Source organism: Mus musculus, chromosome 19 (assembly GCF_000001635.26).
Source record: "Mus musculus strain C57BL/6J chromosome 19, GRCm38.p6 C57BL/6J".
Lineage (NCBI taxonomy): Eukaryota > Metazoa > Chordata > Mammalia > Rodentia > Muridae > Mus > Mus musculus.
Genome location: NC_000085.6, coordinates 39,667,802 through 39,811,980, shown reverse-complemented (window position 1 = coordinate 39,811,980; position 144,179 = coordinate 39,667,802). Strand labels below are relative to the sequence as shown.

General features: G+C 37.6%; 2 protein-coding genes across 3 annotated transcripts in view; both read left to right on the top strand.

Annotated features, from left to right (window-relative positions):
- Positions 1 to 44,908, top strand: part of Cyp2c40 (cytochrome P450, family 2, subfamily c, polypeptide 40) — a 45,742-nt gene extending 834 nt beyond the window's left edge. Inside the window, exons 2-9 of the mRNA NM_010004.3 lie at positions 4,304 to 4,466; positions 4,666 to 4,815; positions 8,051 to 8,211; positions 9,325 to 9,501; positions 25,081 to 25,222; positions 33,880 to 34,067; positions 38,016 to 38,157; positions 44,491 to 44,908. Coding sequence (NP_034134.3) covers positions 4,304 to 4,466; positions 4,666 to 4,815; positions 8,051 to 8,211; positions 9,325 to 9,501; positions 25,081 to 25,222; positions 33,880 to 34,067; positions 38,016 to 38,157; positions 44,491 to 44,675 — 1,308 coding nt within the window. The 3' untranslated portion in view covers positions 44,676 to 44,908. The remainder of the gene's footprint in view (positions 1 to 4,303; positions 4,467 to 4,665; positions 4,816 to 8,050; positions 8,212 to 9,324; positions 9,502 to 25,080; positions 25,223 to 33,879; positions 34,068 to 38,015; positions 38,158 to 44,490) is intronic.
- Positions 44,909 to 70,879: 25,971 nt separating this feature from the next.
- Cyp2c68 (cytochrome P450, family 2, subfamily c, polypeptide 68) lies at positions 70,880 to 123,145 on the top strand. 2 transcript variants are annotated; one of them, XM_006527177.2, is made up of 10 exons: positions 70,913 to 71,107; positions 71,261 to 71,317; positions 72,443 to 72,605; positions 72,779 to 72,928; positions 76,244 to 76,404; positions 77,521 to 77,697; positions 99,428 to 99,569; positions 108,465 to 108,652; positions 112,579 to 112,720; positions 122,728 to 122,938. In XM_006527177.2, the coding sequence occupies exons 2-10, from the start codon at positions 71,312 to 71,314 to the stop codon at positions 122,910 to 122,912; spliced, it is 1,314 nt and encodes a 437-aa protein (XP_006527240.1). In that variant the 5' UTR covers positions 70,913 to 71,107; positions 71,261 to 71,311; the 3' UTR covers positions 122,913 to 122,938. The 2 variants fall into 2 exon arrangements, with proteins under 2 accessions (NP_001034644.2, XP_006527240.1); NM_001039555.2 differs by lacking the exon at positions 71,261 to 71,317 and having other exon boundaries at positions 70,880 to 71,107; positions 122,728 to 123,145.
- The last annotated feature ends 21,034 nt before the right edge of the window (positions 123,146 to 144,179 follow it).

Genomic DNA, 144,179 nt, shown 5'->3' with positions numbered 1-144,179 from the left:
CAGCCTCTCTTACTACTACTTCTACTCATGGCAATGGCTAAAACTCCTATTACAACAGCTTCTCTTACTCTACTTCTACTCAAGGCAAGGGCTAAAACTACTCCTATTACAACAGCTTCTCTTACTCTACTTCTACTTAGGGCAAGGGCTAAACCCTAACCTTGCACTGACTAACCTCATGTAGCTCCACCCCACCTCATCCAATCAGAATTCATACATACTCCAGGCATGAGCTCAGGTCGCTCACCCATAGTCTGACAGGTCCGGATCACGAGGAACAGTCCAGTCTGGCAGCCAGCCCATGCATGCTTTTTCACTGCACATGCTTGGGCAAGGCAGTAAACAAGTGGGCTTCACGGGGCCTGTGGCCACACCCACTTCCTGCATCTCCCCCTTGTTGTTTTATTAGTAGCTCTGGGATCAGCATCTGTCTAAGGTTTCCCCCTTCCGTGCCACATCCTTACCCATCATGGGAGTGACGAACTCACTTTCTCCATCCTGTCTTAGGTTGGTATGTACACGTGAGGGTCTTACCCATCATTGATTACTGATTGAGCATGTTGAGCCAACATTGGGGGGATGTTCCTGTTTCCAAGGATGCCATAGCTTGCAATAAGGCTCGTTTATCAGCCCTGTGCCGCCTTCGCATACATGCCATTCACCAAAGCATTCCTCCACACACAACAGACAGCAGGAGCGCTGAAAAGGCCATCTCTCCTTAATTTTTTAAGAATCCCACAGTTCCCTGGATGATCTCCATCCATTGCTTTGCAGTTGCAATCTCCACATGAGTGTTGTTCACAGCAACAATCGATGCTTGCAATTCCTTCATCTTTGTGTCGAGATCATGACTGCAATTTCCTAGCAGCATTGCACCAATTCCATGTGACAGATTTTCAGCTCTGGAAAAATTCTGATACTGACAGAGGTTGCACACATTCCTGACATATGAGTAATGCAGGAAGCAAATACTAACTGCTCCAAAATATTCATCTGTTCCTGCAACCAATCCACTCTTTGGTTAACCATAAGGATACCAGCTTTCAAATTTGTATTCCAGTGGAACTGAAGCTCCGATTTCCTCTTTTCAGTCCCCTTGAAGGGAAGCTAGCATGGTGACTAGGCAAAAGCAATATTTGAGCAATTCTATCTCCAGGGGAAATGGCAGACACCCCTCTGGGGGAGGAAACCATGAACCTATTTTTGTGAACACCATATTACTTTCAAAACACAGAAGTACATAAAGAAAAACCTTTTATTCAAACTTGGCTATATTCTGTTCTATACCCCCATACCATACTGCCTTCTGTTCCCTGCCTGTTCACTAAATGTCTTTTCCATATCTTTTCAATGCTTACTAAAATACAGATTTTATAGATATAAATTTGTAACATATTTACATAGAACATACATATGCATACCTAAGAACTTTGAGTGTTTTTATCTTACACAAAACAATGGTCCATTTCATAGTGTTGTTTTCCTTCTAATACTATTGGCTAGTCCTCCCATCTACTATATAAGACCATCTTTTCTCTTTTTCTTTCATTTAAAGCATTTTCCTTTAATGGCTCAAGTTTATTCCTTCAATCTTTGTACAACCTTCCAATCCAGGGGTTCATGATACCATTGCCCCTGTTGGTCCTGAAATACTGGCAAGTACCCCACAATGGTGGGCACAATTTTGCAGACTTTTGCATGAAGACTACACTTTCCCCTTTTGTCTCCCTCATCTTTATAGGGCAGAGGAGAAAACCACAGTGGGGCTGATGATTTGGGCAGCCTACTGTGCCTCAAACTCCAGCGGAACATCAGACTACAGATATCATTGTTGCTATCTGTCCTGTCACTGTCATTAGTAGACCCTTCAGAGCTAGATTCCTTCTTCTCTTTCTTATCTTTGGTTTGTTGTCTAAGCTGTTTAGGTTTTTGGCGGCTAGCCCGAGAAGCAATCTCTTTAGCCTCCTCAAGTGCTGTCACTCCTTCCTCTGTTTCAGCACTGTACTTTCCACTGTCATCCCCCAAGCACACCCTGACCAAGATCCAGATGGCTAACATTTTAAATATCATTTTAGTCGCAGTTGAACCCATATCATTTAGATTCTCTCCGTTTCTGTATCTGAGATCCTAGTGCTCCGTCCCCTTTTTTTCCGGGGAACCTATCAGGTCTATGCTTTCTTTAGTTGCTGAAATTCCCTTCGTCTCTATTCCTGAGAACCTTAATGCTTCGTCCCTCTTTTCCCGGGAACCTTACTTTCATCTCTATACCTGAGATCCTTAATGCTTCGTCCCTTTTTTCCCGGGAATCTTACAGGCCTGTGCTTTCTTTAAATACCGTTGCTTACCAAAATTTCCTTACCATTGTTTACTCAATTTTCATACCATTATTTACTAAGGTTTCCTTACCTCTCTTTACTAAAATTTCCTACCTTTTTTTTTACTAAGGTTTCCTTACCTCTGTTTACCAAAATTTCCTATCGCTGTTTACTAAGGTTTCCTTACCTCAGTTTACCAAAATTTCCCTACTGCTGTTTACTAAGGTTTCCTTACTGCTGTGTACTAAAATTTCCTACTGCTGTTTACTAAGGTTTCCTTACCTCTGTTTACCAAAATATTTCCTACCACTGTTTACCAAAATTTTTCCTACTACTGTTTACCAAAATTTTTCTACCACTGTTTACCAAAATTTTCTTACTGCTGCTTTCCAAATTTTTTCCTATCGCTGTTCTTACCAAAATTTCCTTACCTCTGCTTGCTAAAATTTTCTTACTTACCATTGCCGACTGACATGATGAGTTCCCCATATGGGCCACTGCTTTTCATTGGTCCTTCAAGCCGGCGGTGATAGGAACAGCACAGACACCAAGTCGGGTTCATGCAACAATATCTTTATTTCAGGCTTTTCCCCTTACAGCTCTCTTCCCCAGCAGCCTCTTCTTCTATTCCTTCCTTCTTTCTTGCAGCTTTACTTACAACTCTCTCTTAAAACAGTTTCTCTTACTACCACTAGCTTCCACTTAGGGCAAGGGCTAAAACAATCCTATTACAACAGCTTCTCTTACTCTACTTCTACTCATGGCAAGGGCTAAAACTCCTATTACAACAGCTTCTCTTACTCTACTTCTACTCACAGCAAGGGCTAAAACTATTCCTATTACAACAGCTTCTCTTCTACTACTTCTACTTAGGGCAAGGGCTAAACCCTATCCTCACGCCGACTGACCTCATCTTGCTCTAACCTACCTCATCCAATCAGAATTCATACACGCTCCAGGCACAAGCTCAGTTCGGTCACCGACAGGCTGACAGGTCTGGATCAGAAGGAACAGTCCAGCATGGCAGGCAGCCCACGCATGCTTTTTCACTGTGCATGCTCAGGCAAGGCAGTAAGCAAGTGGGTTTCATGGGGCCTGCGGCTGCACCCGCTTCCAGCAATTTTGACTGAAGGTGAAGAGCAGGGAATATTTCATAAAATGAATCTAAATTTTAGTTGTGCATTGTTCTTGGATTTGACATTAATTTTGTACTCTGAAGAATTTATTGGTGTCTGAATTGCTGTAAATACAATGTGCATGAGATCATACATGAAATAATAAAACATAGTGTGCGTTTGCATCTGTGGTTATTCCCCATCAACTTTTATTCCATTAATAGCCTGTGCCTTCGATCTAGGATGCTGATTAGCAAGAATGGGGTTTTTCTGTGATGCTTCATACTATGGTACACTTTGAATGATACCTACTCTATGTACATTTGTAGCAATAGATAAGAATGGAAATCAAACATTTTTGGCAATCTAAGGTTTTAGTTTTCTTGTCTTTATCACAGGGCTCTCTTAGGTTTCACAAGAAGTGTTTCCAGCTGGTTCTGCAACATTCTTCTGAAAATTGAAATCCATTTCAGTATGAAGTTATCATGAGAGTGATGCTCAAGTATCCAATAATGAATAAGCAGGGTGTCAAATTCGAGTGTACTTATTTTCAATTCAATCCTGTAAATAAATGTGGATATTTTGCTTCAGTATCTTTGTGTACTATGAAGAACAGATCAGATCTTAGTGTGATAAATCTTTGGTTTTAGTGTGTCAACAGCCTGAAAGATTTTCTGGCATACTGTAAGCCATGAATACATGATAATCATCATAATCATCATAATGTACAGAATTATACAGACTTTAAACTGAGGTTTTCTGACTAAAAATATCTTAATACAATATGACAATTAAACTAAATAGATTGACTCTATTGAAAATACAATGACTTTCTTTTTTTTACTAATATTTATGTTTGCTATTTCTTTCCAGTTTTCTAAAACATATGGCCCTGTGTTCACTCTGTATTTTGGCTCACAGCCTATTGTGGTATTACATGGTTATGAGGCAATTAAAGAAGCCCTCATTGACCATGGAGAAGAGTTCTCTGGAAGAGGAAGGATTCCGGTTTTTGACAAGGTTTCTACAGGAAAGGGTAAGTGTGTGTGTGTGTGTGTGTGTGTGTGTGTGTGTGTGTGTGCTTATGTGTATACTGGACAGTTTCCAGAGCAAGCTGAAAGGTGGAGAGTAGAGGTCATGCTTGCTTGTCAGGCATAGGTTTGGGCTCTATAAATCTGCCACCTGTTAGCTCCTTTTGTGTCTGGGATTTCCAGTGTCTGTTCAAATTTCTTTAGGCATTGGTTTTAGCCATGGAAATGTATGGAAAGCCACAAGGGTCTTCACAGTGAATACCTTGAGGAACTTGGGCATGGGAAAAAGGACCATTGAGAACAAAGTGCAAGAGGAAGCACAGTGGCTCATGAAGGAACTGAAGAAAACAAATGGTAAGTTCAGGTCAGATTCTCCTTTTATATCTTGGTCTATGCATGGCTGTGTATGAGTCATGTTGTTTCTATCTTTTTCTAAGAATATTATTCTAATGAGATGTCATGAGTATAGGTACCATGATAATTTTAGTGCATTATAAGCCATAAATTTCCCTGATCACAAATGTCACTTGTTCTTTGAATACCAGAACGAGAAGGTGATTATCAGTGATAATGGTTACCATGTAAAAGTAAGGAGCATAGACCATGTAGTACTGGTTTTCTTTCTTTCTCTTTTTCTCTCTCTCCCTCCCTCCCTCCCTCCCTCCCTCCCTCCCTCCCTCCCTCCCTCCCTCCCTCCCTCCCTTCTTTCTTTCTTTCTTTCTTTCTTTCTTTCTTTCTTTCTTTCTTTCTTTCTTTCTCTCTGGCAATGGATAGCACCTCTTCACTGAAGTTTCTAATTGTCCTTCTATAATCTTGTTTGTAGTTCTCAGTAACAGTTGTGTGATGGATTATTTTCATTTCTCAGCTGATTGTAATAGATTTTTATCACTTATTATATCTCTGATTTTATCATGATTTCATCATGTTATTATTTCTTTTTACATAGCATTTCATATTTTTATTTATAAACTTTTCTAAAACACATGTCAACACAAATAGTCAAAATTTATGCACACATGAAAACTAGTAAAATAATTCCTTTAAAAAAACTCAAAACAGTTTCATTGACTCTAGTATTTTCCTATTTGTTTTCAGTTGTTGAAGTCAAATTCACCTTTACAGGTTTTTGGTATGAGAAAGTTGAGTTGCTGGCTGTTACTTTGCTAACACACTTGATGCTACTCACCTAGTGCTTTTAAAGAAAGATTATATTTTTTATTTAAATTTCTATATGAAAAGTTTTAGCACTTTTACTTCTAAATACATTAAATCACATACAATCAGATTTTCCATGTGAATGGTATGCACACAAGAAGTAATCTCAAAGTACTTCAGTTCACTATCATTCCTTAAAAGAATGTAATATCTTAGTATATTGTAAGGTGTTAAAATCCTGATAGAGCATTAGTAATCTCAAGGAATTCCACATATTTAAGTGTTCATCTTTGTTAACTCATATGACCTTTGTTTGAAGGTACACAATTTAAGATCACCTTCATCACAACATCACAAATTTGATCCTTTGATCACAGCAATTTCACTACTGAAATCATTCTCTCATATATTATTGTTTTTGTTTCTGTCATAGAATATCTGGCTTACAAGTTATAGCCACCAGTGAGGGAACCAATGCAGGACCTCAAAGAAGGAACCTAGAAGCATTAACTGCAACAGAAAACATGAAGGATAGCTTCTCAGTCACCTATTCCACTTGTCTTTCTCACTTTCTTTTTCCTACTGCCTAGTGTCACATGCCCAAGATTCACATTGCCTACAGTGGGTTTAGCCAGTGTCCGTATCATCAGCAATGAAAGAAGAGAACAGAGAGACATGACCTCAGGATAGTTTCCTGGAGCAATTGCTCAATTGAGGTTCCTTCTTTTGAGTTGACTGTAGTTTGTGTCAGCTTGACTAAACTACTTGACAAACACTGATTATTTATTTTTCTTACATGTAACATAAATCACATGACTAATAGGATGCACACATTATAAACATATTTGTAATATAATATAATGATACTTACTTGATATAAAATATCTACACATTTAGGTTTTGCTTAAATATATTAAATGGGAAGTTTGTCCATGATGAATATTTACTTTCTTTTTTATTGGATATTTTATTTATTTATATTTCAAATGATATCCCCTTTCCTGGTTTCCCCTCTGCAAACCCCCTATTCCATTGCCCCTCCCTTTGCTTCTGTGATGATGCTCCCCAACCATGATATTGAATATTTACTTTCCTTTCAGTAAATGTTATTGTTGCAATTGTACTAGGTGCTGGTTCTAAATCATTAGTATAGTTTTGTAATTGTAGTATATGCATTTTGGTTTGCTTGCCATTACAGTATTTTCCTCTTCCATTTCTCCTATTATTCCTAGTTACTAGTTATTTTCCTTTATTATACTTGGTTCAAAATGGATTCTACAATAGCATATGTATTTCGTAGATAGTAAAATTCAGTGTTCAAAAGATGAACAAGCAAAAAGGAAAGGGTTCATTTGTTTCATAATAGTGTTTGTCTCACGTTATATGGACATTAAAAATAAAGTTCCTTACACCATTTAAATAAGTGGATCATGAAATATTTACATACCATAAACTCTGTACATTCTTTCAAATATCAAAAGAAAAAGGGAAAGGTAACACATGAGACTGTGACAGCAATACAAAAATAAAAATAAATAAATAAAAAAGGAAAGAATTCAACGTATCTTGAAGGAGATATATCATGCAGACCTTTGAGGGACACAAGTCTTCATCAGGTGATCAGAAAAGGTGTCTAAGAAACATGTCGTAAAAATCATATCAAAGAGATCTATGTTAAATTTGAATTTTCTATAAAATATTTAGTATAAGAAAAGGAACAAGTTTATGGGAGTGAGAAATTGATTGTGACAATATTTAAGTGGTATATTCTAAGGGTGTCAGTGTACCAAAGGGAGAATGTATGGAATTTAGCAACAAATGAAGACAGTGATATTGATGCAATTTTTGAAAAGATAGATGCAACTTAGCTTAGTAGTGTAATACTGAAAACTTTTCTCCATTCTCAACTAGAAGTGCAACACTTATGTGCAAAGCCTGAAGTGTCTTAATATGCTACACCTAATACAAAAAATTCTATTAGTATGAGTGGTCCATGAATAAGCATAGAGACTTCCTGGAAGTCCACACATACACTGGTGTTTGGATGTTTATTGCATGTTTCTTTTGGAACACTCATGGGGGACACATTTTGGTCACATTTATATGGTTATAAAAATAAAGATGTTATTGTAGTCATTCTTTAAACCTTGGTTTTGAATAATATATGTTGAAGTAATTGGCTAAATTTTAGGATGTTATGCCATTTAAATTAAGGTCCTTAAATGAAGCAGTGAACATGTTAATTAGTGAGAATGAAAACTAAGTCAGGTTTAATGTCAGCAAGATCACCATTCTTCAGCATGTAAGTACCTAGCAGTTAAGTATATTCATAATTAAATTACTTGTTACAATTTCATAAGTACCTTATCATGTTAACAAGGGCAAATGTATGTGTTTATTTTTAAAGAATTTTACAATTGTTTCCAATCTTCAGGCTCACCCTGTGATCCCCAATTCATCATAGGATGTGCTCCCTGCAATGTCATCTGCTCCATTGTTTTCCAGAATCGTTTCGATTATAAGGATAAGGATTTTCTTAGCTTGATAGGAAAAGTGAATGAATGCACTGAAATTTTGAGCTCTCCTGGGTGTCAGGTAAAGCCAAGGTTTTTCTATTTCTGAAAACACATGTAACATCTTTCTTTCTCACAGGTCAAAATCAATAGAGACATGTCAGACAAGTACTTCAATTCTGAGTATTATATGCACAGAGTATCTGAAATGGAGTTTGAAACCCTCAGCTATACAAGCATTAAAACTAAGGGGCAAATGCCAAAACAGTTGTAGCCTGTTAGCTGCTTATCCATGAATTTTCTCAATGACTACTACAGAATTGTGTGTAAAATAATTCCATTCACTTCTACAAGTGTGGGTATCACATATAGGCCATTCTCCTACTATGGAAATTCCTTTCCTACTTTAAAACAATTAAACACATTTTCATCATATTACTAGGCAAGAATATCTCAGTATAGAAATAACATTCTTTCAATTAAGGAAGAGTATTAATGGAAATGAAAGCTTTCAGGAGAACTGAGTAGTTACAGTTGTTTGATGGGTTTGCTGGGATAATTGTTGACAAGAGGAAAGGTGAAAATGAGAACATGAATATTTTAATACTGTGTGGATCATGTACAAACTCACAGAATTGTCCTAGCCTGAACTGGCGTCGACTGCACACTTCAAATAAAATCATTGTGTGATCATGCAGAAATTATAGTGATACGGTATGGTCTTGATTTCAGGGCATCTTGAAGCTCCACATACATCTAAATAGATTTTACATGTCAGAAACAGGTAGATAGAAATGAAGCTCAGGCATTAGATTTCTTTTATAAATCAGGTCACCCCAAAATTTAACCTGCTATAATCACCTTAAAAGTGTGAGAGTTAATAATCTATATCAGATGGTTATTCAAACTTGTAGAACAGAGTTTATTTGAATCATTGTGTAACTAACATGAACATTGTTTACACTCAAACGATATGTGAGTGTGGAAATATTGTTTATGATCTTTGTTCATTTTGCAGAAATTTGCTCAACAAATCTATTAGAATGGAGAATTATTATATATGTAAATGACCTAACTAAGGTGAAATTCATTCATATCTTGATCTATCAATGGAAAAAAGTCAGGCATTGTTATGAATATGTCTTAATTACTTCATTACAGCATATTTATTTAGTAAATTCTGTCCTTTTTGTAGATTTTCAATGCAGTCCCTATTCTTATTGATTATTGTCCAGGAAGTCATAATAAACTTTTTAAAAATCATACATGGATTAAGAGCTATCTTTTGGGGAAAATAAAAGAACATGAAGAATCATTGGATGTTACAAATCCTCGGGACTTCATTGATTACTTCCTAATTCAAAGACGTCAGGTAAAGGGTTAATACATAATTGTAAAATTATGGACTTGTCATGGACTGTAGAGTTCATTGAATACTTACTGAGTTACAAATGATGTTTAAAATCATGCAAGTAGCATTTTAAAAAACAATTTATTTTTTATTACATGTGTGGGAATGGCTGAGAGGAACAGGGTGATTTTTTTTTAATTTTTCTTTTATTAATTAATTATGTTTTTTACACTTCATATTTTATTCCCTGCCCTGGCCATCCTCTAATTGTTCCTCATCCCCATTCTGCTGTCTCCCAAAGATATCCAAACCCCCCCACCCCACCATACCTCTAAAGTCCCGAGTGTGTCCAGTCTTTTGAGGGTTAGGTGCATCTTCTCTGACTGAATTAAGACCCAGCTATCCTCTACTGTATATGTGTTAGGGTCCTCATATCAATTGGTGTATGCTGCCTGGTTGGTGGTCCAGTGTCTTAGAGATCTCGAGGTTCCAGGCTAATCCAGACTGCTGGTCCTCATACAGGCTCATGCTCCTCCTCTGCTTCTTACAGCTTTTCCATAATTCAACCACAAGGTTCATCAGCTACTGTCCATTGGTTGGGTGCAAATATCTGCATCTGACTGTTTTAGCTGCTCCTTGGATCGTTCAGAGGACAGTCATAATAGGTCCCTTTTTGTGAGTGTTCCATAGCCTCAGTAATCGTGTCTGGCCTTGGGACTTCCTCTTGAGCTGGATCCTACTTTGGGACTATTACTGGACCTTGGTTTCCTCAGACTCCTCTCAATTTCATCCCTGCAGTTCTTCCAGACAGGGACAACTATGGGTCAGAGTTTTTGAAGTTGGGATGGCAACCCCCTACCTCTCTTGATGCCCTATCTTTCTGCTGGAGGTGGGCTCTACAAGTTCCTTCTCCCTACTGTAGGGAATTTCATCTAAGGTTTCTTCCTTTGAGTCCTGAGATTCTCTCACTCCAGGTCTCTGCTATAGAGTTGATTTGTTAATTTGAGCACATTGCCCTATTTTTTGAATTAAAAGAAAAAAAAACTTAGAATAGTCAAGCAGAATAAAATAATAAGACAAATGGCAGAAAAAATGAAATAAATTCCAACTTGATTATACATCATAACTAATTCTGTATTAAGATAAACATTTTCAGCATCATTGTCTATTGTGTGGATCAATTTTATATCCTATGTATTTAAAAAGATAAGGACTCTTTAGGAACAATAAACCCTATAGAGTTTTTTTTACATTATTTTTTAATTTTTACACTCCATATTCCATTACCTATCCCTCCATCCACCCTCCGAGTGCTCCACATCCCACACCTCCTCTGTACCCCGCTGTCTCCATATGGATGCCCTCATGCCCTACCCCAACTGACCTCTAATCTCACTGGCATCTCCAGTCTCTTGAGGGTTGGGTGCATTATCTTTGATTGAACACAGACAACTGTCTACTCTATGTGTGTTTGGGGCCTCATATCAGGTGATGTATATGGCCTTTTTGGTGGTCCAGTGTTTGAACGATCTCAGGGGTCCAAATTAATTGAGACTGCTGGTCCTCCTACAGGGTCGCCCTTCTCCTCAGCTTCTTTCAGTCTTCTCTAATTCAACAACAGGGGTCTGCTGCTTTTGTTTATTGGTTGGGTGCAAATATCTGCATCCTACTCTTTCAGCTGCTTGTTGGGTCTTTTGAAGGGCAGTCATGATAGATCCCTTTTTGTGAGTACTCCATAGGTTCAATACTAGTGTGATGTCTTGGGTTGAATCCTATAGAGGTTTGTAAATGGATGACTCTGTTGTACTATCGGAAAGAATAGATGAATGAAAGTTCTTAGAATATTTTTTGATGAATTTGCCCTAATGGGGTTAAAGATAGATTGGCTTCTATTGGCTTTGCTGTCAGGATTAACTACTGGCATTGTGTAATTTGGGAAAAAGACAGTTTTCCCACAATTTCTTTGACACTCTAATTTACAAAATAGTTGATCACATTCAGGTTTGCTGTTATCTGTAAATTCTGGTGCAGTGTTACAGTTCTCTATTAATGAAGCTTTTTAAACACTATTTAAAAATCCAGCACTGTGTGTCCCTTGACTATGCTCCATGTTTTTCAAGACTACTTGGCCAATATGCATCCTTTAAACTTCCATATTAATTTTAAGATAGGTTGGCAATTTCTGTAAGTAGGTCAGTGAGTGTTCATTCATACAGAGATTGCCCTTTTTATGTATGTTGATTTTCATTCAGTTTTTATTATTATTACTATTATTAATCTTTTTTTTCACTGTCCAGTCATTATCCCCATCTAGGTCTGCCCTCTGACTGTTCAAAATATACCTCTTCTCCTGTCTCTAATAGGATCTTCCTATCCCGAACTCACCACACCACTGGAACTTCCCACTCCCTGGGGGCTCAGGTCTCTGGAGGCTTAGATGCATCTTCTCTCACTGAGAGCAGACCAGGCAATTCTCTGCTGTATATGTCTCAGGGGCCTCAGATCAGCTAGTGTATGCTGCATGGTTGGTGGCTCAGTGTCTGAGAGATAAGGGACATCCCCTTATTGAGGATCTAGGTTAGTTCACAGTGCTGGACTTCCTATGGTGTTGCCCTCCTCCTCAGTCAGCTTCTTCCACCCCTTCCCTAATTCAACTACAATGGTCCCCAACTTCAGTCCATTGTTTGGATGCAAGTATGCGCCTCTGTCTAGGTCAGGTGCTTGTTGAGCTTCTCAATGGGCAGCCATGCAAGGCTCCTATCTGTAAGTACACCATAGTGGAAGTAATAGTGTCAGGCCTTGTAACACTACCTTGACATGGATCCCAAATTGGGCCTGTCACTGGACTTCCTTTCCCTCATGTTCTTCTCCATTTTTGTCTGTGCAATTCTTTTAGAAATGAACAAACCTGGGTCCCTTATTGTGGCTGTGGGAAGGCTATACCATCAGTCTACTTGATATCCTGTCTTTGTACTGGAGGTAGATGCTGAAAGATCCTTCTCACTGCAGATCCTTCTGTCTAGGGTTCTGCCCTTTGAGTACTGAGAGTCTCTCACCTCCCAAGTCTTTGGTACATACTTGAGGATATCTTACCTCTTTCCTCCTGAGGTTTGTGTCTCACAGGGCTCCTGTCTTGCTTTCCACCTGAATACATGATCATGTTCCCGTTTTCCTGTTTCTATGCCCTTTCCCACCCAGGTCCCTTTCACCTTCTGCCCTCTCCCAACCCCTGTGATTGTTTTCTTCTCTCTGCTATGTGGTACTGAGTTATCCTCACTTGTTCCCTTTGGCTTGTCAACCTTCTTCAGTTCTGAGAATGTTATCCTGGATCTTCTGTACCTTTTTGGTTAATATCCACTTTTTAGTGAATACTTGCCATGCTTGTCCTTTTGGGTCTGAGTTACCTCATTCAGGATGACATTTTCTAGTTCCATCCCTTTACCTTACAGAAGCTTTCAAGTTTTTTGAGGTCCCATTTATTAACTCTTGATCATAGTGCATGAGTCATTGGAGTTTTGTTTAGCTAATTTATTCCTGTGCCAATGAGTTCAGGCTCTTTCCCACTTTCTCTTCCACTAGATTCTGTGTATCTGGTTTTATGTTGATGTTCTTGATCCACTTGGACTTGAACTTTGTGCAAGGTAACATATATGGGTCTATTTTCTTTTTTTTCTTTTTTTCATACTGTCACCCAGTTAGACAAGCACCGTATATTGAAGATGCTTTCTTTTTTCCATTGTATATTTTTGGCTTCTTTGTCAAAGATTAAGTATCTCTAAATATGTGGTTTTATTACTGGGTCTTCAATTTTTTTAACTCTCTCAAAAAATTTAATAATAATGATAATAATAACAATAATAATAATATATGTCTTTTATTTCTTCAGATGAAGAGATGAGATGAAGGGTATATGTTGCAGGAAATAGTCAAATGAGTGGCAAGTTCCTGTGCTATACCCACCTACTCTCTGTCCGGACTGGCAGAGAGGCAGCTGTCTCTCTGCCTTTGTCTTTAAACTACCCCAGTAGCTACTGATCCTGTGGGCTTCTCAGCTATGGTTCACTTGTCTCAGTGCCACCTTTAACTTCTCAGCCATAAACCCCTGTGGTCACTGGTCCCACATTCTAGTAATCCAGTAAAACAAAGCTATAGAAGCTTATAATTAGTCATGTTTATATATCAATACATTCTCAATACCCAAGATGCTCATGCATTAAATTTAGGGCCAATTGATGATGGTACAAGCTGTGCTCCTAGATTAGTCAATTTACCCCAATTATTCTATTCCTATACAGTATTATAACTATTCTCACTGTGGCTATTTAAAACAATGTGGAATTTAAATCATCCTGTTTCTCCTCCATCATGCTTCCTTCTCCCTTCTCCTGTGTCACACCCTGTCTTTGCAACTCTTAGCTCTACCTTCGTTTTCCCGTCCAATCACAGTCCTCCTGCTGCCCTAATATTTTTTCACATTTTGTTTCAAAAACAATTTTTATTAGATATTTTCTTCATTTACATTTCATATGCTATCCCCAAAGTCCCCTATAACCTCACTTGACCCTGTTCCCCAACCTACCCACACCTGCTTCCTGGCCCTGGCATTCCCCTGTACTGGGGTATATAATCTTCACAAGACCAATGATGATGGCCTCCTAATGATGGCCAACTAGGCCATCTTCTGCTACATATGCAGGCAGAGACACGAGCTCTGGGGGTACTGGTTAGTTCCTATTTTTGTTCCTCCTATAGGGTTGCAGACCCCTTCAGCTCCTTGATTACTTTCTCTAGCTCTTCCCCTGGGGCCCTTGAGTCTTCAGTTCTATTGCACTGATCAACGTCTCTGTCTCTCTGTCAATACCATGCAGTTTTTATCACTATTGCTCTGTAGTGTAGCTTGAGGTCAGGGATAGTGATTCCTGCAGCTGTTCTTTTATTGTTAAGGATTGTTTTTGATATCTTTTTTTCCCCTTTCCAGATGAATTTAAGAATTGTTCTTTCCATATCTTTAAAGAATTGTGTTGGAAGTTTTATGGTGATTTTGTTAAATACGTAGGTTTCGTTAGGTAGTATGGCCATTTTACTATGTTATTTCTTCCAGTCCATGAACATGGGAGATCTTTACATATTCTGAGGGCTTTTGCAGTTTCTTTATTGAGGAACTTGAAATTGTTATCATACAGATATTACACTTGTTTTGTCAGATTTTCCCCAAGTTACTTTTTTGATTTGTGACTATCATATTGTAAAGAGTTTTGTTTCTCTAATTTTTTCTCCATGCATATATTATTTGTATAGAAGAAGGTACAGATTTATTTCAGATAATTTTATTTCCAGCCACTTTGCTGAAGTTGTCTTTCAGTTGTAGAAGTTCTCTGCTGGAATTTTTTGCATCACTTAAATTTACTATCATATAATCTGCAGGTAGTGATATCTTTATTTCATTGTTTCTAATTGCTATCCCTTTAACCTATTTTTGTTGTCTACTTGCTCTGGCTAGAACTTTGAATACCATATTTAATAGATAGTGAGAGAATGTGCAACCTTCTCTAGTCCCTGATTTTAGTGGGATTGCTTCACGTTTAGTAGAAATTATTCAAATGTTGTCCATTTAGTTTGATGTTGGCTGTTGGTTTGCTTTATAATACTTTTATTATGTTTAGATATGGGCATTGAATTCCTGATCTTTCCAAGGAAGTCAATGTGGAATAGCTTGAATAGTGTTGTTGTTAGGTCTTCTTTGAAGTTCTGATATAATTCTCCACTAAAACTGTCTGCTCCTGGGCTCTTTTGGGTTGGGAGACTTTTAATGATTTCTCCTATTTCTTTAGGGCTTATGGGAGTGTTTAGATGATTCACCTGATCATGATTAAACTTTGGTCCTTGGTATTTGTCTAGAAAATTATCTATTCATCAAAAAATTTCAGTTTTGTTGAGTATAGGCTTTTGTAGTAGGATATGATGTGTAATTGAATTTCTTTAGTTTGTGTTCTTTTGTCTCCTTTTTCATTTTGATTTTGTTAATTTGGATACGGTCTTTCTGCCCTTTGATAATTCAGGCTAAGGGTTTATATTTCTTGTTGATTTTCTCAAAAAACCAGCTCCTGGTTTTATTGATTCTTTGTATACTTCTCTTGTTTCTACTTGGCTTATTTCAGTCCTGAGTTTGATTATTTTTGCTGTCTACTACCTTGTGTGTATTTCCTTCTTTTTGTTTTTGAGCTTTCAGATGGGCTCTTAAGTTGCTAGCCGATGATGCCCTCTACAATTTTTTTAATGAAAGTACTCAGAGCTGTCAATTTTCTTCTTAGCACTGATTAAGTTGTGTCCCATAATCTTGGGATGCTGTGCCTTCATTTTCATTAAATTCTAAAAAGCCTTTAATTCTTTCTTTATTTCTTCCCTGACCAAGTTATCTTTCATTAGAGATTTATTCAGTTTCCACATGTGTGTGGATTTTCTGTTGTTTGTTGTTATTGAAGACCAGTCTTATTCCATGGTGATTTGATAACGTGCATGGGATTATTTTGATCTTCTTGTATTGGTTGAGGCTCCTTTTATGTCCAATTATATGGCCAATTTTTGAGAAGCTACTATGAGATGCTGAGAAGAACTTATATTCTTTTGTTTTAATGTGAAATGTTCTATATGTATCTGTTAAATAAAGTTAGCTCTTCACTTCTATTAGTTTCACTGTGTCTTTTTTAGTTTCTGTTTCCATGTTCTGTTTATTGGTGAGAGTGGAGAGTGAAGTCTCCCATAATATTTGTGTGAGGTTCAATGTGTGCCTTGAGCTTTAGTAATGTTTCTTATACAGTTATAGGGGTTCTTGTAATTGGGGAATAGAAGTTCAGAATTGAGAGTTCAACTTGGTAGATGTTTCCTTTGAGGTCTGTGAAGTGTCCTTTCTTATCTTTTGTTGATAACTCTTGGTTGAAAGTCAATTTTATGTGATATTAGATGAGTACTATTTCATTGTATAAATGTACTACAGTTTCTATATCCTTTCCTCTGTTGAGGCACATCTAGGTTGTTTCAAGCTTATGAATATTATAAATAACACTGCTATGAACATAGTGGTGTATGTATTTTTTCTATATGTTGGAGAATCTTTTTGGTATATTCCCAGGAGTGTTATAGCTGTGTCCTCAGTTAGAACTATTTCAATTTTCTGAGGAATCACCAGAATGATTTCAAGAGTGGTTGTACCAGCTTGTAATCCCACCAACAATAGAGAAGTGTTGCTCTTTCTCCACATCGTCACCAGCATCTGCTGTCATCTCAGTTTTTGATTTTAGACATTCTGACTGGTACAAGGTGTAATCTCAGGGTTGCTTTGATTTGCATTTCCATGATGACTAAGGATTTTGAATATTTCTAGTGCTTCTAAATTATTTGAGATTCCATAGTTGAGAATTCTTTGTTTATCTCTGTACCCCACTTTTATAGGGTTATTTGGTTCTCTGAAGTCTAACTTCTTGAGTTCTTTGTATAGTTTGTATGTTAGTCCTCCAGTGGATGTAGGGTTGGTAAAGATTTTTCCCAATCTGTGGATTCTTGTTTTTTCCTATTGAAAGTGTCCTTCACCTTACAAAAGCTTTTCAATTTTATGAGTTCCCATTTGTCATTTCTTGATCATAGAACAAGCCATTGGTGTTCTGATCAAGAAAATTTCCCCCATACCAAAGTGTTTGAGGTTCTTTTCCACTTTCTCTTTTATTAGATTCAGCATATCTGGTTTTATGGGGGGGGGTCCTTGATCCACATGGACTTAGCTTTGTACATGGAGATAAGAACAGGTCTATTTGCATTCTTCTACATGCTGACCACCAGTTGAACCAGCACCATTTGTTAAAAATGCTGTCTCATTTCACCTGGGTGGTTTTGGATCCTTTGTCAATGATCAAGTGACCATAGGTGTGTGGGTTCATTTCTGGGTCTTCAATTCTATTTCATTTATCTAACTTTCTGTCTGTGTACCCATACCATTGTATCATTATCACTATTGTTCTGCTGTTTAGCTTACGGTCAAGAATGGTGATTCCTTCAGAAGTTCTTTTATTGTTGAGAATGGTTTTTGATATACTGGGATTTTTGTTGTTCCAGATAAATTTGTGAATTGCACTTTCTTCCTCTGTGAAGAATTGAGTTGGAGTTTTGATAGGCATGGCACTGAATATGTAGATGGCTTTTGGTAAGATGGCCATTTTTACCATTTTAATTCTGCTGATCCATTAGCATGGGAGTTCTTTCTCTCATCTGAGGTCTTCTTCCATTGCTTTCTTCAAAGACTTGAATTTTCGTCAACAGACAAAACATACAGTAAGTGAAAACTTGCTTGGTTTGAGTCACACCAAGATATTTCATACTATTTGTGACTATTGTAAAGGGTGTTGTTTCTGTAATTTCTTTCTCATTCTGTTTATCCTTTGAATAGAGGGAAGATACTCTTTTGTTTGAGTTAATTTTGTATCCAACCTCTGTGCTGAAGTGATTTATCAGCTATAGGAGTACTCTTGTGGCATTTTTAGGTCACTTAATATACTATCATATTATCTTCAAATAGTGAAATCTTGCCTTCCTCCTTTCCAATTTGTAACCCTTTGACCTCCTTCTGTTCTCTAAGTTCTCTGGCTAGAACATCAAGAATTATATTGAATAGATAGAGGGAGAGTGGATGGCTTTTTCTTGTCCTTGATTTTAGTAGAATTGTTTTAAGTTTTCTCATTTCAGTTCGATGGTATGTATTGGCTTGCCCTATATTGCACTTATATTTAGGTATGGACACTGAATTCCTATTCTCTGCAATACTTTTAGCATGATGGTGTTGTTTTTGTTGTTGTTGTTGTATTTTTTTTTGCAAAGACTTTTTTAGCAACTAATAAGAAGATAGTGTGTTTTTTCCTTTGAGTTTGTTTATATAGTAGATTATGTTGATGGATTTTCATATATTGAACCATCCCTGCATCCTTGGAATGATACCTACTTGATCATGGTGAATGATCATTTTGCTGTGTTCTTTGATTCAGTTTACAAGAATTTTATTGAGTACTTTTGCATCAATATTCATGAAGGAAATTGGTCTGAAGTTCTCTTTCTTGTCCGTGTCTTTGTGTTGTTTGCTTATCAGTGTAACTCTGGCTTCATAAAATGTATTGGGTAGTATTCCTTCTGTTTCCATTTTACAAAGTAGTTTGAGAGATGTTGGTATTAGGTCTTCTTTGAAGGTCAAATAGAATTCTGCACTAAAACTGTCTGGTATTTAGTCTGTTAGTTCATATCTTTTTATAGGGTAGTTGTATCCATTGATACTGAGAGAATAAAGAAAGATGATTGTTAATTCCTAGTATGTTTGTTATTGTAGATAGTTTTATATATAAGTGATTTTCTCATTTTGGTTTTCTTGTAAAAATTAATTGGGATGATTAATATCTTGTTTTTATCTTTGGTGTAGGAACCCTCCTTGCTTTGAATTTTTCCTTCTAGAATCCTTGCAGGGTGATTTTGTAGATAGATATTACTTGAATTTTGTTTTGTCCTGTAATAGTTTGGTTTCTCTATTGATGTTGATTGACAGTGTTTCTGGGTATAATATTCATGGCATTCATGTTCTCTTAGGATATGTGTAATTACTTTCAAGGCTTTCTTGGCTTTTATTTTCTCTGTTGTGAAGTCTGGTGTAATTCTCATAGGTCTGCCTTTATATGTTACTTGACCATTTTCTTTTGAAGTTTTCAATATTCTTTCTTTGTTCTGTGCATTTAGTGTTTTGATTACTATATAATGAAAATATTTTCTTTTCTTTTCCAAACCATTTGGTGTTCTGTAGGCTTTTTGTACATATATGGCTATCTCTTACTTTAGGGTGGGAAAGTGTTCTTCTATGATCTTGTTAAATGAGTGCGTGGGTCCTTTGAGCTGGGAATCTTTGCTGTCCTCTCTTCTTACTATACTTAGGTTTGGTCCTTTCTTTGTGTCTTAGATTTCCTGGATCTTTTTTGGCTCATGAGTATTTTATGATTTGTATTTCCATTGACTGTTGTGGCAATATCTTCTAAGGTATCTTCTATGAGTGAGATTCTCTCTTCTATCTCTTGTGTTCTGTCGATGATGTTTATATCTGAGTTCCTAAAATCTTTCTTAGGTTTTCCACTTCCAGGGCTGCATCCATTTTTTTCTTAATTGTTTTTACTTTTACTTTTAGGTCTTTGTCCACTTTGTTCAATTCTTTCACCTGTTTGATTTTGTTTCCCTCTTTTTCTTTTAGGGATTTATTTGTTTCCTCTTTAAGTGCTTCTACCTGGTTACACGTTTTCATGTATTGTGAGTTATTTACATCATCCTTAAAGGACTATATTATCTTCATGATATAGGATTTTAGGTCAGCTTCCTGATAATCAGGTGTTTTGGTGTATCCAGGATTTGCCATGGTAGGAGAAGTGGGTTTAGATTGTTCTAAAGGATATTGGCTTCTGCTGCTTATGGTCTCGTGCTTAACTCTCACCATCTTGTTATTCCTGGTGTTAGCTGGTCTGGATATCTCTGTCTGGAGGCTGCCTCCTGTGTCCTTTGGTTGCTGCAGGTCTCCTGGCAGACTTATGGCTCTGGCTGCAGCAGACCTCCTGTGAGGCTTTTGGACTGTGGGGTCTTCAGAGGGGGAATGTATGCCATTGACCTGTTGGCCTGGCTACAGTGGCTCTTCAGGGAGGTCTTCAGAATGTGGTGTCTTCAAGAGGCATTCAAGCTGCTGATTTGTTTTCCTGGCGGCTGCAGATGTCCTAGGATGCCTTCAGACTGATGGGTCCTCAAAAGAGCAGTTCAGCTGTTGTGCCCTGTTCTCTTGGGAGACCTTCAGTCTATGTGGTCTGTTGTTGTGCATGCAGTGGAACTCTTATCTGGCCTTCAGGCTATGTTGTCTATTATCCTGCTAGCAGTGGAATTCCTGGGAAGCCTTGAGAATGATTTCTTCAGAGGAGCAGGCAAGCTGAGAGTCTGCTCCTGTAGAAGGTTCAGGCTTGAAGGGGAGTGGAACAGGGGTGTGAGGAGTGATGAGTCCCAAGTCCACTGTACCTCATCAAGATTTCCATCTGCTGCAGCTATTTGGGACCATCCCCTATTGGCTGCCCTGTGTGCAGTAGAACTCCTGGGAGGCCTGCAAACTAAGGTGCATTCAGAGGAGCAGACAAGCTGGTAATCTTTAGAGATTACCCTTCACCTGCCAACTTCTTTCTGTACTATCTTTTTTTTTGATACAACAAACTTCAGTTTACAAGCATGGAAAGTACAATGCACTTGCATATCATTCATATATCCTTGCATTATTTCTACCTTAGAGCTCTCTTAGTTATTTACCTATTTATATCTGTGCAGACATTACTTGATGGTATGTTTTTCTTTTCTGTGTACACATCTCCAATAATGAGCTTTCTCCTTCAAACTGTAATTTCATATTTGCTATTGTGAAAAAAATTAAAGTTTTCAAAAGATAGTGTATATTTTAATAGCAATAAGATCCTTTACTTTTTATTTCTAAATTCTTATGCCATGTGTATGGCAGTTTTCATTACACATAAGTCTGCATAAGTTGGAGATCAAAGCTATTTATATCTCGATAGAAGTGTTACATCGCTGTAATGAACCTGATTTGATCATTGGGCATGATTATATTACAGTGATCTTACATATAGTTTTCAAGTATTCTACACACAATTATTTTTTAAACTTTATTAGTCATTTTGAACAGTTGAGTAACACTATATTTTATAAATTTCCAGGAGCCATTTTGGAGAACTTAAAAGTTAGCATGTAATCTTCCTAAGATTGTTCTACCATGAACTGTAAACCTATGATGGTTTTGGTTCTTTAGGCTAGGGTAAGAAGATTTCATTTGAGGAAATTTTTTTGATATTAATTTGCTTTTCATGTATATAACTAAGTATTAATCCTCCCCTCTGTAGAGCAACAAAGTTGTACTCTTTTATAGAGGTACTATATACAAAGGGATAATTTCTTAATACTTAATGAAGATTCTATAAGTATTCCTAAAATGATATTAGGAAATAAAGAAAAGCAAGGATTTATTATAAGTGCAAGGACAGAAGACACAAAATTGGCTGGATTTATCTATACAAAACTTTAATAATACCATAGTCACAAAATTTATGGATTTTAATTTTCAATGAACCTATTCATCTTGTGAAAGATAATGAATGTTTATTAGATAACCACTTTTAATAGATATGCTTTTAAAAATTCACTTTTGTAAACTTATTCAATTCATGATATAAATTTATGTTTGAATATCTAGTGAACTTTTGTAAAAAAAAAAAAAAACAAAAAAACAAAACATTAGAGTACTTGGAATAACCATGAGATCTACTCTCCTAGAAAAGTTACAAAAGACTGGGAAGATTAAATTGCAAAGGCCTGGGGAGTTAAAGCATTCATAGTAAAGCAAATTGAAAGCAAGAGCTTTGGGAGCAAGGGGAGAGAGCAAAAACAGGAGGAGAGCAGGAGCAGAGCACAAGTTTAGGACATAGAAAAAGCAAGGAAAACTTATTATTATGATGATCATTTTATTGGATGTTTTATTTATTTACATTTCAAATGTTAGATCCTTTTCCAGTTTCTACTCCAGAAAAACCCCTATCCCATCTCCTGTAGCACTGCTTCTATGAGGGTGCTTCCCCACCTATCCACCCACACATGCTTCACTGTCCTGTCAAACCCCTACACTAAGGCATCTAGACTTCATAGGGGTAAGGGTCTCTCTGCAGACTAATGCCTGAAACAAGGCTATCTTCTGCTACACATGTGGCTGGAGCCCTGGGTTGCTCCACATGTACTCTTTTTTTTATTTTTATTTTTATTAAGGCAATTTCTTATTAGATATTTTCTTTGTTTACATTTAAAATGGTATACCCAAAGCCTCCTATACCCTCCTCCCGCCCTGCTCCCCAACCCACCCACTCCTGCTTCCTGTCCCTGGCATTCCCCTGTAATGGGGCATATGATCTTCTCAATACTGAGGGCCTATCCTCCCACTGATGGCGGACTGGGGCATCCTCTGCTACATACTTTGTTGGTGATTTAGTACTTGGGAGCTCTGGCAGAGATGGGGTTGTCTGGTTGTTTGATATTGTTGCTCTTTCTATGAGGTTGCAAACCCCTTCAGCTCCTTAAGTCCTTTCTCTAACTCCTCCATCTGCCTATTTTTCAGGCTGTGACAGAGCCTCTCAGGAGACAGCTATATCAGGCTCCTGTGAGCAAGTACTTTTTGGCATCTACAATAGTATCTGGGTTTGGTTTCTGTATATGTGATGGATACCCAAGTGGGGCAGTTTCTGGAGGCCTACCTACTCTCTCCCTACCTCTTCAATATAGTACTCGACTTCCTAACCAGAGCAATTGGACAACCAAAGGAGGTCAAAGGAATACAAAGTGGAAAGGAAGAAGTCAAACTATCGCTATTTGCAGATGATATGATAGTATACTTAAGTGACCATAAAATTCCACCACAGAACTCCTAAACCTGATAAGTAACTTCAACAAAGTGACTGAATATAAAATTACCTCAAACAAATCAGTAGCCTTCCTCAACTAAAAATGATGTGCTTACAGACTGGAACCTTGTATTCCTGTCCTCTGAGAGGCTCTGCAAGCACCTGACTAAGGCCAATGCAGTTGCTCACAGCCAACAATTGGACTGTGCCTGGGGACCATAATGGAAGGGTCAGGGCAAAAGCTTTAGGAGATGAACGGGATTGCAAACCCATTGGAAGAATAACAGTATCAATTCTCAGGACCCCTTAAAAATCTCAGGGACTAAATCATCAACCAAAGAGTATACATGAGCTGGTCCATGGGTCCCACTACATTTGTACCTGAAGACTGCCTCATCTGGCATCAGTGGAAGAGGAGGGTCTTTGTCTTGTGGAAACTTGATTCTCAGAGAAGAGGGAGTCCAAAGATGTGAGGTGTGAGTCAGTGGATAGATGGGTACACCCTAGTTGGGACAAAATAGAGGGGAATGGGATGGAAAATTGGCAGATGGGAAACTGGAAAGGGGATAAAATATGAAATGTAAAAAAATAAAATGATTAATAATAAGTGCTTCAGTCCCAGGGAGTTCTAGGGGGTATTTATTATTTCATATTGTTGTTCCTCCTAAGGGGTTGCAAACCCCTTCAGCTCCTTGCATACTTTCTCTAGCTCCTTCATTGTGAACCCATTGCTCTGTCCAATGAATGGCTGTGCATATCCACTTCTGTATTTGCCAGGCACTGGTAGAGCCTTTCAAGAGAGCACTGTATCAGGCTCCTGTCAGCCAACTCAATCAAAGAAATCTTATGGTGGGTCTCATGTCTCTAGCTGCATATGTAGCAAAGGGTAGCCTAGTCAGCCATCAATAGGAATAGAGGCCCTTGGTCTTATGAAGGTTCTGTGCCCCATTATAGGGGAATTCCAGGGCCAGGAGGCAGAAATGGGTGAGTTGGGGAACAGGGGGAGGAAGGAACAGGAGGGGAAGGAGATAGGGAACTTTGGGAGAGGAAACTAGGAAAGGGGATAACATTTGAAATGTTAGAAAATAATTATGTTCTATTTCTGCTCCTGCCTCAACATTTAAAGCTATAACCTTGTTGACAATCTTGTAGCATATCATCTTTGCAGCTCTGTCACCTGCATTCCTCTTCTTCTCTGCTTTACCTTTTGCAGGTCACAAATGTGTCAGGTTCTGTCTTTGTGACTTAGAATTTTTTTAACATATAAGTTATCAACTCTTACATTTTATAAAGATCATATTGATAATTGCCTTTCATATAGAGTGGAGCCTAGTTGTGCTGCCTGTGAACATAACTAATCTTGCTAGGAGTGATTCATCACATTGTTTATAAAATTTGAACTTTGTGCAGAGCCTGCAGCTATTGTTTGTCCATAAAAAACTTTGAGAACAAATTAAAGGGAAAATTTCATACAGATTAGAAGCAGCTAAGATAATGGCTCCAACTTTCCTCTTTGTACTAAATCAAATTGTGCTTCCTAACCAATAGGGGAAAGTCTAGGTATGGATGCCTTAAAAATAAAAAGGATCTATAGAAGTCAGGTACAAAGAAACTCATTGTTACCCAATATTGATATAGTGAAGGAGATGTAAAACTTTAGAGTCAAGTGCCTTTCAATATTCTTACAATGTTTACTGTGTAGGCTTTCTTTGAATACATGTGTCTCTTTATGTTCAGGTGAGATGAAACATAAATCTTTCTTACATGTGGTAAGACTACACTACATGTTTTAGGACTAGAAAACAAACAAAATTAGCTTTTTTCATATTTTCTGTACACTGATTACCTATTGTACACACACACACACATCTTCATAATCTTCAGAATGCAATTTTGACAAACAGGGAAAATAAGTGTGGAAAATGAAGTTTAGACCATCTACACCACAGTCTCTGAAATGGTATAAAAGTTTTGCTACTGATGAACATTTTAGATTCTGTGTTATCAACAATATACATTTGTCAAAAATTGTCTATTCAATTATAATTGATTGTGCAAAGACAATATTTATCAGATAATGGTATCAAACTGTTCTTAGAAAAATGGCATTGAGCACATGGACTATACCATTGAACACCTGGCAACATTGGTGACTGATCTGGTTTTTGGTGGGACAGAGACCTTAAGCTCAACGATGAGATTTGCTCTCCTGCTCTTGATGAAGCACACACACATCACAGGTAAGAATACAGGTAATGAAGCACAGCATTCCTAAAAGTTGCTAGGACAATGCAGATTGTGTCCTGCACATTGTTATTCAAAATGTCAGTATTCAACTTTCTGTCCCATTGGCTTTAATGAAAATGTTGACTAAGTAAATGAAGATACCTGAGCAGTTGAAAAGCCATCAAGGCCAGTACTTTGTTTGAGTTCTCTGGCAGGTGGTCTGTTCTAAGCATCTAGAGCATATATTGGGCCATGGTTGCATAATGCTTCTTCCTCCAATTCCTCCAATTCATAGCAGAGGAATTCTTGCAGTTGCTTTCTTCATTGTGACAAATCTAATTCTGGGGTACATAAAAGAAAACTCAGCTCACTAAAGCATAAAATAAGGTCCAATATTTAAAGCAATTTCTTCGGAATTTTTTTATTCTGTGAAGCATTTTACATTTTTTTTTTCATTATAATTGGATTGCCCTTGATGTCAAGGTTATGGTGTCAAATTTAGAGGATAGAGAGTTTTATCATGTTCTGTAGAATGTCTGATGAGCCCATGCCATCTTGGGCATGATCTCAGTGGAGGCTCCCAAGGTCCCCAGAGGGCTCTGCACACTGCAGACACCCTAGCACCCTGGTTCTTGAGATCACTGGTGAGTGGAATGCAACATCTGTTCCAAAACACCCAGAGGGTTTTGTGCTAGCAGGAACAGGGACAAAGAACACCTGCCTGGCCAGTGGCTGGCGTTCGTTTTGGTCCGTGCCACCCCTGTGCCATCTTGGGTGCAATCTCGGCAGAGGGCCCCAAGGTCCCCAGAGGAGTCTCCACACTGCAGGCACTCTAGCATACCCGGGATCTTGAGATCACTGGTGAGTGGAACACAGCATCAGTTCAAAAAACCCAGAGGGTCTCTGATAGCAGCAATAGGGTCAAAGGAAAAAGGCAGGCCCTAGCACACCCAGAAACTTGAGATCACTGAGACCAGTCTATTCAGGAGAACACATGGGCAGCAGAAGCAACAAAGCTTCTTGGACAGGGTCCATTTGGGCCTTCATCCTCAGTTAGGAGACAGAGCAGAAACCCAGACAATTGGACACATTCCCTGACAAAGGAGTGTCGGCCTCCAGGGAGCGCTCTGACCTTAGAAATCAGGAGGTGGATCTGAGCTCCAGAATTTTGTGTACCTTCCCTGAAAGAGGAGAGCTTGCCTGCAGAGAGTGTTCTGTGACTGGGACACAGGAGGAGTTGTTCTCACAGGAGTGCTGACAGAAGCTAGAGAATCTCTGGAGGAACAACTTCCAGCCAGAGACAGCTAGAACAGCCAACACTAGAGATTACCAGATGGTGAAAGGCAAATGAAAAATATCTTACAAACAGAAACCAACACCACCGGGCATCATCAGAAACCTTTACACACACCACAGTGAGCCCTGGATACCCCAACACACCCGAAAAGCAAGATTTGGATCTAAAATCATATCTCATGATGCTGGTAGAGGATTTTAAGAAGGACATACATAAATCATTTAAAGAAATATAAGAGAACACTAATAAACAACTAGAAGCCTTTAAAGAGGAAGCACAAAAATCTCTGAAGGAATTACAGGAAAACACTGTGAAGCAGGTAGAAGACTTTAAAAAGAAAACACAAAAATCCCTAAAGAATTACAGGAAAACATAGCCAAACAGGTGATGGAATTGAACAAAACCATCCAATATCTAAAAATGGAAGTAGAAACGATGAAAACCCAAAGGGAGACAACTCTGGAGATAGAAACCCTAGGAAAGAAATCAGGAAGCATAGATGTGAGCCTCAGCAACAAAATACAAGAGATAGAAGAGAGAATTTCAGATGAAGGAGATTCCATAAAGAACATAGACACAGCAATCAAAGAAAATGTAAAATGTAAAAAGATCCTAAGCCAAAAACTCCCCGGAAATCCAGGACATAATGAGAAAGCCAAACCTACCAATAATTGGAGTAGATGAAAATGAAGATTATCAACTTAAAGGGCCAGCAAATATCTTCATCAAAATTATAGAAGAAAACTTCCCTAACCTAAAGAAAGAGATGCCCATGAACATACAATAAGTCTACAGAACTCCAAATAGACTGGACAAGAAAAGAAATTCCTCCTGACACATAATTATCAGAACAACAAATGCCCTAAATAAAGATAGAATATTAAAAGCAGTAAGGGGAAAATGTCAAGTAACATATAAAAGCAGACATATTAGAATTACACCAGATTTCTCACCAGAGACTATGAAAGTCAGAAGATCCTGGACAGATGTTATACAGACCCTAAGAGAACACAAATGCCAGTCCAGGCTACTATACCCAGCAAAACTCTCAATTACCATAGATGGAGAAACCAATGTATTCCATGACAAAACCAAATTCACACAATATCTTTCCTTGAATCCAGCCCTTCAGAGAATAATAATAGAAATACACCAACAGAATGATTGAAACTACACCCCAGAAAAAGCAAGAAAGTCATCCTTTAATAAATCTAAAGGAAGACATCTGCAAGAACAGAATCCAAACTATAACAATGAAAATAACAGAAAGCAACAATTACTTTTCCTTAATATCTCTTAATATCAACTGGATCAATTCCCAAATAAAAAGACATAGACTAACAGACTGTTACATAAACAGGACCCAACCTTTTTCTGCTTACAAAAAGCCCTCCTAAGGGAAGAAGACAGACACTACCTCAGGGTAAAAGGCTGGAAAACAATTTTCCAAGCAAATGGTCTGAAGAAACAAGCTGGAGTAACCATTCTAATATTGAATAAAATTGACTTCCAACCCAAAGTTATCAAAAAAGACAAGGAGGGGCACTTCATGCTCATCAAACTTAAAATCTTCTAAGATGATCTCTCAATTCTGAATATCTATTTTCCAAATGCAAGGGCAGCCACAATCATTAAAGAAACTATAGGGAAGCTCAAAGCACATATTGTACCTCACACAATAATATTGGGAGACTTTAACACCCCACTCCCATCAATGGACAGATCCTGGATACAGAAACTGAACAGAGACACATTGAAACTAACAGAAGTTATGAAATGAATAGATTTAACAGATATCTACAGAACATTTTATCCTAAAACAAAAGGATATATCTTCTTCTCAGCACTTCATGGAACGTTCTCCAAAATCGAACATTTAATTGGTCTCAAAACAGACCTCAACAGATACAAAAATATTCCCATTATCCCAAGCAATCTATCAGATCACCATGGATTAAGGCTTATCTTTAATAAGAACATAAATAATAGAAAGTCAATATTCATGTGGAAGCTGAAGAACATTCTACTCAATGATACCTGGGTGAAGGAAGAAATGAAGAAAGAAATTAAAGACTTTTTAGAGTTTAATAAAATGAAGCCAGAACATACCCAAACTTATAAGACACACTGAAAGCACTCATAAGAGGAAAACTCATAGGTCTGAGTGCCTCCAAAAAGAAGCTAGAGAGAGCATATTCTAGCAGCTTGACAGCACACCTAAAAGCTCTAGAACAAAAGGAAGCAAATTCACCCAAGAGAAGTAGATGGCAGGAAATAATCAAACTTACAGCTGAAATCAACCAAGTGGAAACAAAAAGAACTATTTAAAGAATCAACCAAACCAGGAGCTGGTTCTTTGAGAAAATCCACAAGATAGATAAACCCTTAGCTAGACTCACTAGAGGGCACAGGGACAGTATCCTAATTAACGAAATCAGAAATGAAAAGGGAGACATAACAACAGAACTTGAGGAAAACCAAAACACCATCAGATCCTACTATAAAAGGGTATATTCAACAAAACTGGAAAACCTGGATGAAATGTACAAATATCTAGAGAGATTCCAGTTAACAAAGTTAAATCTAGATCATATTAATGACCAAAACAGTCCGATATCCCCTAAAGAAATAGAAGCAATCAGTAATAGTCTCCCAACCAAAAACACGCCCAGGACCAGATGGGTTTAGTGCAGAATTCTATCAGTCCTTCAAAGAAGACATAATTCCAGCTCTCCCCAAACTTTTCCACAAAATAGAAACAGATGGTACTCTACCAAATTCATTGTTTGAAGCCACAATTACTCTGATACCTAAATCACACAGATACCCAACAAAAAGAAAGAACTTCAGACCAATTTCCCTTATGATTATTGATACAAAATTACTCAATAAAATTCTTGCTAACTGAATGTAAGAACACATCAAAATAATCATCCATCATGATCAAGTAAGCTTCATTCCAGGGATGCCGGGTGAAGTCTTCATGGATCAATGAACTCCACATAAAAGCAGAGTCACTAAAAATTTTAGAGAAGAAAGTGGAGAAAAGCCTTGAAGATATGGGCACAGGGGAAAAATTCCTGAACAGAACAGCAGTGGCTTGTACTGTAAGATCGAGATTTGGGACCTCATAAAATTGCAAAGCTCTTGTAAGGCAAAAGACACTGTCAATAAGATAAGAAGGCCACTGTCAGAGTGCAAAAGTATGTTTACCAATCTGAAATCTGAAAAGGGAGTAATATCCAATGTATATAAAGAACTCCTGAAGATGGACTCCGGATAATCAAATAACCCTATTTAAAATGGGGGACAGAGCTAAACAAAGAATTCTCACCTGAGGAATACCGAATGGTTGAGAAGCACCTGAAAAAATGTTCAACATCCTTAATCTTCAGGGAAATGCAAATCAAAACAACCCTGATATTCCACCTCACACCAGCCAGAATGGCTAAGATGAAAAGTTCAGTCGATACCCGATGCTGGCGAGGATGTAGAGAAAGAGAGACACTTCTCCATTGTTGGTGGGATTGTAAGCTTTTACAACCACTCTGGAAATCAGTCTGGCAGTTCCTCTGAAAACTGGACATATTACTACTGGCAGATCCGGCAATACTTCTCCTGGGCATCTACCCAAAAGAAGTTCCAAGTGGTAATAAGGACACATGCTCCACTATGTTCATAGCAGCCTTATTTATAAGATGCGAAACGTGGACAGTACCCAGATTTCCCTTAACAGAGGAATGGATACAGAAATAGTTGTACATTTACAAAATGGAGTACTACTCAGCTATGAAAAAGAATAAACTTATGAAATTCCTAGGCAAATGGATGGACCTGGAGGACATCATCCTGACTGAGGTAACCCAATCACTAAAGAACTCACATGATATGTAGTCACTGATAAGTGGATATTAGTCCAGAAACTTAGACTACCCAAGATACAAGATGCAATTTGCAAAACACATGAAACTCAAGAAGAAGGAAGACCAAAGTGTAGACACTTTGCCCCTTCTTAGAATTGGGAACAAAACACCCATGGAAGGAGTTACAGATACAAAGTTTGGAGCTTAGACGAAAGGATGGACCATCTAGAGACTGCCATGCCCGGGGATCCATCCCATAATCAGCCTCCATACACTGACACAATTGCATACTCCAGCAAGATTTTGCTGAAAGGACACTGATATAGTTGTCTCTTTTGAGGCTATGCCAGGGCCTGGCAAACACAGAAATGGAAGCTCACAGTCAGCTATTGGATGGAACACAGGGCCCCCAATGGAGGAGCTAGAGAAAGTACCCAAGGAGCTAAAGGGGTCTACAACCCTATAGGTGAAACAACAATATAAACTAACCAGTACCCCTGGAGTTCGTGTGTCTAGCTGAATATGTATCTGAAGATGGCCTAGTTGGCCATCATTGGGAAGAGAGTCCCCATGGTCTTTCAAACTTTATATGCCTTAGTATAGGAGAATGCCAGGGCCAAGAAATGGGAGTAGGTGGGTAGAGGAGTCCAGGGGGGAGGCTATGGGGGACTTCTGGGATAACATTTGAAATGTAAATGAAGAAAATATCTAATTAAGAAATAGAATGAAGAAAAAATAAGCTTTCTCTGTGTAAATTTCAAAACAAAACATAACAAGACAAAACAATGAATTCATGAAATTCTTAGGCAGATGGATGCATCTGGAAGATACCATTCTGAGTGAGGTAACCCAGTCACAAAAACCACAGGTTATGTACTCACTGATAAGTGGATATTGCCCAGAAGCTTAGGATATCCAAGATACAATTTGGAAAACACATGAAAGTGAAGAAGAAGAAAGACCAAAATCTGGATACTTTATTCCTTCTTTGAATGAGGAACATAATACCCATGGAGGAGTTACAGAGACAAAGTTTGAAACTAACATGGAAGGAAAGACCAACCAGAGACTGCCCTACCAGGGATCCATCCCATATACAACCACCAAACCCAGACACTATTGTATAGGCAAGAACTTTTTTTGCTAACAGGACCATGACATAGCTTTCTGTTGTGAGTTTATGCCAATGCCTGGGAAAGAGAAGTGGATGCTTAGTCTTCTATAGTCTTCTATTGAATGGAACACGGTGCCTCTAATGAAGGAGGTAGAGAAAGTCCCCAAGGATCTAAAGGGGTCTGCAACCCTATAGGTAGAACAATAATATGAACTAATCAGTACCCCACAGAGCTATGTCTCTAGTTGCATATGTAGCAGAGGATGGTCTAGTCGGCCATCAATGGGAGTAGAGGCCCTTGGTATTGCAAAGATCATATGTCCCAATACAGGGGAACTGCAGAGTCAGGAAGCAGGAGTGTGTGTGTTGGGGAGCAGGGCAGCCTGACGGTATACGGGGCTTTGAGGATAGCATTTGAAATGTAAATGAAGAAATTGTTTAATAAAAAAGTCGGATGAACAATATTTTTTGCAAATATACCAAAATTTCATGTTACAAATAACATCATTGTAAAATTTTATTTTTAAATAGAACCAGGTGTTTCACATTAATGAAACATGCCTTCCATCAGTTGTCAATATCCGCGGAGATGACAATAGCAGAATTATAAGACAGAATTTGTTTACTTAGACTAGCAAATAAAGACAACAGTAAACAACAGAATCCTTCATAATACAAGAATAATACGATCGTCACGGGGCAGTGGCAAGATCCTGTAAGATGATTAGGGATTATATGCTTGAAGAATTGCTATAGAATAGCAAATACATACTTTTCCTCTCCTGTGTCCCTAAGGGTCCCTCTTTGTATCTAATCATTTTAAATAGAAAATGAGGTTGGGAACCAGAGGCTGCTCTGCCCACTCTTCTCTTAATTACTTCCCCCTCTGGTGAGAGTTTCCAACACATAAATCTTAGAATTTCTTTTAAAATTAAAAGAAATCCATGTATAAAGAACATTGAATGGTTGATACAGGAAGAATAATGAAGAGGATGAAAGGAGAAAACTGGCAATGTTGAATAGTCTCAGAGCTCTTTCATGAGTATCAACAACTGAATCTACCACCCAGATTGTATTGTACTATAAACATCTCTGTGTTTTGCAAAGACATATTTTCCAAATAGCCATCAGAAATAACAATATAAAGACCAGGAAGTAAAGGATGGAATGAAAGCACAAAGATTTTCAGGTTTATTCCCAATATGCATGAAAATAGTGCCACTGCACCAGCTTTCTCAAGAGTAGCTGGTGATTATCTAATGCGTAGAAAAAGAAAAATGTAAAGATAGATCTTCAATTGTAAATTTTGCTCCCTATTCTGCTTTCTTTATGAAACCCTGTAAGAGGTTTTCCATTCAATTGTCTAAAGTAACTTTCCATGAAGCGATTTACTCCAGATACCTTTATAGCCTATGAGCCAAGTCTACAATTTTGACAGAGTGTGCTGGGTACTAGAATTAGAAAGCCTCAGATTTGGTATTGACTTGGGAGATGCTTCAGGAACGAACAGAGCATGAGGGAAAACACAGATGCACTGTGTCTTCTCATGTCTTCATTCAGTGCACATTTATTGTAGGAGCTGAAACATCTACTGAAATACTTGTAAATAAGTATAAATCATGAAAGAGACAATTAAAAACTAAAGTGAACAGTATGCACAATGAAAAAGTATATCAATAATTTAGACAAACTCTTATATTGGAGACAGGGAATCATATTTATATATCTCTTTCCACAATTTGTCTATATTACCAAGTATGGTAATCTATGAATGATGTGTGTGGGCATTCACATGTATATGGTATGTATGTGTATTCATCATCTACTCGTATTTGTAAATAGAATATAGATATAACTGATATGTTCTTTTCTGCTACCAATATCTCAATAAATATTGTATATGATTGAGTACATAAAACAGTTATTGTTTAAAATACAAATATATTTCTAAGTAGCTGTTGGTGATGAACCTGACCACTGATAGTTAAGATAAGGAGAATAAAATGGCAAAAAGACCTTCAGATGCATAATTTAAAAATCAGTACTACATATATTCACCATTATAATAACCTATTTCTGATATCTTTTATTAATGTCAATATTGCAAACTTAATTGTACTCTGTTTTATTGTTATCAATAATTATTTTATCTCATATTATTTGATACTCTGGATAAAAACAGTTAGCATTTAATAATGAATCATATTAGTTATGTTGTAGAATGATGGTATTAAACTATATTAGAATAATTCTATGTATCTAAGTTTATTCCTCAGCATAAAATGTATGTTCAAAATGTTTCTGGGCCACTTTCTTCATGGCCTAGGTAGCTGTGCATTTATGGGAGATACGGGCTACATTTTTCCCATTCCAATATTTGTCATTCCTTGTATCCAGCTAAAGTCCAGGAAGAGATTGACAATGTGATTGGGAGACACCGCAGCCCCTGTATGCAGGACAGGAACCACATGCCTTACACAAATGCCATGGTGCATGAGGTCCAGCGGTACATTGACCTTGGCCCAAATGGTGTGGTGCATGAAGTAACCTGTGACACTAAGTTCAGAAACTACTTCATCCCCAAGGTAAGCTTGTTTCTCCCTGTTACACTTTTGTGCTCTTGATGTTCCCTGATTCAGTGTGATTCCTGTCCTCTCCATCACACTTACTTTCCATTTTTTATGCAGGCTCACAACTGAGAAAGAAGCTATAATGAGGCAGGGACATGGTAGCAGCAATATGACATTTGCTTTGTCTTCCACAGATCATTTGAATAAAGATTGGTTGTTTATATTCTCATATATATTTTTCAATTTGAGTTGAATTCAACCAATACGTTTTGGAATTTTTATTATTGAGAGGAAAATCTACAAATAACTAGAAGTATTTTATATGCTTAATTCTTCAACTTATGAAAGGTCATATTATGCTTTGACTTGTTTGGTTTATTTTAGTCATATTAATTTTCTTTCAATGATACAGCTTGTATCTAGATTTTGAGTTTTACTGAGCAATGAATATTCTTTTCTTATTATTTTTAAATATGGTGTATAGAAATGAATTATTATGTGATTTTTAATTTACATGTCCTCATATATTTTACTAATTATTGATGCTTTCTTTGAAAATATATGCAGAATTCAAGGTGGCTTCTGGTTAACATTTTATCTATACTTTTTCCATTTATTTTTATTTCATTACCATTTAAGTTATTATTGATCCATTAAAATATTATTGATGAATTTCAAAAACCAGTAATTTGTACAGCTATTAATTTGTAAATTCATTAAAATAAGATTTTTATAGAAGTAATTCAGGACATTTGGAATATGTGTGCAATCAAAAAATAGAAAGAACTTCAGAAACTTAAAATGTAAATTATACTACTACTAATTCATGGAGTATCTAGAGAAATAATGAGTTTGTCATAAATCTTATGAGGTAAAGAAGACTGAATGAATAGGAACAACTGATATATCGGCATATTCTTGTCACTCATGGTTAATATAACTGTAACATTTCTCTGTCAATTTCCAAGACTTTAGATGATTTGGAAAATGATTTTATTAGATTAAGTTGTAGTCAAAGGAAAAAACAATTAGCATATAATAATAATCATATTATTTCTGTTATAGGATAATGGCATAACTCTATATTAGAATAATTCCATGGATCTAAGTTTTTAGAAAAACAAGCACCTAGGTATATAATCACATTAAACCTGAAAAATAGCACCTAAATATATAATCGTACCAAATCCATGTGCCTAGATGCCAGGATAAGAACAAAATCAATAGCCAAAGCATTATTTCACTATTAGACCAGCACTAGGCTACTGCAGAAAGCTTGGAATACTCTAGTGCAGTTAAATCACAAGAAAAAGACCTCAGTATCCACAACACTATGAGGAAGTCAGAAGATCTTAAAGAAGTGAGTAAATTCCTTCAAGAAATTGTGGAAAAGACAAACAAAAAGTGGGAGGAAATAAATAACCTGTGACAAAGGACAAGAATAATACCTCCCAAAAAATAAAAACAAGCAAATGAAAAAACAGCTGATGTAAATGGAAACATAAGCAATGAAGAAAACATGAGAGAAAATTCTGAAAATGTAAAATCTAGCTATGTAAACAGGAGTCAGAGACACAAGCATCACCAACAAGGAGGAAAGAATGCACTTCAGGTATTGACAATATAATAGAAAAAATGTATACATCAATCAAATAAAAGGTTCAGTATAAAAAATCCTAAAACAAAACATCAAGGAACTCTGCAGTAGTATGAAAAGACTAAATTTAAGTGACTAAATAATAATAGGAATAGAAGAAGAAATGAGTGTAAAGAGTCCCCAAAATGCTTTTGCCTAAATCACAGATGAAATTTTTCCTAAATTAAAACAGAGATTCTTAGAAGAATACAAGAAAGAAGCAGACATGAAATATATTGTACCAGATATGAAAGTTTTTCCTCAATATGTGAATTGAAATACTAAATATGCTGAACAGTGAAATAATATTAAGAGGTACAGGGGAAATCAAGTAACATATAAATAATAGATTATAATTATACCTGATTTCTCAATGGGGCCTACAAAAGGGAGAAGATGCTGTGTGGATGTACTGCAAATCCTAAGAGATGAAAGATGTCAGTCAAAATTTTTAGATTTAGGAAATCTTTCAGTCACCATAAATAAAACAATATATTCTATGATAAAGTTTTACTCAAACACTATGTACAAATCCAGTCTTACAGATGATACTAGATAGAAAACTCCAGCCTAAGAAGGTTAACTATACCCATGAAAACCGAAAATATTTCACAGCAGCAAAACCAAAATAAGGAAAGACCCCCACCACCCATTACACCCACACAGCATGAACACCACCACCCAAAACAATAAAATAACAAAACTTTTAAAAAATATTTTTATTAGGTATTTTTCTCATTTACATTTCCAGTGCTATCCCAAAAGTCCCCCATACCCTCCCTCCCACTACCCTACCCACCCACTCCCACTTTTTGGCCCTGGCGTTCTCCTGTACTGGGGCATATAAAGTTTGCAAGCCCAATGGGCCTCTCTTTCCAGTGATGGCGGACTAGACCATCTTCTGATACATATGCAGCTAGAGTCGAGAGGTCCAGGGGAATCATTAGTCAGTGATATCACTCAATATTAAAGGATTCAACCCTTCCTCCAAAGACTTAGAGTAACAGAATGAATGAAAAAAACAGGCTCTATCTTTCTGCAAGGACATAAAATCAACACACTTCATCATCAAAGACAGGCATTGCTTCAGAATAAATGTTTGTAAAAGTATTTTCCAAGTAAAGGGAACTAAGAAGCAATCTGATACAGAGTTTCTAATAGCTAACAAATAGACTTCCAGTGGGAATGAATAAAGACACATAATATTCATTTAAGATCAAGATAATATTTTATTTCTTAACTATTATGCCCCAAATACAAGTGCATTTTTTTGTAAAAGAAAACTACTAAAGTTTAAATAACATGTTGACACTCACACATTGATAATAGGAGACTTTAATATCCAGCTTCTCTGAACTAATAGGCTATGTAGACGAAAACTAAATAAGAAATACCGGAGCTAAGAGATGTTATAAAATAAACAATCTTGACAGATATCTGCAGAACATTTACCCCATTAATGAGTATGCATTCTTCTCAACACCCCATAGAAATTTCTCCAAAATTAAGCACATACTAGTTCATACAGCAAGTGTCAAAAGGTACCAAATATTTTAAATTGACAAAGACCACTACAGATTAAAGCTTCATTTCAACAATATCACAAACATTAGAAAGCCCACAAAGTCATAAAAACTGAAGAAATCACTCCTGATTGAAAAATATGACTTCATGAATTGTTTTTGGTAGAGGGAAGGGAGGACGGAGGAGAAGACCCTGTCAGGATGAATTGTATGAGAGAAGAATAAATACAAATAAAAAATGGAAAAGGATTTCTACTGGTTCCTATCCTACATGATTAATTCCTTTCCTTCGACAATCTCCCTTCTATTTGTATATTTGCATGAGTCTTTATATACATAAACTCTGTGTGTGTGAGCAAGCTTTTCTATTCATGGCATGTAAGACCTAAATTATATTCATGAGAAAAAATAAGTAAAAATTGTCTTTCTAGAAGACCTTGCTTGTTTACCAGCATGAATGACTTCCTGTTTGCTTCACATAGGAAACAATTCTCCATTTGAAACCATGACCCATGTGACTTACAAAAAGCAGTTGAAAAACTAGAGCGGCAGGTGATGAGACAAACCTGCAGGAAAGAGTACAGATTAATCAGCATTAGCACCAAACACCCAATGCTGACTTCAAATATCACTGAAGCCTCCCTACTCACACTCTAGCCAATGCCAGACTCCTCCTGCTCCTTCCATGATTTGTGGGTTGAAATGTCCCTACCATTCTTTGTACTTCCTCTACGGAGGAGGAGAACAATGTTCAGCATCCTGAGACATTTATATATTTCTTTCTTTGTTGTATGTTGTTTGCAGGGAACACAGGTAATGACATCACTGACATCAGTGCTGCATGACAGCACGGAGTTCCCCAACCCAGAGGTGTTTGACCCTGGCCACTTTCTAGATGACAATGGAAACTTTAAGAAAAGTGACTACTTCGTGCCTTTCTCAGCAGGTAATAGAAAGTCATTCCCAAGGCTCCAGTGACATGAGGATCTGTGGGACTTATCCAGTGGCTCCCAATTGCTGGTAGACTTGCAATTTGTGCATGATCTGCAGCTTCAATCCCAGTGCCCATGCACTGTCCTTGGTAATGATGACACATTTTCTTGCCAGAATCAAATGTTAAGGATTCACTGTGTTCATGCCTTCCTAGCAATCCTAGTGCTTACACACTTGAAATTTTCTTTTATGTATATCTTGGGAATGCAAAAGACATTACCCTAGAGAATAAATGGTAGTTAGCCTTTGATTATTCACCATTGAGATAAAGACTAAGCCATACTTTGAACGTTTGCCTTTGTTATATCACTCTCCTCCAGGCTCAGGTATACAGTAAATATTAAAAAATTAAAAGTTAAAATGTAAAATAAAAACACCAGAAATTCTCCAACAGGCATAAGTCCATATAGAAGTATATGAGCAAAGAGGCTGATATAACTGGACTTGCATTTGGATAGATTTACATATCACTGAACAAGTGTGCTGCTGGATAGAATTCTCCACAGTGTTTGCTCTCCAATATCTCAAATTTAAAATGCAAAAGTGATTCAACTTTGTAATTGAGACATTTCTACCTGACACAAAGAACATAAGTCATAGGAGAAAAAGAGAATAATATTCTTAGATCTCATTTTTATTGTTTTAGTTTCATACGTGTATACAAGTTCTTTGATCAAAACTATCCTGATATTTCAACATAACCATCACATGTCCATAACATATTTACAGCACAATTTTTTCCACCCTTGTACACCTTTTTAAAAGGTATTGTGTGAACTATGTCCTGTAATACATTTATTTGTTTAGTGACAACCTCTGGACAATAAGTAACCCACCTATGGTTTAATTGATAAATAAAATTGGCTTTCCATCTCTTAGTAGCCTGCAGCTGCCCATAACTCTCAGTTAGGATTGAGGCTTTGTGAGCACAATCACAGTCATTGCTGGAACCTTGGCTGATGTTTGATATTCTTACAAAAGCAATAAAGGGCTTGATAGATGGCTCAGCAATTAAGAGAACATGCAGCTCTTGCCATATACCTGAGTTGAATGGCTCACACCTATCTTGGGTGCTAAAAACCACTTGTATTTACTCTTCCAGGAGACCTTGAGGAGCTTCTGAACTCGAAAACCAGCTAACTTTGACATTCACTCACCCACACATGCAAGTGTAATACACATTTATTTATATAAAAGTTGAAACACAGATAGACAATACTTTCTAGTTCCAGATGTAAGAGACTTTGTAGTCCCCATGAGACTGTGGAAAACCTGTGATTGTGGCAGAAGACTATGCTGTGATCGTGGACCTCACTGTTGCTCCACCAGTGAGGATACTTTTTAACGATATCACATCTCCTTACCTAAAGTGTTGACATGGCTTCATGTTCATTTGTCAAGTGATTTTGAGAACAAATCATAACATGACTCCTTCTGCCTGTTTGATTTTGTGTCAATACCATCCTGACTTTATTAATGTAGTACAATTTGAGTTCAGTGATACTTTTATCCCCCCCCCCCCCCCCCCGTCCATTTTTCTATCATTCAGGATTGTTTCAGCGATCACGGCTTCTTGTGTTTCTTTTATATAAAGCTGAAAATTCTCATTGTTATGGAATTTTAATCTGTAGATTGCTTTTGGTAGGATAACAATTTTTCACTCTATTAATCCTGCTGATCTGTGAACATTGGGATTTTTCCATCTTCTAATTTATTCTTTAATTTATTTCTTCAATATCTTAAATTTTTGTCTTTATGTCTTTCACTTACTTGTTCAGAGTTACCCTAAGATGTTTTTTGTTGTTAATATTGCGAAAGATTTTGTTGCTCTGACTTTTCTCTCAGTACAGTTGTCATTTGAATATAGAAAACATCTTGACTTTTGCATGTTAATCTTGAATACTGGTACTTTTCTTATAGTGATATCGGTTGTTGAAGTTATCTAGTAGAGATTTTAGGGGTTTATGGATACAATCTTATCATCTGCAATTAAGGATATTTTGAAATATTCCTTTCCTACTTGTATTGCTTTGACCACCTTCAATTGTCTCATTGATCCTGCATAGAATCAAATACTGTATTAAATATATATGAAGATAGTGGACATTGTTTTCATGTTCCTCCTTTTGGCAAAAATGCTTTAAGACTTTCTGTTTAATTTGATTTGGCCTGTGGGTTTGATCTAAAATAACTTTTATTATGTGGAGTAACATTCCTTCTATTTCAAGTCTTCTTCAGGACTTTTCTAATGAAGGAATGCTGTGTTTCAGCAAAGCCTCTTCTAATGAGATGATTATGATGATCATATCTTTTTGTATATTTATATTGTGGATTACATTGATTTATGTATGTCAAACCATCTCTTCATCTCTGGGATGAAACCTACTTGATAATCTTTTTGAATATTCTAGTATTTTGTTAGCAAGTATGCATACTGAGAATTGTTATATCTATGATTGTAAGACAATTTATTTTGTAATTCTATTTCATACTTGGTTTTAGGTGGTTTAGGGGTATGGATAATTGTGACCTCATAACATGAATTAGGCAAGTTGTTTTGTTTCTATTTTGAAGAATAATATTGGGATTATTGGCTTTAATTTTCATTGGAACTGGTAGAGTTCTTTTCATCTGTATTGGTCAAACTCTAGCAGAGCCAATCAGGAGACAGCTATATCAGATTCATGTCAACATGCACTTTTGCCATCAGCAATATTATCTGGGATTGGTGTCTGCATATGGGATGAATTCCCAGGTAGGGTAGTCTCTGCATGGCCTTTCTTTCTAACTCTGCTCCATTCTTTGTCCCCATATTTCCTTTCCTCAGGAGCAATTCTGGGTTAAAATTTTGAGATGGTAGGTGGTCCTAATCTTATATAAAGGGTAGTGTCTAATCTCTGGGTATGGTCTTTACAGGTTCTCTCTCCCCTTTGTTGGGTATTTCAGCTAATGTCACCTCAGTTAGGTCCTGGGAAACTCTTGCTTTCCTGGCATCTGGGTCTTTCTGGTAGCTACCCCCAATTTCCCCCACTGGTATACACCTCTGTTCAATTTCCTTACCCTCTTTATATCTAGCCCAACTCCTCCTATAGCTCATTCTGCCCTCTTTTACCCTTTACTGACTCTCTTCCTCCCATGTCCCTCCCTCTGTCTATCTCCTGTGATTATTTTGTTCCCCCTTCTAAGTAGGATTTAAACATTCACACTTATGTTTTCCTTCTTGAGCTTCATATGGTCTGTGAGTTGTATGGTGTGTAATCTGAGCTTTATGCATAGTATCTCCTTATCATTGAGCACATACTAGGTGTGTTATTTTTTTGACTGAGTTTCCTCACTCAGAATGATATTTTCTAGTTGCATCCATTTGCATAAGAATTTCATGAAGTAATTGTTTTTAATAGCTGAGTAGTACTTCATTGTATAAAAGTACCACACTATCTCTGTGCCCTCTGGTTAATCTGAATAAGGGTTTATGTATCTTGTTTATTTTCTCAAAGAACCAGAGTTTTGTTGATACTTTCTATAGTTCACTTCTTTTCTACTTTGCTGATTTCAGCCCTGAATTTGAATATTTCCTGCTGTCCGTTCTTCCTCTTGGGTGAATTTGCTTCTTTTTGTTCTAGAGCTTTCAGATGTGCTGTTAAGCGGCTAGTATTTGCTCTCTCCAGGTTCTTTATTGAGGTACTTAGAGCTATGATTTTTCCTCTTAGTATTTATTGCTTTCATGGTGTCCCATAAGTTTGGGTATGTTATGTCTTTATTTTCGTTAAATTCTAAAATATCTTTAATTTCATTCTTTATTTCTTCCCTGACTAAGTTATCATTGAGTCGAGAGTTGTTCAGCTTCTATATCCATGTGGGTTTTCTGGGTTTTTTTTTGTTGTTGAAGACCACACTTAGTCTGTGAGCATCTAATAGAATGCATGGGATTACTTCAATCTTCTTGTATCTTGAGTCCTGTTTTGCAATGGATTATATGATCAATTTTGGAGAAGGTACCATGAATTACTGAGAAGAAGGTATATTCTTTTGTTTTAGGGTGAAATGTTCTACAGATATCTGTTAAATTGTTTTGGTTCAGAGCTTCTGTTAGTTTTATTGTGTCTCTCTTTGGTTTCTGTTTCCATGATCTGTCCATTATTATTTTGCAAGGTTCAATGTTTTGCTTTGAGCTTTAGTAACTTTTCTTTTACAAATGTAGATATCCTTGCATTTGGAGCATTGACATTCAGAATTGAGTGTTCATCTTGATTGATTTTTCCTTTGAGGAGTATGGAGTATCCTTCCTCATCTTTTATGATAACTTCATTGAAAGTAGATTTTATATGATATTTGAATGGATACTCCAGCTTCTTTCTTGTGAACATATTCTTGAAAAAATGTTTTTCTAGCCCTTTAATCTGAGGAGTGTCTGTCTTTGTCACTGAGGTATGTTTCCTGTGTGCATCAGAATGCTGGGTCCTGTTTATGTATATGTTCTGTTAGTCTAAGTCTTTTTATTGGGGATTGGAGTCCATTGATATTTAGAGTTATTAGGGACCAGTGACTGCTGTTTCCTATTATTTTTGTTGCTAGACATAGAATTATGTTTGTGTGGCTATCTTTTTTGGGTTTGTTTCAAGTATATTAATTTTTTTTCTTGTGTGTAGTATACCTCTTTGTGATAGTGTTTTTCAACTATTATTTATTATAGGTTTGGATTTGTAGAACAATAATGTTTAAATTTGTTTTTTTTTCATAAAATATCTTGCTTTCTTCATCTATGGTAATTGAGAGTTCTGCTGGGTATATTAGCCTTGGATTTTTTTTTTTATTCTCTTAATATCTGCATGACATTTCCACAGGATCTTCTAGCTTTTAGAGGCTCAGTTGGGATGGATTGTTTAATTCTGATGGGTCAGCCCTTATATGTTATTTGACCATTTTCCATTATCATTGTTAATATTTTTCTTTCTTTAGTATATTAGTTGTTTTGATTATTATGTAATGGGAGGAATTTTTTTCTTGTCAATTTTATATGGTGTTTTGTAGGCTTCCTTTATGTTCATGGGCACCTCTATCTTTTCATCAGGGAAGTTTCTTCTATAACTTTGTTGAAGATATTTACGGACCCTTTAAAGTGGGAATCTTCATTCTCTTCTGTATCTATTATTTTTAGGTTTGGTCTTCTCATGATGTCCTGGATTTCCTGGATGTTTAGGGTTAGGAGCTTTGTGAATTTTGCTTTTTCTTTGAGTGTTGTGTCAATGTGTTCTTTGGTATTTTCTACACCTTAGATTCTCCTATCTCCTGTATTCTGTAGGTGATGCTTGCATTTGTAACTCCTGATTTCTTTCCTAGGTTTCCTATCTCCAGGGTTGCCTCTTTTTTGGTTTCTTTATTGTTTCTATTTCCATTTTTAGATCATGGATTTTTTTTCAATTTTTTTTTTCCTGTTTGCTTTTGTTTTCCTATATCTCATTAATAGATTCACTAGTTTTCTCTTTAAGGGCTCCTATCTTTTACCTGTGTACTCCTGTATTTCTTTAAGGGAGTTATTTACATCCTTCTTAAAGTCCCCTATCATCATCATGAGTTTTGATTTTAGATCAGAATCTTAGTGTTAAGGTGTGTTGGAGTATCCAGGGCTTGCTGTGTTGGATGAACTGGGTTTTATGGCTGCTAAGTAGTCTTGGTTTCTGTGCGTATTGCTTATGTTCTTGCACTTGTTTCTCACTATTTGTTCATCTCTAGTGTTAACAGGTCTTGCTGCTGACTGGAGCTTCCTTTTGTGAGCCTGTGATTTTGTGATCTTAGGTGTGTCAACCCTCATGTGGGCATGTTATCACTAGGTGGGATTAGGTGTGGTGTGCTGTTTCACAGGGGCAGGTCCTGGGGACAGATATAATCAGGCTTTGTTGGGCCCTTGGCAGGTGCCACTTGGACCAGGTATTGAGACAGTAGTGGTGGTCTCACCTGTGAGCTTAGGTGTGTCAGCACTCTTGGGGGACAATTTATCACCAGTCAGGATTGAGTTGGGAAGAGCTATGGCTTACGGTCAGCTTCCAGACATGGGTGGAAACCTGAAGCCACAATATATTTCTTAACATCATATGTTAGTAGGGAAAATATGTCTCATCTTTGTGTCTTTGCTTAACTGGATATCCATTCAACTATCAATACATCTAAACACTCATCCAATAACTCATTCAATTTTATTCTCTTATGCTATTTACAAACACAGTGCCTCTTAAACTCACTTATTTACATGGCATAGTTACCTTCTTTCAATCTTTATTTCCCATAGGAAAACGGATTTGTGTGGGAGAGAGCCTTGCCCGCATGGAGCTGTTTCTATTCCTGACCACCATTTTACAGAATTTCAAACTGAAACCTCTGGTTGATCCAAAGGACATCGATATGACCCCCAAACATTCTGGATTTTCTAAAATTCCTCCCAATTTCCAGATGTGCTTTATCCCTGTGGAATGAAGATGATAAAATAGAAGTGAAGATGATGAAAGCTTCTGCTATGCTGTTTTTCTCAATCACCCACGGAAGCCCTCATTTAACCCAGTCCCAGAAATTCCATCTATATTCCTTCTTATCCCAGCTTCTGTTCTCTAATTGCCCAAGGCTAACAGTTCTCTATTATATAGTTTCTGAAGTCAATGTAAAAAATCCTGAAGGATAAAATCATTGCAAATTAAAGGATTCAACTATGATATCCTGTTTCTAAACCTATTTTGGGAGTTCCTAAGGGACAAAACCAAAAATTGAGCTCTGACCTCCACATAAGCCTTACACCTTTACACACACACACACAGAAACACACACACACATTGAGAGAGAGAGAGAGAGAGAGAGAGAGAGAGAGAGAGAGAGAGAGAGAGCTTGTATCTTCCTCTGTAAGTACATATGGGAAAGAATTTATTGGTGAGGATGATATGAGAAATCTCTTTAGATAGGCATCACCTGAAGTTACTGGAAGGATTGACATTTGAATCAGATAATCTGTTTCTAGGGGTAGCTTCACACTCTACAGAAACAAGGGTGGAATACACTGTCAGGGTGAAGCCGCTACTGCTTTGTTGTTACCTAGATAAAAAATCAAAACATTTTAAAGCTGTTTAAAATGTAAAAGCATTTTATAGTTGTCTTTCATCTTAAACCTAAGTAAATTCTTTGCTCCCATGTTTTTTATCTTCTCTCTAAGCTTCTCTATTCTTTCTAGCAAGAATAACAGTCACAGGAAGCATCATATTTTATTATTTTTAGTTACTATAATTCCTTCCCATATCACTGAAAATTATTAAATGAGAAGACATTGGCAAAGACAAATTCATTAGTAAGGGTAAAAGTCACGAATTCAGCATAGTTCCAGCAAAGCTGCACTGACTGCTGAAATCTATCTTGAACTTTTGTGTTTTGATCCCAATGTTGCATTCTTGGGACTTTCTGTATTATGATTTTTGCGTCCTTTTCTGCGAAAATTATGTACAAGCTTTTAGGAAAATGCCAGATTTAACTTTATCTGGCCTCTATTTTGAAATCTTTCTTATGCCCCGGAGATCATTACATACAGTTATGCACACAGCTAAATGATGTAATTACTCAAGGAATCTTCTTTGAGTATTTCCACCTGAGCAATTCAAACAGTATAATTGGTGACATATAAACAGAGTCAATTGTCCAGAATAGGTTACACATTGATGCTTCTCTCCCTCTCCCTCTCCCTCTCCCTCTCCCTCTCCCTCTCCCTCTCCCTCTCCCTCTCCCTCTCCCTCTCCCTCTCCCTCTCCCTCTCCCTCTCCCTCTCCCTCTCCCTCTCCCTCTCCCTCTCCCTCTCTTCAGAGCTCTCTGAAAAAGTAATTTAAAGTTAAATGTTCATACAGGGTATACTCCTGAAGGAATAAAACTCAGTAAATGAAATAGATTGACTAAAATAACACTTTTTTGTTACTCTTGTAGTATATGATGTAACATAGAGAAGAAGTTAGATATTAGTATTTTCTAATCATAAACATACTGATTTACATATAATCTGTTTGTTTGGAGTACATTAAAACTACAAACACACTGAGCAGTGGTGGTGCATACGTTTAATCCCAGCAGTTGGGAGGTAGAAGCAGGCAATTTTCTGAGTCCAAGGCCAGCCTAGTCTACAAAGTGAGTTCCAGTACAGCCAGGGCTATACAGAGAAACCCTGTCTGAAAATAAATAAATAAATTAGACAACAACAACAACAACAACAACAACAACAAAAACCAACCAAACAAAACAAAACTTAAACACTTCTACCCAAGGAGAGTAGATGGTAGGAAACAGTCAAACTCAGGGCCAAAATCAACCAAGTAGAAAAAAAGAGAATGAATGGAACAATGGATCAACGAAACCAAAAGCTGATTCTTTGAGAATATTAAAAAAGTAAACCCCTATCTAAACTAGCTAAAAGGGCACAGAGATAGTATCAAAGTCAACAAAATTAGTAAGGAAAAGGGAGACATAGCAAAAGAAACTGAGTAATTAAAAAAAAAAAACAACAAATAATCAGATCCTACAGATGCTCAATAAAACTGGAAAATTTAGGTGAAATGGATGATTTTCTAAACAGATACCATATACCAAAGTTAAATCAAGAGCAAGTAAACTATCTAAACAGTCCCATATCCCCAAGGAAATAGAAATAGTAATTAAAAATCTCAGAGCCAAAATAAGCTCAGAACCAAATGACTTTAGGGCAGAATTGTTCCAGACCTTCACAGAAAAGCTCTTTCCAATATTTCTGAGACTATTCCACAAAATAGAAACAGAAGGAACACTCTCTAATTCATTCTACAAAGCCACAGTAACTCTGATATCTAATTCACACAAAGACCCAACCAAGAAAGAGGACTTCATTACATTATCATTGATAAATATCAGTGAAAAATACTCAATAAAATTTCGCAAACTGAATCTGATAACTCATCAAACCCACTATTCTCTATGATCAAGGAGTCCTCCTTATAGGGATTGAGGGATGTGTCAATATAAGAAAATCCATCACTTTAAGATAGCGTATGAACAAACTCCAGAAAAAGTCACGTGACCATAGATACACAAACAGCTTTTGAGAAAATACAATATCCCCTCAGGGTCATGTGTTCTTTAGAGCCAGGGTTCTGGGTCCCCACCCAATCCTGCAACACCAAGAGAAAACTTGAGTTCCAGGAGCTCTGAAACAACAGGATCTCAGGAGCTTGGTCCCACCAAATTTCAGGATCACAGAGGCAGCTTGACTACCAGGAGCTTTAACACACCCAAGGTCTTGGATCCCAGGATCTCAGAATCCCAGAATCAGAGAGACAGCTGGACTCCAATGAGTTCTGATACAGCAAGGATCACAGGAAGGACAGGCTGAATTCAGAGACAGAAAGGGCAGTTAGTATTAGACATAACCAGATAGTGAGAGGCAAGAACAAGAACATAAGCAACAGAAGTCACTATATTTTGTCATCATCAGAACCCAGTTCTTCTACCACAGCAAGCCCTGCATACACCCACACACCTGAATAGTGAGATTCTAATCTAAAATCACATCTCATGATGATGAAAGAGGACTTTAAGAAGGACATAAGTAACTTCTTTAAAGAAATACAGGATGACACAGCAAAAGAGATAGAAGCCTTTAAGGAGGGAACACCAAAATCCTTTCAAAATTTACAGGAAAATATAACCAAGAATATGGAGGAATTTAAAAATACCATCCAGGATCTAAAAATGGAAATAAAATAATAAAGAAATCACAAAAGGAGACAACCCTGGAGATAGAAAACCTAGGAAAGAGATCAGGAACTATAGATGCAAGCATCACCAACAGAATTCATAAGATAGGATAGAGAATCTCAGATATAGAAGATACCATAGAAAACATTGATACAACAATCAAACAAAATGCAAAATGAACAACGTTCCTAGCCCAAAACATCCAGAAAGTCCAGGATACAATGAAAAGACAAAACCTAAAGATTAGTGCTATATAAGAAAGTGAAGATTCCCAACTTTTAGTGCCAGTAAGTATCTTCAGTAAGATTATAGGAGAAAATTTACCTAATATAATTTATATAATGTTATGGTAATTATCAGTTATCAATTGCCTGCAGTCAACCATGTAATGGCTTAGGGTTCAGGCAGTTATGCAAAGATTACAGTAAATTTTTACATCAAAACATTCAGCAGGACACCAGTCACCAGAACTCCAGTTAGGCTATCACTTGGCTGCAGACTGCCCTCTCTTCCTCAGTACCTATCAACTCAAACTGAAATCATTCCTCTCACCCTTCTCACCTTCTCCAACCTACTAACTTGAACAGAAATGTCCTGCTCAACCAGAGGCCACCTTATTCTGCAGGAATCCAGACTACAACTTGGGTGGAAACCTTCAATTCAACTACAGGCCACTCAGACCAGAAGATGAACACAATACAGAAGTCAAGGTACAAAATACCCATACTACTAAATTTAATTTATACAGTAAGTACTATATGTCGAACGTCTGATACCATATTTACAGAGAGGACATCATATTATACCATAACATACGAAGAGTAGTAAAGAATTCTTAAGGAGTAAAAATACTAGGAATTTCATAAATTCATTCTTTTTAATAGCTGAGTAGTACTCCAATGTGTAAATGTACCACATTTTCTATATCCATTCCTCTGTAGAGGGGTTCTTTCCAGCTTCTGTCTATTATAAATAAGGCTGCAATGAACATAGTGGAGCATGTGTCCTTCTTACCAGTTGGGACATCTTCAGGATATATGCCCAGGAGAGGAATTGCGTGATCCTCCGGTAGTACTATGTCCAGTTTTCTGAGGAACCGCCAGACTGATTTCCAGAGTGGTTGTACAAGCTTGCAATCCCACCATCAATGGAGAAGTGTTCCTCTTTCTTTACATCCTCACCAGCATCTGCTGCCACCTGAATTTTTGATCTTAGGCATTCTGACTGGGTGAGGTGGAATCTCAGGGTTGTTTTGATTTGAATTTCCTTGATGATTAAGGATGCTGAACATTTTTTTTCAGGTGCTTCTTATCCATTCAGTATTCCTCTTGTGAGAATTCTTTGTTTAGCTCTGAGCCCCATTCACATGATATGTACTCACTGATAAGTGGATATTAGCCCAGAAACTTAGAATACTCCAGATACAAGAAACAATTTGCAAAACACATGAAACTCAAGAAGATTGAAAACTAAAGTGTGGACACTTTGCCCTTTCGTAGAATTGGGAACAAGACACCCATGGAAGGAGTTACAGAGACAAAGTTTGGAGCTGAGACAAAAGGATGGACCATCTAGAGACTACCATACCCAGGGATCCTTTCCATTATCAGCCTCTAAATGCTGACACCATTGCATACACCAGCAAGGACCCATTGCTGAAAAGACCCTGACATAGCTGTCTCTTGTGAGACTATGCAGGGGCCTGGCAAACACAAAAGTGGATGCGCACAGTCAGCTATTGGATGGAACACAGGGCCCCCAATGGAGGCGCTAGAGAAAGTACCCAAGGAGCTAAAGGGATCTGCAACCCTATAGGTGGAACAAAAATATCAACTAACCAGTACTCCAGGAGCTCGTGTCTCTAGCTGCATATGTATCAGAAGATGGCTTAATTGGCCATCAGTAGAAAGAGAGGCCCATTGGTCTTGCAAACATTATATGCCTCAGTACAGGGGAACACCAAGGCATCCCTGTATATTGTATTGGTCATCCCTGTATATTGTCCTAAATCAGTGGCAAGTAAATAAAGAATTTTCCAATAATATTACCATTGTTTATAGTACATGGATTTCAAAATTGTTTGTTCTTCTTGGTAATCCATTGATCTTCAATGACCCAAATTCTAGGGAAACTAAACTCTACAGTACAAACTCTTTCTTAAAAAAGTACAACCTCAACTTTCATTTCTACTATAATCCTCATTTCTGCAACTGGTCAGGTACCCTTAGACGGTATTTTGAACTACTTTTCACTACTATTCATTTTGTGTTTGTTCCATGCTCATTACCACCTCAGCAGATCTTGAGTCCTATTCTGTCAGAATGATCTACATGTCCATCCCTGACAAGTCTGGGTCCTTTGATATTGTTCCCAGAATAGACTATTGTAGTTTCTGATTGAACTTAATCTGAGGATTTGTTAACATTAACAGATGACTTAAAAGAACACCTTCATTTCAGAGATAAACATTTTTATTTCTGTCATACAGACGCAATCTAATTTTCCCAAGGAAATATGGTTCAATCACCCCTCATAACACCGCTATTCATTTCTTAGCTTTGGGTTAAAGGACCTCTGAATCCCCAACGGGCCAATGGGAAGTGTAAGCTTCCAGGTCAGTAGAATGTCTCTGACAGTAGTGCCCTCCAATCTGAAGCCAAATATAGGCCCCCAGAACTTAATGCTGAAGGGACAGGAAGCAAAAATTTTCTTAGTGTGTCCATTTTCCCCATTTCTTCCATGGATCCCCATTTCTTTCTGGAAAGCACAAAATATACATGGAAAATATCATGGAAAACACAAAATATCCATAAAACACAAATTTCCACATGGACTCTACCTTACAAATGAAGACTTTTGAGGAATTTTTATTCATTTAAAAGTTAACTCACATGATTGTGTCTCCTATTAATATCAGCCGGACTGCCCATAAAATCTCACTAAAATATCTGCCCAAAAATACCCAAGAGAAATAACATTAACAGAAAGACTTGCAGGTCGTAGCGGAAGCTACATAGACCTCAAGCCTATGAAAAGAAATACATACTAACAATCAACATTACATAGATTTGGAAGACTGCATTTAAATCTTTACAAATATATAAATGTAAACTATATATACTTCATAAAAGTATTATATGTTTTTATGCACACACATATACATATATATGTATAAAACACACAAACACACACATCTCAAACAAGTGTAAAAGAACAAAAACCAAGGTTTAGAAAGAGAATAATTGAGTATTTTAGGTCTTGGATTTAAAAAAAAGAGGAAATTGAAATGATTTTAGTACAATCTCATAAATTTAGTTTTTAAAAAAGTTAAACAATATTTAAACATCCATCATGTTTTGAATAATCATATTTAATAGTATTACATGTCAAAGCTCAATAAATTTAAGCCAAAATCTCTAACAGGCACTCTATAGAAATGACATCATTAAAGAGCTTTTTTAATTTTATCATTGAGACAAAGTGAACTTAGAAGAGAAATAAACAGTGTCCATTTCATTGTACAAAGATGTCCTAACACAAAATGTTGTTTCTGCTGATGATTTATAAAATGTGTGAAGTGTCTGATCACTCCTGTGTCAGTAAGACCATGGGTCCATTTGTGGTCTTAGTGCTTAGGCTGTCCTTTCTGCTTCTTCTCTCACTGTAGAGACAGAGATGTGGAAGAGGGAAGCTTCATCCAGGCCTCACTCTTTGCCAATTAATGAAAATTTCCTCCAGATAGATATGAAGGACACCCACCAATCATTAATCAATGTAAGTATGCCTTATCGTCCTCAGGTATATTGCAATGGGAAATACAAGTCATGTTGCTTTTAATAAAATTGTACTTCTGGAGAAAATATTGTGAACATGAATATAAAGTAAAAAACTGTAGACTTATATGCTTTTTTGATATTTTCCTCTAGTTTTGGTCAGGAAATTAGTAATGATCAAGGTTTCAGGTTGAAGAAATGATACACAGGTCAATATATAGGTGTATATGCAGAGTGCTGTAGCATATGTGGTATTTTCCCACCACCAACACATTTTATTCCATACATACCTTGTGACTAGCGTCTAAAATGGTGATTAATGAGAATGTGATTTTTCTCAGATCCTGCAAGCTATGGTGCACTTTTTTTTTAAACGTAGCTTTTTTTTATTACATATTTTCCTCAATTACATTTCCAATGCTAGCCCAAAAGTCCCCCACATCCTCCCCCCCCCCACGCCCCTAACCACCCATGCCATTTTTTTTTTTGGCCCTGGCGTTCCCCTGTACTGGGGCATATAAAGTTTGCCTGTCCAATGGGCCTCTCTTTCCAGTGATGGCCAACTAGGCCATCTTTTGATACATATGCAGCTATAGTCAAGAGCTCTGGGGTACTGGTTAGTTCATAATTTGCAACAATAGGTGAGAGTGGAAATCAAACATTTGTTGAAATCTCAATCTAAATAAATCACAGAGCTCCTGAGGCAGATCCCATTTCAGGCACCAGATAGCTGGGCACTTTCCCTTTCAGAGGAGAGGTGTCTGCCCCACCCAGGAGGGCTTTGTTTGGCACCTTGGGGAGCCACCTTGGTTCCCGAATCCTGCTGAGACTAGTCTGCTCAGGTGAGAGTGTGGACTACAGAAGCTAACAGCTTCTGGGACAGGCAGAAGCCACAGATCTACTGAGGCAGACACGTTTTGGGCTCCAGACATCCGGGCACCTTCCCTGCAAGAGGAGAGGTTCTGCCACACACTGGGAGGGCTTTTCTGTAGCACGTGGGGGAGCAACCTTGGTTACCAGATCCTGCCGAGACTAGTCTGTGCAGGTAAGAGTGTGGACTACAGAAGCTAACAGCTTCTGGGACAGGCCCTGTTTCAGACCTTCATTTTCTGCCAGGAGGCAGGCCAGAATGCCAGATATCTGTGCACCTTCTCTGCAAGAGGAGAGCTTGCCTGCAGAGAGTACTCTAACCACTGAAACTCAGGAGAGATCTAGCCCCCCAGGTTGGCTGATAGAGGCTAACAGAATCAGGAGAGGAACAAACTCTAACCAGAGACAACTATAAAATCTATCTCCAGAGATTACCAGATGGCGAAAGCCAAAAGCAAGAATCTTACTAACAGAAAACAAGACCACTCACCATTATCAGAACCCTGCACTCCCACCTCAGCCTGTCCTGGGCACCCCGACACACCTGAGAAGCTAGACCAGGATTTAAAAGCATATCTCATGATGATAGTAGAGAACATCAAGGACTTTAATAACTCACTTAAAGAAATACAGGAGAATACTGCTAAAGAGTTACAAGTCCCTAAAGGAAAACAGGAAAACACAACCAAACAGGTAATACTCCTTAAAGAAAAACAGGAAAATGCATCCAAACAGGTGATGGAAATGAACAAAACCTTACAAGAACTCAAAATGGAGGTAGACACAATAAAGAAAACCCAAAGTGAGGCAAGCCTGGAGATAGAAACACTAAGAAAGAAATCTGGAACTATAGATGGGAGCATCAGCAACAGAATACAAGAGACGGAAGAGAGAATCTGAGGTGCAGAATACTCCATAGAGAACATTGGCACAACAATCAAAGAAGATGCAAAATGCAAAAAGATCTTAACTCAAAACATCCAGGAAATCCAGGACAAAATGAGAAGACCAAACCCATGGATAATAGGAGTAGATGAGAATGAAGACTTTCAAATTAAAGGGCCAGCCAATATCTTCAACAAAATTATACAAGAAAACTTCCCAAACCTAAAGAAAGAGATACCCATGAACATACAAGAAGCCTACAGAAATCCAGATAGACTGGACCAGAAAAGAAATTCCTACTGACACATGATAATCAGAACAACAAATGCACTAAATAAAGATAGAATATTAAAAGCAGTAAGGGAAAAAGGTCAAGTAAAATATAAAGGCAAGCCAATCAGAATTACACCAGACTTTTCTCCAGAGACTATGATAGCCAGAAGATCCTGGATAGATGTTATACAGACACTAAGAGAACACAAATGCCAGCCCAGGCTACTATACCCAGCCAAATTTTCAACTGTGGTAGATGAAGAAACCAAAGTATTCCATGACAAAACCAAATCACACATTATCTTTCCATGAATCCATCCCTTCAAAGGATAATAACAGAAAAAAAAATACAAGGACAGAAACCACATCATAGAAAATGCAAGAAAGTAATCCTTCAACAAACCTAAAAGAAGAGAGCTAAAAGAACAGAATGCCAACTCTAACAACAAAAATAATAGGAAGCAACAATTACTTTTCCTTAATATCTCTTAATATCAATGGACTCAATTCCCCCAAAAAAGACTTAGACTGCCGGGCTTGGTGGCACATGCCTTTAATCCCAGCTCTTGGGAGGCAGAAGCAGGCTAATTTCAGAGTTTGAGCCCAGCCTGGTGTACAAAGTTAGTTCCAGGACAGCCAGGGCTATACAGAGAAACCCTGTCATGAAAAACCAAAAACCAAAACAAACAAAAAACAAAAAAACAAAAACAAAAACAAAAAAAGACATAGACTAACAGACTGGCTACACAAACAGGACCCAACATTTCCCTGTTTACAGGAAACCCATCACAGGGAAAAAGACAGACCCTACCTCAGAATGAAAGGCTGGAATACAATTTTCCAGGAATATGGTCTGAAGAAACATGCTGGAGTAGCCATTCTAATATCAAATAAAATTGACTTCAAACCCAAAGTTATTAAAAAAGACAATGATGGGCATTTCATACACATCAAAGGTAAAATTTTCCAAGAAGAAATCTCAATTCTGAATATCTATGCTCCACATGCAAGGGCAGCTACATTCATTAAAGAAACTTTAGTAAAGTTCAAAGCACACATTGCGTCTCACACAGTAATAGTGGGAGACCTCAACACACCACTTTCATCAATGGATAGATCATAGAAACAGAAACTAAACAGGGACACAGTAAAACTAATAAAAGTATCTACAGAACATTTTAACCTAAAAGAAATGGATATACCTTCTTCTCAAACTCAAAGACAAAAACCACATGATCATCTCATTAGATGCAGAGAAGGCATTTGACAAAATCCAACACCCATTCACAATAAAAGTCTTGGAAAGATCAGGAATTCAAGGCCTATACCTAAAATGATAAAAGCAATTTACACCAAACCAGTAGCCAACATCAAAGTAAATGGTGAGAAGGTGGAAACAATCCCACTAGAATCAGGGACTGGACAAGGCTGCACACTTTCTCCCTACCTATTCAACATTTTACATGAAATCCTAGCCAGAGCAATTCAACAGTAAAAGGAGATCAAGGGAATGCAAATTGGAAAGGAAGAAGTCAAAATATCAGTTTTTGCAGATGATATGATAGTATTTATGTGACCCTAAAAACTCCTCTAGAGAAAGCCTAAACCTGATAAACATCTTCAATGAAGTAGCTGGATATAATATTAACTCAAACAAGTCAATGGCCTTTTTCTACACAAAGAATAAACAGGCTGAGAAAGAAATTAGGGAAACAACACCCTTCTCAATAGTCACAAATAATATAAAATACCTTGGTGTGACACTAACTAAGGAAGCGAAAGATCTGTATGTTAAGAACTTCAAGTCTCTGAAGAAAGAAATTAAAGACGATCTCAGAAGATAGAAAGATCTCCTATGCTCATGGATTGGCAGGATCAGTATAGTAAAAGTGGCTGTCTTGCCAAAAGCAATCTACAGATTCAAAGCAATCCCCATCAAGATTCCAACTCAATTCTTCAACGAATTAGAAAGGGCAATCTGTAAATTCATCTGGAATAACAAAAAACCTAGGATAACAAAAACTCTTCTCAAGGATAAAAGAACCTCTGGTAGAATCACCATGTCTGACATAAAGCTGTACTATAGAGCAACTGTGATAAAAAGTGCATGTTACTGGTATAGCTACAGTCAAGTAGACCAATGGAACAGAATTTAAGACCCAGAAATGAACCCACACACTTATATTCACTTGATCTTTGACAAGGGAGCTAAAACCATCCAGTGGAAAAAAGACATCATTTTCAACAAATGGTGCTGGCACAACTGGCGGTTATCATGTAGAAGATGCAAATTGATCCATTCCTATGTCCTTGAACTTTGTTCAAATCTAAGTGGATCAAGGAACTCAACATAAAACCAGAGACACTGAAACTTATAGAGGAGAAAGTGGGGAAAAGCCTAGAAGATATGGGCACAAGGGAAAAGTTCCTAAATAGAACAGCAAAGGCTTGTGCTATAAGTTCAAGAATCAACAAATGGGACCTCATAAAATTGCAAAGCTTCTGTAAGGCAAAAGACACCGTCAATAAGACAAAACGGCCACCAACAGATTGGGAAAGGACCTTTACGTATCCTAAATCAGATAGGGGACTAATATCCAATATATATAAAGAACTCAAGAAGGGGGACTCCAAATAACCCCATTAAAAATGGGGCTCAGAGCTAAACAAAGAATTCTCAACTGTAGAATACCAAATGGCTGAGAAGCACCTGAAAAAAAAATGTTCAGCATCCTTAATCATCAGGGAAATGCAAATCAAAACAACCCTGAGATTCTATCTAACACCAGTCAGAATGGCTAAGATAAAAAATTCAGTTGACAGCAAATGCTGGCCAGGATGTGGAGAAAGATGAACACTCCTTCATTGTTGGTGGGATTGCAAGCTTGTACAACCACTGTGGAAATCAGTCTGGTGGTTCTTCAGAAAACTGGCCAAGAATTTGGATCCATTCCTATGTCCTTGAACTTTGAACTTTTTAGGGGAGTGGGGGGAGGGTATGGGGGACTTCTGGGATAGCACTGTGTTGTATGCCGGCCTGAGGCTTACAAGGACTGAGCACACCAGGGAGGCAGAGTGTGGCTGAAAGAGACTTAGATGGCGAGAGGTTAATGGATCCAAGACATGATTCTTTTCAAGGCCCTCTGTTCACTAATAGACTGTGCTTAAACCATACCTGTTTTGAATATATAAAGAACGAGATTATATATCCAATCTATCTTATATGTAGGACTTAATGACTGCCTGAGATATAAATCCAGCATGGCATTGCTTTAAGATGTCTAGGCAATCTAGAAAAATGTATTAAATGTCTAAAAACAGCCTTTTTAAAAGGACAGCATTTTTTTCCTTATGAGTTGTATATGCATAAGCAATTGCAAATTTGAGAATTAATAGCATCCGAGGGACGAACAATCTTAAGCAATTGTGAGCTCTGAGATATAATATTGACTGTTAATATACAAATTAAAGTTTGGTTGTTCAGCATTTTAAAACACCACTCAGAGCACCCAACTAAATTATCTGTGCTGAAGCAGGGGGAAGCTCAAAAGAGTAAGTGTGTGATCTAATTCACATCTACTTATTTCCCATAGAGGGGTTGTTTTTAAACACAGTAACTGGAGTGCATGCATGCATGAATTTATAGAAGAAACAAAGGCATGCATAAAAACAATTTTTAAACTTACCTTTGGGATATTGATTGTCAATTTTATATTAAATGATGGTATGCAATAGATAAATTTTTATTATTCTGTAATAACCAATTTGATTGCTGTTTGGAACAAGGAACAGACAGTCAGGTTTTTAAGACACAGTTTTCGTTATAGGTATCCCAAACAATATGAACTTATCTTATAACTCTTTATTAGCACCACAGTGGCTTAATAGGATGCTGAAACTATGCTTTGAGGTGAATGCCACCTCGGCCTCACCCTTGAGAGGCATTAGCTACTAAATACTTTTCACTTAGGAAACAATATACACTGAAAGATTCAAACTGTTAGCTTCTTGTATAGAAGCAGAAAAGACAAAAATTTTTCTTATATAATGTAAAGCTGTGTTAGTCATACCAACAGCAACATTTTCCAGTGATTACCAGTTCACTAGAAGCAAAACTCTTTACAATTATCAGAATGTAAAGGAAAAAACAAACTCTTAAATCTATAATAACTTTACATGAAGTAGGCAAGTCAAATCGCAATGTCCTGACAAATTCTACAGCGTGATTGACCCTTTTTATAAACTTAGAATTTAAAGTTTATTAGAACAATATCTGGGTAGATTTGCAATAGTGTTTTTTCAGCTAAAAGAAATTTCCCCTGGAGGCAAGTTTCCAGAGCTTCCCTAGGCACCATTTGCAAGACAAAAGAAAGTCACACAAACCTAGCAGAAGCTGCTCTGAGCTTAGTTTCTCTTGCATGAGGACAGATTTTAGAATTACTAAGTTTCTTTTACAATATTAGACATAACTACAACTTTGGGAAAGCAAAACCCAATTTCAAAACAATTTATCACCTTAGAATCAACATTAGAAGCATTACTATCATGTTAAAAAGTTTGACTGTCAATGTATGCCTATGAATGCATTACAGTGCAAGCTTTATTGCTTCATTACAGAGACATTGCTTTAAATCTTATCTTTAAATTTACTTTCCAGGATAAGAATCACATTAAATATTATCTCAAGTAGAATTATCCTTTGAGGCCTAGTTTTTTGGCCTGCTTTATACCACACGTTTGAAAGACTCCTGAGTTGCCAATTTAAAACTAACTTTCTAGTAACCAGTATTACACCTTTTTGATCATACAAAATAACTAATACTCTACAATGAAGACACACAGAGCATATTACACCTCTAAGACAAGTAAAAAGCTAGATGAAGCGGCTACACTTAGACCAATCAGAGAATTTTAAATTTTCTAGCTATAAATATAAAATAAAAAGCACTTTGTCATTAGGTAAACACAATAATCATGAATGCAGAGAATTTTCTTAGGAAAAAAACCATCTATCAGCTTTTTCACCCCAATACCATGACGCTGTAGACTCTTTTTTTTTTTTTTTTTTTAAACAATTTTTCCAGCAGGGGCCCTCCTGCTATGCCTGATAAAGCGTGTGGCCACTCTCTTACTAAACCAGCAGATAAAGTTTTAGCCATTTTTATTTTCAAACATGAAACATAGAACATTCAGTCTTTCAGACAACAAAACAAAACACATGAATTGACATGTAAACATACTGGTGCACCAGACATAAGACAACATGTTGAGGGCAGAGAACTTCTGCTGTAGAACCAGAGAGAATAAAGCAGGGCGTCCCCTGAATTCTCTCTCTCTGGGAGAGTCTGGGACCAGGTACACCAGGGAGGCAGGGTGGGGCTGAAAGAGACTTAGCTGGAGAGAGGTTAATGTAGTCAAGACATAATTCTGTTGAAGGCCCTCAGTTTACTAAGAGAGTGTGCTTATAAAAGCGGGGAAGGCCCAGCCCCTGCTAGTCCATTTTTGGTGTCTGGAGCCAGCCTGTATGTGGTGTGCAGAAAAGGATGTTCCTCTGGAATGTATCAGGTGCTTCTCAGCAGGTAGCAACGTCTTGGAGAGAGCAGTGGCAGGTGGCAGAACAAAAGTGCCATCTAGTTCAGAAGGCTCCACCTTAGGTAATTTCCTTCACAGTGTCAGCTAGGTCAATGTCTGGATCAGCCTACTTCAGGGCTGAGGGAGGCTACAGCATTGGAAATGTAAATGAAGAAAATACCTAATTAAAAAAATGAACCCACACAGCTATGGACACTGGACATTTGATCATACAATCATTGACAAATGAAATCATCTTAGAGAAATTGTGCTGGTCTAATTGGATAGCTGCATGTAGAAGAATATAAACAGACCTATAGCAATCACCCTGCACAAAACTTACATTCAAATGAAACAAAAGAAATGACACATGCACTAAATTTCATGGAAGAGAAATTGGGGTAAATTACTTGAACTCATTGGTACAGGAGAAAAATTCCTGAACAAAACAGCAAAAGCTCAGGCACAAAGATTAATAATTAAAAAAAGTGACCTCTTGAAACTGAAATGTCAGGAGCCAACAGATCAAAGCTGAAAAGTAGCAGGTGATCTTGCTGAGATGAGATTACCTTAGATTAAAAACTTACAATAGATTTGCCAAGCCTTATGAGAAATCCATTTTAGGAAATATTCCTGCTATTAATATGCTTTTTTGGTATTAATAAAAATATATAACAATCACTAGGTATTATCTCATCGTTTTGTTCAGATCTCTCTATGTATATATTGAAGATGTATGACTTATAGTGATGCTATATATACAACCAGATAATGATTTTGTAGTATTCCTAATTTAATTCAAACAAGTTTGGGAAGAAAAATTTTAGAGATGGCCTTAGTTGCTAAATGGATGTAATAGATTTAGAAGCAACAATAGAATGTGCTTACTCATCAGAATAGTATGTAAAGACTGCATAATAAGAGGTACAATCAACTTTCATAATCACACCATAAATGAGAAAGACTCGGGAGAATTTTGTGTTCATAAAAAAGCATTTAGGTCCAAAGATAAAGTCACAGATAGGTGCTATGATAAAGCAAGGCCATGCAAAACTTGCTTTCAACTTTTAATGGGTATACTATAACAAAACACTGCTTTAAACTTAATATTAACATCCTTCTGTAACTTCCATTTTATGTAAAACTTAAAGTCTGAGGTAATTTTCTAAAGTACTTTCTGTGTAAGAACGTATACAAAGACTAGAAGCAAGAAATAAAGTTTTTAGTTGAGTGGTTTTGCATGGGGAGCTTTGCCCCATCCTTCCATCCATCAACCCATCCATCCATCTATCCATCAATCCATCCATCCATCCATCCATCCATCCATCCATCCATCCATCCATCCACTAATCCATACAAATATGTATGTCTGTTTGTCTATATGTTTGTATGTATGTATACGACTATATAGGTAAACATGCATGAATAATTGTGGAACTGATTGTGACAAATGATCTGGCCTGTCCAGAGTATTGGTATATGAATGCTTAAATGTATATGTGTCTGTGCATATTTACCTGTACAGAACATCTTAATCCTTTTCCTGCCCTTCCTCTCTGTTTCACAGTTGACCAGCTTAGCCAGAGAGGCTTCTAGGTGACTCACCAAAGAAGGAGCAGTAGCAATAAATCCTTTGTCTTATCCCTTGCTGTTTTATGAGGAGGTGCTAAACAGTTTTTCCCTTCAGAGGATCTCACAGAAGGCATGTCTGCTACTTAAGCATAGTGACTTAGACATAAGACAGGTAAATGTTTTATTATTATATAGCAATCCTAAATATTGCCTAAGACCAAGTATTACCCCACAACACTCTTTTCACTCCACTCTCTTAGGAATAACAAACAAGAAAGAAGATCCACTAGGATTGGAACTTAGTACTGAAAAGCTTTTGCAAGGTTAAAGACACCATCAATGGGACAAAAGGACAGCCTACAATTGGAAAAATCTTCACCAAACCTACATCCAACAGACAGCTAATATCCAAAATATATAAAGAACTCAAGAAGTTAAACAACAATAAACTACATAACCCAATTAAAAATGGAGCACAGAGCTAAACAGAAATTTCTCAACAGAGGAATCTCTAACAGCCAAGAAACACTTAAAGAAATGTTCAATTTTCTTAGTCATCAGGGAAATGCAAATAAAAATGACTCTGAGATGCCATCTTACACCCATTGCAATAGGTAAGATTAAAAACAAAACAAAACAAAACAAAAGAAACAAAACAAAAAAAGACAAGACAAGACAAAACAAAACAGTACAAAAGAAAACCCTAAAGTGACAGCACATGTTGGAGAGATGTGAAAAAGGTGAAGTCGCCTCCATTGCTCATGGAAGTGAAACCTAGTAAAAACCCCTTCAGAAATCAATTTGGCAGTTTCTCAGAAAATTGGGAATAATTCTACCCCACAACCCTGGTAAATCACTCCTGGGAATATACCCAAATGATATCCAACTATAACACAGGGACACTTGCTCAGCTATGCTCATAGTAGCTTCATTTGTTATACCCCGAAACTGAAAACAACCAAGGTGTACCTCAACTGAAGAATGATAAAGAAAATTTGATACATGTTGATAATGGAATACTATTCAGCAATTAAAAACAAGGATATCATGAAATTTTCAGGCAAGTGTATGTAGTTAGAAAATATAATCTTGAGTAAGGTAACCTAGACGCAGAAAAAAACATATTGTATATACACACCTCTGATATTGACATTAGTTATAAAGTACAGGATAAATATGCCTCTGCCTCCCAAGTGCTGGGATTAAAGGTGTTTGCTGCCACGCCTGGCTCTACCTTACAATTCTTAATTGGCACCACAGTAGCCTTATAATAGGATGTTAAAACTTTACTTGGAGATGAAGAAAAATGATTTTACATTAATGTTTTCTTTGTCAAAGAATTGCTGTGTGCTCTTAACAATAATTAGAATAAGCAGCTAATATTTGATTACCATTGATTATAATTGATAACAATTGATTACAGACATTTCCTCTACTTTATGTAAAGCCTTTTTGTTTCTCACCAGTTAATTTGAATCTCACTTGATAGCACCTAACAAAGGTTAAGTTATCCTGTGGTAGTTTAAGGTGAGGTCTTAGCCAATTAACATATCCTAGAAGCTTTCAAAAATAACTTGAAGTAAGCAATATATTTTCTTTCTTAAATTTTCTGTACCACACTTTTTCTAGTGTAACTAAGGCCCTAAATATTAAAAAGACATTGCCTCTGAATCTCTTTTATGGAGCAACAGCTACTCCCCAGGTCTTTAAAGTTCATTATGTGACAGCAAATATTTGAAGTAAATGTTTCTTTAGAGGCATTTGCTAATAAATTACTTTTCATTTAAGAAACAATTCACTGAAAGATTCAAAGTCTTAGCTTCTTCTATTGAAGCCGAGATAATAAAAATTTCTTATATGATGTAAGACTATTAGCCATATTGAGGGGCAGTACTTTTTTTTTTTTTAAGAAACACTTTGTAAGACTCTGAGGAGCCTTAACTACCAGGGTCCCCCTGAATGAGCCACATGTAGCAGGGGATTGATGCAAAAGCAAGAGGAATTTATTGTTCCAGAGTGCTGGGGCTGTCCTGCACCCAAAGGAGAGGCAATGACACTGGGCAGCCCATTCTGCGAGTTTAAACAAAAACAAACAAACAAAAAAAAAAACCTCGCAGAATGGGCAAAACTTTTTAATGGTCACCAATTCACTAGTAACAAAGCCTTTACAATTAACAGCATGCAAAGGAAAAAACAATCTTACAAATCAAAACTATAATAATTTTATATGAAGAAGGCAAGCTAGCTTGTAGTGCCTTTATAATTTCTATAACCTGATTGACCTTTTATAAGTCTTAAAATTAAACTTTAAAATTTACTATGAACAACACCTGGGTAGATCCAAAACAAAGTCTTTTAGCTAAAAAGAAATTCCCCTGATGGCAGGGAGAGGCTAGGTTTCAAGAACTTCCTTGGGCATGGGTTGCAAAACAAAAGAAAATGCCACACAAGGCTGGCCAAGGCTGCTCTGAGTTCTGCATTAACTCAAATGTAAATATTTCTTAATCTGAGCATACAGCCCTCCTGCAGTGAGAACAGATTCCAGGGGAAGAATTCAACTGTCTGTCTATGCTTCTCATTTTGGACAGTCTTTCTTAAGATTACTTATACTTAAAACATTTTTTATAACGTTTTATGGTCCTGTAAGGTCACAACCATAACCAAAATGATTGTGTTGAGAGTCTAATTTCTGCACAAAGAAGTATATATGTAGATAAGTCTGTCTTTGCTTTGTATGGCTGGATGGCCGCAATGACATGCATTAGTGATCTCATAAGATGATTACTCTTGTAATAATCTTAAAAATATATCGGTGAGTAAAAAATCTTACACTTATGATCAACCTCCAAACTGCAGTCAATAGAACAATGGCAATTTTAACCATAATTTTTAAGTTTCTTTTGAAACATTAGAATATTATCTATAACTTTTAGAAGCAAAACCCAATTTTAAACAATTTATACTATTTAAAATCAATATTATAAACATCACTATCATATTATGAATTTTGGCATCCATTCACAAGTGCATGACAGTGTAATTTTAAAGTTTTATTAAACAGACATTGTTTTGAATCTTATCTCTATAAGTCTACTATCTAGGATAAGAATCACGTTAAATATTATCTCAATTGCATACACTAGCAAGATTTTGCTGAAAGGACCCTGATATAGCTGTCTCTTCTGAGACTACACCGGGGCCTAGCAAACACATAAGTGGATGCTCACAGTCAGCTATTGGATGGATCACAGGGCCACCAATGGAGGAGCTAGAGAAAATACCCAAGGAGCTGAAGAGATCTGCAACCCTATGGGTGGAACAACGTTATGAACTAACCAGTACCCTGGAGCTTGTGTCTGTAGGTGTATCAAAAGATGGCCTAGTCAGCCATCACTGGAAAGAGAGGCCCATTGGACTTGCAAACTTTATATGCCCCAGTACAGGGGAATGCCAGGGCCAAAAAGTTGGAATGGGGGCGGGGTAGGGGAGTGGGGAGGAGGGTATGGGGGACTTCTGGGATAGCATTGGAAATGTAAATGAGGAAAATACCTAATTTAAAAAACATCAGATCTTACACGCATTCGCGACCGGCCAGGAAAGACGCAGCAAACCAGAATCTTCTGCGGCAAAACTTTATTGCTTACATCTTCAGGAGCAAGAGTGCAAGAGAGCAAGAGCTCTATTGCTTACATCTTTAGGAGCCAGAGTGCAAGAGCGCAAGAGAGAGAGCAAGAGCTCTATTGCTTACATCTTTAGGAGCCAGAGCGCAAGAGAGCAAGAGTGCAAGAGAGAGAATGGCGAAACCCCGTCCCTTTTAAAGGAGAATTATCCTCCGCCTAGGACGCGTCACTCCCTGATTGGCTGCAGCCCATCGGCCGAGTTGTCGTCACGGGGAAGGCAGAGCACATGGAGTGAAGAACTACCCTTGGCACATGCGCAGATTATTTGTTTACCACTTAGAACACAGGATGTCAGCGCCATCTTGCAACGGCGAATGTGAGGGCGGCTTCCCACAATCAGAAAGTAAAAAAAAAAAAAAAAAAAAAAAAGGAAGTATCCTTAGAGGCCTAGGTTTTTGGCCTAGTTTATGCCACATGTTGTTTTAAAATGACTCCAACTCTGAGTTTCCAATTTAAAGCTAACTGTCTTGTTACCAATGTTACACCTTTTTAATCATACCCAATAATTTATAAGCCAATATTCTATGACCAACACATACAGAGCATATTTATACTTTTAAGACCAGGCAAAAGTGAAATGAAGCAGCTACACAAATCTTATAAATTTATACCAATCAAAGAATTTTACTTTTTCTAGCTATAATTATAAGATAAAAGGCACTTTGTCGATGGCTAAACACAATAATCACGATGCAGAGAATTTTCTAGGAAAAAAACAACTATCAGCTTGTTTGTCTTAGAACTAAGAGATTGCAGACTCCTTTTTAAGAACAGTTTTTCAGCAGGAGCTCTCCTGCTGTGCTTGATTCTTGGCTAAATGCAGGCCACTCTCAGGGTCCACTGTGCAAAGTGAGACTGATTCAGCAGATAAAGTTTTAACCATTTTTTTTCTTTCCAACATGAAACATAGAACAACCAGTCATTCAGACAACGAAACAAAAACATACATGAATTGAAAAGATTGGTGCACCATTGACAATACAAAGAGGGTAGAGAACTTCTCCTGTAGGGGCCAGAGAAAATTACCAGGACATCTCCCAATTTCTCTGTCTCTAGGAGAATTCCAAAATCCATTTTCCTCTATCTTTTTCCCTCTCCTCTCCTCTCCTCTCCTCTCCTCTCCTCTCCTCTCCTCTCCTCTCCTCTCCTCTCCTCTCCTCTCCTCTTCTTTTCTTTTCTTTTCTTTTCTTTCCTGCTTATAAGAGGCAGCTTGTCAAACCAGGATTAAAACCCCAAATTCTCTAACAGCTTCTGGCAAGCATCCAAAACTTCCAATTTATTTAATGTGAGGGCAATTCACTGATAAACCACACAATCTCTGTACACTAAATGTCTCAAATAGCCTAAAAGTTTACCATGCTGAATCTTTTTTGAAGCCACCATCAGCCCACACTTAGTCAAACATTTACAGCCAACTGCAAAACCTGCTCTGCCTGGTCTCCACTTTTTGCCACCAAACTTTTTGCCACCAACAAAAACACCACCCACAAAATGAATTATATATGTTTGAGAAAATTATTTCCTAACTTCCAATAAAGCAATATCTACGAATTTTTGGCACAATGTAGGATTGGGAAGTTGTAAATAAGGTAACAGTAAGAATTGAGCTATATTTTGACTTTTATGAAGTCTCTTTTTAGACTTTAGTCATAACTTTTAATTTTACCTAAAATATCAGAATCCACAACTTGAAGTTTTTCTTATACCTGGGGCTGTGTCCTATAACAAGGTCCACAGTTCCTGAATGGGGCTAAAAGGCTGTCCCTTATCTAGTTTTTTTTTTTTTTTTTTTTTTTTTTTTTGTCTTACATGCTTCTTTAGTGAGCAAAGTCCCATCTTTATGGGACTTTGATTTACAATCATTCCTCCAAGGTTCTCTCCACCACAGCATGGGCAGAGGCCTTTCTCGTTTCCTGGGGGATTTTTACAATACTTCCTCAGGTGTTCTGGTTTTTACAACTGAAACATGCAGCTTTCATTCCCCTGAGAATGCTTTTCATTCTTACAGGTGTTCTTAAAATTGGTGCCCAGTTTCTCTCCATCCATCACTACAGTGTAGGCCTTTACTACAGCTGGTGAGTCATCTAAACATGTTTTAATGTCAGACTGCCCCATGGTAAAAAAAAACTTACTAAACCTCAAAATGATTAGCATTTATTAACTGATCTGCAGCACTGAAACGAGATCCTATCCTTGCTTGAGAAATGAAGAAGAAAAAGGAAAAGAAAAGAAAAGAAAAGAAAAGAAAAAAGGAAAGAAAAGAAAAAGCGATAAAGACTTACCTGTCCCAAAGTCCCTGTTCGAAGGTGCCAGCTGCCACAGACTAACCTCTATTGGGTCTCCTATCTGTGGGGAACAGGTTTCTGGTTGCAGGTGAACAAGGGTTGGAGAGAATTGACAAGAGAGACACAAACTCAAAGGAGAGCTGAATCTGAATGTATTTTGTCCAAAGGAACACCAGACATTTAATACTGAAGAAAAACAAGAAAACAAGGTGATCAGATCTGCCAAGTTACATTGACACAAAACAAAAAAGAATGTATACATAAAAGATGGCAGGAGCCAGGTCGCATTTACCACTGAGAATAGGATTGTTCCTTTAATTAAAAAGGTCCGCTAAACACAGAAGCCAGGTGAATGTTCTGATGCAATGCTAGTCTATTGTTAGACCCACCACCAGGGGTTCTTTAGTAAATACCTGATTATGCTATTGTTCTGGGCCTAGTGAAAAAATCTGCACCAGGGGAATTGCCTTCCAATAACCCCTCCACGTGATAATCCACCTATTTCCTAGACCATTGTGTATTCTTGTGTGTGGGTGTGACTTGGCTATTGTCCTAAGTAATTACTATGCAGACTAGCCAAGAGCTTTTTAAAGCTCTGTACATTGTAATGCCTAATTAGTTTCACTGTCTCCACTAGAAGTGAATTTGAATGTTATTGAATAAGTAACATTCTTAACTGAATTCCAAGCTCACCAACTGCTTCAAGGATTTTCTAGGAACCATTGGACAACTGGTGGAGGCTTAGCTATATGTCAAAATTAATCCTTAAGGCAGCTATAATAAAAAAATACTGAAAGAGAGCACATAGATCCATACCAGACTAATGCAGGGACAGGGTTTGGGTATATAGGCTATTGGAATGCCAAGGTTCCAGGAGGCTGTTTCCTTGAAACTCTTTGCCTCCTGACTGCTTCCAGGGTTTTAGGCCTACCAAGCAGACTGCACTGGACTGGATGTAGCAACTAGTAATTGAAAGCTGCCAGAAATAGGAATCTGGGTATCCTTATAAGTATGTCCCCTATAAGATGAAACACCATACAGCCAAGAGTACATACTAGACTTGATGGGTTAAGGAAGAGAAGGCAAGATTGGTGATATGAGAAGTAGGGAAGGAGGAAATCAAAATCTAATGTACAAAATTCAAATAATTAAGAAATATGTTAAAGATTGCCATGGTTAAATGGATATGCTGTTTTCACTCTAGGAAATAAAAAGTTTGTACAAATTCTCATTGTAAGAATTGGATAAATGGAGAAAGAACAACCATTCTTTTGGATGTAAAATAATTCTGCTTTTTAAAGAAATATACTGAGCATGTTTCTTCAATATAAATTGTTCATAAGTGGGAAATTTTAGAGCAAAATGTGTCAGTCACAAACTACTACTTATTCTGTTATAGGTAATGGAGATTTCCAAAATGTTGGGTCACTAATGTTGTATAAATTATGAAAAGCAAACTGTTATAAAATGTATGTTCTAAATCATGAGCATGTTATTGAGCAACTCTTTATTTATTTTGATTCTTAATGAATATAGTCATTGTGAACCTTAGGACAAAGTCAGCACTGTAGACTGATACAACTGAATGGAATATATTTATTCAAGAAAAGATATGGGACACATTGGTATGGCCTAGAGCCCCAATCTAATCACTGGAGTAACCAGTTTTGTCATGGTTTTGAACCACTAAGGCCCAGCTTCTCATCTTCATGTGTAAAAAATTAGCCACAGCAATGAAAGTGGAACAAATATAAAAAAATAAGAGAATAATAATTGACAGAACCACTTTTATAACTCTTAATTAAATGTGATGTAAGCCAGTATTAAGAAGAGAACTTCTTATACTGAGCACATTTTTGCGTACCTACTTAGTCTAATCTGAGCCAATATAATGATATCTTTACAGAAGGAGACTTTCCTTGAACAATGCCATTACTGCTCAAATAATAAATGTCATTCTTCTGGAATTTAAGTACTGGAAATGTATGCTTCTACTTATTTAATTCTGCATACTTTGGTCATTTTGTAGTACAATTTTGACATCCATAGAACATACATGTTCCATTACTGCTTCACATTTAATAAACCTTCATTATAGTGGACCAACTATTTATTTATGATTATTATCAATGGGATCATTAAATGAACACAAGAAATGTCTCTGAAGTGCTTCAAATTCTAGAAGATAATCTTTCTCAAGAATTTTCATTTATTGTCATCTGTTCGGTTATGCTGAGATAGCCTCATTTCTTAAATGATGATAAGTGGAGAATCCTAAAAACTGTAAAGCCAGTGGGAGTATCTGCAACTACAGGGTAATCACATTGAATTCTAAATTCTTCCAGCAATGTGTTGTGAGACATTTATAGTTCTTATTTTACAGTGATGACAATATAAAGGATAAAAGAAAGGAGGGAAGGAAGGGAGAATGAGAGAAAGAGAGAGGAAGAGAAAGCAAACAAGCAATCAGGAAAGAATGGAAGATGAAAGAAAGAAAGAAAGAAAGAAAGAAAGAAAGAAAGAAAGAAAGAAAGAAAGAAAGAGAGGAAGGATAGAAAGAAGGAAGGAAGGGAGGGAGGGAGGGAGGGAGGGAGGGAGGGAGGGAGGGAGGAAGGAAAAGAAAGAAAGAAGGATAAGTCTAGATCTTCCATTGAATTTCACAGTGGCAAAAGCCATATAGATTTTCCTAGATATCAACTTAATATGTTTTCTTACTAAAATGTGTGTTACTAATGTAAGGCATTTTTGTCTTTTTTCTTAGCCGTGTTGCTCATAGCATATATGAAAGTTTTATTGCATTTATAATTAAGCATATGTCCATATGTTTATATTAGCAATAACCAATTTAAATACAGAGTTAAACATGCATGTACCAGAGACCTGGGAGGTGAGAGACTCTCAGGACTCAAAGGTAGGTACAGTAGATGAAATTCCTGACAATAAGGGGAGGGAACTTATAGAGCCCACCTCTAGCAGGAAGACAGGGCATCAAATGAGGGAGAGGGGCGCCATCCCACAGCTACAACTGGGACACATAATTGTTCCTGTCTGAAAGAATTACAGGGATAGAAATGGAGAGCATCCTGAGGAAAAGAAGGTCCAGCCACAGGCCCAAAGTGAGATCCAGCTGAAGGGGAGGTCCCAAGGTCTGACAATATTACTGAGGCTATTGAGCACTCACAAAAAGGGACATAGCATGACCGCACTCCAGAAGACCCAACAAGCAGCTGAAAGAGTCAGATGCAGATATTTGTACCCAAGCAATGGGCAGAAGCAGCTGACCCCTGTTGTTGAATTAGGGAAGGCTGAAAGAATCTGAGCAGAAGGGCAATCATGTAGGAGGACAAGCAGTGTCATTTAATCTGGATCCCCTAGATCTCTCCACCAAATAGACCACCAAACATTGGACCACCAAACAGACAGCATACACCAGCTGACATGAGCCCCTTAGCCCACATACATTAGAGAACTGCTGGGTCTGTGTTCACTCAGAGATGATGCACCTAACCCTCAAGGGACTAGAGAATCCAGGGAGTTTACAGGTCAGGTGGGGTAGGGCTCGGGATATCCATGTGGAGACAGGGGTCGGGAGGAAATATGGGATGTGGATTATCGGAGGGTGGACGGGGCAGGGGATAAAATATGGAATGAAAAAAATAAAATAATTAATTTTAAAAAGATAAAAGAAAAAAACCATGTGTTAGAAAGTGAATAAGGAAATTATATATGTTGTTTTTGATACAGAAGAAAAGAAGAAATTGACATAATTTTAGTACAATCTCATAACTTTTACAAATTAACTCAAGTGTATTTCAAGTTTTGAATGATTATTATTTATCAGCCTTACTTGTCACAACTCAACAAAATTAAAACCCACATGTCTTACAGGCACGCTACAAAAATGACAATGTTAAAAGTGCTTGTTTTTTCTTATCATTGAAACAAAGTCCAATTGGAAGAGAGTTAAACAGTAACTAGTTGATTGTACAAAGATGACCAAACACAAATATTGATTTTGCGAATGCACTACAAAGTGTCTGGAGTGCCTGATCATACCAGTGTCAGTAAGAAGGGTCTCCATGGATCCATTTGTAGTCTTGGTGCTTTGTCTGTCCTTTCTGCTTCTCCTGTCACTGTGGAGACAGAGATCTGCAAGAGGGAACCTCCCTCCTGGACCCACTCCTCTCCCAATTATTGGCAATTACCACCTGATAGATATGAAGGACATTGGCCAGTGCCTTACTAATGTAAGTATGCCTTATGTTCTTCAGGTACATTTCAAATCGAGATAGAAGTCTTGCTACTTTCATAAAATTCTATTAGTGGAGGAAATATTGTGGAAATGAATATGGTGTAAAAAACTAAAATGTTCAATATTTTCTTCTGACTTTTGCTTCTAGTTCTGATCAGAAAATTAGTAATGCTCTAAGTTTCAGATTGAAGTACCTGAAATGCAGGTAATTATATACACATTTTTTTAAACAAATTGGGTAATTATATACTATTTTTACACACATTTTCTATTATTTTGACTGAAGGTGAAGAGTAGGGAAATTTTCATAAAACGAATCTGAATTTTAGACATGCATTGTTCTTGGATTTGACATTAATTTTGTACTCTGAAGAATTTATTGGTTTCTGAATTGCAGTAAATACAATGTGCATGAGCTCATACATGAAATAAAAAATCATAGTGGGAGTTTGCATCTGTCGTATTTTCCCCATCAACATTTTCTATTATTTTGACTGAAGGTGAAGAGTAGGGAAATTTTCATAAAACGAATCTGAATTTTAGACATGCATTGTTCTTGGATTTGACATTAATTTTGTACTCTGAAGAATTTATTGGTTTCTGAATTGCAGTAAATACAATGTGCATGAGCTCATACATGAAATAAAAAATCATAGTGGGAGTTTGCATCTGTCGTATTTTCCCCATCAACTTTTATTCCATTCATAGCCTGTGACTTGGACCTAGGATGCTGATTAGCAAGAATGTGGTTTTTCTGTGATGCTTCATACTATGGTACAGTTTGTATAATACCTACTCTATGTACATTTGTAACAATAGATAAGAATGGAAATCAAATATTTTTGGTAATCTAAGGTTTTAGTTTTCTAGTCTTTATCACAGGGCTCTCTTAGGTTTAACAAGAAGTGTTCCCAGCTGGTTCTGCAGCGTTCTTCTGACAATTTAAATCCATTTCAGTATGGAGTTATCATGAGAGTGATGCTCAAGTATCCAATAATGAATAAGTAGGATGTACTTATTTTCAATACAATCCTGTAAATAAATGTGGATATTTTACGTTAGTATATTTGTGTACTATGAAGAACAGATCAGATCTTAGTGTGATAAATCTTTGGTTTTAGTGTGTCAACAGCCTGAAAGATTTTCTGGCATACTGTAAGCCATGAATACCTGATAAACATCATAATGTACAGAATTATACACTTTAAACAGGTTTTCTGACTAAAAATATCATAATCCAATACGATAATTAAACTAAATAGATTGACTCTATTGAAAATACAATGACTTTTGTTTTTTACTAATATTTATGTTTGCTATTTCTTTCCAGTTTTCTAAAATATATGGCCCTGTGTTCACTCTGTATTTTGGCTCACAGCCTATTGTGATATTACATGGTTATGAGGCAATGAAAGAAGCCTTCATTGACTATGGAGAAGAGTTCTCTGGAAGAGGAAGGATTCCGGTTTTTGACAAAGTTTCTAAAGGAAAGGGTAAGTGTGTGTGTGTGTGCTTATGTGTATACTGGGCAGTTTCCAGAGCAAGCTGAAAGGTGGAGAGTAGAGGTCATGCTTGCTTGTCAGGCATAGGTTTGGGCTCTATAAAGCTACCACCTGTTAGCTCCTTTTGTGTCTGGGATTTCCAGTGTCTGTTCAAATTTCTTTAGGCATTGGTTTTAGCCATGGAAATGTATGGAAAGCCACAAGGGTCTTCACAGTCAATACCTTGAGGAACTTGGGCATGGGAAAAAGGACCATTGAGACCAAAGTGCAAGAGGAAGCACAGTGGCTCATGAAGGAACTGAAGAAAACAAATGGTAAGTTCAGGTCAGATTCTCCTTTTATATCTTGGTCTATGCATGGCTGTGTATGAGTCATGTTGTTTCTATCTTTTTCTAAGAATATTATTCTAATGAGATGTCATGAGTATAGGTACCATGATAATTTTAGTGCATTATAAGCCATAAATTTCCCTGATCACAAATGTCACTTGTTCTTTGAATACCAGAATGAGAGGGTGATTATCAGTGATAATGGTTACCATGTAAAAGTAAGGAGCATAGACCATGTAGTACTGGTTTTCTTTCTTTCTCTTTCTCTCTCTCTCTCCCCTTCCTTCCTTCTATCCTTCCTTCCTTCCTTCCTTCCTTCCTTCCTTCCTTCCTTCCTTCCTTCCTTCCTTCCTTCCTCCCTCCCTCCCTCCCTCCCTCCCTCCCTCCCTCCCTCCCTCCCTCCCTCCCTCCCTCCTTTCTTTCTTTCTTTCTTTCTTTCTTTCTTTCTTTCTTTCTTTCTTTCTTTCTTTCTCTCTGGCAATGGATAGCACCTGTTCACTGAAGTTTCTAATTGTCCTTCTATAATCTTGTTTGTAGTTCTCAGTAACAGTTGTGTGATGGATTATTTTTATTTCTCAGCTGATTGTAATAGATTTTTATCACTTATTATAGCTCTGATTTTATCATGATTTCAACATGTTATTATTTCTTTTTACATAGCATTTCATATTTTTATTTATAAACTTTTCTAAAACACATGTCAACACAAATAGTCAAAATTTATGCACACATGAAAACTAGTAAAATAATTCCTTTAAAAAAACTCAAAACAGTTTCATTGACTCTAGTATTTTCCTATTTGTTTTCAGTTGTTGAAGTCATATTCACCTTTACAGGTTTTTGGTATGAGAAAGTTGAGCTGCTGGTTGTTACTTTGCTAACACACTTGATGCTACTCACCTAGTGCTTTTAAAGAAAGATTATGTTTTTTATTTAAATTTCTATATGAAAAGTTTTAGCATTTTTACTTCTAAATACATTAAATCACATACAATCAGATTTTCCATGTGAATGGTATGCACACAAGAAGTAATCTCAAAGTACTTAAGTTCACTCTCATTCCTTAAAAGAATGTAATATCTTAGTATATTGTAAGGTGTTAAAATCCTGATAGAGCATTAGTAATCTCAAGGAATTCCACATATTTAAGTGTTCATCTTTGTTAACTCATATGACCTTTGTTTGAAGGTACACAATTTAAGATCACCTTCAACACAACATCACAAATTTGATCCTTTGATCACAGCAATTTCACTACTGAAATCATTCTCTCATATATTATTGTTTTTGTTTCTGTCATAAAATAACTGGCTTACAAGTTATAGCCACCATTGAGGGAACCAATGCAGGACCTCAAAGAAGGAACCTAGAAGCATTAACTGCAACAGAAAACATGAAGGATAGCTTCTCAGTCACCTATTCCACTTGTCTTTCTCACTTTCTTTTTCCTACTGCCTAGTATCACATGCCTAAGACTCACATTGCCTACGGTGGGTTTAGCTAGTGTCCCTATCATCAGCAATGAAGGAAGAGAACAGAGAGACATGACCTCAGAATAGTTTCCTGGAGCAATTACTCAATTGAGGTTCCTTCTTTTGAGTTGACTGTAGTTTGTGTCAGCTTGACTAAACTACTTGACAAACACTGATTATTTATTTTTCTTACATGTAACATAAATCACATGACTAATAGGATGTACACATTATAAACATATTTGTAATATAATATATTGATAATTATTTGATATAAAATATCTAGACATTTAGGTTTTGCTTAAATATATTAAATGGGAAGTTTGTCCATGATGAATATTTACTTTCTTTTTTATTGGATATTTTATTTATTTATATTTCAAATGATATCCCCTTTCCTGGTTTCCCCTCTGCAAATCCCCTATTCCAGTGCCCCTCCCTTTGCTTCTGTGATGATGTTCTCTAAGCATGATATTGAATATTTACTTTCTTTTCAGTGAATGTTATTGTTGCAATTGCACTAGGTGCTGGGTCTAAATCATTAGTATAGTTTTGTAATTGTAGTATATGCATTTTGGTTTGCTTGCCATTACAGTATTTTCCTCTTCCATTTCTCCTATTATTCCTAGTTACCACACATATTTTCCTTTATTATACTTGGTTCAAAATGGATTTTACAATAGCATATGTATTTCATAGATAGTAAAATTCAGTGTTCGAAAGATGAACAAGCAAAAAGGAAAGGGTTCATTTGTTTCATAATAGTGTTTGTCTCACGTTATATGGACATTAAAAATAAAGTTCGTTACACCATTTATTCATATAAGTGGATCATGAAATATTTACATACCATAGACTCTTTACATTCTTTCAAAAATCAAAAGAAAAAGGGAAAGCTAACACATGAGACTGTGACAGCAATACAAAAATAAAAATAAATAAATAAAAAAGGAAAGAATTCAACGTATCTTGAAGGAGATATATCATGCAGACCTTTGAGGGACACAAGTCTTCATCAGGTGATCAGAAAAGGTGTCTAAGAAACATGCCATAAAAATCATATCAAAGAGATCTATGTTAAATTTGAATTTTCTATAAAATATTTAGTATAAGAAAAGGAACAAGTTTATGGGAGTGAGAAATTGATTGTGACAATATTTAAGTGGTATATTCTAAGGGTGTCAGTGTACCAAAGAGAGAATGTATGGAATTTAACAACAAAATGAAGACAGTGATATTGATGCAATTTTTGAAAAGATAGATGCAACTTAGCTTAGTAGTGTAATACTGAAAACTTTTCTCCATTCTCAGCTAGAAGTGCAGCACTTATGTGCAAACACTGAAGTGTCTTAATATGCTACACCTAATACAAAAAAATCTATTAGTGTGAGTGGTCCATGAATAAGCATAGAGACTTCCTGGAAGTCCACACATACACTGGTGTTTGGATGTTTACTGCATGTTTCTTTTGGAACACTCATGGGGGACACATTTTGGTCACATTTATATGGTTATAAAAATAAAGATGTTATTGTAGTCATTCTTTAAACCTTGGTTTTGAATAATATATGTTGAAGTAATTGGCTAAATTTTAGGATTTAAATTAAGGTCCTTGAATGAAGCAGTGAATATGTTAACTAGTGAGAATGAAAACTAAGTCAGGTTTAATGTCAGCAAGATCACCATTCTTCAGCAGGTAAGTACCTAGCAGTTAAGTATATTCATAATTAAATTACTTGTTACAATTTCAAAAGTACCTTATCATGTTAACAAGGGCAAATGTATGTGTTTATTTTTAAAGAATTTTACAATTGTTTCCAAACTTCAGGCTCACCCTGTGATCCCCAATTCATCATAGGATGTGCTCCCTGCAATGTCATCTGCTCCATTGTTTTCCAGAATCGTTTTGATTATAAGGATAAGGATTTTCTTAGCTTGATAGGAAAAGTGAATGAATGCACTGAAATTTTGAGCTCTCCTGAGTGTCAGGTAAAGCCAAGGTTTTCTATTTCTGAAAACACATGTAACATCTTTCTTTCTCACAGGTCAAAATCAATAGAGACTTGTCAGACAAGTACTTCAATTCTAAGTATCATATGCAGAGAGTATCTGAAATGGAGTTTGAAACCCTCAGCTATATAAGCATTAAAACTAAGGGGCAAATGCTAAAATAGTTCAAGCCTGTTAGCTGCTTATCCATGAATTTTCTCAATGACTACTTCAGAATTGTGTGTAAAATAATTCCATTCACTTCTACAAGTGTGGGTAGTCACATATAGGCCATTCTCCTACTATGGAAATTCCTTTCCTACTTTAAAACAATTAAACACATTTTCATCATATTGCTAGGCAAGAATACCTCAGTATAGAAATAACATTCTCTCAAATAAGGAAGTGTATTAATGGAAATGAAAGCTTTCAGGAGAACTGAGTAGTTACGGTTGTTTGATGGGTTTGCTGGGATAATTGTTGACAAGAGGAAAGGTCAAAATGAGAACATGAATATTTTAATATTGTGTGGACCATGTACATACTCACAGAATTGTCCTAGCCTGAACTGGCGTCGACTGCACACTTCAAATACAATGATTGTGTGATCATGCAGAAATTATTAAGTGATACGGTATGCTCTTGATTTCAGGGCATCTTGAAGCTCCACATACATCTAAATAGATATTACATGTCAGAAACAGGTAGATAGAAATGAAGCTCAGGCATTAGATTTCTTTTATAAATCAGGTCACCCCAAAATTTAACCTGCTATTATCACCTTAAAAGTGTGAGAGTTAATAATCTATATCAGATGGTTATTCAAACTTGTAGAACAGAGTTTATTTGAATCATTGTGTAACTAACATGAACATTGTTTACACTCAAAAGATATGTGAGTGTGGAAATATTGTTTATGATCTTTGTTCATTTTGCAGAAATTTGTTCAACCAATCTATTAGAATGGAGAATTATTATATATGTAAATGACCTAACTAATGTGAATTTCATTCATATCTTGATCTATCAATGGAAACAATCATGCATTGTTATGAATATGTCTTAATTAATTCATTACAGCATATTTATTTAGTAAATTCTATCATTTTTTTGTAGATTTTCAATGCAGTCCCTATTCTTATTGATTATTGTCCAGGAAGTCATAACAAATTTTTAAAAAATCATACATGGATTAAGAGCTATCTTTTGGAGAAAATAAAAGAACATGAAGAATCATTGGATGTTACAAATCCTCGGGACTTCGTTGATTACTTCCTAATTCAAAGACGTCAGGTAAAGGGTTAATACAGAATTGTAAAATTATGGACTTGTCCTGGACTATAGAGTTCATTGAATACTTACTGAGTTACAAGTGATGTTTAAAATCATGCAAGTAGCATTTTAAAAAACAATTTATTTTTTATTACATGTGTGGGAATGGCTGAGAGAAGCAGGGTGATTTTGTGTGTTTTTTAAAAATTTTTCTTTTATTAATTAATTATGTTTTTTACACTTCATATTTTATTCCCTGCCCTGGCCATCCTCTAATTGTTCCTCATACCCATTCTGCTGTCTCCCAAGGATATCCACACCCCCCCACCCCACGATACCTCTAAAGTCCCGAGGGCGTTCAGTCTTTTGAGGTTTAGGTGCATCTTCTCTGACTGAATTAACACCCAGCTATCCTCTATTGTATATGTGTTAGGGTCCTCATATCAATTGGTGTATGCTGCCTGGTTGGTGGTCCAGTGTCTTAGAGATATCGAGGTTCCAGGCTAATCCAGACTGCTGGTCCTCATACAGGCTCATGCTCCTCCTCTGCTTCTTCCAGGTTTTCCCTAATTCAACCACAAGGGTCAGCAGCTACTGTCCATTGGTTGGGTGCAAATATCTGCATCTGACTGTTTTAGCTGCTCCTTGGATCATTCAGAGGACAGTCATAATAGGTCCCTGTTTGTGAGTGTTCCATAGCCTCAGTAATAGTGTCCGGCCTTGGGACTTCCCCTTGAGCTGGATCCTACTTTGGGACTATTACTGGACCTTGGTTTCCTCAGACTCCTCTCAATTTCATCCCTGCAGTTCTTCCAGACAGGGACAACTATGGCTCAGAGTTTTTGAAGTTGGGATGGCAACCCCCTACCTCTCTTGATGCCCTATCTTTCTGCTGGAGGTGGGCTCTACAAGTTCCTTCTCCCTACTGTAGGGCATTTCATCTAAGGTTTCTTCCTTTGAGTACTGAGATTCTCTCACTCCAGGTCTCTGCTATAGAGTTGATTTGTTAATTTGAGCACATTGCCCTATTTTCTGAATTAAAAGAAAAAAAAACTTAGAATAGTCAAGCAGAATAAAATAATTAGACTAATGGCAGAAAACAATGAAATAAATTCCAACTTGATTATACATCATAACTAATTCTGTCTTAAAATAAACATTTTCAGCATCATTTTTTATTGTGTGGATCAATTTTATATCCTATGTATTTAAAAAGATATGGACTCCTTAGCAACAATAAACCTATAGAGTTGTTTTTTTTTTTACTTTTTATTTTATTTTTAATTTTTACACTCCATATTCCATTACCTACCCCTCCATCCACCCTCCAAGTGCTCCACATCCCACACCTCTTCTGTACCCCGCTGTCTCTATATGGATGCCATCATGCCCTACCCCACCTGACCTCTAATCTCCCTGACATCTCCAGTCTCTTGAGGGTTGGGTGCATTATCTTTGAATGAACACAGACAATTGTCTACTCTATGTGTGTTGGGGCCTCGTATCAGGTGATGTATATGGTCTTTTTGGTGGTCCAGTGTTTGAATGATCTCAAGGGTCCAAATTAATTGAGACTGCTGGTCCTCCTGCAGGGTCGCCCTTCTCCTCAGCTTCTTTCAGTCTTCCCTAATTCAACAACAGGGGTCTGCTGCTTTTGTTTATTGGTTGGGTGCAAATATCTGCATCTTACTCTTTCAGCTGCTTGTTGGGTCTTTTGAAGGGCAGGCATGATAGATCCCTTTTTGTGAGCACTCCATAGGTTCAGTACTAGTGTGATGTCTTGGGGCCTCCCCTTGAGCTGAATCCTATAGATGTTTGTAAATGGATGACTGTGTTGTATTATTGGAAAGAATAGATGAATGAAAGTTCTGAGAATAATTTTTGATGAATTTGCCCTAGTGGGGTTAAAGATAAGTAGCTATTGGCTTTGCTGTCAGGACTAACTACTGGCATTGTGTAATTTAGGAAAAAGACAGTTTTCCCACAATTTCTTTGACACTCTAATTTACAAAACAATTGATCACATTCAGGTTTGCGGTTAGCTGTAAATTCTCATGCAGTGTTACAGTTATCCATTAATGAAGCTTTTTAAACACTATTTAAAAATCCAACACTGTGTGTCGCATGACTATGCTCCATGTTTTTTAAAACTGCTTGGCCAATATGCATCCTTTAAATTTCCATATGAATTTTAAGATAGGTTGTCAATTTCTGTAAGGAGGTCAGTGAGTATTCATTCATGCAGAGATTGCCCCTCTATGTATGTTGATTTTCATTCAGTTTTTATTATTATTACTATTATTAATCTTTTTTCACTGTCCAGTCATTATCCCCATCTAGGTCTGCACTCTGACTGTTCAAAATATACCTCTTCTCCTGTCTCTAACAGGATCTTCCTATCCCAAACTCACCACCCAAACGGAACTTCCCACTCCTTGGGGACTCAGGTCTCTGGAGGCTTAGATGCATCTTTTCTCACTGAGGCCAGATCAGGCAATTCTCTGCTGTATATGTCTCAGGGGCCTCAGATCAGCTAGTGTATTCTGCATGGTTGGTGGCTCAGTGTCTGAGAGATTTTTGGGATCCAAGTTAGTTCACACTGCTGAACTTCCTATGGGGTCGCCCTCCTCCTCAGTAGGCTTCTTCCACCATTTTCCTAATTCAACTACAATGGTCCCCAACTTCATTCCATTGTCTGGATGTAAGTATGCACCTCTGTCCATGTCAGGTGCTTGTTGAGGTTCTCAATGGGCAGCCATGCAAGGCTCCTATCTGTAAGTACACCATAGTGGAAGTAATAGTGTCAGGCCTTGTAGCACTACCTTGACATGGATCCCAAATTGGGCCTGTCACTGGACTTCCTTTACCTCATGCTCTTCTCCATTTTTGTCTGTGCAGTTCTTTTAGAAATGAACAAACCTGGGTCCCATATTTTGACTGTGGGAAGGCTATACCGTCACTCCACTTGATATCCTGTCTTTCTACTGGAGGTAGATGCTGAAAGATCCTTCTTCTCACGGCAGGACCTTTTGTCTAGGGTTCTGCCCTTTGAGAGTCTCTCACCTCCCAAGTCTTTGGTACATACTTGAGGATCCTTACCTCTTACCTCCTGAGGTTTGTGGCTCTCAGGGCTCCTGTCTTGCTTCCCACCTGAATACATGATCATGTTCCCGTTTTCCTGTTTCTATGCTCTCTCCCACCCAGGTCCCTTCCACCTTCTGTCCTCTCCCAACCCCTGTGATTGCTTTCTTCTCTCTACTATGTGGTGCTGAGTTATCCTCACTTGGGCCCTTTGGCTTGAGTTCTGAGAATGTTATTCTGGATCTTCTGTACTTTTTTGGTTAATATCCACTTATTAGTGAGTACTTGCCATGCATGTCCTGACTCATTCAGGATGACATTTTCTAGTTCCATCCCTTTGCCTTACAGAAGCTTTCAAGTTTCTTGAGGTCCCATTTATTAATTCTTGATCATAGTGCTTGAGTCATTGGAGTTCTGTTTAAGAAATTTCCTCCTGTGCCAATGAGTTCAGGCTCTTTCACACTTTCTCTTCCATTAGATTCAGTGTATCTGTTTTTATGTTGATGTTCTTGATCCACTTGGACTTGAGCTTTGTGCAAGGTAACATATATGAGTCTATTTTCTTTTTTTTTTCTTTTTTACATACTGTCACCCAGTTAGACAAGCACCATATATTGAAGATGGTTTCTTTTTTCCATTGTATATTTTTGGCTTCTTAGTCAAAGATCAAGTGTCTGTAAATATGTAGTTTTTTTTCTGGGTCTTCAATTCTTTTTGTTTTTAACTGTCCCAAATTTTTAATAATAATAGTGATGATAATAATAATAATATGTCTTTTATTTCTTCAGATGAAGAGATGACATGAAGGGTGTATGTTGCAGGAAATAGTCAAATGAGTGGCAAGTTCCTGTGCTATACCCACCTATTCTCTCTCCTGACAGTTGTCTCTCTGCCTTTGTCTTTAAACTACCCCAGTAGCCACTGATCCTGTGGGCTTCCCAGCTATGGTTCACTTGTCTCAGTGCTGCCTTTAACTTCTCAGCCACAAATCTCTGTGGTTTCTGGTCCCACATTCCAGTAATCCAGTAAAACAAAACTATAGAAGCTTATAATTAGTCAGGTTTATATATCAATACATTCTCAATACACAAGATGTTCATGCAATAAATTTAGGGCAATTGATGATGGTACAAGCTGCCCACCTAGATTAGACAAGTTACCCCAATTATTCTATTCCTATACAGTATTATAATGATTCTCACTGTGGCTATTTAAAACAATGTGGAATCTAAATCATCCTGTTTCTCCTCCATCATGCTTCCTTCTCCCTTCTCCTGTGTCATACCCTATCTTTGCAACTCTTAACTCCACCTTCGTTTTTCCTGTCCAATCACAGTCCTACTGCTGCCCTAATTTTTTACACATTTTGTTTCAAAAACAATTTTTTATTAGATATTTTCTTCATTTACATTTCATATGCTATCCCCAAAGTCCCCTATGCCCACACCTGACCCTGCTCCCCAACCCACCCAATCCTCTTTCCTGGCCCTGGCATTCCCCTGAACTGGGGCATATAATCTTCATAAGACCAATGATGATGACCTCCTAATGATGGCCAACAAGGCCATCTTCTGCTACATATGCAGGCAGAGATATGAGCTCTGGGGATACTGGTTAGTTCCTATTGTTGTTCCTCCTATAGGGTTGCAGACCCCTTCAGCTCCTTGATTACTTCCTCTAGCTCCTCCATTGGGGACCTTGTGCCTTCAGTTCTATTGCACTGATCAACGTCTCTGTCTCTTTGCCAATACCATGCAGTTTTTATCACTATTGCTCTGTAGTGTAGCTTGAGGTCAGGGATAGTGATTCTTGCAGTAGTTCTTTTATTGTTAAGTATTGTTTTTGTTATCTTTTTTTCCCTTTCCAGATGAATTTAAGAATTGCTCTTTCCATGTCTTTAAAGAATTGTGTTGGAAGTTTTATGGTGATTGTGTTAAATATGTAGATTGCTTTTGGTAGATGGCATTTTACTATGTTATTTCTTCCAATCCACGAACATGGGAGATCTTTACATATTCTGAGTCCTTTTGCAGTTTCTTTATTGAGGAACTTGAAATTGTTATCACACAGATCTTATAGTTGTTTTGTTAGATTTACCCCAAGCTACTTTTTTATGACTTGTTACTATCATATTGTAAAGAGTTTTGTTTCTCTAATTTTTTCTCCATCCATATATTATTTGTATAGAAGAAGGCTACAGATTTATTTCAGATAATTTTATGTCCAGCCACTTTGCTGAAGTTGTATATCAGCTGTAGAAGTTCTCTGCTGGAATTTTTTGCATCTCTTAACTATACTATCATATAATCTGCAAGTAGTGATATCTTTATTTCTTTATTTCCAATTGTTATCCCTTTAACCAATTTTTGTTGTCTACTTGCTCTGGCTAGAACTTTGAATACCATTTTTAATAGATAGTGAGAGAATGTGCAACCTTCTCTAGTCCCTGATTTTAGTGTGATTGCTTCAAGTTTAGTAGAAATGATTCAAATGTTCTCCATTTAGTTTGATGTTGGCTGTTGGTTTGCTTTATAATACTTTTATTATGTTTAGATATGGGCATTGAATTCCTGATCTTTCCAAGGAAGTCAATGTGGAATAGTTTGAATAGTGTTGTTGTTAGGTCTTCTTTGAAGTTCTGATATAATTCTCCACTAAAACTGCCTGCTCCTGGGCTCTTTTGGGTTGGGAGACTTTTAATGATTTCTCCTATTTCTTTAGGGCTTATGGGAGTGTTTAGATGATTCACCTGATCATGATTAAACTTTGTTCCTTGGTATTTGTCTAGAAAATTATCTATTCATCAAAAATTTTCAGTTTTGTTGAGTATAGGCTTTTGTAGTAGGATATGATGTGTATTTGAATATCTTTAGTTTGTGTTCTTTTGTCTCCTTTTTCATTTTGATTTTGTTAATTTGGATACGGTCTTTCTGCCCTTTGGTAATTCAGGCTAAGGGTTTATATTTCTTGTTGATTTTCTCAAAAACCAGCTCCTGGTTTTGTTGATTCTTTGTATACTTCTCTTGTTTCTACTTGGCTGATTTCAGTCCTGAGTTTGATTATTTTTTGCTGTCTACTACCTTGTGTGTATTTCCTTCTTTTTGTTTTAGAGCTTTCAGATGGGCTCTGAAGTTGCTAGCTGATGATGCCCTCTCCAACTTTTTTAATGAAGGTACTCAGAGCTGTCAATTTTCCTCTTAACACTGATTTAGTTGTGTCCCATAATCTTGGGTACGCTATGCCTTCATTTTCATTAAATTCTAAAAAGGCTTTAATTCTTTCTTTATTTCTTTCCTGACCAAGTTATCTTTCATTAGAGATTTATTCAGTTTCCACATGTGTGTGGATTTTCTGTTGTTTGTTCTTATCGAAGAACAGTCTTATTCCATGGTGATTTGATAATATGCACGGGATTATTTCAATCTTCTTGTATTGGTTGAGGCTCCTTTTATGTCCAACTATATGGCCAATTTTGGAGAAGGTACCATGAGATGCTGAGAAGAACTTATATTCTTTTGTTTTAGTGTGAAATGTTCTATATGTATCTTTAAAATAAAGTTAGGTCTTCACTTCTGTTAGTTTCACTGTGTCTTTTTTTTTTTCTTTTTCTTTCTTTTTTTTTTTTTTTTAGTTTCTGTTTCCATGTTCTGTTTATTAGTGAGAGTGGAGAGTTGAAGTCGCCCATAATCATTGTGTGAGGTTCAATATGTGCCTTGAGCTTTAGTAATGTTTCTTTTACAGTTATAGGGGTTCTTGTAATTGGGGCATAGAAGTTCAGAATTGAGAGTTCATCTTGGTAGATGTTTCCTTTGAGGTGTGTGAAGTGTCCTTTCTTATCTTTTGTTTATAACTCTTGGTTGAAAGTCAATTTTATGTGATATTAGATGAGTACTATTTCATTGTGTAAATGTACTACAGTTTCTATATTCTTTCCTCTGTTGAGGCACATCTAGGTTGTTTCAAGCTTATGAATATTATAAATAACATTGCTATAATCATATGGAGTATGTATTCTTTCTATATGTTGAAGAATCTTTTTGGCATATGCCCAGGAGTTTTATAGCTGTGTCCTCAGTTAGAACCATTTTCAATTTTCTGAGGAACCACCAGAGTGATTTCAAGAGTGGTTGTACCAGCTTGTAATCCCACCAACAATAGAGAAGTGTTGCTCTTTTCCCACATCGTCACCAGCATCTGCTGTCATCTCAGTTTTTGATTTTAGACATTCTGACTGGTACAAGGTGTAATCTCAGGGTTGCTTTGATTTGCATTTCCATGATTACTAAGGGTTTTGAATAATTCTTTAAGTGCTTCTAAGTTATTTGAGATTCCACAGTTGAGAACTCTTTGTTTATATCTGTACCCCACTTTTATAGGGTTATTTGGTTCTCTGGAGTCTAACTTCTTGAGTTCTTTGTATATTTTGTATGATAGTCTTCCAGTGGATGTAGGGTTGGTAAAGATTTTTCCCAATCTGTGGATTCTTTTTTTTTCCTATAGAAAGTGTCCTTCACCTTACAAAAGCTTTTCAATTTTATGAGTTCCCATTTGTCAATTCTTGATCATAGAACAAGCCATTGGTGTTCTGATTAAGAAAAATTCCCCCATACCAAAGTGTTCGAGGTTCTTTTCCACTTTCTCTTTTATTAGATTCAGCATATCTGGTTTTATGTGGAGGTCCTTGATCCACATGGACTTAGCTTTGTACATGGAGATAAGAACAGGTCTATTTGCATTCTTCTACATGCTGACCACCAGTTGAACCAGCACCATTTGTTAAAAATGCTGTCTCATTTCACCTGGATGGTTTTGGATCCTTTGTCAATGATCAAGTGACCATAGGTGTGTGGGTTCCTTTCTGGGTCTTCAATTGTGTTTCATTCATCTAACTTTCTGTCTGTGTACCCATACCATTGTATTATTATCACTATTGTTCTGTTGTTTAGCTTACGGTCAAGAATGGTGATTCCTTCAGAAGTTCTTTTATTGTTGAGAATGGTTTTTGATATACTGGGATTTATGTTGTTCCAGATAAATTTGTGAATTGCACTTTCTTCCTCTGTGAAGAATTGATTTGGAGTTTTGATAGGGATGGCACTGAATATGTAGATGGCTTTTGATAAGATGGCCATTTTTACCATTTTAATTCTGCTGATCCATTAGCATGGGAGTTCTTTCTCTCCTCTGAGGTCTTCTTCCATTGCTTTCTTCAAAGACTTGAATTTTCATCAACAGACAAAACCTACAGTAAGTGAAAACTTGCTTGGTTTAAGTCACACCAAGATATTTCATAGTATTTGTGACTATTGTAAAGTGTGTGTTTTCTGTAACTTCTTTCTCATTCTGTTTATCCTTTGAGTAGAGGGAAGATACTCTTTTGTTTGAGTTAATTTTGTATCCAACCTCTGTGCTGAAGTGATTTATCAGCTATAGGAGTACTCTTGTGGCATTTTTAGGTCACTTAATATACTATCATATTATATTCAAATAGTGAAATCTTGCCTTCTTCCTTTTCAATTTGTAACCCTTTGACCTCCTTCTGTTCTCTAAGTGCTCTGGCTAGAACATCAAGTATTATATTAAATAGATAGAGGGAGAGTGGACGGCTCTGTCTTGTCCTTGATTTTAGTGGAATTGTTTTAACTTTCTCTCATTTCAGTTCGATGTTAGTATTGGCCTGCCCTATATTGCACTTATATTTAGGTATGGACACTGAATTCCTATTCTCTGCAATACTTTTAGCATGATGGTGTTGTTTTTGTTGTTGTTGTTGTATTTTTTTTTGCAAAGACTTTTTTAGCAACTAATAAGAAGATAGTGTGTTTTTTCCTTTGAGTTTGTTTATATAGTAGATTGTGTTGATGGATTTTCATATATTGAACCATCCCTGCATCCATGGAATGATACCTACTTGATCATAGTGAATGATCATTTTGATGTGTTCTTTGATTCAGTTTACAAGAATTTTATTGAGTACTTTTACATCAATATTCATGAAGGAAATTGATCTGAAGTTCTCCTTCTTGGTCGTGTCTTTGTGTGGTTTGCTTATCAGTGTAACTCTGGCTTCATAAAATGTATTGGGTAGTATTCCTTCTGTTTCCATTTTATGAAGAAGTTTGAGACGTGTTGGTATTAGGTCTTCTTTGAAGGTCAAATAGAATTCTGCACTAAAACTGTCTGGTATTTAGTCTGTTAGTTTATATCTTTTTATAGGGGAGTTGTATCCATTGATATTGAGAGAATTAAAGATAGATGATTGTTAATTCCTAGTATGTTTGCTATTGTAGATAGCTTTATATATAAGTGATTTTCTCATTTTGGTTTTCTTGTAAAAATTAATTGGGATGATTAATATCTTGTTTTTATCTTTGGTGTAGGTACCCTCCTTGCTTTGGATTTTTTCTTCAAGAATCCTTGTAGGGTGGTTTTGTAGATAAATATTATTTGAATTTTGTTTTGTCCTGTAATAGTTTGGTTTCTCTATTCATGTTGATCGACAGTGTTTCTGGGTATAATATTCATGGCATTCATGTTCTCTTAGGATATGTGTAACTACTTTCCAGCCTTTCTTGGCTTTTATTTTCTCTGTTGTGAAGTCTGATGTAATTCTCATAGGTCTGCCTTTATATGTTACTTGGCCATTTTCTTTTGAAGTTTTCAATATTTTTTCTTTGTTCTGTGCATTTAGTGTTTTGATTACTATATAATGCAACGGTTTTCTTTTCTTGTCCAATCCATTTGGTGTTCTGTAGGCTTTTTGTACATATATGGCTATCTCTTACTTTAGGGTGGGAAAGTGTTCTTCTATGATCTTGTTAAATGAGTGTTTGGGTCCTTAGAGCGGGGAATCTTTGCTGTCCTCTATTCCTACTATACTTAGGTTTGGTCCTTTCATTGTGTCCTAGATTTCCTGGATCTTTTTTGGTTTATTCGTATTTTATGATTTGTATTTCCATTGACTGTTGTGGCAATATCTTCTAAGGTATCTTCTATGAGTGAGATTCTCTCTTCTATCTCTTGTGTTCTGTCGGTGATGCTTATATCTGAGTTCCTAAAGTCTTTCTTAGGTTTTCTACTTCCAGGGCGCCATCAATTTTGTTTTCTTAATTGTTTTTACTTTCACTTTTATGTCTTTGTCCACTTTGTTCAATTCTTTCACCTGTTTGATTTTGTTTCCCTCTTTTTCTTTAAGGGATTTATTTGTTTCCTCTTTAAGTGCTTCTACCTGTTTACACGTTTTCATGTATTGTGAGTTATTTACATCCTCCTTAAAGGACTATATTATCTTCATGATATAGGATTTTAGGTCAGCTTCCTGATAATCAGGTGTTTTGGTTTATCCAGGGTTTGCCATGGTAGGAGAAGTGGGTTCAGAGTGTTCTAAAGTATATTGGCTTCTGCTGCTTATGGTCTCGTGCTTAACTCTCACCATCTTGTTATTCCTGGTGTTAGCTGGTCTGGATGTCTCTGTCTGGAGGCTGCCTCCTGTTCCCTTTGGTTGCTGCAGGTCTCCTGGCAGACTTATGGCTCTGGCTGTAGCAGACCTCCTGTGAGGCCTTTGGACTGTGGGGTCTTCAGAGGGGAATGTATGCCATTGACCTGTTGGCCTGGCTACAGTGGCTCTTCAGGGAGGTCTTCAGAATGTGGTGTCTTCAAGAGGCATTCAAGCTCCTGATTTGTTTTCCTGGCTGCTGCAGATGTCCTGGGATGCCTTCAGACTGATGGGTCGTCAAAAGAGCAGTTGAGCTGTTGTGCCCTGTTCTCTTGGGAGACCTTCAGTCTATGTGGTCTGTTGCCAAGCATGCAGTGGAACTCTTACCTGGCCTTCAGGCTATGGTGTCTATTGTTCTGCTAGCAGTGGAATTCCTGGGAAGTCTTGAGCCTCGGATTTCTTCAGAGGAGCAGGCAAGCTGAGAGTCTGCTCCTGCAGAAGGTTCAGGCACGAAGGGGAGTGGAATTCGGAGGACCAGGGGTATGAGGAGTGATGAGTCCCAAGTCCACTATACCTCATCAAGATTACCATCTGCTGCAGTTGTTTGGGACCGTCCCTTATTGGCTGCCCTGTGTGCAGTAGAACTCCTGGGAGGTCTTCAGAAGTGGCATTTTCAGAAAAACAGACAAGCTGGTAATCTTTAGAGATTACCCTTAATCTGCCAACTTCCTTCTGTACTATCTTTTTCTGATACAACAAACTTCATTTTACAAGCATGGAAACTACAATGCACTTATATATCATTCATATATCTTTGAATTTTTTCTACCTTAGAGCTCTCCTAGCTTTTTACCTATGAATATCTGTGCAGACATTACTTGATGGTATGTTTTTCTTTTCTGTGTACCCATCTCTAATAATGAACTTTCTCCTTCACACTGTAATTTCATATTTGCTATTGTGAAAAAATTAAAGTTTTCAAAAAATAGTGTATATTTTAATAGCAATAAGATCCTTTACTTTTTATTTCTAAATTCTTATACCATGTGTAAGGCAGTTTTCATTACACATAAGTCTGCATAAGTTGGAGATCAAAGTTATTTATATCTCGATAGAAGTGTTACATCGCTGTAATGAAGCTGACTTGATCATTGTGCATGATTATATTACAGTGATCTTATATATAGTTTTCAAGTATTCTACACACAATTATTTTTTTAAATTTTTTCTTATTACATATTTTCCTCAATTACATTTCCAATGCTAGCCCAAAAGTCCCCCACACCCTCTCCCCCCACTCCCCTAACCACCCATTCCCATTTTTTGGCCCTGGCGTTCCCCTGTACTGGGGCATATAAATTTTGCCTGACCAATGGGCCTCTCTTTCCAGTGATGGCCGACTAGGCCATCTTTTGATACATATGCAGCTAGAGTCAAGAGCTCTGGGGTACTGGTTAGTTTATAATGTTGTTCCACCGTTAGGGTTGCAGATCTCTTTAGCTCCTTGGATCCTTCTAGCTCCTCCAATGGGGGCCCTGGAATCCATCCAATAGTTGACTGTGAGCATCCACTTCTGTGTTTGCTAGGCCTAGTCTCACAAGGGACAGCTATATCACGGTCCTTGCAAGAAAGGCTTGCTAGTGATTGCAATGGTGTCATCGTTTGGAGGCTAATTATGGTATGGATCCCTGGATATGGCAGTCTCTAGATGGTCCATCCTTTTGTCTCAGCTCCAAACTTTGTCTCTGTAACTCCTTCCATGGGTGATTGTTTCCAATTCTAAGAAGGAGCAAAGTGTCCGCACTTTGGTCTTCGTTCTTCTTCAGTTTCATGTGTTTTGCAAATTGTACCTTATATCTCGCTATACTAAGTTTCTGGGCTAATATCCACTTATCAGTGAGTACATTTCATTTGAGTTCTTTTGTGATTGGGTTACCTCACTCAGGATGATGCCCTCCAGGTCCAACCATTTGCCTAGGAATTTCGTGAATTCATTCTTTTTAATAGCTGGGTAGTACTCCATTGTGTAAATGTACCACATTTTTTGTATCCATTCCTCTGTTGAGGGGCATCTGGGTTCTTTCCAGCTTCTGGCTATTATAAATAAGGCTGCTATGAACATAGTGGAGCATGTGTCCTTCTAACCGGTTGGGACATCTTCTGGATATATGCCCAGGAGAGGTATTGCGGGATCCTCCGGTAGTACTATGTCCAATTTTCTGAGGAACTGCCAGACTGATTTCCAGAGTGGTTGTACAAGCTTGCAATCCCACCAACAATGGAGGAGTGTTCCTCTTTCTCCACATCCTCGCCAGCATCTGCTGTCAACTGAATTTTTGATCTTAGCCATTCTGACTGGTGTGAGATGGAATCTCAGGATTGTTTTGATTTTCATTTCTCTGATGATTAAGGATGTTGAACTTTTTTCAGTTGTTTCTCAGCCTTTCGGTATTCCTCAGGTGAGAATTCTTTGTTCAGCTCTGAGCCTCATCTTTTAAGGGGGTTATTTGATTTTCTGGAGTCCACCCTCTTGAGTTCTTTATATATATTGGATATTAGTCCCCTAACTGATTTAGGATAGGTAAAGATCCTTTCCCAATCTGTTGGTGGTCTTTTTGTCTTATTGATGGTGTCTTTTGCCTTGCAGAAACTTTGCAGTTTCATGAGGTCACATTTTTTAATTCTCGATCTTACAGCACAAGCCATTGCTGTTCTATTCAGGAATTTTTCCCCTGTGCCCATATCTTCGAGATTTTTCCCCACTTTCTCCTCTATAAGTTTCAGTGTCTCTGTTTTTATATGAAGTTCCTTGATCCACTTAGATTTGACCTTAGTACAAAGAGAGAGGAATGGGTCAATTCGCATTCTTCTACATGATAACAACCAGTTGTGCAAGCACCATTTGTTGAAAATGCTGTCTTTCTTCCACTGGATGGTTTTAGCTCCCTTGTCGAAGATCAAGTGACCATAGGTGTGTGGGTTCATTTCTGGGTCTTCAATTCTATTTCATTGGTCTACTTGTCTGTTACTATACCAGTAGCATTCAGTTTTTATCACAATTGCTCTGTAGTAAAGCTTTAGGTCAGGCATGGTGATTCCACCAGCGGCACTTTTATCCTTGAGAAGAGCTTTTGCTATCCTAGGTTTTTTGTTATTCCAGATGAATTTGCAGATTGCTCTTTCTAATTCGTTGAAGAATTGAGTTGGAATTTTGATGGGGATTGCATTGAATCTGTAGATTGCTTTTGGCAAGATATCCATTTTTACAATGTTGATCCTGCCAATCCATGAGCATGGGAGATCTTTCCATCTTCTGAGATCTTCTTTAATTTCTTTCTTCAGGGACTTGAAGTTTTTATCATACAGATCTTTGACTTCCTTAGTTAGAGTCACGCCAAGATATTTTATATTATTTGTGACTATTGAGAAGGGTGTTGTTTCCCTAATTTCTTTCTCAGCCTGTTTATTCTTTGTGTAGAGAAAGGCTATTGACTTGTTTGAGTTAATTTTATATCCAGCTACTTCACTGAAGCTGTTTATCAGGTTTAGGAGTTCTCTGGTGGAATTTTTAGGGTCACTTATATATACTATCATATCATCTGCAAAAAGTGATATTTTGACTTCATCTTTTCCAATTTGTATCCCCTTGATCTCCTTTTGTTGTCGAATTGCTCTGGCTAGGAATTCAAGTACTATGTTGAAGAGGTAGGGAGAAAGTGGGCAGCCTTGTCTATTCCTGATTTTAGTGGGATTGCTTCCAGCTTCTCATCACTTACTTTGATGTTGGCTATTGGTTTGCTGTAGATTGCTTTTATCATGTTTAGGTATGGGCCTTGAATTCCTGATCTTTCCAAGATTTTTATCATGAATGGGTGTTGGATCTTGTCGAATGCTTTTTCTGCATCTAAAGAGATGATCATGTGGTTTTTGTCTTTGAGTTTGTTTATATAATGGATTACATTGATGGATTTTCGTATATTAAACCATCCCTGGAATAAAACCTACTTGTTCAGGATGAATGATTTCTTTAATGTGTTCTTGGATTCGGTTAGGAAGAATTTTATTGAGTATTTTTGCATCGATATTCATAAGAGAAATTGGTCTGAAGTTCTCTATCTTTGTTGGATCTTTCTGTGGTTTAGGTATCAGAGTAATTGTGGCTTCATAGAATGAGTTGGGTAGAGTTCCCTCTACTTCTATTTTGTGGAATAATTTGTGCAGAACTGGGATTAGATCTTCTTTGAAGGTCTGGTAGAACTCTGCACTAAACCCATCTGGTCCTGGGCTTTTTTTGGCTGTTTGACTATTAATAACTGCTTCTATTTCTTTAGGGGATATGGGACTGTTTAGATGGTCAACTTGATCCTGATTCAACTTTGGTACCTGGTATCTGTCCAGAAATTTGTCCATTTCGTCCAGGTTTTCCAGTTTTGTTGAGTATAACCTTTTGTAGAAGGATCTGATGGTGTTTTGGATTTCTTCAGGATCTCTTGTTATGTCTACCTTTTCATTTCTGATTTTGTTAATTAGGATGTTGTCCCTGTGCCCTCTAGTGAGTCTAGCTAAGGGTTTATCTATCGTGTTGATTTCTCAAAGAACCAAGTCCTCGTTTGGTTAATTCTTTGAATAGTTCTTGTTTCCACTTGGTTGATTTCACCCCTGAGTTTGAGTATTTCCTGCTGTCTACTTCTCTCGGGTGAATTTGCTTCCTCTTTTTCTAGAGCTTTTAGATGTGTTGTCAAGCTGCTAGTATGTGCTCTCTCCCGTTTCTTCTTGGAGGCACTCAGAGCTATGAGTTTTCCTCGTAGAAATGCTTTCATTGTGTCCCATAGGTTTGGGTATGTTGTGGCTTCATTTTCATTAAACTCTAAAAAGTCTTTAATTTCTTTCTTTATTCCTTTCTTGACCAAGGTATCATTGAGAAGAGTGTTGTTCAGTTTCCACGTGAATGTTGGCTTTCCATTATTTATGTTGTTATTGAAGATCATCCTTAGGCCATGGTGGTCTGATAGGATACATGGGACAATTTCTATATTTTTGTATATGTTGAGGCCTGTTGTGACCAATTATATGGTCAATTTTGGAAAAGGTCCCGTGAGGTGCTGAGAAGAAGGTATATCCTTTTGTTTTAAGATAAAATGTTCTGTAGATACCTGTCAGATCCATTTGTTTCATAATTTCTGTTAGTTTCACTGTGTCCCTGTTTAGTTTCTGTTTCCACAATCTGTCCATTGATGAAAGTGGTGTGTTGAAGTCTCCCACTATTATTGTGTGAGGTGCAATGTGTGCTTTGAGCTTTACTAAAGTTTCTTTAATGAATATGGCTGCCCTTCCATTTGGAGCATAGATATTCAGAATTGAGAGTTCCTCTTGGAGGATTTTTACCTTTGATGAGTATGAAGTGTCCCTCCTTGTCTTTTTTGATAACTTTGGGTTGGACGTCGATTTTATCCGATATTAGAATGGCTACTCCAGCTTGTTTCTTCAGACCATTTGCTTGGAAAATTGTTTTCCAGCCTTTCACTCTGAGGTAGTGTCTGTCTTTTTCCCTGAGATGGGTTTCCTGTAAGCAGCAGAATGTTGGGTCCTGTTTGTGTAGCCAGTCTGTTAGTCTATATCTTTTTATTGGGGAATTGAGTCCATTGATATTAAGAGATATTAAGGAAAAGTAATTGTTGCTTCCTGTTATTTTTGTTGTTACAGTTGGCATTCTGTTCTTGTGGCTGTCTTCTTTTTGGTTTGTTGAGGGATTACTTTCTTGCTTGTTCTAGGGCGTGATTTCCGTCCTTGTATTGTTTCTTTTCTGTTATTATCCTTTGAAGGGCTGGATTCATGGCAAGATAATGTGTGAATTTGGTTTTGTCGTGGAATACTTTGGTTTTCCCATCTATGGTAATTGAGAGTTTCGCCGGGTATAGTAGCCTGGGCTGGCATTTGTGTTCTCTTAGTGTCTGTATGACATCTGTCCAGGCTCTTCTGCCTTTCATAGTCTCTGGTGAAAAGTCTGGTGTAATTCTGATAGGTCTGCCTTTATATGTTACTTGACCTTTCTCCCTTACTGCTTTTAATATTCTCTCTTTATTTAGTGCATTTGTTGTTCTGATTATTATGTGTCGGGAGGAATTTCTTTTCCGGTCCAGTCTATTTGGAGTTCTGTAGGCTTCTTGTATGTTTATGGGCATGTCATTCTTTAGGTTTGGGAAGTTTTCTTCTATAATTTTGTTGAAGATATTAGCTGGCCCTTTAAGTTGAAAATCTTCATTCTCATCTACTCCTATTATCCGTAGGTTTGGTCTTCTCATTGTGTCATGGATTTCCTGGATGTTTTGAGTTAGGATCTTTTTGCGTTTTGTATTATCTTTGATTGTTGTGCCGATGTTCTCTATGGAATCTTCTGCACCTGAGATTCTCTCTTCCATCTCTTGTATTCTGTTGCTGATGCTCACGTCTATGGTTCCAGATTTCTTTCCTAGGGTTTCTATCTCCAGCGTTGCCTCACTTTGGGTTTTCTTTATTGTGTTTACTTCCCTTTTTAGGTCTAGTATGGTTTTGTTCATTTCATCACCTGTTTGGATGTGTTTTCCTGTTTTTCTATAAGGACTTCTACCTGTTTGGTTGTGTTTTCCTGTTTTTCTTTAAGGACTTGTAACTCTTTAGCAGTGTTCTCCTGTATTTCCTGTATTTAAGTGAGTTATTAAAGTCCTTCTTGATGTCCTCTACCATCATCATGAGATATGCTTTTAAATCCGGTCTAGCTTTTCAGGTGTGTTGGGGTGCCCAGGACTAGGTGACGTGTGAGTGCTGCGTTCTGATTATGGTGAGCGGTCTTGATTTCTGTTAGTAGGATTCTTAAGTTTGCCTTTTGCCATCTTGTATTCTCTGGAGCTAGTTGTTATAGTTGTCTCTGGTTAGAGCTTGTTCCTCTGGTGATTATGTTAGCCTCTATCATCAGATCTGGGTGACTAGCTCTATCCTTAGTTTCAGTGGTTATAGTACTCTCTGTATGCAAGCTCTCCTCTTGCAGGGATGGTGCCCAGATATCTGGTTTTTGAAACTGCCTCCTGGCAGAAGTTGTGTTCCACTCACCAGAGGACTTAGGATCCCGTGGTGGATCCTGTGTGGGTCCTTGTGGGTGTCTGGAGACTCCCCCGGGCCAGGGACCACAGTGCTGCAGTGGGCCGGCCGGAAGGGACTTGAGCCCTGTATCAGGCCGGGTTACCTGCTTCTTTAATTACTGCAGTCTCAGGTCCTGTGCGATTGGATTGGAGCAGGCACTGTGTTCCAGTCACCAGAGGTCTTAGGATCCCTTGGCAGATCCTGTGTGGGTCTTTGTGGGTGTCCGGAGACTCCCCTCCACACAATTATTTTTTAAACTTTATTTGTCATTTTGAACAGTTGAGTAACACTATATTTTATAAATTGCCAGGAGCCATTTTGGAGAAGTTAAAAGTTAGCATGTAATCTTCCTAAGATTGTTCTACCGTGAACTGTAAACCTATGATGGTTTTGGTTCTTTAGGCTAGGGTAAGAAGATTTCATTTGAGGAAATTTTTTGATATTAATTTGCTTTTCATGTATATAACTAAGTATTAATCCACCCCTCTGTAGAACAACAAAGTTGTACTCTTTTATAGAGGTACTATATACAAAGGGATAATTTCTTAATACTTAATGAAGATTCTATAAGTATTCCTAAAATGATATTAGGAAATAAAGGAAAGCAAGTATTTATTATAAGTTCAAGGACAGAAGACACAATATTGGCTGGATTTATCTATACAAAACTTTAATAATACCATAGTCACAAAATTTATGGATTTTAATTTTCAGTGAACCTATTCATCTTGTGAAAGATAATGAATGTTTATTAGATAACCACTTTTAATAGATATGCTTTTAAAAATTCACTTTTGTAAACTTATTCAATTCATGATATAAATTTATGTTTGAATATCTAGTGAACTTTTGTAAAAAAAAATTAGAGTACTTGGAATAACCATGAGATCTACTCTCCTAGAAAAATTACAAAGACTAGGAAGATTAAAGTACAAAGGCCTGGGGAGTTAAAGCATTCATAGTAAAGCAAATTGGAAGTAAGAGCTTTATGAGCAAGGGGAGAGAGCAAAAACAGGAGGAGAGCAGGAGAAGAGCACAAGTTTAGGACATAGAAAAAGCAGGGAAAACTTATTATTATTATGATCATTTTATTGGATGTTTTATTTATTTACATTTCAAATGTTAGATCTTTTTCCAGTTTCTACTCCAGAAAAACCCCTATCCCATCTCCCGTAGCACTGCTTCTATGAGGGTGCTTCCCCACCTATCCACCCACACACGCTTCCCTGTCCTGTCAAACCCCTATACTAAGGCATCTAGACTTCATAGGCTTAAGGGTCTCTCTGCCCACTAATGCCTGAAACGAGGCTATCTTCTGCTACACATGTGGCTGGAGCCATGGGTTGCTCCATGTGTACTCTTTTTTTTTTTTAATTTTTATTAAGGCAATTTCTTATTAGATATTTTCTTTGTTTACATTTAAAATGGTATACCCAAAGCCTCCTATACCCTCCTCCTGCCCTGCTCCCTAACCCACCCACTCCTGCTTCCTGTCCCTGGCATTACCCTGTAATGGGGCATATGATCTTCTCAATACTGAGGGCCTATCCTCCCATTGATGGCCGACTGGGGCATCCTCTGCTACATACTTTGTTGGTGATTTAGTCCTTGGGAGCTCTGGCAGGGATGGGGTTGTCTGGTTGTTTGATATTGTTGTTCTTCCTATGAGGTCGCAAACCCCTTCACCTCCTTCAGTCCTTTCTCTAACTTCTCCATCTGCCTATTTGTCAGCTGTGACAGAGCCTCTCAGGAGACAGCTATATCAGGCTCCTGTGAGCAAGTACTTTTTGGCATCTACAATAGTATCTGGGTTTGGTTTCTGTATATGTGATGGATACCCAGGTGGGGCAGTCTCTGGAGGGCTACCTACTCTCTCCCTACCTCTTCAATATAGTACTGGACTTCCTAACCAGAGCAATTGGACAACCAAAGGAGGTCAAAGGAATACAAAGTAGAAAGGAAGAAGTCAAACTATCACTATTTGCAGATGATATGATAGTATACTTAAGTGACCATAAAATTCCACCACAGAACTCCTAGACCTGATAACGTCAACAAAGTGACTGAATATAAAATTACCTCAAACAAATCGGTAGCCTTTCTCAACTAAAAATGATGTGCTTACAGACTGGAACCTTGTATTCCTGTCCTCTGAGAGGCTCTGCCAGCACCTGACTAAGACCAATGCAGTTGCTCACATCCAACAATTGGACTGTGCCTGTGGACCATAATGGAAGGGTCAGGGCAAAAGCTTTAGGAGATGAACGGGATTGCAAACCCATTGGAAGAACAACAGTATCAATTCTCAGGACTCCTTAGAGCTCTCAGGAGTATCATCAAGCAAAGAGTATATATGAGCTGGTTCCTGGGTCCCACTACATTTGTACCTGAAGACTGCCTCATCTGGCATCAGTGGAAGAGGAGGGACTTTGTCTTGTGGAAACTTGATTCTCCAGAGAAGAGGGAGTCCAAAGGTGTGAGGTGTGAGTCAGTGGATAGATAGGTACACCCTATTTGGGACAAAATAGAGGGGAATGGGATGGAAAATTGGCAGATGGGAAACTGGAAAGGGGATAAAATTTAAAATGTAAAAAAACAAAATGATTAATAATAAGTGCTTCAGTCCCAGGGAGTTCTGGGGGGTATTTATTATTTCATATTGTTGTTCCTCCTATGGGGCTGCAAATCCCTTCAGCTCCTTGCATACTTTCTCTAGCTCCTTCATTGTGAACCCATTGCTCTGTCCAATGAATGGCTGTGCATATCCACTTCTGTATTTGCCAGGCATTGGTAGAGCCTTTCAAGAGACCACTGTATCAGGCTCCTGTCAGCCAACTCAATCAAAGAAATCATATGGTGGGTCTCATGTCTCTAGCTGCATATGTAGCAAAGGGTGGCCTAGTCAGCCATCAATAGGAATAGAGGCTCTTGGTCTTATGAAGGTTCTATGCCCCAGTATAGGGGAATGCCAGGGCCAGGAGGCAGAAATGGGTGAGTCAGGAAACAGGCGGAGGAAGGAACAGGAGGGGAAGGAGATAGGGAACTTTGGGAGAGGAAACTAGGAAAGGGGATAACATTTGAAATGTTAGAAAATAATTATGTTCTATTTCTGCTCCTGCCTCAACATTTAAAGCTATAATCTTGTTGACAATCTTGTAGCATATCATCTTTGCAGCTCTGTCACCTGCATTCCTCTTCTTCTCTGCTTTACCTTTTGCAGGTCACAAATGTGTCAGGTTCTGTCTTTGTGACTTAGAATTTTTTTAACATATAAGTTATCAACTCTTACATTTTATAAAGATCATATTGATAATTGCCTTTCATATAGAGTGGAGCCTAGTTGTACTGCCTGTGAACATAACTAATCTTGCTAGGAGTGATTCATCACATTGTTTATAGAATTTGAACTTTGTGCAGAGCCTGCAGCTATTGTTTGTCCATAAAAAACTTTGAGAACAAATTAAAGGAAAAATTTCATACAGACTAGAAGAAGCTAAGATAATGGCTCCAACTTTCCTCTTTGTACTAAATCAAATTGTGCTTCCTAACCAATAGGGGAAAGTCTAGGTATGGATGCCTCAAAAATATAAAGGATCTATAGAAGTCAGGTACAAAGAAACTCATTGTTACCCAATATTGATATAGTGAAGGAGATGTAAAGCTTTAGAGTCAAGTGCCTTTCAATATTCTAACAATGTTTACTGTGTAGGCTTTCTTTGAATACATGTGTCTCTTTATGTTCAGGTGAGATGAAACATAAATCTTTCTTACATGTGGTAAGACTAGACTACATGTTTTAGGACTAGAAAACAAACAAAATTAGCTTTTTTCTTATTTTCTGTACACTGATTACCTATTGTACACACACACACACACACACACACACACACCTTCATAATCTTCAGAATGCAATTTTGACAAACAGGGAAAATAAGTGTGGAAAATGAAGTTTAGACCATCTACACCACAGTCTCTGAAATGGTATAAATGTTTTGCCACTGATGAACATTTTAGATTCTGTGTTATCAACAACATATGTTTGTCAAAAATTGTCTATTCAATTATAATTGATTGTGCAACGACAATATTTATCAGATAATGGTATCAAACTGTTCTTAGAAAAATGGCATTGAGCACATGGACTATACCATTGAACACCTGGCAACATTGGTGACTGATCTGGTGTTTGGTGGGACAGAGACCTTAAGCTCAACGATGAGATTTGCTCTCCTGCTCTTGATGAAGCACACACACATCACAGGTAAGAATACAGGTAATGAAGCACAGCATTCCTAAAAGTTGCTAGGACAATGCAGATTGTGTCCTGCACATTGTTATTCAAAATGTCAGTATTCAACTTTCTGTCCCATTGGCTTTAATGAAAATGTTGACTGATTAAATGAAGATGCCTGAGCAGTGGAAAAGCCATCAAGGCCAGTCCTTTGTTTGAGTTCTCTGGCAGGTGGTCTGTTCTAAGCATCTAGAGCATATATTGGGCCATGGTTGCATTATGCTTCTTCCTCCAATTCAAGCCTTCATAGCAGATGAATTCTTGCAGTTGCTTTCTTCATTGTGACAAATCTAATTCTGGGGTACATAAAAGAAAACTCAGCTCACTAAAGCATAAAATAAGGTCCAATATTTAAAGCAATTTCTTCGGATTTTTTTTATTCTGTGAAGCATTTTACATTTTTTTTTCATTATAATTGTATTGCCCTTGATGTCAAGGTTATGGTGTCAAATTTAGAGGATAGAGAGTTTTATCATGTTCTGTAAAATGTCTGATGAGCCCATGCCATCTTGGGCATGATCTCAGTGGAGGCCCCCAAGGTCCCCAGAGGGCTCTGCACACTGCAGACACCCTAGCACCCTGGATCTTGAGATCACTGGTGAGTGGAATGCAACATCTCTTTCAAAACACCCAGAGGGTTTTGTGCTAGCAGGAACAGGGACAAAGAACACCTGTCTGACAAGTGGCTGGCGTTCGTTTTGGTCCGTGCCACCCCTGTGCCATCTTGGGTGCAATCTCGGCAGAGGGCCCCAAGAACCCGAGAGGAGTCTCCACACTGCAGGCACTCTAGCATACCCGGGATCTTGAGATCACTGGTGAGTGGAACACAGCATCAGTTCAAAAAACCCAGAGGGTCTCTGATAGCAGCAATAGGGTCAAAGGAGGAAGGCAGGCCCTAGCACACCCAGAACCTTGGGATCACTGAGACCAGTCTACTCAGGAGAGCACATGGGCAGCAGAAGCAACAAAGCTTCTTGGACAGGGTCCATTTGGGCCTTCATTCTCAGTCAGGAGACAGAGCAGAGACCCAGACAATTGGACACATTCCCTGACAAAGGAGAGTCGGCCTCCAGGGAGCGCTCTGACCTTAGAAATCAGGAGGTGGATCTGAGCTCCAGAATTTTGTGTACCTTCCCTGAAAGAGGAGAGCTTGCCTGCAGAGAGTGTTCTGTGACTGGGACACAGGAGGAGTTGTTCTCACAGGAGTGCTGACAGAAGCTAGAGAATCACTGGAGGAACAACTTCCAGTCAGAGACAGCTAGAACAGCCAACACTAGAGATTACCAGATGGTGAAAGGCAAATGAAAAATATCTTACTAACAGAAACCAAGACCACTGGGCATCATCAGAAACCTTTACACACACCACATTGAGCCCTGGATACCCCAACACACCAGAAAAGCAAGATTTGGATCTAAAATCATATCTCATGATGCTGGTAGAGGATTTTAAGAAGGACATGCATAAATCACTTAAAGAAATATAAGAGAACACTAATAAACAACTAGAAGCCTTTAAAGAGGAAGCACAAAATTACAGGAATTACAGGAAAACACTGTGAAGCAGGTAGAAGACTTTAAAAAGAAAACACAAAAATCCCTAAAGAATTACAGGAAAACATAGCCAAACAGGTGATGGAATTGAACAAAACCATCCAATATCTAAAAATGGAAGTAGAAACGATGAAAACCCAAAGGGAGACAACTCTGGAGATAGAAACCCTAGGAAAGAAATCAGGAAGCATAGATGTGAGCCTCAGCAACAAAATACAAGAGATAGAAGAGAGAATTTCAGATGAAGGAGATTCCATAAAGAACATAGACACAGCAATCAAAGAAAATGTAAAATGTAAAAAGATCCTAAGCCAAAAACTCCCCGGAAATCCAGGACATAATGAGAAAGCCAAACCTACCAATAATTGGAGTAGATGAAAATGAAGATTATCAACTTAAAGGGCCAGCAAATATCTTCATCAAAATTATAGAAGAAAACTTCCCTAACCTAAAGAAAGAGATGCCCATGAACATACAATAAGTCTACAGAACTCCAAATAGACTGGACAAGAAAAGAAATTCCTCCTGACACATAATTATCAGAACAACAAATGCCCTAAATAAAGATAGAATATTAAAAGCAGTAAGGGGAAAATGTCAAGTAACATATAAAAGCAGACATATTAGAATTACACCAGATTTCTCACCAGAGACTATGAAAGTCAGAAGATCCTGGACAGATGTTATACAGATCCTAAGAGAACACAAATGCCAGTCCAGGCTACTATACCCAGCAAAACTCTCAATTACCATAGATGGAGAAACCAATGTATTCCATGACAAAACCAAATTCACACAATATCTTTCCTTGAATCCAGCCCTTCAGAGAATAATAATAGAAATACACCAACAGAATGATTGAAACTACACCCCAGAAAAAGCAAGAAAGTCATCCTTCAATAAATCTAAAGGAAGACATCTGCAAGAACAGAATCCAAACTATAACAATGAAAATAACAGAAAGCAACAATTACTTTTCCTTAATATCTCTTAATATCAACTGGATCAATTCCCAAATAAAAAGACATAGACTAACAGACTGTTACATAAACAGGACCCAACCTTTTGCTGCTTACAAAAAGCCCACCTAAGGGAAGAAGACAGACACTACCTCAGGGTAAAAGGCTGGAAAACAATTTTCCAAGCAAATGGTCTGAAGAAACAAGCTGGAGTAACCATTCTAATATTGAATAAAATTGACTTCCAACCCAAAGTTATCAAAAAAGACAAGGAGGGGCACTTCATGCTCATCAAACTTAAAATCTTCTAAGATGATCTCTCAATTCTGAATATCTATTTTCCAAATGCAAGGGCAGCCACAATCATTAGAGAAACTATAGGGAAGCTCAAAGCACATATTGTACCTCACACAATAATATTGGGAGACTTTAACACCCCACTCCCATCAATGGACAGATCCTGGATACAGAAACTGAACAGAGACACATTGAAACTAACAGAAGTTATGAAATGAATAGATTTAACAGATATCTACAGAACATTTTATCCTAAAACAAAAGGATATATCTTCTTCTCAGCACTTCATGGAACGTTCTCCAAAATCGAACATTTAATTGGTCTCAAAACAGGCCTCAACAGATACAAAAATATTCCCATTATCCCAAGCATTCTATCAGATCACCATGGATTAAGGCTTATCTTTAATAAGAACATAAATAATAGAAAGTCAATATTCATGTAGAAGCTGAAGAACATTCTACTCAATGATACCTGGGTGAAGGAAGAAATGAAGAAAGAAATTAAAGACTTTTTAGAGTTTAATAAAATGAAGCCAGAACATACCCAACCTTATAAGATACACTGAAAGCACTCATAAGAGGAAAACTCATAGGTCTGAGTGCCTCCAAAAAGAAGCTAGAGAGAACATATTCTAGCAGCTTGACAGCACACCTAAAAGCTCTAGAACAAAAGGAAGCAAATTCACCCAAGAGAAGTAGATGGCAGGAAATAATCAAACTTACAGCTGAAATCAACCAAGTGGAAACAAAAAGAACTATTTAAAGAATCAACCAAACCAGGAGCTGGTTCTTTGAGAAAATCCACAAGATAGATAAACCCTTAGCTAGACTCACTAGAGGGCACAGGGACAGTATCCTAATTAACGAAATCAGAAATGAAAAGGGAGACATAACAACAGAACTTGAGGAAAACCAAAACACCATCAGATCCTACTATAAAAGGGTATATTCAACAAAACTGGAAAACCTGGATGAAATGTACAAATATCTAGAGAGATTCCAGTTAACAAAGTTAAATCTAGATCATATTAATGACCAAAACAGTCCGATATCCCCTAAAGAAATAGAAGCAATCAGTAATAGTCTCCCAACCAAAATCAAGCCCACGACCAGATGGGTTTAGTGCAGAATTCTATCAGTCCTTCAAAGAAGACATAATTCCAGCTCTCCCCAAACTTTTCCACAAAATAGAAACAGATGGTACTCTACCAAATTCATTGTTTGAAGCCACAATTACTCTGATACCTAAATCACACAGATACCCAACAAAAAGAAAGAACTTCAGACCAATTTCCCTTATGATTATTGATACAAAATTACTCAATAAAATTCTTGCTAACTGAATGCAAGAACATATCAAAATAATCATCCATCATGATCAAGTAAGCTTCATTCCAGGGATGCAGGGTGAAGTCTACATGGATCAATGAACTCCACATAAAAGCAGAGTCACTAAAAATTTTAGAGAAGAAAGTGGAGAAAAGCCTTGAAGATATGGGCACAGGGGAAAAATTCCTGAACAGAATAGTAGTGGCTTGTACTGTAAGATCGAGATTTGGGACCTCATAAAATTGCAAAGCTCTTGTAAGGCAAAAGACACTGTCAATAAGATAAGAAGACCACTGTCAGAGTGGGAAAGTATGTTTACCAATCTGAAATCTGAACAGGGAGTAATATCCAATGTATATAAAGAACTCCTGAAGATGGACTCCGGATAATCAAATAACCCTATTTAAAATGGGGTATACCCGGAGCTCTTGACTCTAGCTGCGTATGTATCAAAAGATGGCCTAGTCGGCCATCACTGGAAAGAGAGGCCCATTGGAGTTGCAAACTTTATATGCCCCAGTACAGGGGAACGCCAGGGCCAAAAAGGGGGAGTGGGTGGGTAGGGGAGTGGGGGTGAGTGGGTATGGGGGACTTTTGGTATAGCATTGGAAATGTAAATGAGCTAAATACCTAATAAAAATGGAAAAAAAATATAATGGGGTACAGAGCTAAACAAAGAATTCTCACCTGAGGAATACCGAATGGTTGAGAAGCACCTGAAAAAATGTTCAACATCCTTAATCTTCAGGGAAATTCAAATCAAAACAACCCTGAGATTCCATCTCACACCAGCCAGAATGGCTAAGATGAAAAATTCAGTCGATACCCGATGCTGGCGAGGATGTAGGAAAGAGAGACACTTCTCCATTGTTGGTGGGATTGCAAGCTGGTACAACCACTCTGGAAATCAGTCTGGCAGTTCCTCTGAAAACTGGACATATTACTACTGGCAGATCTGGCAATACTTCTCCTGGGCATCTACCCAGAAGAAGTTCCAAGTGGTAATAAGGACACATGCTCCACTATGTTCATAGCAGCCTTATTTATAAGATGCAAAAGGTGGACAGTACCCAGATTTCTCTTAACAGAGGAATGGATACAGAAATAGTTCTACATTTACAAAATGGAGTACTACTCAGCTATGAAAAAGAATAAACTTATGAAATTCTTAGGCAAATGGATGTACCTGGAGGTCATCATCCTGACTGAGGTAACCCAATCACTAAAGAACTCACATGATATGTAGTCACTGATAAGTGGATATTAGCCCAGAAACTTAGACTACCCAAGATACAAGATGCAATTTGCAAAACACATGCAACTCAAGAAGAAGGAAGACCAAAGTGTAGACACTTTGCCCCTTCTTAGAATTAGGAACAAAACACCCATGGAAGGAGTTACAGATACAAAGTTTGGAACTGAGAAAAAAGGATGGACCATCTAGAGACTGCCATGCCCGGGGATCCATCCCATATTCAGCCTCCATACACTGTCACAATTGCATACACCAGCAAGATTTTGCTGAAAGGACACTGATTTAGTTGTCTCTTTTGAGGATATGCCAGGGCCTGGCAAACACAGAAATGGAAGCTCACAGTCAGCTATTGGATGGAACACAGGGCCCCCAATGGAGGAGCTAGAGAAAGTACCCAAGGAGCTAAAGGGGTCTGCAACCCTATAGGTGGAACAACAATATAAACTAACCAGTACCCCTGGAGTTCGTGTGTCTAGCTGAATATGTATCTGAAGATGGCCTAGTTGGCCCTCATTGGGAAGAGAGGCCCCATGGTCTTGCAAACTTTATATGCCTTAGTATAGGAGAACGCCAGGGCCAAGAAATGGGAGTAGGTGGGTAGAGGAGTCCGGGGGGAGGCTATGGGGGACTTTTGGGATAACATTTGAAATGTAAATGAAGAAAATATCTAATTAAGAAATAGAATGAAGAAAAATAAGCTTTCTCTGTGTAAATTTCAAAACAAAACATAATAAGACAAAACAATGAATTCATGAAATTCTTAGGCAGATGGATGCATCTGGAGGATATCATTCTGAGTGAGATAACCCAGTCACAAAAACCACAGGTTATATACTCACCGATAAGTGGATATTGCCCAGAAGCTTAGGATATCCAAGATACAATTTGGAAAACACATGAAAGTGAAGAAGAAGAAAGACCAAAATCTGGATACTTTATTCCTTCTTTGAATGAGGAACATAATACCCATGGAGGAGTTACAGAGACAAAGTTTGAAACTAACATGGAAGGAAAGACCAACCAGAGACTGCCCCACCAGGCATCCATCCCATATACAACCACCAAACCCAGACACTATTGTATATGCAAGAACGTTTTTTGCTAACAGGACCATGACATAGCTTTCTGTTGTGAGTTTATGCCAATGCCTGGGAAAGAGAAGTGGATGCTTAGTCTTCTATAGTCTTCTATTGAATGGAACACGGTGCCTCTAATGAAGGAGGTAGAGAAAGTCCCCAAGGATCTAAAGGGATCTGCAACCCTATAGGTGGAACAATATTATGAACTAATCAGTACCCCACAGAGCTATGTCTCTAGTTGCATATGTAGCAGAGGATGGTCTAGTCGGCCATCAATGGGAGGAGAGGCCCTTGGTATTGCAAAGATCATATGTCCCAATACAGGGGAACTGCAGAGTCAGGAAGCAGGAGTGTGTGTGTTGGGGATCAGGGCAGCCTGACAGTATACGGGGCTTTGAGGATAGCATTTGAAATGTAAATGAAGAAACTGTCTAATAAAAAAGTCGGATGAACAATATTTTTTGCAAATATATCAAAATTTCATGTTACAAATAACATCACTGTAAAATTTTATTTTTAAATAGAACCAGGTGTTTCACATTAATGAAACATGCCTTCCATCAGTTGTCAATATCCGCGGAGATGACAATAGCAGTATTATAAGACAGAATTTGTTTACTTAGACTAGCAAATAAAGACAACAGTAAACAACAGAATCCTTCATAATACAAGAATAATACGATCGTCACGGGGCAGGGGCGAGATCCTGTAAGATGATTAGGGATTATATGCTTGAGGAATTGCTATAGAATAGCAAATACATATTGTGCCTCTCCTGTGTCCCTAAGGGTCCCTCTTTGTACCTAATAATTTTAAATAGAAAATCAGGTTGGGAACCAGAGGTTGCTCTGCCCACTATTCTCTTAATTACTTCACCCTCTGGTGAGAGTTTCCAACACATAAATCTTAGAATTTCTTTTAAAATTAAAAGAAATCCATGTGTAAAGAACATTGAATGGTTGATACAGGAAGAATAATGGAGAGGATGAAAGGAGAAAACTGGCAATGTTGAATAGTCTCAGAGCTCTTTCATGAGTATCAACAACTGAATCTACCACCCAGATTGTATTGTACTATAAACATCTCTGTGTTTTGCAAAGACATATTTTCCAAATAGCCATCAGAAATAACAATATAAAGACCAGGAAGTAAGGGATGGAATGAAAGCACAAAGATTTTCAGGTTTATTCCCAATATGCATGAAAATAGTGCCACTGCACCAGCGTTCTCAAGAGTAGCTGGTGATTATCTAATGTGTAGAAAAAGAAAAATGTAAAGATAGATCTTCAATTGTAAATTTTGCTCCCTATTCTGCTTTCTTTATGAAACCCTGTAAGAGGTTTTCCATTCAATTGTCTAAAGTAACTTTCCATGAAGCGATTTACTCCAGATACCTTTATAGCCTATGAGCCAAGTCTACAATTTTGACAGAGTGTGCTGGGTACTAGAATTAGAAAGCCTCAGATTTGGTATTGACTTGGGAGATGCTTCAGGAACGAACAGAGCATGAGGGAAAACACAGATGCACTGTGTCTTCTCATGTCTTCATTCAGTGCACATTTATTGTAGGAGCTGAAACATCCACTGAAATACTCGGAAATAAGTATAAATCATGAAACAGACAATTAAAAACTAAAGTGAACAGTATGCACAATCAGAAAAGTATATCAATAATTTAGACAAACTCTTATATTGGAGATAGGGAATCATATTTATATATCTCTTTCTACAATGTGTCTATATTACCAAGTATGGTAATCTACGAATGATGTGTGTGGGCATTCACATGTATATGGTATGTATGTGTATTCATCATCTACTCATATTTGTAAATAGAATATAGATATAACTGGTATGTTCTTTTCTGCTACCAATATCTCAATAAATATTGTATATGATTGAGTACATAAAACAGTTATTGTTTAAAATACAAATATATTTCTAAGTAGTTGTTGGTGATGAACCTGACCACTGATAGTTAAGATAAGGAGAATAAAATTGCAAAAAGACATTCAGATGCATAATTTTAAAATCAGTACTACATATATTCACCATTATAATAACCTATTTCTGATATCTTTTATTAATGTCAATATTGCAAACTTAATTGTACTCTGTTTTATTGTTATCAATAATTATTTTATCTCATATTATTTGATAGTCTGGATAAAACAATTGGCATTTAATAATGAATCATATTAGCTATGTTGTAGAATGATGGTATTAAACTATATTAGAATAATTCTATGTATCTAAGTTTATTCCTCAGCATAAAATGTATGTTCAAAATGTTTCTGGGCCACTTTCTTCATGGCCTAGGTAACTGTGCATTTATGGGAGATACAGGCTACATTTTTCCCATTCCAATATTTGTCATTCCTTGTATCCAGCTAAAGTCCAGGAAGAGATTGACAATGTGATTGGGAGACACCGCAGCCCCTGTATGCAGGACAGGAACCACATGCCTTACACAAATGCCATGGTGCATGAGGTCCAGCGGTACATTGACCTTGGCCCAAATGGTGTGGTGCATGAAGTAACCTGTGATACTAAGTTCAGAAACTACTTCATCCCCAAGGTAAGCTTGTTTCTCCCTGTTACACTTCTGTGCTCTTGATGTTCCCTGTTTCAGTGTGATTCCAGTCCTCTCCATCACACTTACTTTCCATTTTTTATGCTGGCTCACAACTGAGAAAGAAGCTATAATGAGGCAGGGACATGGTAGCAGCAATATGACATTTGCTTTGTCTTCCACAGATCATTTGAATAAAGACTGGTTGTTTATATTCTCATATATATTTTTCAATTTGAGTTGAATTCAACCAATACGTTTTGGAATTTTTATTATTGAGAGGAAAATCTACAAATAACTAGAAGTATTTTATATGCTTAATTCTTCAACTTATGAAAGGTCATATTATGCTTTGACTTGTTTGGTTTATTTTAGTCATATTAATTTTCTTTCAATGATACAGCTTGTATCTAGCTTTTGAGTTTTACTGAGCAATGAATATTCTTTTCTTATTATTTTTAAATATGGTGTATAGAAATGAATTATTATGTGATTTTTATTTTACCTATCCTCATATATTTTACTAATTATTGATGCTTTCTTTGAAAATATATGCAGAATTCGAGGTGGCTTCTGGTTAACATTTTATCTATACTTTTGTTTCCATTTATTTTTATTTCATTACCATTTAAGTTATTATTGATCCATTAAAATATTATTGATGAATTTCAGAAACCAGTAATTTGTACAGCTATTAATTTCTAAATTCGTTAAAATAAAATTTTATAGAAGTAATTCAGGACATTTGGAATATGTGTGCAATCAAAAAATAGAAGGAACTTCAGAAACTTAAAATGTAAATTATACTACTACTAATTCATTGATTATCTAGAGAAATAATGAGTATGTCATAAATCTTATGAGGTAAAGAAGACTGAATGAATAGGAACAACTGATATATAGGCATATTCTTGTCACTTATGGTTAATATAACTGTAACATTTCTCTGTCAATTTCCAAGACTTTAGATGATTTGGAAAATGATTTTATTAGATTAAGTTGTAGTCAAAGGAAAAAACAATTAGCATATAATAATAATCATATTAGCTATGTTATAGGATGATGGCATAACTCTATATTAGAATAATTCCATGGATCTAAGTTTTTAGAAAAGCAAGCACCTAGGTATATAATCACATTAAACCTGAAAAATAGCACCTAAACATATAATCGTACCAAATCCATGTGCCTAGATGCCAGGATAAGAACAAAATCAATAGCCAAAGCATTATTTCACTATTAGACCAGAACTAGGCTACTGCAGAAAGCTTGGAATACTCTAGTGCAGTTAAAGCACAAGAAAAAGACCTCAGTATCCACAACACTATGAGGAAGGCAGAAGATCTTAAAGAAGTGACTAAATTCCTTAGAGAAATTGTGGAAAAGACAAACAAAAAGTGGGAGGAAATAAATAACCTGTGACAAAGGACAAGAATAATACCTCCCAAAAAATAAAAACAAGCAAATGAAAAAACAGCTGATGTAAATGGAAATATAAGCAATGAAGAAAACATGAGAGAAAATTCTGAAAATGGAAAATCTAGCTATGTAAACAGGAGTCAGAGACACAAGCATCACCAACAAGGAGGAAAGAATGCACTTCAGGTATTGACAATATAATAGAAAAAATGTATACATCAATCAAATAAAAGGTTCAGTATAAAAAATCCTAAAACAAAACATCAAGGAACTCTGCAGTAGTATGAAAAGACTAAATTTAAATGACTAAATGATAATAGGAATAGAAGAAGAAATGAGTGTAAAGAGTCCCCAAAATGCTTTTGCCTAAATCACAGATGAAATTTTTCCTAAATTAAAACAGAGATTCTTAGAAGAATACAAGAAAGAAGCAGACATGAAATATATTGTACCAGATACGAAAGATTTTCCTCAATATGTGAATTGAAATACTAAATATGCTGAACAGTGAAATAATATTAAGAGGTACAGAGGGAAATCAAGTAACATATAAATAATAGATTATAATTATACCTGATTTCCCAATGGGGCCTACAAAATCCTAAGAGATGAAAGATGTCAGTCAAAATTTTTAGATTTAGGAAATCTTTCAGTCACCATAAAGAAAACAAGATATTCTATGATAAAGTTTTACTCAAACACTATGTACAAATCCAGTCTTACAGATGATACTAGAAAGAAAACTCCAGCCTAAGAAGGTTAACTATACCCATTAAAACCCGAAAATATTTCACAGCAGCAAAACCAAAATAAGGAAAGACCCCCACCACCCACTACACCCACACAGCATGAACACCACCACCCAAAACAATAAAATAACAAAACTTTTAAAAAATATTTTTATTAGGTATTTTCCTCATTTACATTTCCAGTGCTATCCCAAAAGTCCCCCATACCATCCCCCCCACTACCCTACCCACCCACTCCCACTTTTTGGCCCTGGTGTTCTCCTGTACTGGGGCATATAAAGTTTGCAAGCCCAATGGGCCTCTCTTTCCAGTGATGGCCAACTAGGCCATCTTTTGATACGTATGCAGCTAGAGTCAAGAGGTCCAGGAAAATCATTAGTCAGTGATATCACTCAATATTAAAGGATTCAACCCTTCCTCCAAAGACTTAGAGTAACAGAATGAATGAAAAACACAGGCTCTATCTTTCTTCAAGGACATAAAATAAACACACTTCATCATCATAGACAGGCATTGCTTCAGAATAAATGTTTGTAAAAGTATTTTCCAAGTAAAGGGAACTAAGAAGCAATCTGATACAGAGTTTCTAATAGCTAACAAATAGACTTCCAGTGGAAATGAATAAAGACACATAATATTCATTTAAGATCAAGATAATATTTTATTTCTTAACTATTATGCCCCAAATACAAGTGCATTTTTTTGTAAAAGAAAACTACTAAAGTTTAAATAACATGTTGACACTCACACATTGATAATAGGAGACTTTAATATCCAGCTTCTCTGAACTAATAGGCTATGTAGACGAAAACTAAATAAGAAATACCGGAGCTAAGAGATGTTATAAAATAAACAATCTTGACAGATATCTGCAGAACATTTACCCCATTAATGAGTATGCATTCTTCTCAACACCCCATAGAAATTTCTCTAAAATTGAGTACATACTGGTTCATACAGCAAGTGTCAAAAGCTACCAAATATTTAAAATGGACAAAGTCCACTACAGATTAAACCTTCATTTCAACAATATCACAAACATAAAAAGCCCACAAAGTCATAAAAACTGAAGAAATCACTCCTGATTGAAAAATATGACTTCATGAATTGTTTTAGGTAGAGGGAAAGGAGGACGGAGGAGAGGACCCTGTCAGGATGAATTGTATGAGAGAAGAATAAATACAAATAAAAAATGGAAAAGGGTTTCTACTGGTTCCTATCCTACATGATTAATTCCTTTCCTTCGACAATCTCCCTTCTATTTGCATATTTGCATGAGTCTTTATATACATAAACTCTGTGTGTGTGAGCAAGCTTTTCTATTCATGGCATGTAAGACCTAAATTATATTCATGAGAAAAAATAAGTAAAAATTGTCTTTCTAGAAGACCTTGCTTGTTTACCAGCATGAATGACTTCCTGTTTGCTTCACATAGGAAACAAGTCTCCATTTGAAACCATGACCCATGTGACTTACGAAAAGCAGTTGAAAAACTAGAGCGGCAGGTGATGAGACAAACCTGCAGGAAAGAGTACAGATTCACCAGCATTAGCACCAAACACCCAATGCTGACTTCAAATATCACTGAAGCCTCCCTACTCACACCACTCTAGCCAATGCCAGACTCCTCCTGCTCCTTCCATGATTTGTGTGTTGAAATGTCCCTACCATTCTGTGTATTTCCTCTACGGAGGAGAAGGTGAACAATGTTTAGCATCCTGAGACATTTATACATTGCTTTCTTTGTTGTTTGTTGTTTGCAGGGAACACAGGTAATGACATCTCTGACATCAGTGCTGCATGACAGCACAGAGTTCCCCAACCCAGAGGTGTTTGACCCTGGCCACTTTCTAGATGACAATGGAAACTTTAAGAAAAGTGACTACTTCATGCCTTTCTCAGCAGGTAATAGAAAGTCATTCCCAAGGCTCCAGAGACATGAGGATCTGTGGGACTTATCCAGTGGCTCCCAATTGCTGGTAGACTTGCAATTTGTGCATGATCTGCAGCTTTAATCCCAGTGCCCATGCACTGTCCTTGGTAATGATGACACATTTTCTTGCCAGAATCAAATGTTAAGGATTCACTGTGTTCATGCCTTCCTAGCAATCCTAATGCTTATACACTTGAAATTTTCTTTTATGTATATCTTGGGAATGCAAAAGACATTACCCTAGAGAATAAATGGTAGTTAGCCTTTGATTATTCACCATTGAGATAAAGACTAAACCATATTTTGAACGTTTGCCTTTGTTATATCACTCTCCTCCAGGCTCAGGTATACAGTAAATATTAAAAAATTAAAAGTTAAAATGTAAAATAAAAACACCAGAAATTCTCCAACAGGCATAGTCCATATAGAAGTAGATGAGCAAAGAGCCTGATATAACTGGACTTGCGTTTGGATAGATTTACATATCACTGAACAAGTGTGCTGCTGGATAGAATTCTCCACAGAGTTTGCTCTCCAATATCTCAAATTTAAAATGCAAAAGTGATTCAACTTTGTAATTGAGACATTTCTACCTGACACAAAGAACATAAGTCATAGGAGAAAAAGAGAATAATATTCTTAGATCTCATTTTTATTGTTTTAGTTTCATACGTGTATACAAGTTCTTTGATCAAAACTATCCTGATATTTCAACATAACCATCACATGTCCATAACATATTTTCAGCACAATTTTTTCCACCCTTGTACACCTTTTTAAAAGGTATTGTGTGAACTATGTCCTGTAATACATTTATTTGTTTAGTGACAACCTCTGGACAATAAGTAACCCACCTATGGTTTAATTGATAAATAAAATTGGCTTTCCATCTCTTAGTAGCCTGCAGCTGCCCATAACTTCAGTTAGGATTGAGGCTTTGTGAGCACATTCCCAGTCATTGCTGGAACCTTGGCTGATGTTTGATATTCTTACAAAAGCAGTAAAGGGCTTGACAGATGGCTCAGCAATTAAGAGAACATGCAGCTCTTGCCATATACCTGAGTTGAATGCCTAGCACCTATCTTGGGTGCTAAAAACCACTTGTATTTACTCTTCCAGGAGACCTTGAGGAGCTTCTGAACTCGAAAACCAGCTAACTTTGATATTCACTCACCCACACATGCAAGTGTAATACACATTTATTTATATAAAAGTTGAAACACAGATAGATAATACTTTCTAGTTCCAGATGTAAGAGACTTTTAGTCCCCATGAGACTGTGGAAAACCTGTGATTGTGGCAGAAGACTATGCTGTGATCGTGGACCTCACTGTTGCTCCACCAGTGAGGATAATTTTTAACGATATCACATCTCCTTACCTAAAGTGTTGACATGGCTTCATGTTCATTTGTCAAGTGATTTTTGAGAACAAATCATAACATGACACCTTCTGCCTGTTTGATTTTGTGTCAATACCATCCTGACTTTATTACTGTAGTACAATTTGAGTTCAGTGATACTTTTACCCCCCCTCCCCCCCGTCCATTTTTCTATCACTCAGGATTGTTTCAGCGATCATGGCTTCTTGTGTTTCTTTTATATAAAGCTGAAAATTTCATTGTTATGGAATTTTAATCTGTAGATTGCTTTTGGTAGGATAACAATTTTTCACTCTATTAATCCTACTGATCTGTGAACATTGGGATTTTTCCATCTTCTAATTTATTCTTTAATTTATTTATTCAATATCTTAAATTTTTGTCTTTATGTCTTTCACTTACTTGTTTAGAGTTACCCTAAGATGTTTTTTGTTGTTAATATTGTGAAAAATATTGTTGCTCTGACTTTTCTCTCAGTACATTTGTCATTTGAATATAGAAAGCATCTTGACTTTTGCATGTTAATCTTGAATACTGGTACTTTCTTAAAGTGATATCAGTTGTTGAAGTTATCTAGTAGAGAGTTTAGGGGTTTATGGATACAATCTTATCATCTGCAATTAAGGATATTTTGAAATATTCCTTTCCTACTTGTATTGCTTTGACCACCTTCAATTGTCTCATTGATCCTGCATAGAATCAAATACTGTATTAAATATATATGAAGATAGTGGACATTGTTTTCATGTTCCTCCTTTTGGCACAAATGCTTTAAGACTTTCTGTTTAATTTGATTTGGCCTGTGGGTTTGATCTAAAATAACTTTTATTATGTGGAGTAACATTCCTTCTATTTCAAGTCTCTTCAGGACTTTTCTAATGAAGGAATGCTGTGTTTCAGCAAAGCCTCTTCTAATGAGATGATTATGATGATCATATCTTTTGTATATTTATATTGTGGATTACATTGATTTATGTATGTCAAACCATCTCTTCATCTCTGGGATGAAACCTACTTGATAGTCTTTTTGAATATTCTAGTATTTTGTTAGCAAGTATGCATACTGAGAATTGTTATATCTATGATTGTAAGACAATTTATTTTGTAATTCTATTTCATACTTGGTTTTAGGTGGTTTAGGGGTATGGATAATTGTGACCTCATAACATGAATTAGGCAAGTTGTTTTGTTTCTATTTTGAAGAATAATATTGGGATTATTGGCTTTAATTTTCATTGGAACTGGTAGAGTTCTTTTCATCTGTATTGGTCAAACTCTAGCAGAGCCAATCAGGAGACAGCTATATCAGATTCATGTCAACATGCACTTTTGCCATCAGCAATATTATCTGGGATTGGTGTCTGCATATGGGATGAATTCCCAGGTAGGGTAGTCTCTGCATGGCCTTTCTTTCTAACTCTGCTCCATTCTTTGTCCCCATATTTCCTTTCCTCAGGAGCAATTCTGGTTTAAAATTTTGAGATGGTAGGTGGTCCTAATCTTATACAAAGGGTAGTGTCTAATCTCTGGGTATGGTCTTTACAGGTTCTCTCTCCCCTTTGTTGGGTATTTCAGCTAATGTCACCTCAGTTAGGTCCTGGGAAACTCTTGCTTTCCTGGCATCTGGGTCTTTCTGGTAGCTACCCCCAATTTCCCCCACTGGTATACACCTCTGTTCAATTTCCTTACCCACTTTATATCTAGCTCAACTCCTCCTATAGCTCATTCTGCCCTCTTTTACCCTTTACTGACTCTCTTCCTCCCATGTCCCTCCCTCTGTCTATCTCCTGTGATTATTTTCTAAGTAGGATTTAAACATTCACACTTATGTTTTCCTTCTTGAGCTTCATATGGTCTGTGAGTTGTATGGTGTGTAATCTGAGCTTTTTGCATAGTATCTCCTTATCATTGAGCACATACTAGGTGTGTTATTTTTTTGACTGAGTTTCCTCACTCAGAATGATATTTTCTAGTTCCATCCATTTGCATAAGAATTTCATGAAGTAATTGTTTTTAATAGCTGAGTAGTACTTCATTGTATAAAAGTACCACACTATCTCTGTGCCCTCTGGTTAATCTGGATAAGGGTTTATCTATCTTGTTTATTTTCTCAAAGAACCAGAGTTTTGTTGATACGTTCTATAGTTCACTTCTTTTCTACTTTGCTGATTTCAGCCCTGAATTTGAATATTTCCTGCTGTCCATTCCTCCTCTTGGGTGAATTTGCTTCTTTTTGTTCTAGAGCTTTCAGATGTGCTGTTAAGCGGCTAGTATTTGCTCTCTCCAGGTTCTTTATTGAGGTACTCAGAGCTATGATTTTTCGTCTTAGTATTTATTGCTTTCATGGTGTCCCATAAGTTTGGGTATGTTATGTCTTTATTTTCGTTAAATTCTAAAATATCTTTAATTTCCTTTAATTTCATTCTTTATTTCTTCCCTGACTAAGTTATCATTGAGTCGAGAGTTGTTCAGCTTCTATATCCATGTGGGTTTTCTGTTTTTTTTTTGTTTTTTTTTGTTTTTTTTTTGTTTTTTTGTCATTGAAGACCACACTTAGTGTGTGAGCTTCTTTTTTTTTTTTTTTCATTTTTTTTTAATTAGGTATTTAGCTCATTTACATTTCCAATGCTATACCAAAAGTCCCCCTTACCCACCCACCCCCACTCCCCTACCCACCCACTCCCCCCCTTTGGCCCTGGCGTTCCCCTGTACCGGGGCACACAAAGTCTGCGTGTCCAATGGGCCTCTCTTTCCAGTGATGGCCGACTAGGCCATCTTTTGATACATATGCAGCTAGAGTCAAGAGCACAGGGGTACTGGTTAGTTCATAATGTTGTTCCACCTATAGGGTTGAAGATCCCTTTAGCTCCTTGGGTACTTTCTCTAGCTCCTCCATTGGGAGCCCTGTGATCCATCCATTAGCTGACTGTGAGCATCCACTTCTGTGTTTGCTAGGCCCCGGCATAGTCTCACAAGAGACAGCTACATCTGGGTCCTTTCAGTAAAATCTTGCTAGTGTATGCAATGGTGTCAGCATTTGGAAGCTGATTATGGGGTGGATCCCTGGATATGGCAGTCTCTACATGGTCCATCCTTTCATCTCAGCTCCATACTTTGTTTCTGTAACTCCTTCCATGGGTGTTTTGTTCCCACTTCTAAGGAGGGGCATAGTGTCCACACTTCAGTCTTCATTTTTCTTGAGTTTCATGTGTTTAGGAAATTGTATCTTATATCGTGGGTATCCTAGGTTTTGGGCTAGTATCCACTTATCAGTGAGTACATATTGTGTGAGTTCCTTTGTGATTGTGTTACCTCACTCAGGATGATGCTCTCCAGGTCCATCCATTTGGCTAGGAATTTCATAAATTCATTCTTTTTAATAACTGAGTAGTACTCCATTGTGTAGATGTACCACATTTTCTGTATCCATTCCTCTGTTGAGGGGCATCTGGGTTCTTTCCAGTTTCTGGCTATTATAAATAAGGCTGCTATGAACATAGTGGAGCATGTGTCCTTCTTACCAGTTGGGGCTTCTTCTGGATATATGCCCAGGAGAGGTATTGCTGGATCCTCCGGTAGTACTATGTCCAATTTTCTGAGGAACCGCCAGACTGATTTCCAGAGTGGTTGTACAAGCCTGCAATCCCACCAACAATGGAGGAGTGTTCCTCTTTCTCCACATCCTCGCCAGCATCTGCTGTCACCTGAATTTTTGATCTTAGCCATTCTCACTGGTGTGAGGTGGAATCTCAGGGTTGTTTTGATTTGCATTTCCCTGATGATTAAGGATGTTGAACATTTTTTCAGGTGCTTCTCTGCCATTCGGTATTCCTCAGGTGAGAATTCTTTGTTCAGTTCTGAGCCCCATTTTTTAAGGGGGTTATTTGATTTTCTGAGGTCCACCTTCTTGAGTTCTTTATATATGTTGGATATTTGTCCCCTATCTGATTTAGGATAGGTAAAGATCCTTTCCCAGTCTGTTGGTGGTCTTTTTGTCTTATAGACAGTGTCCTTTGCCTTGCAGAAACTTTGGAGTTTCATTAGGTCCCATTTGTCAATTCTCGATCTTACAGCACAAGCCATTGCTGTTCTGTTCAGGAATTTTTCCCCTGTGCCCATATCTTCAAGGCTTTTCCCCACTTTCTCCTCTATAAGTTTCAGTGTCTCTGGTTTTATGTGAAGTTCCTTGATCCACTTAGATTTGACCTTAGTACAAGGAGATAAGTATGGATCGATTCGCATTCTTCTACATGATAACAACCAGTTGTGCCAGCACCAATTGTTGAAAATGCTGTCTTTCTTCCACTGGATGGTTTTGGCTCCCTTGTCGAAGATCAAGTGACCATAGGTGTGTGGGTTCATTTCTGGGTCTTCAATTCTATTCCATTGGTCCACTTGTCTGTCTCTATACCAGTACCATGCAGTTTTTATCACAATTGCTCTGTAGTAAAGCTTTAGGTCAGGCATGGTGATTCCACCAGAGGTTCTTTTATCCTTGAGAAGAGTTTTTGCTATCCTCGGTTTTTTGTTATTCCAGATGAATTTGCAAATTGCTCCTTCTAATTCGTTGAAGAATTGAGTTGGAATTTTAATGGGGATTGCATTGAATCTGTAGATTGCTTTTGGCAAGATAGCCATTTTTACAATGTTGGTCCTGCCAATCCATGAGCATGGGAGATCTTTCCATCTTCTGAGATCTTCTTTAATTTCTTTCTTCAGGGACTTGAAGTTTTTATCATACAGATCTTTCACTTCCTTCGTTAGAGTCACGCCGAGATATTTTATATTATTTGTGGCTATTGAGAAGGGTGTTGTTTCCCTAATTTCTTTCTCAGCCTGTTTATTCTTTGTGTAGAGAAAGGCCATTGACTTGTTTGAGTTAATTTTATATCCAGCTACTTCACCGAAGCTGTTTATCAGGTTTAGGAGTTCTCTGTTGGAATTTTTAGGGTCACTTATATATACTATCATATCATCTGCAAAAAGTGATATTTTGACTTCCTCTTTTCCAATTTGTATCCCCTTGATCTCCTTTTGTTGTCGAATTGCAGCTTGACAACACATCTAAAAGCTCTAGAAAAAAAGGAAGCAAATTCACCCAAGAGGAGTAGACGGCAGGAAATAATCAAACTCAGGGGTGAAATCAACCAAGTGGAAACAAGAAGAACTATTCAAAGAATTAACCAAACGAGGAGTTGGTTCTTTGAGAAAATCAACAAGATAGATAAACCCTTAGCTAGACTCACTAAAGGGCACAGGGACAAAATCCTAATTAACAAAATCAGAAATGAAAAGGGAGACATAACAACAGATCCTGAAGAAATCCAAAACACCATCAGATCCTTCTACAAAAGGCTATACTCAACAAAACTGGAAAACCTGGACGAAATGGACAAATTTCTGGACAGATACCAGGTACCAAAGTTGAATCAGGATCAAGTTGACCTTCTAAACAGTCCCATATCCCCTAAAGAAATAGAAGCAGTTATTAATAGTCTCCCAGCCAAAAAAAGCCCAGGACCAGACGGGTTTAGTGCAGAGTTCTATCAGACCTTCAAAGAAGATCTAACTCCAGTTCTGCACAAACTTTTTCACAAGATAGAAGTAGAAGGTATTCTACCCAACTCATTTTATGAAGCCACTATTACTCTGATACCTAAACCACAGAAAGATCCAACAAAGATAGAGAACTTCAGACCAATTTCTCTTATGAACATCGATGCAAAAATTCTTAATAAAATTCTCGCTAACCGAATCCAAGAACACATTAAAGCAATCATCCATCCTGACCAAGTAGGTTTTATTCCAGGGATGCAGGGATGGTTTAATATACGAAAATCCATCAATGTAATCCATTATATAAACAAACTCAAAGACAAAAACCACATGATCATCTCGTTAGATGCAGAAAAAGCATTTGACAAGATCCAACACCCATTCATGATAAAAGTTCTGGAAAGATCAGGAATTCAAGGCCAATACCTAAACATGATAAAAGCAATCTACAGCAAACCAGTAGCCAACATCAAAGTAAATGGAGAGAAGCTGGAAGCAATCCCACTAAAATCAGGGACTAGACAAGGCTGCCCACTTTCTCCCTACCTTTTCAACATAGTACTTGAAGTATTAGCCAGAGCAATTCGACAACAAAAGGAGATCAAGGGGATACAAATTGGAAAAGAGGAAGTCAAAATATCACTTTTTGCAGATGATATGATAGTGTGTGAGCTTCTAATAGAATGCATGGGATTACTTAAATCTTCTTGTATCTTGAGTCCTGTTTTGTAATGGATTATATGATCAATTTTGGAGAAGGTACCATGAATTACTGAGAAGAAGGTATATTCTTTTGTTTTAGGGTGAAATGTTCTACAGATATCTGTTAAATTGTTTTGGTTCAGAGCTTCTGTTAGTTTTATTGTGTCTCTCTTTGGTTTCTGTTTCCATGATCTGTCCATTATTATTTTGCAAGGTTCAATGATTTGCTTTGAGCTTTAGTAACTTTTCTTTTACAAATGTAGATATCCTTGCATTTGGAGCATTGACATTCAGAATTGAGTGTTCATCCTGATTGATTTTTCCTTTGAGGAGTATGGAGTATCCTTCCTCATCTTTTATGATAACTTCATTGAAAGTAGATTTTATATGATATTTGAATGGGTACTCCAGCTTCTTTCTTGTGAACATATTCTTGAAAAAATGTTTTTCTAGCCCTTTAATCTGAGGAGTGTCTGTCTTTGTCACTGAGGTATGTTTCCTGTGTGCATCAGAATGCTGGGTCCTGTTTATGTATATGTTCTGTTAGTCTAAGTCTTTTTATTGGGGAATTGAGTCCATTGATAGTTAGAGTTATTAGGGACCAGTGACTGCTGTTTCCTATTATTTTTGTTGCTAGACGTAGAATTATGTGGCTATCTTCTTTTGGGTTTGCTGCAACTATCTTAATTTTTTGTTTTTTCTTGGGTGTAGTATACCTCTTTGTGATAGTGTTTTTCAACTATTATTTATTATAGGTTTCGATTTGTAGAACAATAATGTTTAAATTTTTTTTCATAAAATATCTTGCTTTCTTCATCTATGGTAATTGAGAGTTCTGCTGTGTATATTAGCCTTGGATTTTTTTTTATTCTCTTAATATCTGCATGACATTTCCACAGGATCTTCTAGCTTTTAGAGGCTCAGTTGGGATGGATTGTTTAATTCTGATGGGTCAGCCCTTATATGTTATTTGACCATTTTCCATTATCATTTTTAATATTTTTCTTTCTTTAGTATATTAGTTGTTTTGATTATTATGTAATGGGAGGAATTTTTTTCTGGTCAATTTTATATGGTGTTTTCTAGGCTTCCTTTATGTTCATGGGCACCTCTATCTTTTCATCAGGGAAGTTTCTTCTATAACTTTGTTGAAGATATTTACGGACCCTTTAAATTGGAAATCTTCATTCTCTTCTGTATCTATTATTTTTAGGTTTGGTCTTCTCATGATGTCCTGGATTTCCTAGATGTTTAGGGTTAGGAGCTTTGTGAATTTTGCTTTTTCTTTGAGTGTTGTGTCAATGTGTTCTTTGGTATTTTCTACACCTTAGATTCTCCTATCTCCTGTATTCTGTTGGTGATGCTTGCATTTGTAACTCCTGATCTCTTTCCTAGGTTTCCTTTCTCCAGGGTTGCCTCTTTTTTGGTTTCTTTATTGTTTCTATTTCCATTTTTAGATCATGGATTTTTTTTTCAATTTTTTTTTCCTGTTTGCTTTTGTTTTCCTATATCTCATTAATAGATTCACTAGTTTTCTCTTTAAGGGCTCCTATCTTTTACCTGTGTACTCCTGTATTTCTTTAAGGGAGTTATTTACATCCTTCTTAAAGTCCTCTATCATCATCATGAGATTTGATTTTAGATCAGAATCTTAGTGTTAAGGTGTGTTGGAGTATCCAGGGCTTGCTGTGTTGGATGAACTGGGTTCTATGGCTGCTAAGTAGTCTTGGTTTCTGTGTGTATTGCTTATGTTCTTGCACTTGTTTCTCACTATTTGTTCATCTCTAGTGTTAACAGGTCTTGCTGCTGACTGGAGCTTCCTTTTGTGAGCCTGTGATTTTGTGATCTTAGGTGTGTCAACCCTCATGTGGGCATGTTATCACTAGGTGGGATTAGGTGTGGTGTGCTGTTTCACAGGGGCAGGTCCTGGGGACAGATATAATCAGGCTTTGTTGGGCCCTTGGCAGGTGCCACTTGGACCAGGTATTGAGACAGTAGTGGTGGTCTCACCTGTGAGCTTAGGTGTGTCAGCACTCTTGGGGGACAATTTATCACCAGTCAGGATTGAGTTGGGAAGAGCTATGGCTTACGGTCAGCTTCCAGACATGGGTGGAAACCTGAAGCCACAATATATTTCTTAACATCATATGTTAGTAGGGAAAATATGTCTCATCTTTGTGTCTTTGCTTAACTAGATATCCATTCAACTATCAATACATCTAAACACTCATCCAATAACTCATTCAATTTTATTCTCTTATGCTATTTACAAACACAGTGCCTCTTAAACTCACTTATGTATGAGGCATAGTTATCTTCTTTCAATCTTTATTTCCCATAGGAAAACGGATTTGTGTGGGAGAGAGCCTTGCCCGCATGGAGCTGTTTCTATTCCTGACCACCATTTTACAGAATTTCAAACTGAAACCTCTGGTTGATCCAAAGGACATCGATATGACCCCCAAACATTCTGGATTTTCTAAAATTCCTCCCAATTTCCAGATGTGCTTTATCCCTGTGGAATGAAGATAATAAAATAGAAGTGAAGATGATGAAAGCTTCTGCTATGCTGTTTTTCTCAATCACCCACGGAAGCCCTCATTTAACCCAGTCCCAGGAATTCCATCTATATTCCTTCTTATCACAGCTTCTGTTATCTAATTGCCCAAGGCTAACAGTTCTCTATTATATAGTTTCTGAAGTCAATGTAAAAGATCCTGAAGGATAAAATCATTGCAAATTAAAGGGTTCAACTATGATATCCTGTTTCTAAACCTATTTTGGGAGTTCCTAAGGGATAAAACCAAAAATTGAGCTCTGACCTCCACATAAGCCTTACACCTTTACACACACACACACACAAACACACACACACATTGAGAGAGAGAGAGAGAGAGAGAGAGAGAGAGAGAGAGAGAGAGAGAGAGAGAGAGACACAGACAGACAGACAGAGAGAGTGCGCTTGTATCTTCCTCTGTAAGTACATATGGGAAAGAATTTATTGGTGAGGATGATATGAGAAATCTCTTTAGATAGGCATCACCTGAAGTTACTGGAAGGATTGACATTTGAATCAGATAATCTGTGTCTAGGGGTAGCTTCACACTCTACAGAAACAAAGGTGGAATACACTGTCAGGGTGAAGCCGCTACTGCTTTGTTGTTACCTAGATAAAAAATCAAAACATTTTAAAGCTGTTTAAAATGTAAAAGCATTTTATAGTTGTCTTTCATCTTAAACCTAAGTAAATTCTTTGCTCTCATGTTTTTTATCTTCTCTCTAAGCTTCTCTATTCTTTCTAGCAAGAATAACAGTCACAGGAAGCATCATATTTTATTATTTTTAGTTACTATAATTCCTTCCCATATCACTGAAAATTATTAAATGAGAAGACATTGGCAAAGACAAATTCATTAGTAAGGGCAAAAGTCACAAATTCAGCATAGTTCCAGCAAAGCTGCACTGACTGCTGAAATCTGTTTTGAACTTTTGGGCTTTGATCCCAATGTTGCATTCTTGGGAATTTTCTGTATTATGATTTTTGTGTCCTTTTCTCGAAAATTATGTATGAGGCTTTTAGGAAAATTCCAGATTTAACTTTATCTGGCCTCTAATTGGAAATCTGTCTTATGCCCTGGAGATCATTGTACGTATGCACACAGCTAAATGGTGCAATTACTCATGGAATCTTCTTTGAGTATTTCCACCTGAGCAAATTCAAACAGTATAATTGGTGACATATAAACTGAGGCAATTGACAAAGTCTGACTGTCCAGAATAGGTTACAGATTGATGCTTCTCTCCCTCTCCCTCTCCCTCTCCCTCTCCCTCTCCCTCTCCCTCTCCCTCTCCCTCTCCCTCTCCCTCTCCCTCTCCCTCTCCCTCCCCCTCCCCCTCCCCCTCCCGCTCTCCCTCTCCCTCTCCCTCTCCCTCTCCCTCTCCCTCCCCCTCCCCCTCCCCCTCCCCCTCCCTCTCCCTCTCCCTCTCCCTTTCTTTAGAGCTCTCTGAAAAAGTAATTTAAAGTTAAATGTTCATACAGGGTACACTCCTGAAGGAATAAAACTCAGTAAATAAAATAGATTGACTAAAATAACACTTTTTTGTTACTCTTAGAGTATATGATGTAACATAGAGAAGAAGTTAGATATTAGTATTTTCTAATCATAAACATACTGATTTACATATAATCTGTTTGTTTGGAGTACATTAAAACTACAAACACACTGAGCAGTGGTGGTGCATATGTTTAATCCCAGCAGTTGGGAGGCAGAAGCAGGCAATTTTCTGAGTCCAAGGCCAGCCTGGACTACAAAGTGAGTTCCAGTACAGCCAGGGCTATACAGAGAAACCCTTTCTCAAAATAAATAAATAAATAAAAACAACAACAACAACAAGAAAAACCAACCAAACAAAACAAAACTACAAACACTTCTACCCAAGGAGAGTAGATGGTAGGAAACAGTCAAACTCTGGGCCAAAATCAACCAAGTAGAAAAAAAGAGAATGAATGGAACAATGGATCAACGAAACCAAAAGCTGATTCTTTGAGAATATCAAAAAAGTAAACCCCTATCTAAACTAACTAAAGGGCACAGAGATAGTATCAAAGTCAACAAAATTAGTAAGGAAAAGGGAGACATAGCAAAAGAAACTGAGTAATTAAAAAAAAAAAACAACAAATAATCAGATCCTACAGATGCTCAATAAAACTGGAAAATTTAGGTGAAATGGATGATTTTCTAAACAGATACCATATACCAAAGTTAAATCAAGAGCAGGTAAACTATCTAAACAGTCCCATATCCCCAAGGAAAGAGAAATAGTAATTAAAAACCTCAGAGCCAAAATAAGCTCAGTACCAAATGACTTTAGGGCAGAATTGTTCTAGACCTTCACAGAAAAGCTCTTACCAATATTTCTGAAACTATCCCACAAAATAGAAACAGAAGGAACACTCTCTAATTCATTCTACAAAGCCACAGTAACTCTGATATCTAATTCACACAAAGACCCAATCAAGAAAGAGGACTTCATTCCATTATCATTGATAAATATCAGTGAAAAATACTCAATAAAATTTCGCAAACTGAATCTGATAACTCATCAAACCCACTATTCTCTATGATCAAGGAGTCCTCCTTATAGGGATTGAGGGATGTGTTAATATAAGAAAATCCATCAATTTAAGATAGTGTATGAACAAACTCCAGAATAAGTCACGTGACCATAGATGCACAAACAGCTTTTGAGAAAATACAATATCCCCTCAGGGTCATGTGTTCTTTAGAGCCAGGGTTCTGGGTCCCCACCCAATCCTGCAACACCAAGAGAAAACTTGAGTTCCAGGAGCTCTGAAACAACAGGATCTCAGGAGCTTGGTCCCACCAAATTTCAGGACCACAGAGGCAGCTTGACTACCAGGAGCTTTAACACACCCAAGGTCTTGGATCCCAGGATCTCAGAATCCCAGAATCACAGAGACAGCTGGACTCCAATGAGTTCTGATACAGCAAGGATCACAGGAAGGACAGGCTGAATTCAGAGACAGAAAGGGCAGTTAGTATTAGACATAACCAGATAGTGAGAGGCAAGAACAAGAACATAAGCAACAGAAGTCACTATATTTTGTCATCATCAGAACCCAGTTCTTCTACCACAGCAAGCCCTGCATACACCAAAACACCTGAATAGTAAGATTCTAATCTAAAATCATATCTCATGATGATGATAGAGGACTTAAGAAGGACATAAGTAACTTCTTTAAAGAAATACAGGATGACAGAGCAAAAGAGATAGAAGCCTTTATGGAGGGAACACCAAAATCCTTTCAAAATTTACAGGAAAATATAACCAAGAATATGGAGGAATTTTACAAATACCATCCAGGATCTAAAAATGGAAATAAAATAATAAAGAAATCACAAAGGGAGACAACCCTGGAGATAGAAAACCTAGGAAAGAGATCAGGAACCATAGATGCAAGCATCACCAACAGAATTCATAAGATAGGATAGAGAATCTCAGATATAGAAGATACCATAGAAAACATTGATACAACAATCAAACAAAATGCAAAATGAACAAGGTTCCTAACCCAAAACATCCAGAAAATCCAGGATACAATGAAAAGACAAAACCTAAAGATTAGTGCTATATAAGAAAGTGAAGATTCCCAACTTATAGTGCCAGTAAGTATCTTCAGTAAGATTATAGAAGAAAATTTACCTAATGTAATTTATATAATGTTATGGTAATTATCAGTTATCAATTGCCTGCAGTCAACAATGTAATGGCTTAGGGTTCAGGCAGTTATGCAAAGATTACAGTAAATTTTTACATCAAAACATTCAGCAGGACACCAGTCACCAGAACTCCAGTTAGGCTATCACTTGGCTGCAGACTACCCTCTCTTACTCAGTACCTATCAACTCAAACTGAAATCATTCCTCCTACCCTTCTCACCTTCCCCAACCTACTAACTTGAACAGAAATGTCCTGCTCAACTAGAGGCCACCTTATTCTGCAGAAATCCAGACTACAACTTGGGTGGAAACCTTCAATTCAACTACAGGCTACTCAGACCAGATGATGAACACAATACAGAAGTCAAGGTACAAAATACCCATACTACTAAATTTAATTTATACAGTTAGTACTATATGTCGAACTTCTGATACCATATTTACAGAGAGGACATCATATGATACCATAACAGATCAAGAGTAGTAAAAGAATTCTTAAGGAGTAAAAATACTAGAAATTTCATAAATTCATTCTTTTTAATAGCTGAGTAGTACTCCAATGTGTAAATGTGCCACATTTTCTATATCCATTCCTCTGTAGAGGGGCATCTGGGTTCTTTCCAGCTCCTGGCTATTATAAATAAGGCTGCAATGAACATAGTGGAGCATGTGTCCTTCTTACCAGTTGGGACATCTTCAGGATATATGCCCAGGAGAGGAATTGGGGGATCCTCCGGTAGTACTATGTCCAGTTTTCTGAGGAACTGCCAGACTGATTTCCAGAGTGGTTGTACAAGCTTGCAATCCCACTAACAATGGAGAAGTGTTCCTCTTTCTCCACATCCTCTCCAGCATCTGCTGCCACCTGAATTTTTGATCTTAGGCATTCTGACTGGTGTAGTGGCTATTCCTGGTTGTCAACTTGACAATATTTGGAATGAACTACAATCCGGAATTGGAAGGCTCACCAGTGACCCTTATCTGGAGGCTTGGAGATCCTTATCTGGATCTTGGTTTGAAGATCTTGAGCCATAGTGGCTATGGATTCCAGAAGATTGAATCTCCGAGTTAAGGAACACACCTTTAATCTGGGCTATGCCTTTCATCTGGGATTAAAGGTGTGGTGGAACACACCTTTAATCTGGGCTACACCTTTTGCTGGAGACAATATAAGGACATTGGAAGAAGGGAGTCTAGCTCTTGCTCTTGCTCCTTCGCCTGCTTGCTGCGTGAGACTGAGTAACTGCTAGATCCTTGGACTTCCATTCACAGCTGCGACTGAACCATTGTTGGGAATTGGGCTGCCGACTGTAAGTCATCAATAAATTCCTTTACTATTTAGAAATTATCCATAAGTTCTGTGACTCTAGAGAACCCTGACTAATACAGAAGTTGGTACCAGGAGTGGTTCTAGAGTAACAGAAGTACAAGGATGAATCTTTTAAAATACTGGAATTGGCTTGTTGATCCACCAGCACTTTCAAATATTGAAACCTCTCCAGATTCTCTCCCTCCTGGGAGCTCAGAGAATTTTGAAGACCCATGGTTGAAACTATATTCCGAACTTAAAGAAGCTAATGCCCTTGATTTTCTTAATGAATTAGGTGATTCAGTGCACAAAGCTTTCTACAAGATGGGGAAAAAATCGAAAAATGATTTTACTGGCTGGCTGCTCTTAGTATCTGTGGAAAAAATGATGAATGAAAGGAAGGAGTTGTGTGATAAAATCGAAAGGCTCCAGACACAAGTAAACGATCTAAAAGTTGCTAAGTGTGTCCTTGAGGAGAATCTTCTCTCTTGTAGCAATAGAGCTCAAGTTGCAGAAAATCAAACAGAAACTCTCATTGTAAGGTTGGCTGAACTACAGAGAAAATTCAAGTCTCAGCCTCAGAGTGTGTCGACAGTTAAAGTAAGGGCTCTAATTGGCAAAGAATGGGATCCTACAACATGGGACGGGGATGTGTGGGAAGACCATGTTGAAGCTGAGAATTTTGAATCCTCAGATTCTCAAGGGTTTGCCCCACCTGAGGAAGTAGTACCCTCAGCCCCACCTCTTGAAATAATGCCTTCCCCACATGAGGAAATTAATTTTGCAGAGTCTGCTCACGGCCCACCAATAGTTTCTTCTAGACCTGTAACCAGACTCAAAGCAAAACAGGCTCCTAGAGGGGAGGTAGAAAGTATAGTCCATGAGGAAATTCGCTACACTACTAAGGAGCTTAATGAGTTTGCTAATTCATTCAAGCAGAAACCTGGTGAATATGTGTGGGAATGGATTTTAAGGGTGTGGGATAAGGGTGGAAGGAACATAAAACTAGAGCAGGCTGAGTTTATTGACATGGGTCCTCTGAGTAGAGATTCTAGGTTTAATACGGAAGCTCGCATAGTTAAAAAAGGTGTCAAAAGTTTGTTTGAATGGTTGGCTGAGGTGTTTATCAAAAGATGGCCTACTGGAAATGACTTGGAGATGCCTGATATTCCGTGGCTTAGTGTTGATGAAGGGATTTTAAGACTTAGGGAAATTGCAATGCTAGAGTGGATATATTGTGTAAAGCATAATTGTCCACAATGGGAAGGTCCAGAAGATATGCCTTTCACCAGCTCTATAAGACGCAAATTGGTGAGAGGGGCACCAGCACATTTGAAGGGTTTTGTTCTTTCCCTTTTCCTTGTGCCAGATCTTAGCATTGGAGATGCTTCTGCTCAATTAGATGAATTAAATTCACTGGGTTTAGTTGGATCCCGAGGTAACAAGGGCCAGGTGGCAGCATTGAATCGCCGGAGACAAGGTGATCCTAGTTATTATAATGGACAGCGTAGACAAAAGAATGTTTATAATAACATACCCAGTAATGGTCAGCACAGGAGAGGTGAAATTTATAATGGCATGACTCGCTTGGACCTTTGGTACTGGCTAATCAATCATGGTGTTTCCAGGAATGAAATACATAGGAAGCCTACTGCATATTTGTTTGATCTGTATAAGCAGAAAAATTCTCAAACAAATGAAAGAAAGGCTACATTAGATCGTGGTAAACAGCAATCTCGGCCAGTGAATCAATTTCCAGACTTGAGACAGTTTGCAGATCCGGAACCCCTTGAATGAAGGGGTGGCCAGGTTCCTCTGAGGAAGGATCTTGATAAGACACTCAAAGGTTTTGCTGTTACCCTTTCTCCAGTTCTTCCCCAGAGGGACCTACGGCCTTTTACAAGGGTAACTGTACACTGGGGAAAAGGAAATAATCAGACTTTTCGGGGTCTGCTGGATACTGGTTCTGAGTTGACACTGATCCCAGGGGATCCCAAGAAACATTGTGGCCCTCCAGTTAAAGTAGGGGCTTATGGAGGGCAGGTGATTAATGGAGTTTTGACTGATGTCCGACTCACAGTAGGTCCAGTAGGTCCCCGGACACATCCTGTGGTGATTTCCCCAGTTCCAGAATGTATAATTGGGATAGATATACTCAGAAATTGGCAGAATTCTCATATTGGTTCCCTGAACTGTAGAGTGAGGGCTATTATGGTTGGAAAGGCCAAATGGAAGCCTTTAGAGTTGCCTCTGCCAAAGAAAATAGTGAATCAAAAACAGTATCGTATTCCTGGAGGAATTGCAGAAATTACTGCCACTATCAAGGACTTGAAAGATGCAGGGGTGGTGGTTCCCACCACATCTCCATTTAACTCTCCTATCTGGCCAGTGCAGAAAACAGATGGATCATGGAGAATGACAGTTGATTACCGAAAACTAAATCAGGTAGTAACTCCAATTGCAGCTGCTGTACCAGATGTAGTTTCCTTACTTGAGCAAATTAACACATCTCCTGGCACCTGGTATGCGGCTATTGATCTGGCAAATGCCTTCTTCTCAGTACCTGTCCATAAGGACCACCAGAAGCAATTTGCTTTCAGTTGGCAAGGCCAACAGTATACCTTCACAGTTTTGCCTCAAGGATATATTAACTCTCCTGCCCTGTGTCATAATTTAGTTAGAAGGGATCTTGATCGTTTGGATCTTCCACAAAATATCACATTGGTGCACTATATTGATGACATTATGCTGATTGGACCAAGTGAGCAGGAAGTAGCAACCACTTTGGACTCATTGGTAACACATATGCGTATCAGAGGATGGGAAATAAATCCAACCAAAATTCAAGGACCATCTACCTCAGTGAAATTCTTAGGAGTCCAGTGGTGTGGGGCATGCAGAGATATTCCTTCTAAGGTGAAAGATAAGTTATTGCACCTGGCCCCTCCTACAACCAAGAAAGAAGCACAACGTTTAGTGGGTCTATTTGGATTCTGGAGACAACACATCCCTCACTTGGGTGTGTTACTTAGGCCTATTTACCAAGTGACTCGGAAAGCTGCTAGCTTTGTGTGGGGCCTGGAACAAGAGAAGGCCCTTCAACAGGTCCAGGCTGCTGTGCAGGCTGCTCTACCACTTGGACCATATGACCCAGCAGATCCGATGGTACTTGAGGTGTCTGTGGCTGATAGAGATGCTGTTTGGAGCCTCTGGCAGGCCCCTGTAGGTGAATCACAGAAAAGGCCTTTGGGATTTTGGAGCAAAGCTCTACCATCATCTGCAGACAACTATTCTCCCTTTGAAAAACAGCTCTTGGCCTGCTATTGGGCCTTAGTGGAAACTGAACGTCTGACAATAGGACACCAAGTCACTATGCGACCTGAACTACCCATCATGAGCTGGGTACTATCAGACCCTGCAAGTCATAAAGTGGGACGTGCACAGCAGCAGTCTATTATCAAATGGAAGTGGTATATACGTGATCGGGCCAGAGCAGGTCCTGAAGGCACAAGCAAGTTACATGAAGAAGTTGCTCAAATGCCTATGGTTTCTACTCCTGTTACAATGCCATCTGCTGCCAAGCATGCACCTATAGCCTCATGGGGTGTTCCCTATGATCAACTGACCGAAGAGGAGAAGACTAGAGCCTGGTTTACTGATGGCTCTGCACGTTATGCAGGCACCACCCAGAAGTGGACAGCTGCAGCATTACAACCCCTTTCTGGGACAACCTTGAAAGACACAGGTGAAGGGAAATCTTCACAGTGGGCAGAACTTCGGGCAGTACACATGGTATTACAGTTTGTTTGCAAGAAGAAATGGCCAGATGTACGATTATACACTGACTCATGGGCTGTAGCCAATGGATTGGCTGGATGGTCAGGGACTTGGAAAGATCACAATTGGAAAATTGGTGAGAAAGACATCTGGGGAAGAAATATGTGGATAGATCTCTCCAAATGGGCAAAGGATGTGAAGATATTTGTGTCCCATGTAAATGCTCACCAAAAGGTGACTTCAGCTGAGGAGGAGTTCAATAATCAAGTGGATAAGATGACCCGTTCTGTGGACAATCAGCCTCTCTCCCCAGCCATCCCTGTCATTGCTCAATGGGCACATGAACAAAGTGGCCATGGTGGTCGAGATGGAGGTTATGCTTGGGCTCAGCAACATGGGCTTCCACTCACCAAGGCTGACCTGGCTACAGCTGCTGCTGATTGCCAGATCTGCCAACAGCAGAAACCAACACTGAGCCCCAGATATGGCACCATTCCTCGAGGTGACCAGCCAGCAACCTGGTGGCAGGTTGACTACATTGGACCACTTCCTTCGTGGAAAGGACAGCGTTTTGTTCTTACTGGAGTAGATACTTATTCTGGTTATGGATTTGCCTTTCCTGCACGTAATGCCTCTGCTAAAACCACCATTCACGGACTGACAGAATGCCTCATCTATCGTCATGGTATTCCACACAGTATTGCTTCTGACCAAGGAACTCATTTCACAGCCAGAGAAGTACGACAGTGGGCTCACGATCATGGAATTCACTGGTCTTACCACATTCCCCATCATCCTGAAGCAGCTGGGCTGATAGAAAGATGGAATGGCCTTTTGAAGACGCAGTTACAGCGCCAATTAGGTGGTAACAGCTTGGAAGGCTGGGGCAGAGTTCTTCAGAAGGCAGTATATGCTTTGAATCAGCGCTCGATATATGGTACAGTTTCACCCATAGCCAGGATTCATGGGTCCAGGAATCAAGGGGTGGAAAACGGAATAGTTCCACTTACTATCACTCCTAGTGACCCTCTAGGAAAATTTTTGCTTCCTGTCCCCATAACTCTAGGTTCTGCTGGCTTAGAAGTTTTGGCTCCAGAGAGGGGAGTGCTCCTACCAGGAGCTACAACAAACATTTCATTGAACTGGAAGCTCAGACTTCCCCCTGGTCATTTTGGGCTTCTAATGCCCTTAAACCAACAGGCTAAAAAAGGAATAACAGTGTTAGGAGGGGTGATAGATCCAGATTACCATGGGGAAATTGGATTACCTCTTCACAATGGTGGTAAGCAAGATTATGTCTGGAGTGCAGGAGATCCCTTAGGGCGTCTCTTAGTACTACCATGTCCTGTGATTAAAGTCAATGGGAAACTACAACAGCCTAATCCAAGCAGGATGACAAAGGACGCAGACCCATCAGGAATGAAGGTATGGGTCAATCCTCCAGGAAAAGAGCCAAGACCTGCTGAGGTGCTGGCTGAAGGTGAAGGAAATACAGAATGGGTAGTAGAGGAAGGTAGTTATAAATACCAATTAAGGCCACGTAACCAGTTGCAGAAACGAGGATTATAAAGTAATATGAATGCCCATTGTAAATTTACTAATGTGTTTGCGATTGTACGAGGGATAGTTATATCATGTTAGGCGTATTTACAACCTTGTTATTGTTTCATGTGAACATGAGATATTATTTGTGTCAAGTTGACAAGGGGTGGATTGTAGTGGCTATTCCTGGTTGTCAACTTGACAATATTTGGAATGAACTACAATCCGGAATTGGAAGGCTCACCAGTGACCCTTATCTGGAGGCTTGGAGATCCTTATCTGGATCTTGGTTTGAAGATCTTGAGCCATAGTGGCTATGGATTCCAGAAGATTGAATCTCCGAGTTAAGGAACACACCTTTAATCTGGGCTATGCCTTTCATCTGGGATTAAAGGTGTGGTGGAACACACCTTTAATCTGGGCTACACCTTTTGCTGGAGACAATATAAGGACATTGGAAGAAGGGAGTCTAGCTCTTGCTCTTGCTCCTTCGCCTGCTTGCTGCGTGAGACTGAGTAACTGCTAGATCCTTGGACTTCCATTCACAGCTGCGACTGAACCATTGTTGGGAATTGGGCTGCCGACTGTAAGTCATCAATAAATTCCTTTACTATTTAGAAATTATCCATAAGTTCTGTGACTCTAGAGAACCCTGACTAATACAACTGGTGTGAGGTGTAATTTCAGGGTTGTTTTGATTTGAATTTCCCTGATGATTAAGGATGCTGAACATATTTTTTTCAGGTGCTTGTTTTCCATTCAGTATTCCTCTGGTGAGAATTCTTTGTTTAGCTCTGAGCCCAATTTACATGATATGTACTCACTGATAAGTGGATATTAGCCCAGAAACTTAGAATACCCCAGATACAAGATACAATTTGCAAAACACATGAAACTCAAGAAGATTGAAAACTAAAGTGTGGACACTTTGCCCTTTCGTAGAATTGGGAACAAGACACCCATGGAAGGAGTTACAGAGACATAGTTTGGAGCTGAGACGAGAGGATGGACCATCTAGAGACTACCATACCCAGGGATCCTTTCCATTATCAGCCTCTAAATGCTGACACCATTGCGTACACCAGCAAGGACCCATTGCTGAAAAGACCCTGACATAGCTGTCTCTTGTGAGACTATGCAGGGGCCTGGCAAACACAAAAGTGGATGTGCACAGTCAGCTATTGGATGGAACACAGGGCCCCCAATGGAGGCGCTAGAGAAAGTACCCACGGAGCTAAAGGGATCTGCAACCCTATAGGTGGAACAAAAATATCAACTAACCAGTACTCCAGGAGCTCCTGTCTCTAGCTGCATATATATCCGAAGATGGCCTATTCGGCCATCATTGGGAAGAAAGGCCCCTTGGTCTTGTAAACTTTATATGCTTCAGTATGGGGGAATGCCAGGGCAAATAAGTGGGAGTGGGTGGGTAAGGGAGTGGGGGGGGGAGGGTCTGGGGGACTTTTGCAATAGCATTGGAAATGTAAATGAAGAAAATACCTAATTAACAAAATAAATATATAAAAAAAAAGAAGTTCCATGTGCACATTGCCGGTGCCCCCTCCCTCTCTGATGAGTATTTTCAGCTGGCCTGAATTTATCTTGTGGGTTGAAAAACCCCTTTTATTTCTTATTTACTAATTCATTTTTATAAAAATAATAGTTTTGATTTATGTATATATTTATTTATTTGTTTTTCAGACAAAGGAAATATGAAATTACTGTTTCAGTGAAAAATACCTCATTATTGGGGATGTGCACACAGAAAGGAAACCATACCTCCATGAAACCTGTGCCCAGATATTTACAGATAAATAGCTCAGAAAAGTCTAAGGTAGAAATAATGGAAAGATATATGAATGCCGAATAATTCACTACAGTTTCCAGGCTTGTAAACTGAAGTTTGTTCTATCAGAGAAAGACAGTAAACCAATGAAGATGAACCTTAAGGAATACACAAGGTTTTATGTAAATGCAACAACACAGAATGTAAAGCCACATATGCTATAAGCTGGTTTAGATGTGGGTATGCTCTGTCACAGAGATATAGGGAAGTACATAAAGTGTAAAATCACAGTTACAGTTACTAATAATGTTATGGAGTTTATGGCTTGTTAATGGCTATGTTTCATAGAATTATGTAGCATTTTTAAATTAGAGAGCTGGTAGTTACACTATTTGTGCGTGACCGAGAACCTACTGCAGTGCACCCAAATATGGTGACCTGGCATCATGCATTAATTTTATCTCTGTTTATAAATGGCCCAGCCCCCTTAAATGATTGGCAGATCAAGGGCAATCTCTGAATCCTCACTGGCCTCCTTATAGAAATTGACAACATATCTTAAAATTTATATGGAAGTTTACAGAATGCAAATTGATCAAGCAGTCTTGAAAAACAAGAAGCATAGTCCAGGGACACACAGTGCTAGAGTTTTAAATAGTGTTAAATAGTTTCATTAGTGGGGAACTCTGACACTGCACCACTAGTAAAGAATATAAAAAAAGGCAACGGGACAGAAGTGACTCCTCACAGCCAACCTGAATGTCATCAATTATTTTATAAATTAGAATGTCAAAGAAATTGTGGGAAAACTGTCTTTTTCATAAATAACACAATGCCAATAGTTAATCCTGCATATCAATAGATACCCATCTTTAACCCCACTAGGGCAAATTCATCAAAAATTATTCTCAGAACTTTCATCAACCTACTCTTTCCAATGGTACCACACAATCATCCATTAACAGAGAAGTGGATGCTCACAATTGAGCTATTGGATGGATCACAGGGCCCCCAATGGAGGAGCTAGAGAAAGTACTCAAGGAGCTAAAGGGATCTGCAACCCTATAGGTGGAAAAGAACATGAACTAACCAGTACCCCTGGAGCTCATGTCTCTAGCTGCATATGTATCAGAAGATGGCTTAGTTGGCCATCAGTAGAAAGAGAGGCCCATTCATCTTGCAAACATTATATGCCTCAGTACAGCAGAACGCCAAGGCATCCCTGTATATTGTATTGGTCATCCCTGTATATTGTCCTAAATCAGTGGCAAGTAAATAAAGAATTTTCCAATAATATTACCATTGTTTATAGTACATGGATTTCAAAATTGTTTGTTCTTCTTGGTAATCCATTGATCTTCAATGACCCAAATTCTAGGGAAACTAAACTCTACAGTACAAACTCTTTCTTAAAAAAGTACAACCTCAACTTTCATTTCTACTATAATCCTCATTTCTGCAACTGGTCAGGTACCCTTAGACGGTATTTTGAACTACTTTTCACTACTATTCATTTTGTATTTGTTCCATGCTCATTACCACCTCAGGAGATCTTGAGTCCTATTCTGTCAGAATGATCTACATGTCCATCCCTGACAAGTCTGGATCCTTTGATATTGTTCCCCGAATAGGCTATTGTAGTTTCTGATTGAACCTAATCTGAGGATTTGTTAAAATTAACAGATGACTTAAAAGATCACCTTCATTTCAGAGGTAAACGTTTTTATTTCTGTCATACAAAAGCAATCCAATTTTCCCAAGGAAATATGGCTCAATCACCCCTCATAACACTGCTATTCATTTCTTAGCTTTGGGTTAAAGGACCTCTGAATCCCCAACGGGCCAATGGGAAGTGTAAGCTTCCAGGTCAGTAGAATGTCTCTGACAGTAGTGCCCTCCAATCTGGAGCCAAATATAGGCCTCCAGACTTAATGCTGAAGGGACAGGAAGCAAAAATTTTCTTAGTGTGTACATTATCCCCATTTCTTCCATGGATCCCCATTTCTTTCTGGAAAGCCCAAAATATCCATGGAAAATATCATGGAAAACACAAAATATCCATAAAAGACAAATTTCCACGTGGACTCTACCTTACAAATGAAGACTTTTGAGGAATTTTTATTCATTTAAAATTTAATTCACATGATTGTGTCTCCTATTAATATCAGCAGTACTGCCCATAAAATCTCACTAAAATATCTGCCCAAAAATGCCCAAGAGAAATAACATTAACAGAAAGACTTACAGTGGGTAGAGGAAGCTCCATAGACCTCAAGGCTATGAAAAGAAATACATACTTACAATCAACATTACATAGATTTGGAAGACTGCATTTAAATCTTTACAAATATATAAATGTAAACTATATATACTTCATATGAGTATTATACGTTTTTATGCACATACATATACATATATATGTATAAAACACACAAACACACACATCTCAAACAAGTGTAAAAGAACAAAAACCATGGTTTAGAAAGAGAATAATTGAGTATTTTAAGTCTTGGATTTTAAAAAAAGGGAAAATTGAAATGATTTTAGTACAATCTCATAAATTTAGTTTTAAAAAAAGTTAAACAATATTTAAACATCCATCATGTTTTGAATAATCATATTTAATAGTATTACATGTCACAGCTCAATAAATTTAAGCCAAAATTTCTAACAGGCACTCCATAGAAATGACGTCATTAAAGAGCTTTTTTAATTTTATCATTGAGACAAAGTGAACTTAGAAGAGAAATAAACAGTGTCCATTTCATTGTACAAAGATGTCCTAACACAAAATGTTGATTCTGCTGATGAATTATAAAATGTGTGAAGTGTCTGATCACTCCTGTGTCAGTAAGACCATGGGTCCATTTGTGGTCTTAGTGCTTAGGCTGTCCTTTCTGCTTCTTCTCTCACTGTAGAGACAGACATGTGGAAGAGGGAAGCTTCATCCAGGCCTCACTCCTTGCCAATTAATAAAAATTTCCTCCAGATAGATATGAAGGACACCCACCAATCATTAATCAATGTAAGTATGCCTTATCGTCCTCAGGTATATTGCAATGGGAAATACAAGTCATGTTGCTTTTAATAAAATTGTACTTCTGGAGAAAATATTGTGAACATGAATATAAAGTAAAAAACTGTAGACTTATATGCTTTTTTGAGATTTCCTCTAGTTTTCGTCAGGAAATTAGTAATGATCAAGGTTTCAGGTTGCAGAAATGATACACAGGTCAATATATAGGTGTATATGCAGAGTGCTTTAGCATATGTGGTGTTTTCCCACCACCAACACATTTTATTCCATATATACCTTGTGTCTAGCGTCTAAAATGGTGATTAATGAGAATGTGAGTTTTCTCAGATCCTGCAAGCTATGGTGCACTTTTTTTTTAACATAGCTTATTTTTTTTATTAGGTATTTTCCTCAATTACCTTTCCAATGCTATCCCAAAAGTACCCTACACCCTCCCTCCCCCCCCACTCCCCTACTCACCCATGCCTTTTTTTTTTTTTTTTTTTTTTTTGGCCCTGGCGTTCCCCTGTACTGGGGCATATAAAGTTTGCCTGTCCAATGGGCCTCTCTTTCCAGTGATGGCCAACTAGGCCATCTTTTGATACATATGCAGCTATAGTCAAGAGCTCTGGGGTACTGGTTAGTTCATAATTTGCAACAATAGGTGAGAGTGGAAATCAAACATTTGTTGAAATCTCAATCTAAATAAATCACAGAGCTCCTGAGGCAGATCCCATTTCAGGCACCAGATAGCTGGGCACTTTCCCTTTCAGAGGAGAGGTGTCTGCCCCACCCAGGAGGGCTTTGTTTGGCACCTTGGGGAGCCACCTTGGTTCCCGAATCCTGCTGAGACTAGTCTGCTCAGGTGAGAGTGTGGACTACAGAAGCTAACAGCTTCTGGGAAAGGCAGAAGCCACAGATCTACTGAGGCAAACACATTTTTAGGCTCCAGACATCCCGGCACCTTCCCTGCAAGAGGAGAGGTTCTGCCACACACAGGGAGTGCTTTGCTGTAGCACCTGTGGGAGCAACCTTGGTTACCAGATCCTGCTGAGACTAGTCTGTGCAGGTAAGAGTATGGACTACAGAAGCTAACAGCTTCTGGGACAGGCCCTGTTTCAGACCTTCATTTTCTGCCAGGAGGCAGGCCAGAATGCCAGATATCTGTGCACCTTCTCTGCAAGAGGAGAGATTGCCTGCAGAGAGTACTCTAACCACTGAAACTCAGGAGAGATCTAGTCTCCCAGGTTGGCTATTAGAGGCTAACAGAATCAGGAGAGGAACAAATTCTAACCAAAGACAACTATAAAATATAACTCCAGAGATTACCAAATGGCGAAAGCCAAAAGCAAGAATCTTACTAACAGAAAACAGGACCACTCACCATTATTAGAACCCTGCACTCCCACCTCAGCCTGTCCTGGGCACCCCGACACACCTGAGAAGCTAGACCAGGATTTAAAAGCATATCTCATGATGATAGTAGAGAACATCAAGAAGGACTTTAATAACTCACTTAAAGAAATACAGGAGAATACTGCTAAAGAGTTACAAGTCCTTAAAGGAAAACAGGAAAACACAACCAAACAGGTACTACTCCTTAAAGAAAAACAGGAAAATGCATCCAAACAGGTGATGGAAATGAACAAACCATACAAGATCTCAAAATGGAGTTAGACACAATAAAGAAAACCCAAAGTGAGGCAAGCCTGGAGATAGAAACACTAAGAAAGAAATCTGGAACTATAGATGGGAGCATCAGCAACAGAATACAAGAGACAGAAGAGAGAATCTGAGGTGCAGAATACTCCATAGAGAACATTGGCACAACAATCAAAGAAGATGCAAAATGCAAAAAGATCTTAACTCAAAACATCCAGGAAATCCAGGACAAAATGAGAAGACCAAACCTATGGATAATAGGAGTAGATGAGAATGAAGATTTTCAAATTAAAGGGCCAGCCAATATCTTCAACAAAATTATACAAGAAAACTTCCCAAACCTAAAGAAAGAGATTCCCATGAACATACAAGAAGCCTACAGAAATCCAGATAGACTGGACCAGAAAAGAAATTCCTACTGACACATAATAATCAGAACAACAAATGCACTAAATAAAGATAGAATATTAAAAGCAGTAAGGGAAAAAGGTCAAGTAAAATATAAAGGCAAGCCAATCAGAATTACACCAGACTTTTATCCAGAGACTATGATAGCCAGAAGATCCTGGACAGATGTTATACAGACACTAAGAGCACACAAATGCCAGCCCAGGCTATTATACCAGTCAAACTTTCAATTGTGGTAGATGAAACCAAAGTATTCGATGACAAAAACAAATTCACACATTATCTTGCCATGAATCCATCCCTTCAAAGGATAATAACAGAAAAAAAAATACAAGGACAGAAACCACATCATAGAAAATGAAAGAAAGTAATCCTTCAACAAACCTAAAAAAAGAGAGGTACAAGAACAGAATGCCAACTCTAACAACAAAAATAATAGGAAGCAACAATTACTTTTCCTTAATATCTCTTAATATCAATGGACTCAATTCCCCCAAAAGAGACTTAAACTGCCGGGCTTGGTGGCACATGCCTTTAATCCCAGCATTTGGGAGGCAGAAGCTGGCTAATTTCGGGGTTTGAGGCCAGCCTGGTGTACAAAGTTCCAGGACAGCCAGGGCTATACAGAGAAACCCTGTCATGAAAAATCAAAAACCAAAACAAACAAAAAACAAAAAAACAAAAACAAAAAAACAAAAAACAAAAAAAGACAAAGACTAACAGACTGGCTACACTAACAGGACCCAACATTTCCATGTTTACAGGAAACCCATCATAGGGAAAAAGACAGACCCTACCTCAGAATGAAAGGCTGGAAAACAATTTTCCAGGAATATGGTCTGAAGAAACATGCTGGAGTAGCCATTCTAATATCGAATAAAATCAACTTCAAACCCAAAGTTATCAAAAAAGACAATGATGGGCATTTCATACACATCAAAGGTAAAATTTTCCAAGAAGAAATCTCAATTCTGAATAACTATGCTCCAAATGCAAGGGCAGCCACATTCATTAAAGAAACTTTAGTAAAGTTCAAAGCACACATTGTGTCTCACACAATAATAGTGGGAGACTTCAAAACACCACTGTCATCAATAGACAGATCAAAGAAACAGAAACTAAACAGGGACACAGTAAAACTAACAAAAGTTATGAAACAAACAGATTTAACAGATATCTACAGAACATTTTAACCTAAAACAAATGGATATACCTTCTTCTCAAACTCAAAGACAAAAGCCACATGATCATCTCATTAGATGCAGAGAAGGCATTTGACGAAATCCAACACCCATTCACAATAAAAGTCTTGGAAAGATCAGGAATTCAAGGCCTATACCTAAACATGATAAAAGCAATTTACACCAAATCAGTAGCCAACATCAAAGTAAATGGTGAGAAGCTGGAAACCATCCCACTAAAATCAGGGACTGGACAAGGCTGCCCACTTTCTCCCTACCTATTCAACATTTTACTTGAAATCCTAGCCAGAGCAATTCGACAGCAAAAAGAGATCAAGGGAATGCAAATTGGAAAGGAAGAAGTCAAAATATCAGTTTTTGCAGATGATATGATAGTATTTATGTGACCCTAAAAAATCCACTAGAGAATCCCTAAACCTGATAAACATCTTCAGTGAAGTAGCTGGATATAATATTAACTCAAACAAGTCAATGGCCTTTTTCTACACAAAGAATAAACAGGCTGAGAAAGAAATTAGGGAAACAACACCCTTCTCAATAGTCACAAATAATATAAAATACCTTGGTGTGACACTATCTAAGGAAGCGAAAGATCTGTATGATAAGAACTTCAAGTCTCTGAAGAAAGACATTAAAGAAGATCTCAGAAGATAGAAAGATCTCCCATGCTCAGGGATTGGCAGGATCAGTATAGTAAAAGTGGCTATCTTGCCAAAAGCAATCTACAGTTTCAATGCAATCCCCATCAAGATTCCAACTCAATTCTTCAACGAATTAGAAAGGGCAATCTGCAAATTCATCTAGAATAACAAAAAACCTAGGATAACAAAAACTCTTCTCAAGGATAAAAGAACCTCTGGGGGAATCACCATGCCTCACATAAAGCTGTACTATAGAGCAATTGTGATAAAAACTGCATGGTACTGGTATAGTGACAGACAAGTAGACCAATGGAACAGAATTTAAGACCCAGAAATGAACCCACACACCTATATTCACTTGATCTTTGACAAGGGAGCTAAAACCATCAAGTGGAAAAAAGACATCATTTTCAACAAATGGTGCTGGCACAAATGGCGGTTATCATGTCGAAGATGCAAATTGATCCATTCCTATCACCTTGTACTTTGTTCAAATCTAAGTGGATCAAGGAACTCAACATAAAACCAGAGACACTGAAACTTATAGAGGAGAAAGTGGGGAAAAGCCTAGAAGATATGGGCACAAGGGAAAAATTCCTAAATAGAACAGCAAAGGCTTGTGCTATAAGTTCGAGAATCAACAAATGGGACCTCATAAAATTGCAAAGCTTTTGTAAGGCAAAAGACACCGTCAATAAGACAAAACGGCCACCAACAGATTGGGAAAGGAACTTTACGTATCCTAAATCAGATAGGGGACTAATATCCAATATATAAAAAGAACTCAAGAAGAGGGACTTCAAATAACTTCATTAAAAATGGGGCTCAGAGCTAAACAAAGAATTCTCAACTGTAGAATACCAAATGGCTGAGAAGCACCTGAAAAAAAATGTTCAGCATCCTTAATCATCAGGGAAATGCAAATCAATACAACCCTGAGATTCCATCTAACACCAGTCAGAATGGCTAAGATCAAAAATTCACTTGACAGCAGATGCTGGGGAGGATGTGGAGAAAGATGAACACTCCTTCATTGTTGGTGGGATTGCAAGCTTGTACAACCACTGTGGAAATCAGTCTGGTGGTTCTTCAGAAAACTGGCCAAGAAGTTGGAGTAGGTAGGGGAGTGGGAGGGAGGTTATGGGGGACTTCTGGGATAGCATTGTGATGTATGCTGGCTTGCGGCTTACAAGGACTGAGCACACCAGGGAGGCAGACTATGTCTGAAAGAGACTTAGATGGCGAGAGGTTAATGGATCTAAGACATGCTCTTTTCAAGGCCCTCTGTTCACTAATAGACTGTGCTTAAACCATAACTGTTTTGAATATATAAAGAACGAGATTATATATCCAATCTATCTTATATGTAGGACTTAATGACTGCCTGAGATATAAATCCAGCATGGCATTGCTTTAAGATGTCTAGGCAATCTAGAAAAATGTATTAAATGTCTAAAAACAGCCTTCTTAAAAGGACACATTTTTTTCCTTATGAGTTGTATATGCATAAGCAATTGCAAATTTGAGAATTAAAAGCATCCAAGGGACGAACAATCTTAAGCAATTGTGAGCTCTGAGATATAATATTGACTGTTAATACACAAATTAAAGTTTGGTTGTTCAGCATTTTAAAACACCACTCACAGCACACAACTAAATTATCTGTGCTGAAGCAGGGGGAAGCTCAAAAGAGTAAGTGTGTGATCTAATTCACATCTACTTATTTCCCATAGAGGGGTTGTTTTTAAACACAGTAACTGGGATGCATGCCTGCATGAATTTATAGAAGAAACAAAGGCATGCATAAAAACAATTTTTAAACTTATCTTTGGGATATTGATTGTCAATTTTATATTAAATGATGGTATGCAATAGATAAATTTTTATTATTCTGTAATAACCAATTTGATTGCTGTTTGGAACAAGGAACAGACACTTAGTCAGGTTTTTAAGACACAATTTTTGTTACAGGTATCCCAAACAATATGGATTTATCTTATAATTCTTTATTAGCACCACAGTGGCTTAATAGGATGCTGAAACTATGCTTTGAGGTGAATGCCACCTCGGCCTCACCCTTGAGAGGCATTAGCTACTAAATACTTTTCACTTAGGAAACAATATACACTGAAAGATTCAAACTGTTAGCTTCTTGTATAGAAGCAGAAAAGACAAAAATTTTTCTTATATAATGTAAAGCTGTGTTAG

What these genes read in the sequence shown, in the direction of transcription:
- Cyp2c68 (NM_001039555.2), top strand. Translation starts at nt 70,940, where the DNA reads ATGGATCCATTTGTAGTCTTGGTGCTTTGTCTGTCCTTTCTGCTTCTC. An exon ending in CAAAGTTTCTAAAGGAAAGG is followed by an intron (nt 72,606 to 72,778) that starts GTAAGTGTGTGT and finishes AAATTTCTTTAG; the next exon opens with GCATTGGTTTTAGCCATGGA. An exon ending in TGAGCTCTCCTGAGTGTCAG is followed by an intron (nt 76,405 to 77,520) that starts GTAAAGCCAAGG and finishes ATTTTTTTGTAG; the next exon opens with ATTTTCAATGCAGTCCCTAT.